Source organism: Carettochelys insculpta, chromosome 12, assembly GCF_033958435.1.
Source record: "Carettochelys insculpta isolate YL-2023 chromosome 12, ASM3395843v1, whole genome shotgun sequence".
Taxonomy (NCBI): Eukaryota; Metazoa; Chordata; order Testudines; family Carettochelyidae; genus Carettochelys; species Carettochelys insculpta.
This window is the reverse complement of record NC_134148.1, coordinates 4596000-4738983: the sequence shown is the minus strand read 5'-3', so window position 1 is coordinate 4738983 and position 142984 is coordinate 4596000. Positions and strand designations below refer to the sequence as shown.

The 142984-nt window shown below is 47.1% G+C and overlaps 3 protein-coding genes and 1 long non-coding RNA gene across 12 annotated transcripts; 2 read left to right on the top strand and 2 right to left on the bottom strand.

Moving 5' to 3' along the window:
- Positions 1-15845: 15845 nt before the first annotated feature.
- On the bottom strand, positions 15846-16505 carry RPP25 (ribonuclease P/MRP subunit p25). Its single transcript, XM_075007187.1, has one exon. It carries the CDS (start codon positions 16503-16505, stop codon positions 15846-15848), a length of 660 nt encoding a protein of 219 aa, XP_074863288.1.
- A 23938-nt stretch (positions 16506-40443) lies between these two features.
- LOC142019445 (uncharacterized) lies at positions 40444-51824 on the bottom strand. Its single transcript, XR_012647081.1, has 3 exons — positions 51685-51824; positions 51048-51193; positions 40444-40524 (listed from the first exon to the last, which is right to left on the bottom strand). It is a non-coding gene; the product is annotated as an uncharacterized LOC142019445 (long non-coding RNA).
- An 807-nt stretch (positions 51825-52631) lies between these two features.
- Positions 52632-75831, top strand: SCAMP5 (secretory carrier membrane protein 5). Its single transcript, XM_075007351.1, has 7 exons — positions 52632-52729; positions 59203-59260; positions 59649-59777; positions 63664-63820; positions 67334-67435; positions 68161-68278; positions 69838-75831. Exons 2-7 carry the CDS (start codon positions 59254-59256, stop codon positions 70030-70032), a joined length of 708 nt encoding a protein of 235 aa, XP_074863452.1. The 5' UTR covers positions 52632-52729; positions 59203-59253; the 3' UTR covers positions 70033-75831.
- On the top strand, positions 52667-120167 carry PPCDC (phosphopantothenoylcysteine decarboxylase). Of its 9 annotated transcripts, XM_075007352.1 has the most exons (7): positions 52667-52729; positions 78205-78300; positions 84078-84254; positions 99834-99929; positions 112499-112627; positions 115180-115348; positions 118806-120167. In XM_075007352.1, the coding sequence occupies exons 3-7, from the start codon at positions 84102-84104 to the stop codon at positions 118895-118897; spliced, it is 639 nt and encodes a 212-aa protein (XP_074863453.1). In that variant the 5' UTR covers positions 52667-52729; positions 78205-78300; positions 84078-84101; the 3' UTR covers positions 118898-120167. The 9 variants fall into 9 exon arrangements, with proteins under 9 accessions (XP_074863453.1, XP_074863458.1, XP_074863461.1 ...); XM_075007357.1 differs by lacking the exons at positions 52667-52729; positions 78205-78300 and adding an exon at positions 79866-79888; XM_075007356.1 differs by lacking the exons at positions 52667-52729; positions 78205-78300 and adding an exon at positions 80090-80390.
- Positions 120168-142984: the final 22817 nt, after the last annotated feature.

Here is a 142984-nt window from a genome sequence, read left to right as displayed (position 1 = left end):
CTATTAATTTATTTTTTACACGCCTAAAGCAAAATAGTCAAGTTGCCCCTAATGGCAGCTCTGAAAACCCTAAGTAACAGATTTTGGCAAACCAGGAGCTGATGCAGAGGATGGAAACAATTAATGCAACCAGTTTATTTGTTGCAATAGGTGAAGGGGGCAGTGGAACAGGATTGCAATCTGTAACTCCATGCCACAGGTTGGTAAATCAGTTCACGATTACATTCCATTGTTGATCTACTGGCTTATGCTAAAAAGCCTGGTTAAGTTAAAAAAAACAAAAAACCAAAAACATCACAGGGACGAGGAATGCTTTAAAACTGAAAGCAGTCCTCTGAAGTGACCTTAAAAGACAGCTTCCTGAAATCCTTTCTCTCCGGTAGGTGAACAATTGGCCGCTGCAAGCCTGCTGTTAACTACTCAATCCCATTCCAAATGTTAGATAAATAGTTCTACAGGTATCGGCTTATGTTTGGTCTGAAGAAGTGGGTCTGGCCCACGAAAGCACATCACCTAAAATTATTTTGTTAGTCTTTAAAGTGCTACTGGACTGCTTTTTTGTTTTGATTGTACATAGACTAACAGGGCTATCTCTCTGCTGCTTACGTATGTGTGTGCTGAAACCTAATAAACTGCAGTTGTAAGAAAAGCATACCTACTTGTGTTATTCACTTATCAAACAACCTTTGCTCTGTTCCTATTAATTTATTCCTGACACTGCCCAAAGTAAAATAGTTAAGTTGTCCCTGTTCGGAGTTCAAAAAACCCCAGGTAACTTCCCTAGCTGGATCATGGAATAACACAGGTGCCATGCTTAGAAATGTTAACCTCCGTTCTGGAGAGGGCATCCCAAACCTGTGATGGACGAAAAGAGTTACAACAGGGGGAGAAGTGGGAGTGGGTCACCAGACTGGAACCAGGGGAGAGCCTCTGAAGCCTTGGCACCAGGTGCAAATACAGAGAGGAATCTCCTTCCTCGAGGCGAAGTAAGTACCAAAACTGACCCAAGAACAATGCCAAATGTCTGTCTCCCAAGGACAACTGGCTCTCCTACAAGGAAAGCTGAACAAGGACCTGAGCAGGTTAGAATCCTTCTGCAGAGCTATGAGAACTGGGACAAAAATTATTGAGAAAGGAAGAGAAATGTCACAGTGTAGTGCCGGATGGGTGCTGCTGGGTTCCAGGTCCATTCTGCCTCCTGCAATGAAGGCACAGTGATATTTGTCAGAGGTTCAAGTCCTGCTTTTATGATTGCTGCATAATATGCCCCAGGCAAGATGCTACATGGGCAAAGGAAAGCTGTGACAGATCCTGGCTTGCAAGGCTGCAAATGTACTGAAGAGCTGTTGAATTCAAGGTTACGCAACTCAGCGTGGAAACAAACAAAATCTTTCCAAGCCAGTCACTGTCTGTGTGGAGGGTGATGGTGGTGTCATTCCTGTTCCTACTGGATGAATGTCTGTCATATGCCAAAAGCAAGCAGACCCATTGCAGAGTACATAGCAGATGTAAGAGATCAACTGCTGCACTGGCTCAGACCAATGGACCAGTTAGTGCTCTGAGTTCCATCCTTGAGGAGGCCATTTAGGGATCTGGGGCAAATAGATTAAAAAAAAAGCGGGGGGACAGTGCTTGGTCTTGCCAAGAGGGCAGGGAACTGGACTCGCTGACCTCCTGAGGTCCCTTCCAGTTCTGTGAGATGTGGGCCTAGATACAGATAACACCAGATGCTTCAGAGAAAGAGGTAAACCCCTGCAATACACACCACTATAAACTTCTATTATCATTCCACCCTGGGGGAAATTCCTTCCCCAGTCCATCTGCTGATGCCCTGAAGCAGGGGGCTTTGCTTTTGTCCCAACTCACATAGCTGTAGCTCCTTGCTTCCAGCAGAGAAGCTACAGAGTGAATGGGTTGCAGACACGGGGATGAGCTCTCAGTCTCTGTGGTTGTTCCTGCCAGGTCAGGCTGCGCAGCGGGGAGGTTGCCTGGCTGCCGCCCCTCCTGGAACTGGGCTGGGCACTGAGAATTTCAATCACCAGGCCTGAAAATCCAGCACCTTTGATCATCTCTAAAGACACTGACGTATAAAGAGACAGGAGAGCAGCAACAAAAGTGATAGTAGATTCGATCTGGAAATAAGGCACGACTTTTAACAGGGAGGGCAACTGACCATGGTAACAAGTATCAGAGAGGCAGACGTGTTAGTCTGTAGCTTCGAGAACAAGACGAAGTCTTGTGAGACCTTATAGACTAACAGATATTTTGGAGCATAAGCTTTCGTGGGCAAAGATTCCGTTCATCAGACGCATCTGATGAAGCGGGTCTTTGCCCACAAAAGCTTATGCTCCAAAATATGTGTTAGTCCATAAGGTGCCACAAGACTTCTTGTTGCTCTCTAACCATGGAACAGACTGCTAAGGGGAAGAGTGGGTTCTCTCTCTCTTGATGTCTCCAGCCAGACTGCAGGTCTTGTTGGAAAGATCTTTGCTGGCCAGGGACAAATTCCTGGGCTCAGGACGGGGGTAGCTAGATGAAGTGTAGTGATCTGTGATACATAGGTCAGACTAGTTTGGTCCCTTCAGGCTTTGAAGCTATGAAACTGCAGGAGGGTTTAGTTCCGCTCCCCCTGCAAAGAATCACCTCCAGTCTGCATCGTTGGCCTAAGCCCAACAAACCCTTTACATCCACAGCTACTTTTTGCTTGCAGAGCATTCTATCCTACCCAGGTTGGGCATGGGCCTGTTCATCCCCCGTCCTGGTCTATTCTGCCACCCTCTGTGCCAGCTCCTCTTCCTCCCTGCCGCCTGGAATCTGACGAAACAGCCAAGAGGAGAGCAAAAAATAACGATCAGAAATGAATAGTCAGTTACACAGGTGCCAGATAAGTGAAACGAATCAATCTGTGCCACGGGCAGATAAACGATTGCCTGGGGCCCTGAGAAGCAGCTGTCTGTTGAGAGATAAGGAGGTCAGCCTAAAACAAAACAATTTCCTGCTTCCTCCCTCTGGTACACCCTGTTGTCCCCCATTTCTTTTCCTTTTTTCCCAGTCATGTCGTCTCCCGCATTACAGCGGCTGAGATTCAAAGAGAGCCAGGGAGAACCGGAGCACGACAAAAGGAGAGCTGAAAAGAGAAGGGTTCCTTCCTCCTGGGCGACGTGACTGTTGCTTCTGTACCTTCTTCCCCATCTCTGCCATCTTTTCCTAGCAGCAGCTGAACTGCAGAACATAGCTGGACTGGAAGTCAGCAGAAAGGCAGAGAGATAATGGAGAGATGAAGGGATTTCTCTCTTGCTGCAGGCTCAGGGCTTACATAGAGAGTTAATACGTTTGGCTGCCTGCAGACACTGATAGGAAAAAGCCATTCAGGGCTGGCAGCAGAGGGATGAGGATGGGGACAAAAAACCCAGAGAAACTGCAGCATCTTTGACTCCCTTTTGTATTCAGCCCTTGCGAGCCACCCTGTAATCCTGCCAGGCAGAGATTCGTGACTCCTGTAACTGCAACAAGCATGAGAGTGCTGATGGAGGCATGAGCAGAGAGGTTCATCTCCCCAATCTCTGTACATCAAGGTGAAAAACAGCAACCGAGAGCTGTCTGAATAGCTCCATCTCAGGCCATGCATCACAATGACCGAGGCCGAAACAAACCCAATATCCCATCAGCGCCTCGGAGGAAACTCTCCTTGTTCTAATACGCTTGGCAGAGATGGTGCGGCTGAATCCATGAGCAGCAAATGCATTTTCTCTCCATCGTACTGTGCTCCTTCATTATCTATCCATCCATCACTTGTTATTAGGGCTGGCCTGTTGTGTCAGCTCCAATAGGCCCTGTTCTGGATGACAGACCAAGTGAATGCTTATTTAAATCTTGCCTGACAGCTGCCTCTCAGGTGAGACTCCACAGCTGAAGTCCTTCTCTTCTGCAGCTCTGAGCGATCCCAAGGCACATATTGGAAGGACAGGGCTGGCAACCCCAGCATGCTAGCTGAATTCCAATTTGGTTCATTGCTTGGTGCTTGTCTCCTGTTCCCGCTGCTGGCTCAGTCAGCTGCAGGGCCCCTGATTTTCAGAAGTGGCTAGTGATGCAGGGTGCCTAGAGTAGGGGGGATCTTACCACTGGAGACACTTTAAAGGGTCCTGGTTTTCAGAAGGTGTCGAGCATCCACCCTCTGAATATCAGGCCCTCAGCTCAGGATGGAGCCCTGTAATATATGGTGGGTTCTCATACTGCTGACAGCCAAACCTGGGCTGTGGCGGGTCTTTCTGGGAAATGGAAATACCTGTGTGGATTTGATGAGATTGGTTTTCATGACCTCTCATCTGTGTAAGGAGGGATACTGGTTGTGGCACCAGGGAAGCTGGAGTGCCTGAGGGATTTGCTTGTGAGACTTCTAGCAGGTCAGGGAGGCAGCCGAGGTGCTCTTTGTGACTGGTTTGATTTGCCTTTTTGTGAAGGGATTTGCCTTATAGTGAAGAACCCCAGTCTGGGGCAGTAAGTGGCCTGACTTTAAGCAATTTGCCCAGGTTTGGCTCCCTCAGCAGTGCCTGGAAGCCCTCTGTATACGTTACAATCCCCCAGTATGGAGATATCTGCAGTCACTAAAGTCTTGTCTACTATTCTCAGGGCTGGTTCCAGCTAGTCTGGGGCCCTCTGCAAAGCCGTTCAGTTGGGCCCTACCGCTGCCAAGCCCTAGATTCAATGGCTGACCTTCCCTGCTCCACACACCTCCCCATCTTTTCTTCTTTGGCTTGTTAGCTGGGCGGGGGAGGGGGCAGGGAATTCAGTGCCAAGTGGGGTCTGGGATGGCCAGGAGGAAATGTGCCCACAGCCAGTGTAAATAAGGGTAGCTAGGGTCACAGCCCATTGGGGCTTCCTGACCAGCCACTCCAGTTTCCCCCAGCAGAGCTCTTGGGCAACTTGTGCACCACACCCTGTGCTGCTAGAACACATCTATTATCATATTAGTATTCAACATAGCCTTGGCAGGACACAGGAGATCCCATGATCCCCCACAGAGGGTGTGTGACGCAGGCAAGCTACTCAGTCCCAGAACCACAAAGCTATTTGGGCTGCAAACCTCCACCGACTCCTTAGCCTCTCAGGTGCAGATCCTCCAAGGTCCTCCCCTGTCAGTGATTTTAGCGTACGCAGGGTAATTTCAGTGAGCCCTCCGGACCTGGAGACGAGCTCCATGGGGCTCAGAAACTTGTCTCTCTCACCAGCAGAAGTTGGTCCAATAAAATTCATTATCTCCCCACCGGGGTCCCTGCTGGTTTCAATGGAAGTTATGAACCGAAATACCTTTGTGGATCTGGGCCACAATTCTTCAGTGGTATAAGGAAGAATAGCTCCTCCCTACTTCTCAGGGCACTGCGAGGAGGAATATGTCACAGAGGGTGAGGTGCTCAGGTAATGGCACTGTGAGTGCCTTCCTATCTCACGGCAGAGAGGAGTCCCTGTGATCGGAGTTCCTGCTGTGGCTGCTAGTTTGATCGGTCTTTTTGCTTTTGTGTAGTGCAGCAGTGTCAGGTTACTGAGTGTTATTGCTGCTTTAGAGGTGCAGACATCCCTTCGTCATGTTCTTCAGGATGCATAGGTGCAGGGCCACAGAGCAGTCTGACTGGTTGGAGATTACTTATGGGGGGACCTGGAGCTGCTGGCTCAAAGCCAGACCATGGGGGAAGTCATCACCACCTGATGCCTTTTGGGTATGAAACGAGATTGATGGTCTCTGTCCAATTGTTCGTGGACAGGCATGGTGGTGTTAGTCTCTCCAGTGAATGGGCTAGGAAGGATGAACTCCTTCTCAGGGAAGGATTTAAGTACAGGGATCGGACAATATGGAGGAAGCTAGCACTGCCAGGCACCATGTTACAGACCTGAACAGAGGACCCCAGTCTCTAAGGCTGCTGATTCAGAATCCTTTGCTAGCACTAAACTGATTTCAGGAAACAAACAAACAAGGATCCCTAAATAATTTGCATGTTTTTACAACGTAATGCCTCTTTTAAAGGATCTTCCCTACATACATGGCATTGAGCACACAAACAGGAGGCAAGGAGAGAGCATGTCTCTTACTCTTCAGAGAGAACAGATCTCTGAATCTTCACAAGAGAACCTGATCTGAAAGGCCCAGGCTCAAAATCACAACTAGCTTGCTTTAGGCTGTTTTTTCGGTTTTGTTTATCCTCCCCGAGACCGCCTCAAGGTCAGTGGGAGGTTTGTTGCTGTCGGTGAGAGCAAGGCTAAGCCCATACTCCTTGTGGCTGTTTTAATCATTCCAGATGATGTTCCCACTTCCTCGGAGAGACTGCAGTGTTTGGGTCTCTTTGAGTTCACCAAGTGTCAGGAGCTGGACAATTGCAAGATGTGCCAACACTGAACATGTGTCAGCCCGGGATTCAGAAAGGTTGGATGTTTCACCAAGCGATCGCTATCCCTTAGAGGCAAGCTGGAAAAGTGACATGTCTTCCCACTGCTTTGAAGGGGAAAATGACACTGAGAGGGTACAGGCTTACTGCTAAGAGTTATTTATCACACACACTTCTCCTGCCCCTCATGTGACTGTAGATGATCTAGGATGTGGACATCCAAGAGAGACAGATGGCTATGCAGAAATATTTAATCTGCCATCAGCATCCCTGTAGCGTTTAGAATGTGGGGTGGGTGGAGGTTGAATGCCTGGGTGGCTACGATCTCCTCCTTGTCTATTAGCATCTCGATGTTACGCCATAAATCATCTGAATGGGGATTTACTCTAGCTCCACAATAATTTCTCATACTTGACCTTGATGCACAGAGAACACCAGACAGGCAATTCTTTCCGACAGAAATGAATAACGAGAATTACATGGCACACAGAATTAATGATCGCTGTACAGTCAGAGATGAGACTGTAACCCTAGAGGCACTAAGACCACTGTCAAGGGATAGCAAAGTCTCTGCTTGACAGCCTTAGCTGAGAGCCAGCTGGCTTTTAGTTCATTAGGTAGAGACATATGGCTTTAGCCTCTCAGGTCGGAAGTTTATTCCCACCTGCTGACAACTTGGGTCTGTTGACCTCTTTTCCTTTCTTTTGCCTGCTAAAATTTTATTAATTTGAGTGTATCCAGATAATTGGGAACATTTTGAAAAGCACACAAGTGACTTGGAAGCCTAACGCACATCGATTTTTAAGGGTACATGGGGCTCCTAAATCATTAAATGTGCATTTGAAAATTTTGTCCAATGATAATAATGTTATTTATCAAGCCCCTGTCCAAAGGGGTTGGCTAGTGTATATTAATTATTATTTAATTTGTATGACAATAGCACCTAGAGGCCTCCGGTGAGCTAATGGTCCCATTGTGCTTGGTTCTGCACAAATGCACAAAGGAGTCAGTGGCCCTTATAATTTAATTAAACGCAATTGAAATAAATAGGAATCATCTTACTGACTTGTGTTTTCGTTTAATATAGCCCTAAACAGAGGAGACAATAAGAGATTTTCAAATGCAGTTAAACCCAGCAAGCAAAGAGAGATGGGACTGGCACGGTACACAAAGGGGAAGGGCCAAGTGCAGGTGACTGTCACTGTAAGGAGGGACCAGATGGGGCTGAGCCCAGGGTTTGCACTCTGCACATGCTCCTGAGTTGCTCTGCAAGGGGGCCTGATCAGACCAGAACTCCTCAGCATCACCACTAAGGCCAGGTCTACGCTAGACCTTAAAGGCGATTGTAGCCATGCAATTCCAGCTACCATAGTTGTGTAGCTGGAATCAAAGTATCTACAGTCGACGTATCTGGCTGTCCTCACCGAGGGAGGTCAATGGGAGAAACTCTCCCAACACCCTCCCTTACTCCTCATGAGACTGAGGGGTACAGGGGTTGACTGTGGAGTTCTGATAGTTCGATTTTGTGCATCCCCTCTAGGCATGCAAAATCGAACCCCGGAAGATCAACCCTGCTCAGGTTGATCTCTTGAGTAGTGTAGACGTTCCCTCAACTGAGTTTGGACGAGTGAATCTTCCCCCTCCCTACTTGAGTTTCTGGCTGGGTGGAAGCCACTTGAGATCCCCGGGAAGAAGAGGCTTGGGGTGAGCATTCAACCAGTTGAGCACATACCAAAGCACTGAGAGACGCCAGGACTTTGTCCCTCTTTCCTCTCTGGGCCCTGACAGATGATGTCCCAGTTGTCGCAGCTTTCCCTGTCCTGAGGGGCAGAGTCGAGGCCCACCAATGAAATGGAAAGCAAAAGCTGCTGAAGCAGCAGTTCCAGCTGACAAGCTGCACAGGGAAGGGCGGGCGGGCGGCGAGGCGGAAGGGAAGGCGGCTGGCATCAAAGAGATTGTTTTGGTTTTTTTTAAACTCTGAAGAGAAACTGGCCAAGCAGCCCATGTGCCCTGAGGGGGTTTTGCTGCTTGCAGCTCATTTGCAGATGAAGGCTCCATTCCTTCAATCATCCATCTTCTGTTCCATACGCGTCCCAGTTTCTCTGGAAGTTTTCGTTCTGCTGAGTGCTTCAAGGCCGCTCATTTCTCCTTTTCTGTTTGGCACCTGTTAAAAACCGTGGGGTGTGAGTCCCTTCCTCAGGAGCAAGAACAGCCAGGAACTGGAGTGGAATTTGATCCATTTCTGTATCGCTTGCACCTCTCCCTCTGAACGATCCTGCCAACTCAGAGAGGAAATATGTTTCACCAAACTCACACACCTGCCTGCTCTACACCATCTCTGTGACCCTGAACTGCCTAGAAATGAATTGAATCCTACTGCATCCTCTCTCTAACCTTGCCTGCCAAATGAACGTTCGTGCCCTGTTGCACTGTGGCACCGGCTTGACACTGCCGTGCTTGAGTATTTCTGGTCTTAGTCTCCATCAGGGCTCTTGACAAGATGTCAGAGCAGCTCGCTGGGAATATCTGAATTTGATACCATGTCCTTTGCGCTGAACCCCAGTGAAGAACAAGAGGCTGAGCAGCTCAGTACAGTAAACCCTCGAAATGCGCGACGTCAAGTTGCGCTTAACTCGCATTAATGCGACTTAAGCACAACTCAAAGGGGCTCTGTGGCTGTCTGCCCGCCAGGCTCCCACAGCTGAGGGAAGCCAGGCAGGCAGACAGCTGCTGCCACGGGGGAGAGCCAGGGAGGAGCAGCGCCTGGCTCCCAGAGTGGCGGGGAGACAGGGGACTGACCAGCCCACTAGGGCTGGTGAGTTTCCTGGCTCCTGCCGATGGAGGGGAGACAGGAACCAGGCTGCCACTTGGTTTCCAGTCCTCGCCTGCTTGTGGGACCCAGGAAACTGGCCAGCCACCTGCTGGGTTCCACAAGTGGTGGGGAGACGGGAACCAAGTGGCAGCCTGGTTCCCAGCTCCCCTGCAGTGGTGGAACTTAGGAAACTGGCCAGCCATAGGCTGGTCGGTTTCCTGTGTGCTGCAAGCAGCGGAAAGATGGGAACCAGGCTGCCCCCTGGTTCCCACTCCCCACCACTCTGGGAGTCAGTTTTCTGGCTCCTATAAGTCCTTCTGGGCTAGTCAGTTTTCCGGCTCCTGCTGCCGCCTGGTTCCTGTCTCCCCTGACTTGCACAAAATTTGAGTTACATGGGGTTGCCAGGAACACAACCCCCATGTAACTTGGGGGTCTACTGTAATACAGAATTGGCGACAGTTTGATTTGTTCTGATGTTCGTGAGGAACTTCTTGGGTTCTGTAACAACACATCCAGCAGCTAACCAAACGGCGGTGTGAGTACACACCTGGGCATCAGAAGCGCCTGAGTGCTCATCCTGCCTCTGCCACTAAACTTTATGTATAGCCTTGTCCGCATCACTTAATATATCTATGCCTCAGTTTCCCATTCATTAAATGGAATACTTATCCATGTGCTCCTCACTGATAGAGTAAGGATCCACTTCGAAGTGTAATGTGATTGGGAGCCAGGCTTCAAGGAGGGAAAGTTGGAAAGAGTTACATTGTTCTTTGATTAAAATCTAATGTAAAGTAGGAGTAGCTCTAGCTTTTTAGATAGCCAATGACCTATGAAGCAAGGAAGATCAGTGACTTGCCTGAAGTCACCCAGGAAGTTTGTGGTTGAGAGAGAAATGAGTCCGAGGCCTTAATCAACAGACCAGCCTGTCTTATTCAATGAGATGCTAATACGGTATTTACCTCCCACTGATCAGCACACTGAGGGCCTGCTTCTCAGCTGATGTAAATGGGTTCTGCTCTGCCCAAGTCAATGGAGCAATGCAGATTTACACCAGCTGAAAATCTGGCCCTGAAAGTTCCAAAAGAGAAAGCTGCCTCTGAACAGGTCTGAGCATGCATCCTGACACCCTTGTGCTATGCATTTTGCAGAGAGCTGTAGTGTGTTTTGGCTAAGAACAAGTGGTTTACCTGGCAGAGATGATAGTTTACTGGAGCAGAGGGCGCCAACCGTTTGCTTAGAAATGCCCTAGGTTTTGGCTGCCGGTTGGTAAGCGGTACCACATGATACACACAGACGCCTTTGAAAAACATTAAGCAAACACACAACACAGACTACATAAAACACTCCAGAGGCATACCCCATGAGACAAATTCACAAAACGAATGCACAGCCACAGGCATGAAAAATTGTGAACCTCAAACGAAGGGAAATACTCAACATGTAAAACATGCAAGGTTAGATTTTCCCTTTGCAATAAAAACAATGACCAGGGCAAAAGAGGACCAAAGCTCAAAGAGTGTAAACTGCACCCTGTCATCGCACTGAGAATTTCCGGTAAGGCAAGACAGATGTTTCACCGAAGGAAAAGGCAATGTTTCTTCAAATGCAGTAAAAGCAGCCTCGGAGACAGCCCACAGCTGTTTGCCTATAATATAGCAATCATCTCAAACAGGAAACTGTTTTTGCTATGTCAAGGGAGTGGGCCGGGGAGCCAGCAGGTGTTTTAGCAAGAGAGTTCAGACAGGCAATCTGAGGGGGAGGCTGCGGTGCTGAATCGTGGCGGAAAAGATAACTTATGAGAAAGAATTTCAAGGGGGCATGAAGAGCGACTGCTGTACACTCTGTAGCCACATAGAATCATAGAATCCTAGCGCTGGAAGGGACCTTAGGAGGTCACCGAGTCCAGCCCCCTGCTTCCAGCAGGATCAATCCCAACTAAATCATCCCAGCCGGGACTCTGTCAAGCCGGGACTTAAAAACTTCCAGGGATGGAGGTTCCACCACTTCCAACTGAAGCCCCTGGGTACTGATTCCCCTTGAAAATCAGGCCCTACATGTAAAAGGACTGCTGCATGCTTGGGGTGGTAGCACTCACCCTCTTGATCTGGTCATAACCACGCATGCTCATTAGCTCCATAACATCCATCTCACGGATTCTGAAGTTGGAAGACAGCGGGTGGTTTTGCGCCGTCAGTAACATCTGGTGCAGAGTTAAGCTAACACGTCTTATCCCCGTCACAAGCACCTGGTGATTCAAAATCAATCAGCTGGAAAACCAGATTTCCTCCATTCCATAGAGCTTATGGCCTATAGCGGGGCCATATTGTTTCCCACAGTCATATAAAGTTGGTTTCCAGCCACCAGTCCTGGCTCTCAGTGTTCTGTGCTGTTATTTAGCTGCAGTTTATCCCTAAATGTCTTCTAAGGGCCCAGTCAGCAGTGGAAGTGTTGGTAATGTGCTAGCAAATATTGATGTCTCATGGTTCAGCAAATTCTCTTATTCAGCACTGGTCAGGTGCCAAGGTTGCCAGACCAGAGAGGTTATGGAGATACACATCTCATAGAGCTGGAAGGGACCTTAGGAGGTCACGGGGTCCAGTCCCCTGCCCTCTTGGCAGGACCAAGCACCATCCCTGACATTTTTTTTTTTAGGTCTATTTGCCCCAGACCTGTAAATGGCCTCCTCAGGGACTGAATTCACAATCCTGGGTTTAAAAGGCCAATGCTCAAACAACTAGGCTATCCCTCCCCCGTGAAAACTAAAATTTCATACAGACCATGACTAGTTTATTACTGATCTATATATAGTACACAGAAATGTTAGTATGTTTATATTCCAATTGATTTATTTCATAATTATATGGTAAAATGAGAAAGTAAGCAATTTTGCAGTAATACAATGTTGTCGTACTTTTGCATTTTTATGTCAGATTTTGTAAGCAAGTAGTTTTTACGTGAGGTGAAACTTCAGGATGTGTGAGACAAATCAGACTCCTGAAAGGGGAACAACCGGCTGGGAAGGTTGAGAGCTACTGGCTTAGTTGAAGAGTGTTATCAAAGATGTACTTTCTCCAAATGGTTCATTGGACATTGTAATTAGTTTAATAGAACAGACCCATCTGACTAAAAATCCGTCACCATCCCAATCACTCAGTCTCCTGTGGTGACCTAATTTCACTAATTCTTCAGTTGTTACAGAAGCTTTCAGGGTAGATAAGACCTGATTTTCTAAACAAAAACCAAGCAGGATTTTTTCAAAAGCCTTCAGAACTTTACCAGCAAGACTGAAGCCCAATCTTTTATGTCTTTTGCAGGTTAAATTTAAGGCACGAAAGGAACAGGACTGGATCCCCCATTGGCTTTACTACCCCTCTAACAAGCTCAGATGTCACAGTGATGATCACTGGACAGATTATAGATAGGCTACATGTGCTTGCTCTGCTATCTAAGAATCAGACTGTGCTTCTCAGTTTTCCTGGCTGTAGGATCATTTCCTCACACTGCTGTCAGTAAGCATTTGCGTTTATTACAACAATGGGCTCAGTGCTGCTCTCGCTTCTCATTGTGTAAGTCAGGAGTGAGCCAACTGAAGCCTATAGAATTATATGGGTGTAAAGTCAGCGTGAAAGCAGAATCAGCCACAGCCCTCAGGGTAGTTAGTATGAATACCAAGAGACAAAGTTCTCTGCTGGTATCAATGGGCAAAACGCCATTGCAGCCAGAGCAGCTGTACGCATTAACAACAGCCAGGAACTTGGACCAAAATTTTGATGAGAGACCCTCATTGGCTTGTTTTTTTCTCTCACACTGGTATAAATAGCTCCTCCGGAAACATATAAGAAGCACTCAGCAGAATCAGGCCCTTTATATAATTATTGGTGTTACTAGCGGCCCTGACAAAGACTGCATTGTCTTAGGGACCATGCAGACACATAGCAAGAGACAGGTAGTGGCAGGTGAAGTGACATACCCAAGGTCAGGCAGGTCAGTGGCAGAGCGAGGAACAGCACCCAGGGTCTCCTGAGCTTCAGCCTGCAGCTCCAGCCATTATATTACACTATTTGCCTGAACCACAATTCAATCACTTTTAAGCATTGCATTTGTCCACGTTGAATCAGTGGGAAGGTTTGACCCACAGACCGTCAGTGCCATCTTCTTGCTCTGAATCAGTATCTTTCTTTACAATGGAAAAGCCACTATGACGCATCGGCATTGGATACGAGCTTCCGTGTGAGGTTCTCAAGAAAGGACTGCAGAGGATAGCCCAACGTCAGCTACTTCAGAGCCGAGCCCAAAGCCAGAGAGCACAAAATAAAACGATTACTGAAAAATACACACTAGAGAGGAAGAAGAGGCAGCGGTTTCAGCTGCATCAGTGCCCTGTGGCGCAGAGCTTATGGCAAATGGACAGCCTGGTACTCAATAAATGGTGAGAGGAGAAAACAACCCATCTGCCTGTTTGTGTGTTTTATTCAGAATGAATCACAGGGCCATGAGTGCTGAGCTCTCCATTAATAACCCTGACAGCGCCTCTCTGTCTGTAATTGAAGCAGCTCTGATAATGAAGGTGTTACTCCAACAAGCTTCAAGCAAACCATTTTTCCTGATGGCTCAGGCGTCTCAGTGCAGATCTGACAACTCCCCGGAAATGGGCACGGTGGAGCTGTGACTAGCGGCTTTTGTATTCCCTCCCGCACCCACTGCAGGTCGCCTCCGTCTTTCCTGTAGCGTTAGGTGCAGAATCTGAATACAGACCCATGCTGGACTCTGAAGAACATTCCCTCCTAGGGCAGGCAGGAATTGTCTCCATAGTTTCACACTGCTCGTGCCATTCCTCAGTCCAGGAGCCTTGCAGCTTCTAGAGATGCCTCATATTAGGTGTTCTCAATGCTCTACCAACAGACACTCCCCCTGATATGGAAGGACCACATCTCCTGATGTTCAGGACCAGTCCTGCAAGGTACCGAATGCCCTAAGCTTCTGTCCACTAGTTTGCAGGTCAGGGAAGACCTGAGTTCTGTGTTAATTCATTGCAGGGCGTGAGCTGTACTGCTGCAGAAATGCACCCCAAGTCTGTTAGGAATCAACTCCCTGCTCTCTCTCAACTGAGAGGAGTTTGGTTAAGTTTTCTGTCTGGACCACCGCCTAGGACAACCTGAGCATCTCAGACGTGAGCTTTTGTCTTCAATTAGTCAAGGCACCGAAACTCCAACAATCCATTCCACTCGTGGTTAGAAACGGACTAATTATACCAATTTCCTTTCCTGAAGGTTTTCTTTGTCCCACTGACAAGAGCCAGGGGTCTGTCAGACACAAATTCTCAGTCATCTGAGGCACGTGAGCTCTCCCAGCCTGGGGTTCCTCTCTATGCACTGAGACATGCCCTGTAGCTAAAGAAGAAACTGCTGCGTTCCACAGCAGCCAGGCACCTACAGATATAAGCAATCACATTCAGAATCAACTAATGCTTCCCCACTCCATCCTCTGTGCTCACGACAGGAATACAAACACCCACTGAAGGAACAAAGTGGGCTTTATGTCATGAGCAGTGTCTGATAAACACCATCTCTCTGCCAGTGGCGGGGGGGAGAGAGAGTTGCTCACTTTACACCCAACTGGGGAGGAGAAAAAAGCAGAACTCTTCAGCAGAGGCAGGAACCCACAGGGTCGGAGAGCCTGCAGCCTTTCCAGCAATAAGGTATTATCTGCTGCGGAGGGGCTAGGGCAGGAGACAGGGAGGAGGTAAAGGAAGAGTTTAGACACCTTTCAGACTGTTCCTGCCCACACAAAACCACAGATGCAACACCAGGAGATCCCAGACTAGGTGAGGGAGAAAAACTTTTGGCACTGTGGATTTTCTTGGCTCTTGAGCATTACACGCCCACTTCAAACGAGCAGTTACTGAAACGGAGAAGCCCTGGGAGGTTGCACACCGTGCTACCCACCGCGTCTCACAACTCCCCCAGGTCCAACGGCAGCTTTGCGGCCTATAGGAATATTAGATGAAAATGATGATTATGTTTTTCTGGAGGGAATCATAAGACACACGTACAGATGGATACACACATGCAGTCTGAGCTCAGCGGCTCCAACAGGACCCTTCTTTCACCTCACCCACCACTAATATAACCATTGTGCGTTAGCCACCCAGCGCCGCACCTTGGAGTGCGCTCTGTCGTGCCCCGCCCTCTTGTGCCATTCAGTCCTCAAGTGCCTGGGACAAGAAGCCTGCTTTTACCTGGCGCCCGGGGCCATATACAAACCCTCGCGCCCACCCAATTATGTGACCCCAGACCGGTGCTTCCACTTGCAAACGAGCTGCTCCTTGTGCCTTACCGCCTGCTCCAAAGGATCCATCTCTCACCAGGGTCCTTCTAACTAGCTAGCTCCCTGCAGCTTGAAAACAGAGCCGCTGGCTGTCCCCAGCCCGAAGAGCAGCAGAGGTGGGGGCGGGGGAGCGGAGGGGAACCAGTCTTTGTGAATAAAGCTATGCAACATGCGAGAGCATCAGGACTCATGACCAAGCAAGGCACTGGCTTCCTCATCCCTTTATTGATTAGAAAGTGTCTGAAAATCTAGAGTGTCTTCAGTATACCATCTCCTGTCTATGTATACTATGTATGGCTTAGGTTACTTCTCCGGGGGGCAGGGGTGAGTCACTGATGGTAGTCCAGCACGTAGTCCCTAGCCCCCAAGCTCTTTTGACTCTCTGGTACCTGTACCTGCATTTTCTTGTTAGTCAGCTCCCCGTGTGGGGGTGCCAAAGGTCTCTTCACCCCTTGAGGGGGTGAACTGAGCCTATCTTCTTCTATTTCCCCTTTTTCAGCCCACAGCCCATCCCTGGGCTCCGGGGGTTGGTAGCCCATCTCGTTGGGGTCCAGGGGATCCTTGGACAATAGGATACAGATGGAGGGCACATTCTTGTGGACAGTCAGGGTCTCCACTTGGCCATCAGGCTGGGAGTCCTTGTTCTCCCACACCTCCAGAAGGGTCTTGTAACGCACCTTGGTGACTTGGTGGAGACCCCCCAGCTTCCTCTTCATGATCTCCACACATGTGATGGTCTTTGTGACTGCCCGACCACAGCCACTGAAGACTATTTGCCGGGTGCCCTTCAACTCCATTCTGGCCATGGCAAAGCCCATCAGATTTCTGATCTTGCTGCCTTCCTTCACCTTCATCTCCACCACACCAGGGGGCAGGTCCGGGAAGGGCAGGGGGCTTTCCTCCTCCGAAGTCTTGACCTTCCTGAAGTGCTCCATCCTGAATTGGACTACGGAGGGCATGGCTGTGGATCCCCCCTCTTTTGCAGCCATTGCTTGCCCTTCCTGGAGGGAAAGCGAGTCAGACCAGATGTCTAAATGCCAGCATCCATCCCAGTGACTATCCTGAGCTGGCTCCAAACTCCCTTTGTTCCAGGTCAGTGGAGAAAGGGGGCAAATTTACTGCCGCTCTTCCATGATCCTGCCTCTTCTGCCTGGCTACTCAGCACTCTCTCTCCCTGGGTGAAGGACCTTCTGTCAAGCCCCGCTAGTCCCCTCCTGGCTGTTCCGAAGAGTCAGTTCCCAGAAGGGACGGAGCTGCAGAATTCTCTCTGGGTAGGAATCCCTGCTGGTGCCTTCTCTGCTCCCACTGCAGCGCTCGCTTCTGCTGCTCTTTGCTTCATTCTGGACTATAGCAGCCCCCAGAGCTGTTTTGTGTAATTAGCAGATCCTCTCCCTCCCCCTCCTCTCCTCCCCTCCTCCTCCCCCTCCCCACACCCTTGCTCAGCCTACCAGCCCAGCCCTGAGCCCTCTGCTTCATCCCCAGCTGCACTTCCCTCAGTCTCTGGTGAAAGGAGAGTCTGACTTTTCCCCAGTCCAGGAGCAGCTGGGGCGGAGGGAGAGGGAAAGCTACTCTTTCTCTTCACGATGCTTCCAGAGTCCTGCCCCTTAAAGAGAAACTGGCCCCTTCTCATGGGTGATTTCTCCAGCTCAAGGACATTAACTGCTAACTGCAAATGTCAGCAAAGTACAGGCAGCAGCTGCTACTGCTGCTGTGCCTCCGCCTGCCTGGCTGCATCTACACTCCCACTCTGCACCCCAACAAGGAGCACACAGCTCCCACCTCTAAACCATCCTGGGGACTGCGGTTCCCATTGTCTTCTCAGATTCTGCTCTGAAATGGGGTCAGCCTCAGCCAGTCTTTTACAATGACCCAGCCAGGCTTGGACGGCCAGGTGGCATTCACACCTGTGCCTCTCACCCGGTCCTGAGAGCAAATGGTTCTTTTCCAGGCCTAGCCATGGGGCTGCAATGCACCGTGTGAGGAAACTGAGGTACAACCAGGATTCAAAAAACACTGCAGGTAAGTTCCACTTTGTCACCGGGAGTCCCCTTTGAGAGGTGCAGGGAGCCCTGCCCCTCCATCCCTGATTCTGGGCCAGTGGGGATCTCATGGGAGGGGCCTCGGACCCTGCCCCCATGGGACATTTCATCCCCACCTGGGTTATAAAGCTCCAAGCCAACCTGCCTAACCTCATCTGCCCCCTTCCTAGAAATCTGGGCTGAATGCTCGGGCTGAGCTGGGCACCGGCTGGAGCAAACACTTCTCCTGCCTTCCAGGGGCACGTGAGAGGGGCCAGGGGGATGGGGTGCTGGGGGTACAGAAGCAGAGCAGTGGGTGAAGGCCCTGAGCGCCTCAGCATCCTTCTGAGGTCCAGGGCTGCAGCCAAATGACTGTGACTGCCTGAACTTCCAGTTCTGGCCATGACCCTGTAGGGAGAGAAGGGTCAGGATGAATGTCCCCTTGTCTGTTCAGGGCATGACTGAATCCTCTGCTTACTGCAGGAGATGCGTGGCCCATCCCCACCTAGGGTCTCTTGGCAAGAAGACGTTCAGATGAGTGGCTGCCTAGGTCGGTGCCTGAGTCCAGCAGCAGGGGAGTATGTACGAGCCCTGCAATAAATGACCCTCAGTCTCTTCCCAGGAGGGAACGGCCCCTCTGTGCCAGGGCCCACCTTCCCTTTGACAGTCATGCCTTCCCAGTGAGGGATGGAGGGCCTGCCGCGTGCCTAAAGGAGGGAGTGAAGGAACACAGCAAGAGAGACATCAAGCATGTGTGACCAGGAAGTCGAGGGTCAAGATCCAGTGGGAGCAGCGTGAGGCTCTCTGCGGTTGGCAAGCACAGTCTGCATTGCTGTGCCCCTTGGCACCCATGCGACCGACTGCCTGAGCCACGGTCTCTCCCCCCATCCCACATTCTGTTGCTTCACATCTTCCTCAAGTGATGCTGTCCTCTCTAAGCGCCCTCTTGTCTTCTGCATTGCCCTTCTCCTCCGGGTCTCTGCCTCTGCCTGTTCCTTGCCCAGCACGGCTGTCAGTCTGTGGCTGGGTCATTAGCCATAAGGGAAAGGGCTGGGTGAACTACACAGGGCCAATGCTCTTGTTCCCAAATACTCAGCATGTGAAATGCATATTAACGATCCAGGGGGCTAATCTTTTCATTCACTCTGCCCATTTGTCTCGTTTTTCCTTCTCTCGCCAAACCTGTCCTTTTCCCTGACACTCTGCCCTGGTCCTTCCCCGGTTCCTCTTTCCCTGGCATTCAGGGCTGTGAATCTCCCCTTGTGAAGTAACCCTCCCTGTGCATTCAGGGTGACCTGTCATCTCATCCGTCACCTTCCAGAGACAAAGACAGACTGGTAGGCGAGAGAGACAGATGGAGAGTGTGACAGTGCAATGCAGGTGGGGAGGGAAGTCAAAGGGGTTAGGAGCATAACCGGCTTAGGCACTTTTGAAAATCCTACTGAACATTTAGGCTCCCAAATACCTGGGTAAATCTGGGCCCAATGCCTCAAGTCTCTGGATTTTATCAGGTCATTGCCAAAGCAAGACTGGACTTTACATGAGGAGAAATGTCCCCTGGGGAATTTGTCCCTTAACAGGTGTTGAGCTGTAGGAAAGGGTTTCCCCAGCCAGTTCGGAGCTACTGCAAAGAACCTTCTGGGCTCCCATTCTTACAGGCCTCAGCCTAAGGGACCTGGCCAACGTGTGCTGCCTTCTGGCTTTGCCTTGCTGCTCCCTCTCTCTAGTCGGCTCTTGAAAAGAGCATAAGTTAGAGCAGTTTTGAGGCTGCTCTAACTTACATCTGGTGGTTGGGGCATGGACACTCCAGCCGGCCCTGGCGCTATGGAGAACACAAAGGTGACTTTTGACTACCTCCCTCTCTCCCTGTTCTAAATGCAAGAGAGAAGAGAGGTCTGTCTTAGCTGACAGTGACAGAGGAGCCCAGATCTGCCTGGAAGCCACCAGACTAGTCCTTTCCTCCCGCCTACGTGGTGCAGACGGAATGGGAAGGCCCCAGAATGAATCTTCTCTACCCTTCAGAGGGGAGAAAAAAGCCTCTGGGGAAGGCTCAGGGACATGGGTCTGCGAGAGAGAGAGAGACGGGGGGAAAGATCCCCCAGGCAGTGCTAGCTCCTCTGCCCAGACATGGGCAGAGAAGAGCAGCCATCTGCTGGGGCCAGTGGTTCCTTTCCCACCATTTCATAATGGAGAGCAGTAAAAATCCGACTGGTGACCCCTGCTGATTCCCGGTAGAGAGGCTCCTGGGAGGTCAGCAGCAGGGAAGAGGCAGGCAGTTCTTTGGAATCACATACATTGAGGTTCTGATTGTCTCCCCAGTCAACCAGGGCCTGCAAATACCAATGTCCCCCTTGCCACGGGTAGGTACCCTACACGCCAAGCGACGGCCTGATCCCATGAGTGGCTGAGCTTTCACTGGACCCAAGCAAGAAACAAGATGTAAGTGAGCTCTCAGATAAATCACAGTTATCTGTACAGCATGGGGAGTAGACCTGGGCACTCAATTAGGCCAGTAATTATTCTGTCTGTGCAGCCAAGTGCTTAGTTAGCCAGCTATGCCTCAGCCCCCTCCCACCGCAAGCTGTCTCCTGGTGATCAGTCAAAGACATGCTCCCCTACCTCTGTGCCATGACTGACCCCCACCCCATGCGATGAAGGCTGCCTAGCATGTGAACATCATGATAAAACCACTGGGTCACGTCTTATTCAAGCATACATGTAGCAACAGCTCTCTCCTGCCCAATGAACCCCCCTGCTGGGTTCCTCACCCGGCAACGGGTGTGGCTCAAACTCCTGCCCCATCCTGCTGAGTAGAACCAGGCCCGTCCCATAGTCTTAAAGATTCGCCCTTAATGTGGCTATTTGCACAAAGGAAGCGCCGGGGCAGCTCTGCTGAGATCACAGCTCCATCATGCTAGGGGCTGCACATACAGCGACTAATAGGCAGTCCCGTCTTCTCCGTCTAAGAAGGCAAGATCGACAGAGGATGAATTATCCCCATTGCACAGGTGGGGAACCGAGGCACAGAGAGAATAATTGACTTGCCCAGGGTTATACCAGCAGCACGTAGCAGAGCTGGGAACAGAACCAGATCCCTTTTGTCCCTGTCCAGTGCCAGGCTGTGGTGCTCATGCACAGTAGCTTCTTTTAGAACATGAATTCCTCATTTGTATGATGAGAAATAATATTGTTTTCTGCCTTATGTCTGATGAACGTTTGTGCAATTCTCAAGTAAGGCGCAGAGCGGCTTTGCTCCTTTTTCAGTCAGGCTGGAACGAATTAAGCTTCTCACACAAATTGCTTCTTTTAAAAGGGAGCATCTTCAGGCGAAAAGACGAGGGAAACAAATGGGAAGGAATTTGGCAACTGTTCATGAAACGTATTGACACAGAATAAAGAGCTGGGGAGGCAGAAGCAGCTCTCATTAACTCAATGCAGAAACTTTATAGTGGCACAGAAGATGACAAATCTCGATAACACATTAAACAGCTCCCGAAATGCATAGTGCTTCAACACAATGCCATGCACCTCTCAAGAGGCTGGCGAATCAAGCTGTGCCCTGGCTGATACAGAAGCTGGAGCAGAGGGAACTCCTTCTGTAGAGATTGTCTCGTGGGTTTAAATGTGCTGAAGTCCAGGGGGATGCACTCATTTGCTTTATCTGAGGATCTGGCCCCATCTATGTATTGGGACCAAGTTATCTCCCTCTATCCAACCCTTGAGCTGGGAATAATGGGAATTCATGGTGCATAGAGGGAGGCTTGGACCAATACAAATAGTAATCCCAACCCTTCTGAATCCAGTGGAACTGACTGAGTGCAGAAAGGAGTGGGCGTCACCCTTCTCCAAAGGTGACGGACATGGCCGGCATGTTCTTTATCTCCCCGCTTTCTGAATGGCATCATGCCCAATGCCTCCCGCCGGCAGAGGGCTGTAACTACAGGTCCCAATCCAGCCCATGTTGTATGGACCAATCCCAAAGGATGCTGTATGCTGACTCTCCTCTTTTGAACTCAGTGGCGGTTGTGGGTGCTCAGCAATTGTCTCCACATGAATATTTATTCCTGCTAATGCCTGACGTGATGCTAAGCAGGGCCTGACGGTCCACTGTGAAATTCTGCACCTCCTCTCCAGTGGCTGGATGCATTCTGAAAGCTCAGCGTGTTTCTATGGCGCCTGCCTCCACCGTGCCGTGCTGATTTGGTATTTAAATCCAAGGCAACATTTATTGTCTAACTGCCGCTTAACAAACTCTGCTTATTACAGCCTCCTAAATGGGGAAGATGAGGCGCAATCATGTTAAACAGTTTACGCATCACTAAAACTGATTGGCTGGGAGCTCCCCCCAAGGCAAGGGATGTCAGGGGGTGTTAATGACAGGGTCCTGCTTTCTCTCTCTCTCTGCAGTGCTTAAAATGTAAATGAATTTCATTATTAGCAACTCCATCACTAATTACCATCCAAACCCATTCATTACCCTGTCAGCTTATTTGTTGGAGGACAACAGAGTGGTTCGTTTAGCCCCTGTGAAGAAATAGCTGAAATTAGCTCATGCATAAAGAACAGAGAGAGGGAGATGGGGGCTGAGGGGGAATGTGGTGCAGACAAGGAAAGACAGACTGACAGCAGAGGGAAGAAAATACATTGGAAAATGAGGAAAGGCAAGAGGAAGGGCGAGAGAGTGGCGTAAGATTAATAAATAATGGAGAAATATGAGCGAGTGAGTGAAGAAGAGAAGGTGGGAGGAAAGAAAGAGGCTGAGTAATTAAACACAGTAAGGCTTTGATCTAGCAGTCTTTTCCGTGGTGCCCATCACTAGCACCTCTTCTCTTCATGAGGCTCTCAGAGCACTTTATGAACTTCCGTTGCTTATCATTACTGTAGAGTGAGGTACAGGTTGAACCTCTCTAATCTGGAACTCTCTCGACCAGCAACATCCATAGTCCGGCATGATTCTAGTTAGTCAAACAACCACTTAACAGGGGTGAGTCAAGTTCCCCATGGTCCCATGAAGTTGGTTTCCAGCTACCAGTCCTGGCTCTCAGTGTTCTGTGCTGTTATTTGGCTGTAATTTACTCCTCAATGGCTATGTCTACACGTGCAGCCAACATCGAAATAGCTTATTTCGATGTTGCGACATCGAAATAGTCTGTTTCGATGAATAACGTCTACACGTCCTCCAGGGCCGGCAACATCGATGTTCAACTTCGACGTTGCTCAGCCCAACATCGAAATAGGCGCAGCGAGGGAACGTCTACACGTCAAAGTAGCACACATCGAAATAGGGATGCCAGGCACAGCTGCAGACAGGGTCACAGGGCGGACTCAACAGCAAGCCGCTCCCTTAAAGGGCCCCTCCCAGACACAGTTGCACTAAACAACACAAGATACACAGAGCTGACAACTGGTTGCAGACCCTGTGCCTGCAGCATAGATCCCCAGCTGCCGCAGAAGCAGCCAGAAGCCCTGGGCTAAGGGCTGCTGCCCACGGTGACCATAGAGCCCCGCAGGGGCTGGAGAGAGAGCATCTCTCAACCCCCCAGCTGATGGCCGCCATGGAGGACCCGGCAATTTCGACGTTGCGGGACGCGGATCGTCTACACGGTCCCTACTTCGACATTGAACGTCGAAGTAGGGCGCTATTCCTATCTCCTCATGAGGTTAGCGACTTCGACGTCTCACCGCCTAACGTCGAAGTTAACTTCGAAATAGCGCCCGATGCGTGTAGACGCGACGGGCGCTATTTCGAAGTTGGTGCCGCTACTTCGATGTAGCGTGCACGTGTAGATGCAGCTAATGTCTTCTAAGAGCCCAGTCAGCAGTGGAAGTGTTGGTAACGCTGTCAGACAATATTGACCTCCTGTGGTCCAGCCAATTCTCTTGGCCAGCACCGGTCAGGTCCCCAGGGTGCTGGCTTAGAGAGGTGCAACCTGTACTCAGCTCCAAGCACGGCATGGAAGAGTTTACTACTGAACAGAAATGCAACAGACAATCATGCAGCTACAGAAAGAGCTGGCTGAGCAGAAAGCGGGTTCACTGCTTACCAAGGCAGGCTGATTTTTAATACATATATGTAACATGACTCCCCGGGTAGTGGATTGATGTGGATAGGCTGCTTGGAAGAAGTATGTTTGGAGGGGAGACCTGAAGGAGAAGAAGGAAGGATGCTAATAGACCAAGCAATCCAATACCACCTTAAAGACTAACAAATTTATTTATTAGGTGGGTAAGGTCCACTTCTTCACATTGTTTGCGAGAGATCAGCGCCCAGGCGTGGGAGGGAATTCCAGCCAGACAAGGCAGTGTGGAAGACAGTACACGGAAGAGAGAGGACCAAGAATGTGAAGCGGATGGTTAGTTGAGAGCTGTGGGCAGTGCAGACAGGGGACCAGGAGGCGCGGGGAAAGTCACTGCACAGTGCTCTAGAAGCTGGAAGGGGGTGAGGGTCAGAAGACTGAACATGGTGCGGGCTCTGAGAGGGAGCGAGCAAAGGGGATCCAAGAAGGAGATGTAATAGGTGAGGGGGATGGTTGGTTTCCACACACCATCAGTGTCAGGGGACTGAAGGAGAGGTGCTGGGAGTCAGGCAGGCTGCGGTTGTGGTGTCAAAGGTGGGAGAAAAGTCAAGGAGGACGAGACCGGAAAAGATACCAAGTCCAGAGGTGATAGTTGGTGAATGATCTCAGGAAGGGTAGTGCCAGTGGGGAAAGGCAGCCGATGGCAGGGGATCAGAGGCAACACAAGAGAGACAATGGAGGCAGCCAGAGCAGGTGGCACATTCCAGAAGTCTGGAGGAAGGATGGATGTGGGCCAGTAGCTGGAGGGGTGGATGGAGCTAAGGGGGTGCTTTGAGGCTAAGAAGAATCACAGTCTGTTAGAGGGCTGAGGGCAAGAAAATCTAGGTGAGGGAGGAAGCAGGGCCACCAGGCCCGAGGAGATGTGGGCAAGGGGCAGGTTGAAGGACTGGTTCCCAAAAGGAGGAGAGGCCCCCTCAGAGTGAAGACTGGAGCTAAGGTAGAATGGGTGCTGGGTGGAGGAGAATCTATGTTCCTGATGTCGATTTCTGGTTCAGAACTGGTGATGCTCTTGCAGGGAGGAGGATCTGCTGAGAGTCAAAGATGGAGGAAGAGAATGAGATGACGCTCGGGGAAGTTGAGGTGGTACCTGGATTTACTCCACAGACTCCCAGCATTTCAGGAACTGGAGCCGAAGAAGCAGAGGGATGAGACAGGGCTAGGGAGTGGTGGAATGGACAGAATGGAGCAGCAGGAGCAAGCAGTCAAGCCCAGAAAAGATGTCAGAGTTGAAGGTGGAAGCAAAGGAGCAGAGGGAAACCATAGAGGAAGTATGAAAGGTGAAATGGGTTATCGGTGGACCAGGGGAGGTGGAAGTGACTCTCGTAAATGAGGTGAGGTGATCATGGGAAGGGAACTCTGTGAGAGAGGGATGAGAAAGCAGGGGAGAGTGAGAAAGACCAGATCAGGAGGAGTGAGTGGGATCATCAATCTAGAGCTATAGGACAAACAAGGAGGTCATGGAAGGGAAGTCAGAAGCACCAGAGCAGCGGGATGAAGACAGCAGGGAAGAAGCTGTGGGGCTTGGGTGAGCTAAAGGGCAAATGAGCTGAGGATGCTGTTGAAGCTGAACAAAAAATAAAAGGGGCCGTCTATAATACCCATTATGTAAGTCTCAGGATAGCTGAGTGAGGGGGCATCTCAGGATGACTCCCCCACCCATAACCAGGAAGGCAAGGCTGTTCAACAGCACTCAACAGCACTAGGCAATTGCTTTGGTAGAGGAAATGCATTCAGATGAAACTGGAATGCAAGCTCCCCAAAGGGCATTTGCTCAAGGCATGGAGGCTCACACCTCTGCAACACACACACACATATAATAGTGTATCTGCTATGTATTTAAGAGCACCTGTCTACGTGCCTGTCTATCTGTTTGTTCAAGAACTCCTCCTACACGGTAATAGCAAGGACTGCCAGATTCCTCTCATCCTAACTTAAGCAAGGTAAGGATTTGGTTATGCCAGGAAAATGGGATGTGCCTGGAATGAAACTGCTTCGCGTAAAAGGGAAAGAGAGGGCTCTGCTATGCAGTGTCCACATGGTGGCTACTTCGAAGTAGCTGGCACAACATCGAAATAGCACGCGTCGCGTCTACATGTGCTGTGCGCTATTTCGACGCTGAAATCGACGTTAGGTGGTGAGACGTTGAAATCACTATTCCCATCCAAAGATGGGAAGAGCGCCCTACTTCAACGTTCAACGCCGAAGTAGGGCACGTGAAGACGATGAGCGTCCTGCTACTTCGAATAGCGGGGTCCTCCATGGTGGCCATCAGCTGAGGGGTTGAGAGACGCTCTGTCCAGCCCCTGCGGGGCTCTATGATCACCGTGTGCAGCAGCCCTTAGCCCAGGGCTTCTGGCTGCTGCTGCTGCAGCTGGGGGTCCATGCTGCGTGCACAAGGTCTGCAACCGGTTGTCGGATCTGTGGATCTTGTGCTCTGCAGGCCGAGTGTGTCTGGGAGGGGCCCTTTAGGGGCTTTGCTGGTCCCTTATTTCGACGGGGAGCACTTGTGTGTGCGGGCGCTCCACATTTCCTTCCAGGGCAGCTCCTTTCCACATTCCCCGTCGCTACTTCGACGTTGAACGTCGATGGCACCAGCCCCGGAGGACGTATAGATGATACGCATCGAAGTAGCCTATTCCGATGTCCTTACTTCGAAATAGGCTACTTCGATGTAGTGTGCTAGTGTAGACGTAGCCATACTGTATAATGACCACGGGGAGGCAGCCAGGGGTCAGAAATGGGGAGCAGGATAGCAATCACCGCACTGGGACAGCAGAGGGGTGGGGCGGAGGAAGAGACAGCTATCTACTATTAATACGAAAGAGTTTGTCCATTTGGCTATGTCTACACAACAGCCCTATTTTGAAATAATCTACTCCAGACTAGCTATTCCGAAATAAAGCTGCCACACACAGAGGCCACGTCTACACACTCGTGATCTTCCCGAAGAGCGCCGGCCTCTTCAGGAGGATCCGTAGAGTATCTACACCTTAAAGGTGCTCTTCCAGAAGGAATCTGGAAGAACACGCCACGTCTTCCAGAAGAAAGCATGTGTAGACACTCCCCGGCCCCTTCTTCTGAAAGAGCGGGCCGCCATGGCGACAGCCAGCTGGAGTGCAGAGACACTCCAGGCAGCCCCAGCGGGGCCCTACAGTCTCTGGCTCCGGCCGCTTTTTGAAGCTGCAAGGACCCACAGGCCTTGTGGCAGGAAGTTGAGAGTGTGGAGACAGGCAGCGCGTGCTGGGCTGCCAGACACACTGCTCAGAGCCCCATGCAGTGCTTGCTGAGCCCCGAGCCCAACTGAAGGCCAGCAGGCAGACCGCCTGCACCCCTCAGGTCACCCCCAGGGAGCCGTCCGAGGGCAGCCAGGACCCCAACATGGCTATAAAATGGAGGAGCCCTTCCTGGGCAGAGCCAGAGCTCCAGGACCTCCTGGGGCTCTGGAAGGACAAAGAGGTGCTGTGGGACACCATGGGGCACAGGAGGAATGCCTCTGCTTTTGGGCACCTCACAAGTGGCCTGGCTGCCCAAGGGCACCCTTCCCCGACCAGGTCCAGTGTAAGGTTAAAGAGTTGAGACAGCGCTACATGAGGGCCCCAGACAGTGCATGCCAGTCAGGCCAGGCCCCAGCCAGCTGTTCCTACTTCAGGGAGCTGCAGGACCTACTGGTGGGGGACAACACCTCCTCACCCTGCATCACCATTGAGATGGCCTTGCCAGAGATCCTGCTGCCACGGGGGGCGGGGACAGGTCCAGCTGAAGACGAGCCCAGACCTGCCAGAGAGCCCAGCACCCAGCACGTTAAGGTCCCATCTGGGGACAAGTCCTTGGAGGGCTCCCTTGTAACTGAGCTGCCCTCTGCCTCCAGCAGCCAGGCCACCTCCAGCTGGGCATCACCTGACCATTTGGAGGCCACCGCAGGTAAGTGCACCACGGCACATCCCTCAAGGGGGCACACCCGGGCCCCCAAGTGATGGCCCAACCCCAAAACGTGGACTGGGGCCGGGGCCACGCCTGCAGGTAACACCAGGCACCCCCCTCTGTGCAGACCCCCGCAAGCTGTACACGTGCTCTGGGGACCCCAGGCTGCATGCTGCGCCCAGCCCACCCACTCCCCGCGCAGGGACTCCCCAATGTCCGAACCCCACCCCCTTCCCACTATCCTGTTCTGGGGGGGCCCACCACAGGCAGTACTATCGCCAAGGTGATGCGCGCTTGGGCCAGCATGCCGGGAACACGGGACACCGCTCTGGGGGCACCCCAGGACACAGCCGTCCCTTGGGTCCAGGTGGTAGCTGCCCATGGGGGATGGGGGGCATGACACCCAGTGCCAGGATGTGGTTCTGAACCCCCTCCCTGTCCCTCCTTCTCCATCTTACAGCAGCTCTATCCGAGGTATGGGAGAGCCAGACGAGGAGCCCGGGGCCCACCGGCCCCGTCCAGGCTAGAGGCCCGCCAGTCCTGCAGCCAGGCCTGGACCAGCCCCAGCACTTGCAGCCTGGCAGCCACGTGTCCGGATGGCCTGGGCCACGGTGAGGAGGCTGCAGCCTATACAGCTGCCCTCTGGCACCAGAATACACTGGCTGAGAGGCAGCTGGCCCTGGACAAGGCCAAACTTAGCTGGCGGCAGAACACATGAGGGGAGGTTGTAGGGATGTTCCGCACAGTATGTGGGGCCCTCACGGAGCTGTCCCCAGCTGCTCCTGCCCCCCCCAGCTGCTCCTGCCTTAGATGATGCCCCTGAGGCCCTAGCCACCCTAATTCCCCAGGGCCTTTCCATGGCTCCTCCGGCCCCCCTCGAGGCTGACGCCATGGCTGACCACCACTACCTCCCTGGGCTCCCGGTCCCATCAGTGCCCCGAGGGGACCATGCACCCAGGGTGGGAGAGGCACCTGCAGGTGCTGGGGCTCATGGCCCTCCACCCCATCGAGTAGGGCCCCTTCCTTCCTTGTCCCTGGCCCCATTCAAGTTGGTAGGCCCCCATTTCCTGACCCCCCCATCTAAATAGCTATACAGGTTTCAGTTCAAACATATATGTTTACCGTTTTCTAGTTATTTGTTAAAAAATGTTGTTTATTGTTCGCAAGTTTTGGCTAAATAGAGTTTAATAGTTTCCAACCCATGCATTTCAGTGCTTCATCAGTAAACTTCGAAATGGCCATTTGCGTGGCCATTTTGAAGTTTGGGGCACGTGTAGATGTAGCCCTTGTGTCCCTGATTACTGAGGGAGGTTGGTAAGGAGTGGAGCAGGGAATCTGTGGGGAGGGCTCGGGCAACGGTCAGTACTCCCCTTGGGCAAATGCCTCCCTGAGCGTCTCCCAGATGCAGACCCAGTCGCGGTTGAGCTGCTGGTCAGGGCCTGTGGCAGGCTGCTTGTATCCTGCAGGCTGCTCTTATCAGGGGACAGCCTCGGCCAGCCAGCCCTGGGGAAGGGTCCCATCACGTGCCTTCATGAAGTTGTGGAGGATGCAGCAGGCACCCACGACCTGGGGGATGTGAGAAGTCATTTAAACCTCGCTTTCAAGCGACCGAAGGCACCCTCCACAGGGTACTGGGCCCATGCGAGCCAGGCATTGAACAGCTCCTGCGAGGGGGTGAGGCAGCCTGTGTATGACCACATAAGCCAGGGCTGCAGGGGGTAGGTCAGGTCGCCCACAAGGCAGAGCGGCATGGCGACCTCCCTGCTGGTGCACTCCCACTGGGGGCTATAGGTGACAGCCTCCATCTGGTTGTACAGGGTGGAGTTGTGAAGGACCCATGTGTCATGTGCCCGGCCTGGCCAGCCAACACAGATGTCAGTGAACCTCCCCCATGAGTCCACCACTGCTTAGAGAAGGAGTGAATGGTATCTCTTGCAGCTGGCACTGTGGTCCGGGGCCCAGAGGGGTATGTGCATCCCGTCAAACGTCACAAAGCACTGGGGGAACCTGAGCTCGGCAAAGCCCTCAATGACTGTGTCCAGATCTCCAGTGCCTCCACATCAGCACATCATTGATGGCTCTCGCAGCCTGCAGGGGACAAAGAGCAGGCACCCTCATGAGTGTGCACAGGGGTGCCTCTGCCCCTTCCCTGGGCTCCCCCTACCTCCTACAGGGCCCTCAGCCCCCCACCCCACCAGGTGCACCTCTGACAGCATGCTTGTGTAGGTCCTCTGGGCCTAGACCTCCCTGTCCCCTCTGCTCCAAACCCTCATCCCCCACAGTCCCCAAGGGTTCCCCTTGCCCAACAGCCCCCTCCCTGCTCCCCTAGCCAGGCCAGGGCCCAGAGCATGGCTGACCTCAAGGACAACGGCCCCCAGCGGTGGACTTGTGTAGCCAGACAACTTGCCAACCCCGAATTGCTGCCCGACAGACCGGTACCTGTCCAGGGTAGATAGTTTCCATATGGCGATGGCCGTGCACTTCTTGATGGACAGGGCTGTTCGCATTCAGGTGTCCTGCCGTCGGAGGATGGAGGTGAGCCAGCTGCAGGTCTCCAGAAAGGTCTCCATCTTCATCCGGAGATTCTGCAGCCAGCACGTTGCCCCACTCATCCATGACCACCCTGTACCACCAGTCAGTGCTGGTAGCATGGGCCCAGTTGCACGGGATGGCTTGGGGGGGGCCAGCAGGGGCGATGTTGGGTCGGGACCCCCGGGCCTGGGTGTCCCTCACGAGGAGGGTGGCCAGGAGAATGGCCAGCATCTGGGTCAGGGCAACCTTGTGGGTCTGCAGCTGCTGGGGGTCCATGACTGGTGGTTTGGGAAGTCAGGACCGGGGACACAGGCTCAGCCTTGCTGCAAGCAGCATGGCAGACCTCATCAGCTTAGGTAGGGGTGGGCTGTTGTGGAGGGGCCCTTTAATGTGCCACGTGGCCGGTGGCCCCAGAAAATCTCTCCAGCCATGCAACCCCGTCTGCGGCGTTTCCTGCTCCGTTCTTCCGGAAGAGCACACGTGCATGTGTAGATGCGATCTTCCGGAAGAAGGGCCTGCTCTTTCGGACTGTGTTTTACACGTGGACGCGATCTTCCAGGAGACTATCCTCTGGAAGCTGTCTTCTGGAGGATCCTCTTCGGAAGAACATGCATGTCTAGACATGACCAAAAATGGACTTCAAAAGAGTACTTAGTTATTTCGAAATACATGGTTTGCACACATAGCACTTATTTCAAAATAAGTGCTATTCCGTGTCTTTCCAGTGCCTATTTCAAAATAGGCGTTTTCCCTCCTTCAATGCCGTTTACTGATTTTGAAAGAGTGTGCCTGCTATTTCAATTTTATTTAGAAATAGCATGTGCATAGTGCAGACATCAGCAAAGTTATTTCAAAATAACAGCTGTTACCTTGAAATGACTTGGCTGTGGGGCTGTAGCCTTTGTGTGTGTGTCTGCAAAAACAATGAGAAGTCCTGCGGCACCTAATAGACTAACCAGTTTATTGGAGCATAAGCTTTTGTGGCCAAAGACCCACTTCATCAGAGGCACATAGCCTACGTGCACCTGACGAAGGGGGTCTTTGTCCACGAAAACTTGTGCTCTAATAAATCTGTTAGCCTATAAGGTGCCACAAGACTTCTCATTGTTTTTGTGGCTGCAGACTAACACGGCGACCCCGCCGATACTTTGTGCATCTGTGTGTGTCTATCCCTCATCCGGGGAGCTTGCATCCCTCCACTGGCTGCGCCCAAGCTGCTGCAGTGAGAGAGGGCTGGAGCAGTCCTCCCTTCCCAGGGCAGTCCACAAACTGAACCCCTTATCTCCACCCCACCCCAGAGCAATGACTTCAATGAAGAAAAATAAGAATTCATTGGGTTAAGGTCATGAGCAAGACTGAGTAAATAATATATTGTGTATAACAACTACGCATAAACTACTACTCTTATAAACAGCGCCCTGCCCTGCCTGATGATGACAAGAGGTCAGAGCTTTGGAGAATTGGCCAGCCCAAGCCCCCCTGACAAAGTATCTCTTGACACCACATAGCTTAATTGGCTTAGAAAAGAGAGCGCCCCCTACTGGCTCATCACCACCATTCCCTTGCAGCCCCCCAAAGCTCCTGATTTTGGTATCCAAATACTAATCTGGCCCAATTCTGCTTAGTATCCGAGCATGGACAGTCCCACGCAAGGTGGCCTGGCTGCAGGCAGACACATGGTTTAAAATAAGGAGGATCAGGAAGAGAGAAGGGACAGGGAAGAGGAACCCTATGAATAACAGAGAGCGGGGTGCGGAGAAAGTAAGAAGAACAGAGTAACCTGAGATTTTGTCTGCCCTGGGCAGTCTATTTCCTTTCATCAGAGATGACCCTGTGCTGGAAGAATTCGGAAAGTCAAAGCATACGATACAACAAGGTCACTCTCCCTCCCCCCTCGACCGCTGCATCACATCGCCCCTTCTCGGGTCTCAGCCAGTCATCACATTGCAGCCTGGGCACAGGTTCTGAAGCTGAACCGTACGAGGCTTGTTTCATGCTGCATGACCACATGTTCCTTGTGTGAGGACATATGCCACATCCGATCTGTTGGACTTTACCCGTCATGTTCTGGGGAAATCTACTTCACTATCCTAACCAGGATTTTTGGCCAACTGTCTACGAAATGAGCTTCTCAGAAATCCAAGCCAGGTCTTAAACTGAGCTAATTTTGGCAGGGAACAGGGCTCGGAAAGTTTAGTCAGTACTGGGTGGGTCCCCAGGTGGGATAAACGTGACCACTAATGCTGGTGGTGATGTAGCTCACAATAAAGCCTTAGCACTTTGGCTCAAGGAGCTCCCGGTAACTCTCACAACATGTACAATTTCAAAGAACACAGAATCACGTACAGGTTGACCTTCTGTTGTCTTGCAGTCTCTCCTCTGACAACATCCCTAATACAGCATGATTTTAGTTAGCCAGATGACCACTTATCATGGGCGTGGCAAAGTTTCCCTTGGTTCCATAAAGTTGGTTTACAGCTACCAGTCCTGGTTCTCAGTGTTCTGTACTGTTATTTAGCTGTAATTTGCCCCTAACTACCTTCTAAGAGCCCAGCAAGCAGTGAAAGTGTTGGTAATGCTGCTGGAAATAGTGACCACAATATAATAACTTTTAATATTCCTGTGTTGGGAAGAACACCGCAGCGGTCAAACACTCTGGCATTTAATTTCAAAAAGGGGAATTACACTAAAATGAGGAAGCTAGTTAAACAGAAACTAAAAGGTAGAGTAATTAAACTAAAATCCCTGGAAGCTGCATGGAAACTGTTTAAAGACACCATACTAGAGGCCCAACTTAAATGTATACCCCAAATAAAAAAACACAGTAAGAGACCTAACAAAGAACCACCATGGCTAAACAGCCATGTTAAAAAGGCAGTGAGAGAGAAAAGGGCAGCTTTTAAAAAGTGGAAGTCAAATCCTAGTGAGGTAAATAGAAAGGAACATAAACACTCCCAAATTAAGTGTCATAATGTAGTGAGAAAAGCCAAAAAAGAGTTTGAGGAACAGCTAGCCAAAAATTCAAAAAACGATAGTAAAATGTTTTTTAAATACATTAGAAGCAGGAAGCCCGCTCAAAAAGCAGTGGGGCCCTTGGATGATAAAGATATAAAAGGAGCGATCAGGGAAGACAGTGCCATTGCGGAGCGATTAAATGATTTCTTTGCTTCAGTCTTCACAGCTGAGGATGTTACAGAGGTTCCTAAATCTGAGCCAGCCTTTTTAGGTGACAAATCTGAGGAACTCACTCAGATTGAAGTGACATTAGAGGAGGTTTTGGAATTAATTGATAAGCTGAATAGTAACAAGTCTCCAGGACCGGACGGCATTCACCCAAGGGTTCTGAAAGAACTCAAATGTGAAATTGCGGAGTTATTAACAGTGGTTTGTAACCTATCCTTTAAATCCACTTTGGTACCAAATGACTGGAAGACGGCCAATATAACACCAATATTTAAAAAAGGCTCTAGAGGAGATCCTGGCAATTATAGACTGATAAGTTTAACATCAGTACCAGGCAAATTAGGAGAAACACTAGTAAAGAGTAAAATTGCAAGGCACATAGAAGAGCACAAATTGTTGGGCAAAAGTCAGCATGGTTTCTGCAGAGGGAAGTCGTGTCTAACTAATCTACTAGAATTCTTTGAAGGGGTTAATAAACATGCGGACAAGGGGCACCCAGTGGACATAATATACCTAGATTTCCAGAAGGCCTTTGACACGGTCCCACACCAAAGGCTTTTATGTAAATTAGGTGGTCATGGGATAGGAGGAAAGGTCCTTTCATGGATCGGGAATTGGTTAAAAGACAGAAAACAAAGGGTGGGAATAAATGGTAAATTTTCACAATGGAGGAGGGTAACTAGTGGTGTTCCCCAGGGGTCAGTCCTGGGACCGATCCTGTTCAACTTGTTCATCAATGATCTAGAAAATGAGGTAAGCAGTGAGGTGGCAAAGTTTGCAGATGACACCAAGTTGTTCAGGACAGTCAAAAGCAAAAGGGATTGTGAAGAACTACAAAAAGATCTCAGCAAACTGAGTGATTGGGCAGCAAAATGGCAAATGAAATTTAATGTGGGTAAGTGTAAGGTAATGCATGTTGGAAAAAATAACCCAAATTACACGTACTACATGATGGGGTCAAATTTAGCTACTACAGATCAGGAAAGGGATCTTGGAGTTATAGTGGATAGTTCTCTGAAGACATCCATGCAGTGTGCAGCAGCAGTTAGTAAGGCAAATAGGATGTTAGGAATTATTAAAAAAGGGATCGATAATAAGACAAAAGAGATCATACTTCCCCTATATAAAACTATGGTACGCCCACACCTCGAGTACTGCGTGCAGATGTGGTCTCCTCACCTCAAAAAAGATATATTGGCATTAGAAAAGGTTCAGAAAAGGGCGACTAAGATGATTAGGGGCTTGGAAAGGGTCCCATATGGGGAGAGGCTGGAGAGACTGGGACTTTTCAGTTTGGAAAAAAGGCGATTGAGGGGCGATATGATAGAGGTATATAAAATCATGAATGGTGTGGAGAAAGTGAATATAGAAAAATTATTTACCTTTTCCCATAACAGAAGAACTAGGGGACACCAAATGAAATTGATGGGTAGTAGGTTCAAAACTAATAAAAGGAAATTTTTCTTCACACAGCGCACAGTCAACCTGTGGAACTCCTTGCCCGAGGAGGCTGTGAAGGCCAGGACTCTATTAGGGTTTAAAAAAGAGCTTGATAAATTTTTGCAGGTTAGGTCCATAAATGGCTATTAGCCAGGGATAAAGTATGGTGCCCTAGCCTTCAGAACAAGGGCAGGAGATGGATGGCAGGAGATAAATCACTTGATCATTGTCTTCTGTTCTCCTTCTCTGGGGCACCTGGCATTGGCCACCGTCGGCAGATGGGATGCTGGGCTCGATGGACCTTTGGTCTGACCCAGTATGGCCATTCTTATGTTCTTAGACAATACTGACCTCCTGTTGTCTGGCAAATTCTCTCATTCGGCACTGGTAAGGTCCCAAGGGTGCCAGATGAGAGAGGTTCAACCTTTAATTTGTGTGCACTTAGATAAGGCTTTCTTTGGTCCTATGATATTTGTTATCAAACCTCAGTCTCCAGAGCATCAGACAACCAGAGGTCAGGAATGAATCCCTTCTGCCCATTTAAAGCACCACTCAACTTGCTAGATGCATGATTCGGATTTTGCCTTCCTCGCAATCATCAGCCTTTGGATGGATGCTGCAGTGGATGGATGTCGGTGTGACCCACTGTGGTAAGTTTTACAGGTCTGATCCTGAAAGCTGCCCAGAACCTCCTGAGGTGAGAAATAAGTGTCCTTGACTCCTACTGACTCCCACAGGCACCTTGACTTTTTCAAATGGCACTCAGCGCTTTTCTCTGAAATGCATCTGCCCTGCTGGCTATGGAGGGGCGAGCCCCAAATCCCATGTGAGTCAGTGATCCAGTGCTTCATGGTATCAGGGCTTGTCCACATGAGTTGGGATCCTCATCTGCTGGGAAGAACTTCCAGGCAAGTAAATAAACATGTTCTTCTCTCAGAGGAAAGAAACTCCATGTGATGATAATACGCTTGTTAATCTTGCATGAAATTAAACTGCTTAATGCATGCAGAGGATACGAGCAGCGAAAGGGCTGTTAGGAAACCATTTGAGACAAGGGAGTTGCCTCTGGGACCGTACAGCTGTGGGGGTTCGGAGCACTTCACATTCAATTGGCTGCTGTAAACCCAGGAAAAGAATCAATTTGTTTCAGGATGAGTTAAGACAGCTGCTTCCGTGATCCTGCTCTTCCAATCCCTTCAGGAAAAGCTAGGGGGAGGCAGAAGGGATGAGAACAGCAGGGCTCCCATGCAATTGTCCTTTCGAATAGAAATGCCTAAGGAATGCCCTTCCCTAGTGCTTTAGGATCAGTCTTCGCCCCGTCTGCTTCACATGGCACAATGGGTACAGTCAATGCAGGAGGGGACACGGTGAGGCTATGGGGTCCTCAGCTAACAAATCCATCCAAAGGGATTCAAGAGAGTTTGGAAGAGGCCTCTTCTCCCTGCTAATAAAAAGAAAATTCAAATAGAGTGATCCCACCAGTTCAAAGGTACGAATAAGAAAGCATACAAGGCTCCATTCTGTCCTCAGCAGCACCAATGGAAATTTTGCTGCAATGACTGCTTCAAGAGCTATAAGCACTGTTGCAAGCAGGCCTGGGTATGGGAAAGAGTTCTTTCTTAACTCATATGCTGCGTCTCAGGATCTCTGCCAACCTGCAGAGCTGGCCTCAGGATGATTCTCAGCCTCTGGGTTCTCCAGCAACTCTCTAGGACCTCCCTCCGTGAGGACGGCCAGGTAAGTTGACCGTAGATAAGTCAGTTCTAGCTAGAACTGCATATGTACAATGGACTTTTATGTACACTGTAGACTTGGCCTGAATCTGTTGGCTCAGAAGCCTCCTGTGAGTTCATCAGAGCATGTGTCTCTCCTCGGCGGTTCCCTCAGGTCACCCGGGAGCCAATGCAATGTTCACAGTTCCTTTACATTTTTCTTTCCTGTGTTGTTGCCCCAGCTGGAGTCACACTGGAGAGTTTTAGTGCAGAGCCAGTAGATCTCTGGTTGAGCAGTTGTAACAACTCATTCCCTTCCATCAGGTCCACACGTGGGCCAGACATCTTGCCTGTGTGACATGGTTCACAGGGAGAATAGCAGGCCCTGGCTTTTGTGTTTGACAGTAGGTGCTCGTCTCCACCCTGCTCCTCTGTACACGTGGCAGGCATGACGCTGGGGTAAGAGTCTGAGGCAGGGCTGGGTACTTGGGAGAAGAGACCAAGAGGGTAAGGGGCCTTCAGGCAGAGTTCAGGAAGAATGGGAGAGAGACATCAGGTGCCAGGGCGCATAAGAGATTAATCACTCCCTGTGGGTACTGAGTACCTGCCTGCTGTTTTTGGTGGGTACAGGCAGTTCCTTTTTTGTAAAAAAGAGGAGCCGGTACTCACCCAGCAAGTCCCAGCACAAAAAAAGCACTGGGTGCAGGAGCCTCTGAGCTCCCATCAAGTCAGTGCCTGTTGTGCAAGTTGCTATGCTCAAGAACTTATAGACGAATCGCTGTTGCCAGGTTTCCTTAGCAATAAGCAATGCAGCAGGCAAGCAGAACTGCCAGAAAGAGACCTTGTGCTCCCTGTCTGTCTGTCTCCACCTATCGTCTCTTAGGCTATGTCTAGACTAGAGCGATTTGTTGATAGACATTTTTGTTGGAAGACATCTTCCGATAAAACTTTTGTTGACAGAAAGAGGCCGGAATGCCCGGACGCTCTATCGGCAAAAGGGCCAACCCGAAGCACAGTTGCCCAGTGTACATTAAATCCTGTCTGAGGACAGATGGTCCCCCGGAATGTCCAGACTGGCTTTTTGTCAACAGATCTCTGTTGATAGAGGTGTTCTTCCTCATGGCGAGCCAGGTACAGCTGTAAACAAAAGTGCTGCGTCCTGTTGACTTACTGTCCACAGAATGCCCCTGGGAATCTGGACGCTCCACGGGTTTTGTCAGGAAAACGACCGTTTTGCGGACAAAACCATCTGGTCTAGACAGAGCCTTAGATTGTAAGCTCTTTGGGACAGGGAACACCTTTTTATTCCCTGTTCACACACAGCCCTAGTGCATGGCAAACAAAATAATTAATTATTTCTTAATTATTATTGCTAACAAGTATGCTGAGACACAGTTGGAGGTTGCAGCCTTGCTCTGGTTTCACGACAGATAGACCCTCCTGAGACCTCACCCTCCTTCTTCAGTTCTTCTCATACTGTAATGACTGTGACGATCCCACCTGATCCTTCCAGCCTCTCCTCCTCACTTTCCTCCTCACTCCCCTCCTGCTGTAGTCAATGGGAGCTGAGGATTTGCTTCTCAAAGTCAAGTACGTAACTAAGTATTTTGCTGAACGAGGGCCATGGAAAGTGCTTTAGCCCATAGTGATTTTGCTACATTGGAAATATAAATAAATGATTAAATTATAAGCCACAGAAAACCATCAAGATGCCCTAATTCTCAGCCCCATTCTTAAACCATTAGACTACCCCTCTTTCGGCCTAATGATGAACTCAGCAGTAATAATTCTGGAAAGATTTTCAAAGTCATCAGAGGGCATTGGGCACCCAATATGCCATTGACTTTCAGTGGCATTTGGACCCCTAAATACCTTTTGGTCTTCCTCCCTTCGCGTTTTTTAAATATTTCATCTGAAGCTCTCAAACCACTTTCCAAGGGTATTAAATTAAACCTTATGATCCTCTTCTGGGGTAACCCCACACTGCACATTGCAGGTTGGGAAACCAAGGCACACAGAAAGAGGAGACTTCCCCAAGTCCATGTCCCAAGTCCATGGCAAAGCAGGAGCAGAATTAGTCCTGTGCAATATTTTTGCCTAATGTGCCCTGGACTCTCCACCAATAGTTCTAACAGGCAACTACCTCTCTGTTTCTACGGCCCTTTAAAACAGGTCCTTGATTCCCAGTAGTCTGGTAATTGCAAATAATACCACTGAGCAAGACTACTCATTGTGCAATGGAAGCAGGTTACTTCAGTTGTACAGGCTTATGTTTCAATTAGTCAACTGATCTATGCCAGGCCATCTCCAGCATGAACGGAAAATAGCAGAGCTCAAGATAATCCTATTTAGAGAGCGTGTATGTGACAGAGAGAATGAAAAGAGAGAGGACAATTCTTCTTTGCACTATCCCCTTTGCACTATGCCAAAAGTGTAAAAGGGCTCGACAGTAAAGCTTGTCTGAACATTTTCATCAAAATGACTTCAGAAAATGCCATGCAGTGAACATTGACATTTTTCACAAAACTGCATCACTTTTGACAAAAATATTCAAAAAAATTGAAACACATTTTGAAAATGCTGAAATGGCTCTTTTGACATATAAGGAATGACATTTCAATTTTTCATTTCTAAACAACTTTTCATGTCAAAAATGCTTTATAATAAAATAGATATAGGGGTCGAAACTGTGATGAAACATTTCAAATATGCTGAAAAGAAACATTGTGATTGGCACAAAACTAACATTTTTCAGATTTTTGTTTCACAAAATAATTCAAAATTTTACCTTTCCCTCCCCAATTAGGAGGAATGATTTTTTGGAATGCCAATTACTTTTCCAGGACTGAAAATCTATTTTTCGATCAGCTCTACATTACTGTCAGTCTAACGTATATCTATTCCCTGTGCACTGCCAGAATGGTATATTTGAAAGCTGGGTCCAGAATCTTTTCTTATTTTTCATTTTTTTTTTGTACCTTGCCTATGTGTCTACATTACATGTATAAGAAACAAGTTAATATGTGTTACACTGATAAAGTGGGATGTGAACTGGGAAACTGGAATATCTCTCTGCTAATTTGCTGTAAAAGGCACCAATTGTTGCATGATGGTGAATTCCTTAAAATGCTTTTTGCAAGCATCAAGGGTACAACAAACAAACATACAAATCAACCACCCAGGTCTGAAGAAGCAAAGTAAATTCAGAATACAGATTGAACCTCTCTAATCTGGCACGCTCTCATATGGTATCATCCGTAGTCTGGCACGATTTTAGTTATCATGGGTGTGGCCAAGTTTCCTGTGGTCTCATTAAGTTTGTTTCCAGCCACCAGTCCTGCCTCTCAGTGTTCTGTGCTGTTATTTACCTATAATTTACCCCCTAAATATCTTCTAAGCGCTCAGTAAGCTGTGGAAGTGTTGGTAATGTTGCTAGACAATATTGACCTTGCATGGCCTGGCAAATTCTATCATCCCAAGGGTGCTGAATGAGAGAGGTTCAACTGGAAACCAGTACATAGCAAAACAATAAATGCAAAACTTTGGCTTGATCTGGATCAATGAGTCACCAAAGGAAATCTCATTCAGTGAAGAACACAATGGCACAGAAAGTACATGCGTAAAAACCAGAAGTCTGATCTTCGTTGCCCTGCACTTTATATAATTATCCCAGTGCAAAGTAGATATGAAAAGTTACAGTTCTGATGAGGCAGCATTTCTACCAAGTTTGTCCAGGTGTTTAAATTCTGTTTATTTTCAGATTAGCAGCTAAGTATACATTTTCCCCTTGAGGAAGCAATTTTGTAAACATAGAGGCAAGTATTCTCCTTTGGCATCCTGCTGTTTCCACTTCTGTTGGGGCCAAACCCCAGACAAGAATCAGGAATAAGATGAAAACATTGCAGCAGAAATTTACCAGGATGTGGCTCCTTCTCTGGTGCTTGTTCTGATGCTGGTTTCTCAGCAGGCTGCACCCTATGGCCACCCCCAAATAGGTCCTCCCAGTACAGACCCAGGATATGTGGTAATTGCTCTGGTGGTCTTACCTCTTTGGTTGCTGACCTCAGCCCCAGGGTCACATCTTGCCCTTCATCCAGCGCCTGTCTTTCCTCCAGAAGTGCCTGCCTGTGGCAGGGAAAAAGGGAGTGTTAATAAGACTTTGTGTGTTCCATTGTGTGTTCAGTGCACACTATGGTTCCAAGTAACCACCTGAATTTCTCATAAGAGAGGCATGAAGATGGAGACTTCTCAGAGGTGCTGATAGCCTCCTTGACTTTATGGTACTCTGTCTTCATCTGCTTAATGCAATATCGAGATTGTTTTGTTACCCAGCCAATCCCCAATGCTTCCAGCTTCTTGCATATACATTTCTCAAACTGTTGCTGAAATCATGTCTTGCTTGCCTTGCCCAAACATTAGCCAGAATTTGGCTTTGTTTCTCTGGTGAGTTAGAACCTCATCTTAATGCTTGTCTATAGCTAATATGTGTCAGCACTGATCGTGTTCCCAGACAAGCAGCCCACATGGGAATGAGGCAACGCTGAGCCAACTACATTTGAACCAGGACATTGCTTCTGGTGCTTGGAAAGTGAGTGTCAAGTTTTAAAATTCAAGGGCTGGAAGCACAGACCCAAGGAACTGTGGTACAGTGGTGGCAGACTCTCCCCACCTGAGTTTGAAGACCTGGTCTTGAGCCATGTCTACACTGCAAAATGCCTGATCTTCAACTCATGTTACAAAGAAACTTAGGCTCTGACCTACCACTAGTAAGGTCTGTGGTCCTCAGTAGAGGAGTTTCTGGCCCAAGTCAAACTAATTTCTGTCTGGACAGATGGAGGTTTGGGCTTAACCCTGAGTAGATCTTGGGGTTCGTGTGCTGTTTGGATCCATCCTTAGAAGCTGGATGTGGGGTAACAGGCTTCTGCAAAGGAAGGTATCCTCCCATCTTGGGCTGTACACTGCTGACGCTGCATTTCCCACATCATAGGAAATAACGATTTGTGGTGCTGTGTACAGGTGAATCCACCACTTCTTTTCTGATCTCCCTTCTGCATCTCTCTACCCTACATCCTATTGCATGACAGCACAGAGAAAACCCAGGGATCTGAGCTCCACAGAGCAGAGGGGACAATGCACACCTGTGCAGGATCTCCAAATCTTCTACTTACCCCAATATTATGTTTCCACTGGGCACAGGGAAGGGAGTGGAACTGACCCTTTTCTTAACCACTGTAAATATATATTGATGGGAAAGTACCTCAGGCTACAAAGAGCATTTCTAGAAGTTGACAGAGTTACAAGGGGTGAGCCCCCACTGGCAAGCTGGGAGCTCAAATAGAGAGGGGACAATGCCATACACAACCCTGTGGTTACATACAGAGCAGCACTGTGGCGAACACAGCCTATAGACCTTGCACTGATGGAAGAGAAAGCTCGAACACTTTCTTTTTACTATCCATCACTGTGCCTGTATGCCAGAAATCATCAGTGTACAATATATTTCTTTTAGACAAAGGATCCCATCCACTTATTGATCTGTTAGTGTGACGTCTATATTTTGAGCCTTTGCTCCACTCAGAGGGGATAGCTTTTAAACAACTTTTCCTTTACGAAGTGTTTATGTGTGCTTGCAAGTGTACATGCATCGTTCTTTATTTTTTCGTGTACCTACAGTTTGACGGGCCTTTAGGGGTTGTCTGCAAAAGCCACTGCATCACAATGTCAGAAATAAAAATCTGAAAGGCTGCAGCTGAAATGATCTCATTCACATTTGCCTGGTTTTGCTTTCCTGACCTGATCCTTCATGCCTATTACTCGTGTGACAGGGGTCACTCCCCCTGAGGTGGTCTCCTCTAGACATTAGCTCTACTCAGGTCTGACTGCAGTACACAATTCTATTTTAGTTATATCTAATTTCGGATAATGTTGTAATTTAGGACAAAGGTGTAATAGTTTACCTGTATCTAATGTTGAACTCAGATTGAGTGTGATGAGTGTTTGTTAAAACTAACCTGATGTTCTGTCTAATGCTGATATTGTCTCTCTGCTAGTGAAAGCCCCCTGTTGTGTGAGTGAGGAATGTATGCAAGACCTTCAGCAGTTCCAGGAAGGTGACCAGGAAAGACCTGGCTGGTTGCATGTCCTCACAAAGTCAAAAAAACACCTCCAGGCTGCGGCTGGCCACTGACATAACCCAGCCACTTCCTGTCCTGCCAGCTGCAGTACGAGCAGGAAAAGGTTAAGCTCTAAAGATTCATTGTGCATCAGGTCCCAGGGAACCTGACTGCAGGGGCTTCCCAGTGAACCCAGCCAGTGCAGTGCCTCAGCAGGTTATTCACAGAATCACAGGCACATTCTCATGTTCCTCTACTAACGTCATATATGCCATCATGTGCCAACAATGCTCACATACTTTGTATATAGGACAAACGGTAAACACGCTTCGACAAAGAATGAATGGACATAAAACAGACATCAAAGAGCTCAACTCACAAGCCTGTCAGCCAGCACTTTAATGGAGTAGGCCATTCTGTTAATGACCTGAAACTGTGTTTTACTAAAAAAAAGCAGTCCAGTAGTACTTTAAAGACTAACAAAATAATTTATTAGGTGATGAGCTTTCTTGGGACAGACCCACTTCTTCAGACCATAGCCAGACCAGTAAAACAGACTCAATATTTAAGGCACGAGAACCAAAAATAGTAATCAAGGTTGACAAATCAGAAAAATTATTATCAAGATGAGCAAATCAGAGAGCAGAGGAGCAGAAGGAGGAGGGGGGAAGTCAAGAATTAGATAAAGCAAAGCATATAAAAGAGCCCCTATAATGAGCTAAAAATTGCCATCCTAGTTCAAACCATGTGTTAGTGTGTCGAATTTGAATATAGAAGAGAGTTCAGCAGCTTCTCTTTCCAAACGGCTGTGGAAGTTCCTTTTCAGTAAAACACAGACGTTCACATAATTAACAGCATGGCCCACTCCAGTACAGTGCTGGCTGACAGGTTTGTGAATCAGGAGTGTTTTTATGTCTGTTTTATGCCCACTAATTCTTTTTATAAGAGAGTTTGAAGTCTGTTCAATATACAAAGCATCTGGGCATTGTTGGCACATGATGGCATATACGATGTTAGTTGAGGAACATGATTAGTTAGTTGTTAGTTAGATGTTAGTTGTGCCCATGATTCTGTGAATAACCTGGTTAGGTCCCGTGATGGTATCCTTTTACTGAAAAGGAACTTTAAGAATTGCCTGCAAAGAGAGAGTGCCAAGCTCTCTTTTACATTCAAATTTGACACATTAACACGTGGTTTGAACCTGGACACCAATTACCTGGGTCATCATATGGACTCTTTTACATACTTTATTTTATCTGACTCTTGACTTCCCCACCCTGCTACTTCCCCTCTGCTCTTCTGATTTGCCCACCTTGATTACAATTTTTTTGATTTGTCAACCTTGATTACTATTTTTGGTTCTCTGTGCCTTAAATATTGAGTCTGTTCTGGTCTGGCTATGGTCTGAAGAAGTGGGTCTGGCCCACGAAAGCTCACCACCTAATAAATTATTTTGTTAGTCTTTAAAGTGCTACTGGACTGCTTTTTTGTTCTGATAGTATATAGACTAACAGGGCTATCTCTCTGTTACTAGTGCCTCAGCAGGGGAGGATGCCTTGGGGACAGAGTAGCCTTGTGCTCCCCAGCTGTAGGACCCAGGTGAAGATGGTTCCAAGCCCATGCCCAGGAGCTGCTGTGGAACCTGCAGACTCAGGAGATGAGTAGGTGGGAAGTACTTCCTCTCTGCAGCACTCCAGAGCTCAGCAGAGAGGCGAAGAAGCTAACCCACACCACTGCTGTGCCCAACTTTGGCATGCACAGGGCTCAGCTCCTTCTGGCCAGTACCCCTGGCTGACATGTCTTGGCAGTGCAGGAAGGAAGGAGCCTGCTGGCCATGCTGTTGGTGATCTTAATGCTTTGACTAAGAGCTGGTTCTCCACATAAGGCTTGGCATGGGACACATCACATGGGGGGAATGGGGTGAAGCGGGGAGATTATGGAGGAGCAGCAGGGTTGGGTGGAAGGAACAGCCAAAGCAGGGAGAGGACAGCAAGAGGGGATCATGTAAAGGGTCAAAGGGTGGGCAACAGAGGTGACACTTCCTGGCCGCTGCCTCCCTTCACCAGCCACCACAGCTCACAGTGTGCAGCCAGTGCCAGCCAGAAATGGAATGGGAGGCAGGATCCTGCTGACCAAGAGACAGCGTGCAGTGGGGTGGCTGGGAGGTGGCATGCTGACAGACCAGCAGAGGGCGTGGGTGGCCCCACATACAGCAGCTACCCCCCCGCCAGCCTTGCACTCCCACCCACGTCATTGGCTACTGGACCCTTCACTCACCAATGATGGGTGGGCAGCTGGTGAGCATGGATCTGGCCTGCGGCAGTACTGATGGGGAAAGTGGGAACAGAAAATATGGGACAGTTTGCCCATTTTTTTATGAAAAAGTGAGGACACCTGCAAAAGGGCATTAAATATGGGACTATCCCTTTAAAATAGGACTTCTGCTCACCTACTGCTGGGAAATTTTAAACAATTGGGAAAGAAAGTCCTGGAGGCACCTGCACAGTATAAAGACAAATGGACAGAAATTAGAGGGAAAGGAACAGGAACACCAACTGAAAAATAAGATGTAATTTTTATATACAGGCAGCATCAGAGAAGTAAGTTTTTGAAAGGGGATTACACAGGAGCAGGATAGTACCTTGGGGATGAACTTGTGAAAGTGAACATGTGGAAGTCAATGCAGAGGTAACTATATGAGAAGCTGATAAATAGGCAGCCAAGGCTGTGGCACTGGCAGAGAAGTGGGGAGAGCCAACTCCAAGGCCATGTCTACATTACTGAGCTTTATTAGTTAGCTACTTCACCCAGGGGTGAGAATAATCCACACCCCTCAGTGACATAGTTACACTAACTAAACCACCCCCACTGTGTAAGCAGTGCAATATCAGGGGGAGAGCTGCTCCCATTGATATAGCTACAGCCTGCTCTCCTGTCGGCATAGCAGCATCTTCACTAAAGCGCTACAGTGGTGCAGCTGTAGCACTGTATGTGTAGACAGGCCTTTAAGCTGTGTCTGCACTGGACAGCTTATAGCATCGCTGCTGTACCAGTGCAGCTGTGCTGCTGTAAGATTGCTGTAGCTGCTCTACGCTGACAGGAGAGAGCTCTCCTAGTGGCATAATAAAACCACCTCCATGAGCATAGTGGTAGCTATGTCTGCAGGAGAAGCTCTTGCTCTGACACAGTGTTGCTTGCGCTGATCCTTCTGTCGATGTAACTTCTGTCACTCATGGGTGTGGGTTTTTTTCAACAGAAGAAGAAAAAGAGAAAAGAGGAGAGTGATTGGGAGAGAAGAAAAAGAGTTCCCTTTTAGCCAGCTTACTTCAATTTAAGATGAAAACAAGGCATGCAGGAGGCACACAGGAACAGATGGAAGGAGACTGTCTAGTGGTGGAATGAAAGATTTGCAAGTCGTCAACACAGAGAACACTTTTAATTTCACTTTGCCATGGAGTGCTGGATTGAGACTCCAAGAGACAAGCTCTGTGCGCCATTAGCAGCATGCAGGCAAGCTTCCCCTGTGGCCAAATCAGTGTGCCTTAACTTCTAAGGATGAGAAGGTAGTCCAATCTCCCTGGGCCCATTCAGTCACTGGCCTGTGTTAGATGCAATGTAAAGGAAGCATGCACTGCTGCTGCCTACAATACACCAGAGCTGAAGTTTCTATGGTTGCCAGTCCTAAATTCACTCAGAATATATAAGGAAAGGAATTTGCCTACAATGGAAGGGACAGTGTTCCTCAGCCCAGCTGTTTTGAGTTAATGTCAATGTTTTCAGAACATCTTTTTCTGTAAAACCTGTCAAGAGATAGAAATTTTGAGAAAATAGCTTTGCAAAAATGGCACTATTAAAATTCTAGACGTAGGACCAGAGAAAAGATCAGTATGTTGGGCAGAAACTGATGGATAGATGGATGGAAATGGGGAGAGAAAGGGACAGAGGCAGAGAGACAGGTAAAAAAAGAATAGGTAGCAGAAGAGGGAAGACAGGGAAACACATCTAAAAAGACAGGAGATGAAGAAGAGGAGGAAAGAGCTATTTCCCAGGTATGTGCATTAACAAATGGATCATTATGATGATACTCAATGATCAAGTAAAATCAACAGAGGAGTTTCATATATACTCATGCTTCCAGAATATGGTAACATCCAGTTGTCTGTGCATGCTATGAGGCCTTACTCTATTGTGTGAGTCCTGTTTCGTTTTGCCAGGATTTAAAAGAATGTGAAGATCTTTCATGTTTGCAAAGGCCTGTCATTTTAAACTGAGTAGAGACAGATAGATAGACAGACAGATAGACAGACATAGTTTAACAGGGAAAAAACACACCGTATGGTGAGTAGAAAGTATCAGAGCACCCTCTTGAGGTCTGAGTAAAATACTACATTAAGCAGAGAGAAAGCAGGTGACGTAATATCTTTTACTGGATTCACTTCTGCTGTTTCCCATACCACCAGAAGTTGTTCCAATAACAGCTCTTACCTCACCCAGCTTGTCTTTCTAATATCCTGAGACCGACATGGCAATTTCATATAGCACAAACTGCTAGAGTCCTCACGTAGGTATCATGGTTTTCAAAAGGTGATTTAAAATATAAGATGTTCTTGGTTTTTTTTAAAATGTTTCTGTCTCTCCTCTCTTTTCCATTTTTATGTTCATGGGGCCTTATTAAAAATTATTGGATTTTCACTGATTTTAATGGGCATTGGACCAGAGCTGTAGGACTTAAGTTGTTAAAGCTAAAAGCAGTGAGTCTAGTGATTAAATGACAGGGTCCTCTGCTTTGCCTTTGCTGCAGGGTTGCTTGTTTTTGTTTTGTTTTGTTTTGCTTTTTTGTGAAACTGCAGACTAACACAGCTACCCCTCTGTAGAAATAGAAAAGGTACCCAAAAAGTTATTAAATAAAAATGCAGCTGCTTTCACTTTTGGGTACTTGAGTACAATTTAGATGTGATGTGTATGCGTGTGTGTGTGTGTTAACTCAAGTAGTCTTCCAGAGGGACACCAGTAACTTGTGCTTCAGTAGCCCTGCCCAAAGCAGCTGTGCTTTTACTCGAGTAACTTTCTAAGTACTTTTCCCACCTCTGCCCTTCTGAAATAATATTAATGGTTATTATTACTTAGTGTTGTTTGCATATTATCAATGACTGACTTTTATGGGGAGCATTAAAACAGACGTTTTGATACAGTACACTCTTCTTTTCTCTGCAATATTTTGAGAGGTGGATCCATCTGTCTCTCTCCTGGCTATATTCTGGTATTGGCAGGCACGTCTTTCTGACCCTCTTGAGCAGTTACTTTCAATCTACTGAAAGCACTGTTTCTTTAGTGAACTGGGCTGAAGGCTGAAGGCCTCTGCTTAGATTGTCAGCTCTTTCAGGCAGCAAACATCTTTTTTGTTCTGTGCCACAGAGCTTCTGGTACAACGAGGTCCTTGCCTATGTGCTACCTCAATGTAAATAATAAATATTACTGACATTGATAGGATCAGTGCAAGGTCTGGCCATCTCTCTGGTGTTCTGTATCACATTCAAGCTCTTTTACTTTCATGACTGCAGAATTTGACTCCTATCTTGACCCATAAGTTTGTGGGCATCCTATCACAGACACTGGCGTATAATACACTAAACAGATTAAATTGCTACATCTGTAATCTTATGCTGCGCTCCATTCCATTTATTTCTAAATTCACTTTTATGCTCTTTGCATCCCCTCCACCCCGTAGTTAATGGCCATATTTTGGATCTACGCATTTAGTGAAAATATAGAGCACAAAGACAAAGGCAACAAGAGTGGGAAGATTACTGCAGCTCATCCTGACCCTAGTTGCAGTACCATGTACGTCTATTAAAACAACTTTTAAACTGATTGGCTGGAATTCAAACTTTTCCCAGGGTGCCCAAGTATCTTGAATCCCAGATTTAAATGGAAAGAAATCAATAACTGAAAAGATTCCTTCCAAATCTAGTTAAACAAGCAGGTGTGAGAGTTGAGCAACTGGAAATTCAACAGAAGGAAAATTCATGGGAAAGACAAAGAGCTAAACTGAAGGGGATTTTTCTTGAGACAAACAAGATGCTTTCTTCTCAGATTGAGCCCTAGTTATTCTGTGGAGGAAGCTGCCCAGAAGTAAAGCTATCCCTGAGATAAGCATTTAAAAATCTTGTTTTTATTTTTATAGCTTGAAAATATGTCCAACATACATTTTATTTTTCTTTTGAGAATTTGGCCTATTAAAAGGCCAAATATAAGCCAAATTATCCTCTTAATCACACCTCCAGATCAACTCAGTAACAGACCAAATAGTTTCAAGAAGATGCAATAAGTGAAATTTTAGCTCCACCAAAGTCCCATTGATTTCAATAGGCAGGATTTCATTCAGTGACAACTTCTACACCCCCTAACCTCCAAAGATCAGAACACAAAAGCAGAGCCTTCAGAACTCTTGAAGGCAGGGCAGTCCAACAAACTATTCCTGTCCTTCCATTCTGTAGGGGTCGCTATCTGCGATGCAAAATCTCATATGTTGCATAAGCGAATCTTGTTTTGGTCTCACTGAAAATTAACCCAAATTAGAAGCCCGCTGAAATAGTCATATACAATCAGGCTGTGAAGCTTGCTGAATTGCTGGATAGATGCCAACGAGGCTTTCTGCCATTTGGCTACAACTACACTAGCACACTACGTCGAAGTAGCCTGTTTCAACGTAAGAACGTCGAAATAGGCTACTTCAATGCGCATCGTCTACACATCCTCCAGGGCTGGTACCGTTCAATGTCGAAGTGGCGACAGGGAATGTCGAAAGGAGCTGCTCCGGAAAGAAATGTGGAGCGTCCACACACACAAGCGCTCCCCGTCGAAATAAGGGGCCAGAAAAGCCCCAAGCCGCTCCCTTAAAGGGCCCCTCCCAGACACACTCAGCCTGCACAGCATGAGATCCACAGAGCTGACAACTGGCTGCAGACCCCATGCACACAGCATGCACCCCCAGCTGCAGCAGCAGCAGCAGCCAGAAGCCCTGGGCTAAGGGCTGCTGCACGCTGCGACCATAGAGCCCCGCAGGGGCTGGACAGAGCATCTCTCAACCCCTCAGCTGATGGCCACCATGGAGGACCCCACTATTTCGAAGTAGCAGGATGCACATTGTCTACACACGCCCTACTTCGACGTTCAACATCGAAGCAGGGCGCTATTCCCATCTTCGGATAGGAATAGAGATTTCAACGTCTCGCCACCTAATGTCAATTTCAACACTGAAATAGCTCACGGCACGTGTAGACGCGACGCGTAATATTTCAACGTTGTTCCAGCTACTTTGAAGTAGCCGGCTAGTGCAGACACACCCCAGAGGTAATTTTGGATTTGCATGCATGCGAGTTCATAGAGGCAAGTATATCCATTCTCTTGGAAATTGCACACCATTGACCCTCCATGTGATCCCTTAATTCCAGCATATATTCAGCTTGTTTTCTAATTTGACAATAGATCCAGGTTGTCTCCTTTCGTTCTCTAGGGAGGCATAATCCTACAAATGCACAACCAGCTCCCTTGATTCCTGTTTGTGGCTTGCACGGTAGCAAATAACTCAGTGACAGCTACGCTACACCTTCTGTAACAAACTCCTATTAACTACTGTGCAAGTAGAAGTGGGCATCTCATGAGCTGCACGTGGCTTATGTTTTTCTACTAGGTCAAGCCAGAGCTTTCTCTTATAGTAATGTAAACACTCATAGTAATTCAACTGAAATGACTTCAAATTACTTTTAGAGTACCTGAGATAAACAGTGAATCATAAAGTGAAGAGGAATCCAGTATTCAGCTGAAGAGATCACTGTTACCTTATGCTCCTACACCATCCCATTCCTCTGTTGTATCCACATGTTGCCTTTATGTAATATAATTAGCCTGTAAATTCTTTAGGGCAGGAACCTTCTTTTCATTTTTTTATTACCTCTCTATATATTACCCTGGATGGAAACTGGCCAGGATAGAGATCAACACTGGATTTGCACACAGGGCAATGGGATCTCTGGGAGATGTCTAGATGGCGGGCGCTATTTCAGGATACAGTGGTATCCTGAAAGAGCTGCCCATGTCTATGCAACGTGCCTGTTGTCTCAACAGTTTTGGAGATGACGGTGCCCTATTCTGGCGTTCCTGCACACTGTACCATGGGAAGAGTACAGGGACGCCTCGAAATAGGGCTTTATTTTGGCATGTGGTGCTGTCTAAACACATGCCAAAACAGTCTATTTTGAAATCTACTTGAAATAAGCTACGCAATTTGCATAATGCGTAGCTTATTTCAAGCTTACTGCACCATGCAGACATAGCCTTAATGACCACAAATGGTCAGGTCTTCCCTTCTACAAAAGGCTTGTAACGTGGCTTGTAACGTGGCTTGTAACACCAAGCTAGGGTATCATTTTGGTACTGATTCAGAAAGAAGACCACCATTTCCCGAATCACCAGCACAGCTTCTTTCAACTTTTTCTTGTTTTTTCTCTCAGTTTCTCACTTAACTGATCTCACCTGATCTATCTTGAGTACGATGGTAGGCAGTATGCACCATTGCCTGTTCTGGTGGAAATATGTCTCCCGCGGTGTGCTATTATACAATGGTAAAGTCCTCGTTGACTACGTCTATTTCTTCAGTATGTTATCTTCAATGTGTCCTGCTAATAAAAAAGCAATAAGAAGGCAGGAATGATCTGTGCAGATTGTCACAATGCCTATTTTGCGTGTCATGCCTACTATTTTTATCTCTGCCTCGGAAATGCACTGCTGTCAGAAGAAGCGAGTCAAACTATTAGGCATCTCCGTACATCCAATGGAAGCATTCTATAAAGGCTGTCAACGTGTGTTTGTGAGCGTGGAGGGTTGTCATAGTTCCTATTGTGTGAGTGGTTCCTCTCTGTTTGATTAAACATCACATAACAACTACCAAAAATGCAACAGCAATCGACACAAATGGTTCAAACGCTAGGTGTTACATTGCTGTTGTCATGGTGTCAGAGAACTCTCTCAATGTATATCGCCATCGTTTGACTGTTCCTGTAATTACTAATAATACTGCATTGATTTTCTATGGTACCTGACATCTGAAAATCTTAAAAATCCTTTATAGATGTGACAGAATGAAGCCTTCAACCCCCATGAATGTACTTACACTGGATAATCAAGGCATCTCTGTCCGATTTTTGATAAACTTAAAAGATACTGGAAGATCCTGTGGAGACATAATTTTCCAGCTTGCCCTGCTTATCCCCAAATCTGCCACCCCTATGGCCCTTCTGTGCTCCCCTTAAGACCCAGCTCCCCCAGCCTTCTCCGAACCTGGTACCCCTTCCCTGCTAGAGCCTGGGGCATCCCGCCCCCTCAGAGCCTGGTCCCCCCTTCACCCCTCGGAGCACCGTCCCCTCGGCCCGCCTCACAGCCTGCCCCCCCTTCCCCAGAGCCTGGCCCCCTACCCCCGCTCAGCGCGCGCCCCCTTCCCCAGAGCCTGGCCCCTCCCCCGCTCAGCGCGCGCCCCCTTCCCCAGAGCCTGGCCCCCTACCCCCGCTCAGCGCGCCCCCCCTTCCCCAGAGCCTGGCCCCTCCCCCGCTCAGCGCCCCCCCCTTCCCCAGAGCCTGGCCCCTCCCCCGCTCAGCGCGCCCCCCCACTCCCCAGAGCCTGGCCCCTCCCCCGCTCAGCGCGCCCCCCCACTCCCCAGAGCCTGGCCCCTCCCCCGCTCAGCGCGCGCCCCCTTCCCCAGAGCCTGGCCCCTCCCCCGCTCAGCGCGCCCCCCCCACTCCCCACAGCCTGGCCCCTCCCCCGCTCAGCGCGCCCCCCCACTCCCCAGAGCCTGGCCCCTCCCCCGCTCAGCGCGCGCCCCCTTCCCCAGAGCCTGGCCCCTCCCCCGCTCAGCGCGCCCCACCCTCCCCAGAGCCTGGCCCCTCCCCCGCTCAGCGCGCCCCCCTTCCCCAGAACCTGGCCCCTCCCCCGCTCAGCGCGCGCCCCCCCCCCTTCGAGCCGGGCGCCCCGCCCGCCCCTGGGGGGCCCAGCACGCTGGACAGCGGCAGCCGGCAGTTCCGGCTCTCGCGAGAGTTGCGGCGCGTGCCGTGGCGAGGGCGGAGCCAGGCGGTGGCGCGGCGCGGGGGCTGCGGCAGGAGGTCGGGGTTGCGGGCGCAGGGCGCGGAGCGGAGGTGTCGGCCCGGGCCGGGCGCGGCAGGGAGGTGAGTCCCGCGGCCACGAACGCCCCCGGGACGGCAGCGCCAGCGCCCTGGGAGGCATGGCGGGGGGGCTCGGCTCGGCCTGGCCTGGCCTGGCCTGGCCGCGCCGGGGCTGCCTTGTCCCTGTGCCAGGGGCCTCGCACCTCCCACCCGTGTGCGCGCGCGTGTGTGACAGGGCTCCCGCATCCCCACCTGTGTGTCTGCACCCGTGTCAAGGGGCCTCGCGCCCCCCCCGTGTATGCGTGCATGTGTGCCACGGGGCCTTGCACCCCCATCACCCACGTGCATGTACGTGTGCCCAGGGGCCTTGAACACCACCCGTGTGCATGCACGCTTTCCAAGGAGCCTCACCATCCCTACATCCCCTGAGTGTGTAACAAGTCCCCTCACTCCTCGTGTGTGCTTTTGTGCAAAGGGCCTCTCACCATTCTTCTGTATGTGCAAGGGGACTTTCTATAAAGCATTTTATTCATGTGCATGTGTGTGGATACCAAGGGGTCTTGTGTTCCCCTTCGTGGCGGGGCGGGGGGTGCGTAAAAGAGGCTTTCCAACCACTCTCTCTCTCTGAGTGTGCAGGGATGTTTTTGGGAAGGCCTGATTGTCTTCTGCACGGTGATATCACCAGTGGAATGCACAAATGGCTTGTTTATTAACACACACAGTGAGTAATTGGCATGTGCATCACAGTGAAAGATGGGCCCAAGCAGAGGAAGCCTACCTCACTGTTACTGGGGGGTGTTTTGGCATTGGAACTTGGATTTGAATGTTGTCCTGGCCCCCATCTTTATAATACACTGAATTAAACCCCTGACATCAGTAGCCCTTTCCAGACTGCTGTGTTTCTTTTCGAAGTCTAGTATGTCTTATGTACCTTCCAAGTTTCATATCGTTTTAAAACAGCTTGCTTACAGAACAAAACAAAAAAAAAAAAACCAAGCGTTTCACAGCTTACTGTTACTGAGAAAATCCTTCCTCATTTTTACCGTATAATTATGAAATGAATCACTTGAAATGTCAATGTTGTGCTTACATTTCGGGGTGTAGAATGTAGAACAGTGTAAACAAGTCATTGTGTGAACTTTTAGTTTGTACTGCCCTTGGTAAATACTTTATACACAGCATGTTGTAAAACTAGGCAGATATCTAGATGAGTTGATGTAATCCCAGGAAAAAATCTGTGTTGCTTCAGGAGCACGCATACCCATGGGTGAGAAGCACTGCCCTAGACCTGAATGTCTTAGCATGCTGGGCATTGGCTCACTGAATGAGAATCTAATGTCTTGACCCCAGCTACGATTACAACACAAGAGAACATTACTTCTTAAACTGGTAGGCTGGAGAGTTAACACTCCCCAATTGAAATACACAGGGACCCTGTGCAGCTGCATGGGGGAGTTGGTTTAATATCCCCATAACTCTTACCAGAGACCTCCCTGTTTCAGGGTGGAGAGAAATTGAGTATTCCAGAGAAATCCTCACTGTGGTCCCAGTTTGAAGACGAGTGGCAGGACTGTGGAAGACGATGCTGTACCTGTGTAAAAGGAACGTGTGAGATAGTGAAACTTGATTGCCACTCATTGGCCGTGTCTACACTACACCCGCCTTCGAAGGACGGATGGTAATTAGGGTGTTGGGAGTTTACTAATAAAGTGCTGAGCTGCATACGCAGCACTTCATTAAACAAATGCTCCCCTTCCCCCCAACCCGCAGCAACTTCAAAGTTTTAAACCTTGAAGTACCAGCTCGCATCTAGCCGCGACTCACCTGCCGGTACTTCAAAGTGTTGGGGCAACTTCAAAGTCCCTTTGCTCCACAAAATTTTGTAGCTATCCAGCTATTTACCTAAAACTTCGAAGTTGCTACAGGGGGAATCTGCTTGATGAAGTGCTGCATGTGCAGTGCAGCACTTCATTAGTAAACTCCCAACACCCTACTTACCATCCGCCCTTTGCAGGAGGGTGGTAGTGTAGACAAGTCCATTGTGTCCCAGTTTAGGGAGCTGGAGGTAATAGTTGTGTCAGATAAATGTTAACCATAGATAGAGTGCTTTTCTGTTTATAGTATTGGCTATACAGAAGAACCAGGCCCTCATTTTGGGGAAGTGGAAATTACATGTAACTGATCAGTAGGCCATAGTGTGAATTTCACTGCATGGAGTATTAGTTACTTTTTTTTTTTAATAAAGGCTAAATCATGGTCCAATTAAAGTCAACGGCAAAACGTCCATTGGCTCCTGTACAGCTAGGATTTGGTCCGAAACGTGTTGTGTTTGTTTTACTCTGCATCACTTGTAGTTAACCTAATGGGTCTTGTCTGTACTAATGGCTTTCTTACCGGAGGGTTGGAGGAGTTGGTAAAAGTGACTCTGTTTAGTATGTATTTGCTCTTCTACCACAAGTAATAGCACAGGGACTGGAATATTCAGTCAGGTGGCTGAGCATGAACTGAATAGCTGTTTTAGATGTGAAGGTGAGGGTTACAGTAGGCTGGGTTTGGATGGTTGCCATTGGGAGAGGTTGTCTGTGAAAGTGACATTGTCAGGTCAAGTTCAGTACTTGGGTTTGATCACTAAAGGGGCTTACAAATTTGAATGCAAGAGGTTTTTTGAATACGTTTGCTAATTTCCAATACATCGTTGTTTGGGTACTTAACTTGTGTTGCCTTCGGGCTGATCCTTTGGAGTTGCCGAGAAGTGCCATTGTCTGAAAGTGGAGCTATGTGTGTTTTAAAAATCAGGCCCAACACGCTTCGTTTCGTGTTTGGGTGCATGCAGTCAGAGGCCTCAGCTGATGGTCTTGGCAGGAACGCCAAGGCGGGGTGCGGTACCTCATTCCCAGCTCCAGGAATTACACAGCTGGAATCAATGTACCTGAATTCAGGCTCCTGCACCATCTCCACTAATGGATGTTGACAGCAGAGTTTGTTTCCGTCGACTTCCCTTACTCCTAACAAAGCGCAGGAGTACCAGCGCCAATGGAGGTGCCCTGTGAGCTCGATATAGTGCACCCCACCAGGTGTGCTAAATCAAATGCCAGATGATAAACCGTGGCAGGGTCCATCTTCCCTGCAGTGAAGATGTATTCTTAATAATATGTTATTTGTACATAGCTAGTCACAGTTTTTTCCTTAGTATCTAAGTACTATCACCTTAAAGTTCACCAAGGTGGTAGAAGTGGTTGCAGACCAACACCTACAACATGAACACATGCCTCTCAAGGTCAGTAATATCAAACAGGTACCTGTGACGGGGCTCAGGGGTCCCCAAGCTCTGCACCCCATCTGCAGGCAGGAGTGGCTCTCACTCAGCAGGTAGAACAGGAAGTTTATTAGTTGACAGAGGCCCAGCTCAGCACAGAGGTGTCAGTACAGCCGGCAGAGACGGTCATTCCAACCCATCCTGGGGAGAGGAGACCGAGGGGTGCCCCTCTGGGGGGTAGCTTCCCTCCTAGCTAGGCTGGCTGCCTGCTAACTCTCTCTCCCCCCAGCTTCTAACTACAGCCTCCGATTCAAACCCCAGCTTGGCTCCTCCCTGCTCTTTGTTCAGGACAGAGGTGTTACCTGCCAGCTTAGGTGACAGCTCCGGGGCGGGGGGGGGGGGGTGTCATCCTTGCCCACTGGGAGCTGCTCTGCCTGTCACACATACATCCAGCCTGAGTCTCACATGCACTCCCCCCACTCCATCACAGTACCATTACTGAGAATAATGCCTTCCGGTGAGAGGATAAGGTGTCGGCTTAATTCATGTCAGTGGTGCTCAGGCCGCTGCTACCATTAATAATTTTGTTAGCATCAGTTAGATATCCTTCATCCTTTGCATTCTGGCTTTTGGTTTGGGTTGTGTGATATGCAGCTGAGACTACTGTACCCTTGTGATGAAGAAACCTTGGGTGGTGGTGGACAAAGGGCAGATGTTCATCATGATTCTTTTATCAGAGAGGTAGCCGTGTTAGTCTGTAACTTCGAGAACAACAAGAAGTCCTGTGGCACCTTATAGACTATCAGATATTTTGGAGCATAAGCTTTCGTGGGCAAAGACCCGCTTCATCAGATGCATGAGAAGCGCCCCCCCCCCACCCCGCTCATGCATGATTCTTCTAGAGATCTCTTTTCTTTGGTGCCATCATCTAGAAAGGTGTTGTTTCCCTGCCTGAAAGCTCTGACTGGGGTAGGGGCATTGGGTTTCCTGCCTTCCATGCTGGAGGGTGGAGAAATGTCTTACCTGCCTTGAGGGCTCCCATGCATTGCAGGGGTTAGTGGGGTTCTGTTCAAGTGTATGTATGCACCCATTTCTTCTCGCAGTGCATATGAGGACATTGTGGGAGCTAGACCATTTGAGCTATGATGTTCAGGGGTCCATGACTTCAGCAGACACATACTACCTGTAGCTACTGACCTATTTGGCAATCTTGGCCACAGTGCAACTTTTACACTGAGTGCTGGCAAATGCTCTTGCTTTTGGATGGGCACAATTTGTGGTGATGGTACCGATCCCTAAAACCCTTTGTGTACCTGTAGCCCCACTGATCTAAAAATCCCTGGTGCTTCATTTCCTGAGAGATTTTCTCTTTCCCTATGCTCAGCGGTAATAGGTGAGGTTACTATGGCCATGGGTCCTTGAGCAATCAGCTCCTACCTTTAAATGCCTAGGAATATGGATGCACTTTGACTCTAGAGTTCTCATTTCTTCTCCTTACTCCCCCAGCTGCTCTAACAAAGCCAAAATCTGCTGATTATCGGGGCCTACAATAGGACATTTGGGGTTACTATTTATTTTGCAGTGCATTGTTTTTAAACTCTGCCTCTGCTCAGAACTGCTGTGCGCTGGGTCCTCTTTACAAATTAAAAATGTTTCCGATAGCTTTAATTTCAGAATGCAAACTAAGCTGTAAGCACTTTCACTGTCCACCTGCTCATTGTCTTGTTTTGGTGCTATGGAGGGCTGGTGTGTGTGTGGGTGAGAGAGTGAGGAAGAGGTGCTGAAGCTGGGGAATTATGCCAGAGCCCATCTTTGGATCAGAATTATAAACCGTCCACAGTCTGGGCCTTTCTTCTTACCTGTCTCTAGGAAAATACAACCCCAACCCTGTGATCGCTGGGTAGCTATGAGAGCTGAGCTGGCTGTTCTCAGCTTGCTATTCTGGTACTTCACAGCAAATGGTGGATTAGCCTGCACTATGGATGGTGTTTTGAATAGGTTTTGTCCAGCTCTCCAGCCTCGCCTTCTCTCCTTGGAAAAGACTATGGGAGGGTTTAGGTCACTTGAGTAGGCCCTTGACTTTAAGCCTCTTCCTGCCCCACAATGCTGAATCTTTTACTCTTCTGGCTGCAGCCAGCACTTTAGCTGGCGTACGTGCCTTTTAGGCCTTTGTAGGCAGTGGGCTCGCTCTGGAATGGCTTTACCAGGTGTGGACGATAGAGCTGTGTGTTTGTATAAATAGCAGGGTGTGTGTCTGTAGTTATGTACAGCAAGGTCACAGAGTACGCGTCCCCGCTCTTCAGCGGCTGACCCCCAATTCGTACTGTGTACAGTAAACCTTCCAGATAGGCCCAGCTGCAGGGTGGGGAGGAGGTCCCGGTGTCAATGGGTAGCAGAGCTGGCAGCAGCCAGCTCTTCTCCTGAGTGCTGCTGGTAGGGGTGAGGTAGGGGGGCTCCAGCCACTGCCACGCAGCCTGGCCCCAACCCCCTCAGACCTGGTTCCAACCCCCCACATCCCTTCCTGCAGCCCTAACCCACCCCAGGTTTAACCCCACTTCCACACCCCAGCCCAGTGCCCTAGTCCCTGACTTACGCAAATTTCGGGGTACGTGAGGGTTGCATGGACCACAACCCTTGCGTATCTGGGGGGAGTCCTGTATAACATAACCAAAGGGCTATGCGACCAGGCCTTATTGATAGCACTGTCCTTGGGACCCAGCTATGTCTGGGCTGCAACAGGGGTGGTTTGGTGTGTGAGGGGTGATTTTTATGCTGATTGAAGATGGCTGGGATCCTTCCATCTGAGGATCATCCTATAGCATGTTGCAAACCAGCTGATTTTGTTGTTGTGTTTGTGGAATGGGGGCCTGAGGAGGGGATTTGATTTACTCCTTCGACCTGGGAAGGATGTACGTTGTAGACGTGCTAGCCTGGTGTCCAAGAGAAATGTAACCAATCGCCACAGCCCCTCCCCACGCAGAATTACTCACTTGGAGCCGTGAGAGCTGCCCTGGGCTGACGCTGCACTGTGCTGGCCGCCCCAGTTGGAGCCAGCTGCCACGTGCTTGTCCCACCACGTGGTGGGGTGTGCGTGGAGTGGCGCCCCACGGGTGTGGCGCTCCCGAGCCACATTTCGTGACGCTACGCTAGGAACGGGGAGCGCGGCGTTAGGATATTTGCACTTCCAGTAACATAGCAAATGCCAGAACTGGTTGAACATAGAGGAAACATTGTTTCCTTAATGTGATTACTGTCTCTGGATTTCTTCCCATTTTGACAGAGGTGCAGGCTGTTCCCGGACTTAGCTGTGGAGTAGAGCTGGACAGACACCATGGCGGGTAAGGAAAAATCTTTTCTGGCTCTTGTAGAACTGTTTTTCTGTTAAAGGGCTTGAGGCTTTCATAAAAGGAACATATTGGCCTTGGCGACTCAGTTAGCCTTCACGGGGTCGTGTGTGTCCCAAAGGGTATAATTGAGCCCACAGGATCTTTATTGCGGGGGCCTGTGTGAAAAACGAAGGAGTGATAGAGGGAAATTTTTTCTTTTTTCACTTCTAACCAGAGCCAATCTGAGCTGGACATGGGTGAGCCACAACCCTGTAACCCCTCTCCTCAAGTCGCGGCTCAGGTTCAGTCAATGCCTTCACCCATTCGCATCAGACCCCTTTGGAGGAAGAGCGGCGTGGGCTTGGCTCATGATACGGGTTTTTTTTTCCTCTCGTGACAGAAAAGGTGAACAATTTCCCACCGCTCCCCAGATTCATCCCCTTGAAGCCGTGTTTCTACCAGGATTTTGAGGGTGACATTCCACCGCAGCATCGCACCATGGCTAAGCGCCTCTACCACCTCTGGATGTGTGAGTTATCCCTGGGCCCAGCACCTTGTGCCTACGGGAGAGAAAGGGGTCAGACAGGCCAAGGGAGCAATGCTCATGCCTGGTTCCGTGAAGGCTCTTCTCTCCAAGCTGTTCGTGCGAAGAACAGAGTGGTGCTTAGGAGAGCAGTGCCCCCGCTCCACTGCCTAGGGTGGGATGGGGGCACCTTTTTTTTGGGTCCGCGGTCACTGATCCACAGAAAAGTCGTTGACCTGGCCCCCAAATGAGAAGAAGGAAAAAGCTCTCACGGATGTGGTCCCCAACTGAGAAACAGGAAATAGGACACGTCCCTCACTCCTCCACATTCCTCAGTGGGGCTGGAGCTGGAGGGGGTGGGGAGGTGGTGTCGAGACTTCTGGGGGCCCAGACTAGTAGATTTGATGGGGTTCCCCAGGCTCTGGGGTGGGGCCAGAAATGAGGGGCTCATTTGGTGGGGTGCGGCTGCTGGGGAGTAGGCTGGGGGTAGGGGTGCAGGGTCTGGATGGCAGAGTCAGTTCCTCCCCTCAGCCTTGTGGAACCCACAGGCTGCAGTGGCGGGTGGGACAAGCCACAGAGGCCGGATCAAGGGAAGTGGTGTGCCAGATCCAGCTCACAGGCCGTAGGTTCCCCATCTCTGGCCTAGGAGCAATGTTTTGTCTCTTGCGTATTTCCAAAGAGGTTTAAACTAGCGAGGCGATAAAGGGCCTGACGTTCAGTGCCACATCTCAGCTTCGACCAGTATGGTAGTTGAGGTTTCTGGACTGGACGATTATGAAGAAGCCCCAGTTGTGGTGTTTAGGTTCGAGGTGGGATCTGCTTTTTCCCTGTGGTTCTGGAGGGATTGAGCTCATCCCTAGCTTTGACTCCGCTGGCGTCAGTCAGAGAACTCCTCTCGGGGTGTCCTCCCCCACCCCATAGGTGGCCACGGGCGCTTCCCAAACCTAAGACCACTGGTGGACTTGGCTCCCGCACAGAGCCTGCCCTGAGGTGGAACAGCTCAGCCAATGAGTTTGTCTTTGCTGGAGGATTTGCTGCCCTGATTTTCTCCGTGTCAGGCTCCCTCAGCCAGAGGGCTCGTCACTTGGGAAATATAGACTCTGCCAGCACGCTCCCCAGTTTTATCCTGCAGCAGTATCTGCGCTTGGGTTTTGCCTTAGCCGCAAAGGGGCAGCCTCTTTCTTCAGCACCCAGTTTCCTGTCAGAGCCCTCCTGAGTCAGGAATCTCAGCCAGATTGAGCTGGATGCTCACAGGGCTGTTCTCCAGCCTGTCTTGTAGGTCACTTTCCAGCCCCATGTCCTGATTTACAAATTCCTCATCTGGCATAAACCCGCATGGCTGCCTCTGACACTCAGCGGTCACTTCAGATGAGTGAGTGTTGGGCCTCTGATGCGTGAGTGGTCTCCTTCACCCAGCCAGAACGCGTCACCTCTGCGGTACCCTGCTCCCCAAAGTACAGCACTTGAGGCTTTCCTCAGAGCCGGGCCTCACCTGGCCTTTCCGCAGCTGCTGTGCGATGTGCCGCCCTCCAGACTGTGGTCCGTTGGGTAGGTCCTATTGCAACTGAAGCAGTTAGCTGGCAGGTGGGATCCATTTCCCGTGCATAGGGACTGTGGAAGCCATCTTGTATAAAAGCCATTTCACATCCCTTACTTCTGCACGGACACAGGAGTCTGTCCTTTCCTTGACCTGTTTGGGAATGGCTGGGAGGATGAGCTCTATGGAATGCGTTAATGAACCGTTTGGAGTTGGGACTCCAGCTCCCTTGTACCTGTTTTTCCTTGCTGATAACAGTTTCTCTTTGGGAAGTGATTTACGATTCTCTAACTAATTGCTTCTGACACTGGGCTTGTTTGTGTAAGGGGATAAAATACCAGCGTTAGCTGCATCAAGTAGCCTTGCTGGACCTGGTTTTATTAGTGTCCACTTTGGCTCATCTGTTGCCTTATTGAATTCAATAAAGCTGAATGTTAGCCGCCAAAACTCAGAGAAGCCTTGTGCTTCAACAGGACCACCTACTAGTTTGATCTGTGGGCACGCAAAGCAGACAGAATATTAGGTTTCCTTCCCGTGCGTTTTTCCCCCTCTTCTGAAGCCTGGCATGGAGTTTGCCATCTCTTTGCTGCAGGGCCCAAGGGCATTCAGTGTAGCAAGAGTGCACAGTTCATAGAATCATAAGGGTGGGAGAGACTTCAGGAGGTCATCGAGTCCAACCCACTGTTGAAAGCAGGAACAATCCCAACTAAATCATCCCACCAAGGCTTGGCCAGGCTGGGACTTAAAGGCCTCTAGGGAAGGAAATTGTTCCACCTGTTTTCCCCCTTCATGCCCTGTTCTTTTTCTGAAGCTTTATGGGTGAGTTTGCTGCTATGTAAACGAGGACAGTGCCATCTTCTTTAGGGAGACGCTCTGAGATGGGCATAGAGGGGATGAAGCCGAGTGATTGGAGACACATGCAGGGTCCGTGGGAGCAGGCACCCTCTGCATTTAATATGACCTCTGTTCTTTATCAGGTGTTCTCTCTGACAATTGAAAGCAAGGTGGAGCGTTGCACTGAAGCAGTCTTCCCTAGGGAGTGGTTTGTGTTCCAACTGGAGGTTAGAAGGAACTCAGTCAGCACCACAGGGATTGGGTGTTTGTGGTTTTAACCCCTGTAGCCATCTCTTGCCCAGTTTTCAGCTTTGGTTCCGGAGCTGGGCTGACTTTCTCCTTCCTCGTTCTGGGAGGCTGTTGTGGTAGAACAGAGACAAATTATTCTGTTAAATGTGTATTGCTGGGTGCAGGGAGGGAGGTGTCCGGTCACTTTGATGCCCCATCCCTGGTATGACTATACTCCTTACGCCTGTATTTTCATGGGCCGCATTTTGCTGTCATGCCTTGAAGAGAAGAAGCACAAACACCACATCTCTGTTGAGCTTGCTGAGATTGTTTCTATTAACTTGCTGTCTTAGGAGACCCTTTGGGTGAGCTTATCCTCGGGGTAGGAGACACAGCAGAATGGAGTTCAAACTGTGGGGAGGATTTAGACCATGAACGTCCTTGAGCGCCTGATGATGTAAGGCACCTGTGGATACCCAGCCAATTAGAACACTGGGTTGGCTGAACATTTTCAGAAAAGCAACCCAGCTGGCTGCTCCATTGGGAAAGCATTAATTTTGGTCCAAACAGAGATTCATCCTGAAGTTCTGAGGCACAGGAATGCAGAGGGCAGTTTCTCCTCTGAGTTGCCTAGTTCCTGATGGGCTTGTCTTCATTGTGGTAGCCCCATATTGCTCAGCCTCTTATTGGAGAAACCTTTTTCCTGGTGAGCTGATCTGGACGTGCCATAGACCAGTCAGGAACTTGTGATTCTTGTTCTCAGAATTGGTCAGTTGCTGTCCAGTTCGTCCCAGGAGAGGCAGCTTGGCTAGGTGGTCCGACTCACCCAGGAGCATGCTCCCTCTGATGAAGTCATTGCTGGTAGAAAGCGAGGCGCTTCCTTTAGTTCTCTCTTCTCCATCCTTTGGTGGGGAGAGAGAAATTAATTGTCTCAGTTACTCTAATTCGGGAACAATTGGATTTTTCTGCCATTCCCAGGCCCTCACCTCCCATAATGTGTGACATATGCAGGGGAGGCCCCATGGGGCCGTGATTCATTGGTCCCAGCCTGCTCCGGCTAGCTTGGAACCATTGCCCAAGGGATCCTGGTGGGCATGGAAAGACTGACTGTGAAAATTACAGAGGGAGAAGGAGGATAAAAACGGAAGACAAAACGCCGCTCTTGGATTAAGCCTACCTGACTGTTTCTGAGCCCCCTGGAGGTAGCCACCTGAAGGGCCCCCCAGTCACAGCTTACTTTCTTGCAGTGTGCTACTTTGCTCCTTCTGTGTGTCTGTGTGTATATGTTTGCAGTGAACAGCATCACCTTGGCAGTGAATCTGATTGGCTGCCTCGCATGGCTGATTGGAGGCGGTGGAGCTGTTAATTTTGGACTGGCAATTCTCTGGCTCATTCTCTTTACACCCTGCTCCTATGTCTGCTGGTTTAGACCTATTTACAAAGCCTTCAAGTAAGTGGTCACAGCTGGGCGCACAGCTTCTCTCTGTCTTTCACCTTTCTTCTCGTGAATAGTTCATGCTTGGACTAGGTTGTCTTTACTTGGGACCTCTCCCTTCCCTTTACCTTTCCTACCTTGGAAACTTGGATGTTTAGGATTAAGATCTGAGCTTCATGTAAAGACTGATGTATCACATGCATATTTTTCCTGCTGAGTGGGGTTCTTCACGATGAGTCATAGGAGATGAAGAAATGTATGTGAACAGAAGCCTTTGGATTCTGTGTTCTGTCATGTGGTGTCTCGAACTATAATCCCTGGGTACAGTGCATTCCAGCCGTGTTCCTGTCCAAGTAGACAGACTTGGTGTTTTTGCTGCAGAATGTGGAGGCTGCTGAAGAGAAATGCCTTGGCGATTAAAGAAACTGTGACAGCCTTTCTCCGTTAGTAGGACTGGAGATAAGTTGCAAATATTTCGTCCTAACTTCACCGCCCCCACATTCCAGCTAAGAAGTACAGTGTCTCAATAATCTTTGGCTGCGTCTACACTATAGGTTTTTTGTTTTTTTTTTAGAAAAGCCGAGCCTTTGTGTCTACACACACACAATGCGCTGTTTCGATCTGAAATCAAAAGAACGTGGCCCTTTTTCTGGAGGCCCTCTTCCTCTCCCAGATGAGGAAAGAGCACCTTTTTCCAAGAGATTCTTTCAAAAAAAGAAAAAAAAGCATGTGTAGACGCTTCATGGGCTCTGCTTTTGAAAGAGCTGTTCTCATGGCACTGGATTTTTCAATCCGTGGCCTGTTCTTTCGAAAGAGCTGGGGCTGCGTTGGACGCTCTCTATCAAAAGAGCGGCTCGATCTTTCTATCTGCTTTTTTGTGTGTGGACGCGCTCTTTCGAAAGAGGTTTTTTTCAGAAGATCTCTTCCGGAAGAACTTTCAAAGCCTCGCTGTAGTGTAGACGTAGCCTTAGCGTTTCCAGTATGATTCTCTGACTCTAGAATGTTAAGTAATCAGTCAACAAAGGATTCTTCAATTCCGAGAGAGAGAGAGAAGGGGCAGTAGTTAATATCTCCTTCTTTGACTGAGTTATTCTACTTGTGCACCCACTTAATGTTAAGCATATGATTTGACCCAGTGAAGTCAACAGAATGTAGGAATATGCTTGTGTATCTTGCTGACTCAAGGCCTTTAATCGCAAAGACTGTGCTTTGACTTGCAGGTCTCATTGAGTCACAATGCACAAGCATGAGGGAGTCATAAAACACTAGACCCGGAAGGGACCTTGAGAGGTCATTAAGTCCAGTCCTTTACCCTCATGGCAGGACCAAGCACTGTCTAGACCATCTCTGATGGGTGTCTATCTAACCTGCTCTTAAGTATCTCCAGTGATAGAGATTCCACAACCTCCCCAGGCAATTTATTCCAGTGTTTAACCACCCTGACCGATAGGGAAGTTGAAGGGCTTATAAATTCCTTTTTTCCCAGCTCTTAGAAGCTTGGATTCATTCTCAGGAAAAACCAAAGACAGGTCCTCAGCTGGTATAAAGCTGCATGGCTCCAGTGAAGTCGAGAGCTATGGCAGTTTACACCAGCTGTAGGTATCCAACTTTTCCTTTACCTTAAGAAACCTCCGTAGACCTCTCTTTGTCCTGGGCGGCATGCTGGCTCTCGAGATAAGGTTCTCAACAGACCACATTTGGGATCTGACTTTTATTTTTGATGGTGAATATTTTCTTTCAAATACAAACCACCTTTGGGGATGGATAGCATGTTTGTTTTAGTTATATGTGCAAAGTAGAGCAATCCTATGATCACCATGCTACCAGTCTCCTGCAGCTTGGTGGATGCTTCGTTAGTCCCCTGCTTGAGAGCAGAGCGGACTGATTTAAATCAAGGCGATTTTCAGTTATCAAGTGGAAAGCCTTGCGTTAAATGAACCATTTCAATCAACTTTTCCATCCCTACTTTGCCCATTTTTAAAGAGAGGTGCATTCTTATTGGTGTAACTATTAAAGCATGTTCATTTACAACTAAATAGAGCCTTTAGATTAGGTTTGGTGCGTCTTTTTGCTACCTAGAGGTACACTACGACTATATTTGGGCACTTACGTGGCTTAATAGTTTCACATTCTTATTCCTCATACGGTTGAGTCTTAGAAAATGGTACATGACATATTGTATCATTGCCAGATAATTCGTGTTTTGCTCATGACTTGTGTCAAGTTGTATTAGGACAGTAACTGGAATTGAATTTAACACTTGAAACAACATATAACATTTCTTTTAGACAAAACAAGCCCATAATACATGTTATATTATTGTGCCATGTTTATAAAGCTTGACCTCAAAGGCTAGATATTTCCCCCTGATTTTTTCTTAATACAAAAAAGCGGCCTTTATCGCAGAGCTTTTGATACAAGCTTATGGATTCAGCTTAGCTATTTACTAATTAAACATTGTAGGAGCTTCTAATAATTTCAGGCTTTAACAGGCTTCCTCTTAACCAGGTTTGTTGTTAAAAAGACGAACTTATCGTACATAACAACAACAATCGTATCAACATTTATTTAATTTTAAAATAATCAGTTTTGTTTTTGTCCACCCTGTTGGCAAGAAGGAAAGGGATAGGGCACCGTGCCCGGACTCAGGAGAGTTGGGTTCGATTCGTCACTCAGCCCCAGGTTGGTGTGACTTTATTTCCTCACCCCCAAGTGTGGATAATACTTCCCTGCCTTGCAAGGGTGTTAAGAGTAAGATCTGCTAACTCTGAGGCACTCTAATAATATGGCAACGAGGACTATGTCATTAGCCAAACACAGGGATGAAAGACCTGCAGGAGACCTGGGTCAACTGATTTGGGCGTGTGGGGTTAAAAATCCCTGTGTAGATGTTAGAGCTCTGGCTGGACCCCCAGCTCTGGGACCTTCTGCTCTTACAGGGTCCCAGACATGTGGTTCCGTCTGGATGCCTAGCAGCAGTTTTTGAACCCAGGGGCCTTACAAGCCTCAGTCAGCTGACCCAGGCTAAGCATGGGGTTTTTATCCCTGTGTAGACATACCCAGAGCCTTAGGGAAGCTCTGCCCTCTTACTTTGCACAGCCTGCTTCCCATGGCTGACACTGAAACGGTGACCACCTTTCAAGGCCCCCTCTAGCTGACCTACCATGTAGCTGCTGCTGTATCTTTATTAACTGCCAGAAAAGCACAATTGCCAGCTTGAACCTGCTCACGCTTTCCTGTTCCCCTCCTCACGCAGCCGTGTCGCTCTCCTGTTTGTCCACAGGCAGCTCTTGTTCACGCTGAGCCGTCTGTTCCCATTCTTATCCACCACACTGCGGATTTAAAAAAGCAAAAAAATCTCTGCTGGAACAAAAGGCATCACTGAGCTGCCCTGGTGGCCGAGATACCAGGCGTTCAGGGTGATAAGATAAACGTGCCCAGTCCACCAGTCTGGAGAGCAGCTGGAGGTTCGACTGAGGCACAGATAGCAGTGCAGGGGAGAATGACGATGAGTTGTTTCTCTTGTAGGACAGACAGTTCTTTCAGCTTCATGGCGTTCTTCTTCACCTTCATGGCCCAGCTGGTGATCAGCATTATCCAGGCGGTGGGGATCCCCGGCTGGGGAGTCTGGTAAGGAAGACGGGAACCCGTCGCGTTCAGCCTTTCTTCTCTTCAGGGGCTGGGCACAGCTGATTTCTGTTAGGAAGGCGAAGTTAAAAAAAATTTTCAGTGGGCCAATGGCTCAGCTAGTTCAGGACACTGAGTGGGGAGCAGTGGGAGTCTGGCAGGAGCATATTAGTAGGGTGGGAGAAGAGCGATGAAGGATGCGGTGGGGCAGAAAAAGGAGGTAGGAGGCATTGGGGTGGCTCTTTGGGTGCTGCTTGGTTTCGGGAATAGCTTAATGTTATCTTTTGTCAGACGAGGACACAGTCACCCCAGATACCGCAGTATCTGGGAGAACATTCTTTTAGAACCATGGCGTCCAACTGAAATTTATCGGCTCGACACAGGTGCCCCCACGCAGCCACGTGCCGCCCCCACCCCCGACAGATTACTCACTTGGCGCAGGCGGCTCGGGGCTGGTGCCGCTGCGCAAGTCACCCCACAGCTGGAGCCCACTGCAGCCGGAGGAGCCGCCTCCTCTGCTGCTGCCATGCGCTTCTCCCACCACGGGCCGGAGGGGCACCCCTGGCACTTTGCCACATGTGGCCAACGGAGAGCGTATTGCACACTGTGGTGTTAGAATAAGGCTTGCAGCATACAGGGCTAATGGGGGAAAAGTGTACCTCCTGGGCGCACGTGGCTGCAGCAGTTTACCTAGTGTTTAACCAACGTCCTTTTACGCCTCCCTGCAGTGGTTGGATCGCAACAATCTCCTTCTTTGGGACCAGCGTGGGTGCAGCTGTGGTGATGCTTATCCCTACGATCATGTTTACCGTCATGGCCGTCTTCTCCTTCATTGCCCTCAGTATGGTATGAGGGGGTGGGGATTAGCAACCAGAAACTGTGACCTTTTCTGGGCGGCCTTCTGGGCAACAGATCCAAGCTGGGATGTTCATGAGTCTGAGTATTTTTTTCCCCTAGAGAGAGCTCACCTGGGTACTTCCCATCCTTTACTCAAATAGGAGCAACCCTTTCTCCTCAATTTCTCCAGCCAATGCTGCATTTAGGGCTGAGGCATCTGGTTTTTGCCAAACTTAGAACCTCTCCAAATCTAGTGCTGTCAGATCTTGGACAGGGCTTGGTCCTTAATGTTTGAGTTCCCTTCGACAAGATGCAGCTGCAGGCTGCTGAATTTTAAAAGCAGAGAGGTACTCTTATTGCTTGGCTTTGTCCTGAAAGCTGACACAGAGTGACACAGATAAGACTGTTGATTGCTGGTATAGCTTGGCCTCTCCAGGACGTTCTTCTGTACCGAAAGAAATACTTAGAATTTAAAAAAAAAAAAAAAAAAAAACGTTTAGCAAGAGTCTAAAACGAACCATTCTCAAGTCTTCACTAAAATCCCAAGCATTCAGATTCTCCTGTTCCTGGACTTAGTTCTCTCTTACAGAAGTCCATTGTCCTGTGATTGGTTCCTGGATTGGGATCTTTATGGTTCAGAATTAGGAATGAGATCTTTAAAGTCTTCGCCTTATTTTTTTAATTTCCTTTTGTGTGGGATGCTCAGGCTTCATGGTGACTTCTTTAATCGCCCATAGCACAGACATGCCTTCTAGGAAGTTAGCAAGCCTCCCAGAGGCTCTTGAGGTTAGAAAACATGGTCAATGTTTGTAAAAGGTGTTCAATGAAGTAAAACTTTCTCTCTCTCCAATTTCTTGCCCTAGGATTAGGGACACAGTCATTCAGTCCCCTCTCTGGGGAGGACTTTTATAGGGTAGGTTGTCTGTTCCCGTCTGGGCTGGATTGTTAGTGACCAGAAGTCATTATCACTAGGTGATTGTTCAGTGGCATATGTACAATGAGTTATCACACTATGGTTTCCAAGGAAGAGACTCCCACATCATGACCTACCATCCCATTAGGTTAATGTGCATGTCTCATCAGCAGTGTAGGTAGAGAGCCATCCCCAAATAGAGCTAAAGGATGAGCTGCTTTCGCACTTCAGAAAGGGTCCCATTCTGTCTCGGTTGAGCCACTGTGATCAGAAGCGTTGCATGGAGCATTCCAGTCTCTAGGGCTGTTGTCCCAACATCTGTCACTTGCCTGAGGGGTTGAGGACCTGCAGCTGCCCAGGAAGTCAACAGGAGCTGCAAGTGCTTAGCATCTTTCAGGATTGGACACTTTGCACTGGGTTCTGTCAGGTTAGCATAATAATAATAATAATAATAATAATAATAATAATAATAAAAAGTCCAGGACTCGCCTCTGAGAATCGATAATGTCCTTTCTCTCCACAACAACAATGAAGTCCTGTGGCACCTTATGGACTAAGACATATTTTGGGTGCCACAGGACTTCTCATTGTTTTTGCAGATACACACTAACACGGCTACCCCTCTGATACTTTCTCTCCACCCCATCCGACACAGGTGCATAAATTTTACCGGGGCAGCGGAGGCAGTTTCAGCAAAGCGCAGGAGGAATGGACTACAGGGGCATGGAAGAATCCACATGTACAACAGGCAGCACACAACGCGGCAGTCGGTGCGGCACAGGGAGCCATGACGCAGCATGAAACACAGTATTCTGCCACCCCTAACTACACCTATTCCAATGAGATGTGAACGGAAGACTCTGTCCTGAGGTGGGAGGGTGGGAGAGGGAGAAAACCGCCAAGCCAGGGCCATGTAACCATCTCAACCAGGGGAGTGTAAGATACTTGGTATTTCCCTCTACACTAGAACTGGAAACATATATATTTTTTTCTTCTGGTTCTTTTTATTCTCATTTTGAAGAAGCTGTGAGTTGACCTGCAGAACACTTGTGCTGTGCAGTAGTAACTGTGTGCTTGTGTTCCCCCTGTGAAGTAGTGTAGGGTGGTGACTTCTAAATTACTGTGGTGATAGGTGTATGTTATCACATCAGCAAAAAATAAAACAAAACCAACAAGCTCACCAAATGTCAAGAGCAAAATGAAGATCCCCGAGAACTCGGGAGCTGCACTGGCCAATACTTCCAGTTGCTAATCTGCAATTGATAGCGGCTGTCTCTAGCAACGACTGGTACCAGTTCGTCCAATCCCGGGAATTCTCCTTTTTGTTGTATCAGGTTACTAGCTGATTTAGCTCTTAAAACCCTTGAAGCCAGGAGGGCTCCCTTTGTCTGTATCCTCCCTCCCAGCTTCAGAGACAGCAGATCCTCGTAACACAGGGTGTTGTAATATTTTATCTTTGATGTATTGGGAGGAAGGCAGTATTGGTGTGTAACTGTACAGCGAAGGCCCCGAGGCAGCGTTCAGAATTTGTTCTGTTGGGATTGTAGCACACCTCCCCTTTAGTGTGAAACTTTGATACATTCCAAAAGCTCTGGTCTGAGTTCTTATGCTATTATGATGTTCAGGTGGGGAAGTGAATGTAAAATTGTTGCCGTGTTTTTCAACACATCTACTCTCCAGCGTAGTAAAGGCCAAATCTTGTCACTAGACACATTGCTTCAATGGTATTGCTTATGTAAGAAGCGGGAGCAGGATTTGATCCTACTGATTATCAAGTCATCTGCTGTTTATAGGCTCCTGTAAAAGCCATAACCGAAGGGAGTGAAGTGCCCACCTTCCCTTGAAATTCAGGTTTGCTTGCAAATCCCAATCTTTATATGCAAGAAGCGTTTACTCCTACTGGCCCTGAAAACCCCTACAACTAGGGGAGAGCGAGCTGGAGCCAAATGTCTTGCATGTTGTTGGTATAGTAGTCAGCTAAACTTGGATGTCCACGTGGGCTGATGCAAAATACAGAAGAAAACAACAACTTCAGTTTCAGATCCTGGGTAGAGTTTACAGCCCTGGTGGCTAAAAGAAAAAATATTTTGACTCACAGAGGCAGTGGGTGTTTGTTGGGAAGGAACAGGAAGTGAAATATGCTTATTTTTAGAGAGTGACATCTCAGAGTTTGAATGCACTTTAATAGGGAAGCTAGATTTTCTCCAAACCATAATCAGTGTCATTAGTTTAATGTAATATGGTCCCTTTGATCAAATATCCTCTTCCTCCCTGATCAGGACTCCCCAGTGTTTCAATCCTGTGGCAGGCAGATGGTGGTCCTGTGACTGAGTAACTCAGTATTCCACAGCTTATCAGTTTTCTGTCCCCCTGCTAATGATAGAGCTTTCCAGGCCATCAGAGCCGCCTTCTCTTTTGCTGCATAATGATATCTGTATTTGAAATACACATGCAAGAATTATGCCAATATGAACAATTTTTTTTCCAGAGAAGCCACCCAAGAATAAAGAAGTTTCCTTTTTAAGGATACAACTTAAATAATACTGCAGCAGCCAGTTTTCCTTTGCAAAGGCTGCAAAATAAAGATATGATAAAAATGTATATATCTTATGGAGGAAAGAAGCCTTCACTGAGCCTATGATATACTTAATGAGATTTAAAATATTGTGCAATTAATTATAGTTAGTTTAAAATATAGTCTACCAAATCTTGTGGTCTGTTTGTTTCTGCTTGAGACTGTACAAATGAATAGTGATTATTTCACCTTCTGTATCTGTACTAAGAAAGACAAGCTATTAAAACAAGCAGTAACTCAAACATACAGCTTAAGCCAACTCTCTATTATATCCAGAAAATCTGTGAATGTGACTGATCCTCAGTAAAAGGACACTGAATGCATCAGCATGGCTGCCACCAAGGAAAGAAGCTTGCAGAGTATGGGACCTGTAGCTTGATTTAATTGTGGGTGCTTAACCAGCTGAGCTGAGTGGGACCGAGAGTTTGGCTGCTCTAACTCTGGAGTAACTTCCAACAATTTACAGCAAATTGTCCCCAGCATGAGGTTACAGTCTGCCCCGATGATGGTATGTCCATCAGCGGAGGCAGCATTTCCAGTAGCAAATCAGATGCCAGTGTAGCTCTTTGGTTGGTGGGTAGGGCGAGAAGGGTGTTGCTCCAGAACATCAGCAGTTCACTGGCCATAAGTTATTCACACAATTAAATTCCACATAAACCTGCAGTCCCCTTTCTCTAATCTTTTTGTCTGGAGATTCCTTACTCTGTCTTGAGTTTTATGTTCTGCATGTGTCCTGCAGCTCTGAAGAGTGGAGCCATGTAGATATATCGTTCTGTCACCGTGATCATCACTGGCAGAGAAATGTGAATTTCATCTGTATGGACCTTGCTGCCCTGAATTAACAGTTGATTAGCTTTGGTCTAGGTCTGTTTGAAAGAAGACCAGATCAGCGCAAACTAACAAACTGTTGATGTGGGGCAGCAGGGTCCCCAAAGTTGCCATGACTCTAGGGTGAAATGATCTGTTTTTTTCCTATGATTGTGCTGTGAATTATGCATAATTTTACTGGGACAAAATCAAAGCCATAGTGAGGCATCCCTAGGCCCCATTCCCTTTCTGATAGGCTCAGGCATTTGTATTATCTTGCAAAGAGTGGCATTTGGTTTCCAGGACTGCATCATTGGATATGTTTCATGCCGATTAAAAATACTAATATTGTTAAGGGAATCGTACGGTGTTCTTTCCAATTGTATCTACTAAAAAACAAACCCTTAGAATGTGTACGCGCTGTCCCTTTGCGCCTCGAGCCTGTCCGTCCGTCCAATTGCATTACGCATTAAAAATTTGACTCTGGTATAAAGTCCCTAGTACTTAACATAGATCTCTGTAGAGACCTGTTGTTGCTCCAAAGACTGCATTACATAGACAGTTATTTCATTCTTTGCTTTCCAGTGCTCATTCTTTGGCTAATGGCCATCATCTGCTCATTGGCTACTTGGAGTGATCCACTCACTTCTTGTGCAGATCTTATAAAAACTAGTTAATCCTGCATGGACCAGACTGCTGTGTGAGATTCATGCTTTGAAAGCTCACTGATGTCTGATGCTCTGCTCTTATTGTCTTACAGCTCTGTGCCCTTCCCCTTTCTCTTATTTTTTCCCCCTGTACCTTCCCAGCAGCACATTTCTTGCTGGCCTCAAAGTCATATTACAACAACTTAAATGGAATCCTTGTTAGAGTAAACGGAATAATTTTCTGAGGACTTAAAAACCTACTTCAGCAAACTGCACAAGCTCTTCAATAAATGAAGCATGCTCTTTTACATTTCTGTTTCTCTTCATCCTTGTGCCCTGGAAACAACTTTCCAAATCCAACTCTCTGATGTGGGCAGATCTGTGCTGTGGAATTAAGATACTAACTTACAGCTTTTTCCTTGCTCTGATAAAATGGAGCTTCATTCTAATTCTGGCTGGAAAGAATTTGCTGAATCAGTTTGGAGTTTCAGCTGGACAGAATTAGGGATGGGGTGCGTATTGAAACAGGGTTAACACCACCACTAAAGCACCGTGGTTATGCCATTCCCATTAACGGCACTGACTCCAGCCCACCTTTGTAATGAAAAGATAAAATAATAAACCTCACAGCCTTGGAGTAAAGTTTCAGGCATAGGATAAGAAAACGGACATGGGGCTCCACAATGGCATGAGAAGAAATGTCTTCAAACGCTAAGGTTCTATCTACACTAGTAAGTTTTTCTGGAAAAGCTGGGCCTTTTTCGAAAAAACCCACATGGCATCTACACACAAAATGTGCTCCTTTGATCTGAAATTGAAAGAACGCAGCCCTTTTTCCTGCAGCCCTCTTCCCCTCCTGGACAAGGAAGAGCACCTTTTTCTGAAAGATTCTTTTGAAAAAAGCACGTCTGGAGGCCCTTCTTTCGAAAGAGCAGTTCTCATGGCACCCAAGTCTTTGATCCCTAGCCCATTTTTATTTGAAAGAGGCTGTGAGTATGCTCGCAAACAAAAGAGCAGATGGATCTCTCAATCTGCTTTTTGGTGTGTGGATGCACTTTTTCAAAAAGCTTTTTCGCAAGATCTCTTCTAGGAGAACTTCTTTTGAAGGATCACTGTAGTGTAGACGCAGACTAAGAAAGCTGTTTGGTTGTGGGTAAGAAGATGGCTCAGAAAGGGACAGGGGAGGCTGGGTGCTTGGATCCGAGTCAGGTGAAAGTTAAAGGCTGAAATCCAGCATTCTCCTTAGGAGAGCTCCATCACCTTGGATTTTACAAAGCTAAACAAGATCCTGGGGAAAAAGGGCCCCTTTGTTCTTTGGATTCAACTTAGATCCAGAATTTGGGGGGGGGGGGGGGGCGTAGAGCTGTTGATTGGGATCTGACCTAGCACCCACCAAAACTCCTGATTCTGTGATTCCAGATCAGCCCTGTCTCTACTTGGAACACTGCATAGTGCACACAACTTTAATTTTTGGTGGTAGCCGATGGTAGTTGTGAGTGTGGCCTAGTCTGTGATACAGATAGTCCTGAGGTAAAGTGGTCTGTGATCTAATAACGTGCTTTCTGAGACGGGAAGATAAGTTTCTGTTGAAAAAATCACAGTGGCTTCTGCTTCTGTAACAAATAGTAGAGAACGCACCAGTGTGACAGGTTCTAGTCAGAGCTTAGCTGGACAGTCCAGAAAAGCCTCTCTGACCAGTGTGGCTGTGTCTACACTAGAGAGTTTTCTCGACAGAAGAGGCCTTTTGTCGACATAACTCAGGGAGCGTCTACACATATAAAGTGTTTTGTCGACAGTCTCGACAGAATTCTGCATTTGTGTCCACAGTGTTATGCCTTAAAAATGTGAGGAATAACGCTTCTGTTGACAGAAGTGCAGTGTAGACACTTCTGTGGAAAGAGAAGCCTTCTGGTTCACCAGGCAGCCCTGTTTACAGAGCTTTCGGTCAGCTATTCTGTCAACAGAGGGCAGGGCAGTCTGGCTGCTCTCTTCACACAGCGCACAGTCAACCTGTGGAACTCCTTGCCGGAGGAGGCTGTGAAGGCCAGGACTCTATTAGGGTTTAAAAAAGAGCTCGATACATTTTTGCAGGTTAGGTCCATAAATGGCTATTAGCCAGGGGTAAAATATGGTGCCCTGGCCTTCAGTACAAGGGCAGGAGATGGATGGCAGGAGATAAATCACTTGATCATTGTCTTCTGTTCTCCTTCTCTGGGGCACCTGGCATTGGCCACTGTCGGCAGACGGGATACTGGGCTGGATGGACCTTTGGTCTGACCCAGTATGGCCATTCTTATCTTCTTATGATTGCTCTGTCGATCTACTTTTGTGTGTATATGCATTCTGTTGAGAGACATTACTGTCAACAGATGCTTCTAGCGTAGACATAGCCTGTGTTTTTCGGCCTCGTTCAGGGTAGTAACGGTGCCATATTCCTTTTGGTGCATCTCCACAGTCCAAGGGTTATTTTTTTTAAATGTGAAATTGGATGGAAGTTTTTCTTAAATATTTGGACCGTTTGTGAATATTCCGAAAACTGTTGTTTCCTCGAGCCATTCCGTGTCTGTCCCTGAGAAATCAGTGTCATTCTGGAGAACAACAATAAACAAAAATTCCGTAAAGCAAGATGTGAAGGTGTCATCCGTTGCTTTTATAAGTTTTGTGCAGATAAAAGGTGCGGCTTGACATTCCTTAAGACTGAAGTCTCCTATTTATCCCTAGGACAGTTGCAGCAGAAGCCACAGTGCCCGCTTTCCTCCACTTGTTCTGGAGAGGCCAGCCCTGAGGATGTTCACTGTCTATTCATGGTAGTCCAACGGCCAGCCAGAGATGGTGTTGACATGTAATGGGGGAACTGACACATTAGGAACTAGGAGATCACAACACCTTTTGCAAAAAACAATGTTCCCCACCTGCAGGTGGTGGTATTGGGTTACTGTCGGTGTCATTCTGTTGGAGATCAGTAGCCCAGCGCTGAAGGCTGCATGTCACATCGCCATTGCCTCATGAACATTTGCTTTTAAATTTGCAATGGAGATGCATAAAGTTGTGGAGAGGGAAGCACTAGAGGGGGATCTTGGCAAGACTCAGAAAAGGGGGTTATGACAATGAAACGTTTGCAAGGGACGCCCATACTTAAAAGTGACCACTATTTGAGATCAGAATGAGGGCTCCAGGGAGCGGGGCTAGATTGCCCCACCGATGCCTAAAAAAGAAATGGCTATAAACTGAGCCTTCAGCAAGTCGTGGCTTGAAATTAGATGATGGTTTCTCATTGTCAGAGGAGTGAAGTTCTAGAACAGCCTTCCAAGGTGAGCAGTTGCGGTGGGTGGGGGGATGTGTGCAGAAAACCTAACGTGATAAATGTATGGTGCAGATGGTCTGCTTGCCTGAACCCCCTTGAAAAAGCAGGATGCGGGGGGGGGTTGGCCTAACCTCCTGAGCATAGAGAGTTAGCTAGTTGCTCCTCCCAGGGTGGTGCAGGGACTGTGACAGGCAACTTGCACCTACAGTCCTTTTGGAGGTGAAGTAAAGGCTCCTAGGTCTCCCAGCCCAATGAAATGGAGAGGGGAAGGGGAACCTGGATCTAGTGGAGAAAAAGGCACAGCTCAAGCCTGAGTCTCCCAGCATCTTTGGATTGAGTTGTGCTGGGAATCTTGTCCACTCCAGGACTGCACACCCAAGACTGGAGGGCCAGGGGCACAATGGTCTGGGATGGGCCCCATCTGGGGAGAACAGCAGACTGTGACATTTTTGTCTGGGTGGATGGTTTGCCACCCATCACAGCCTGGTTCACAGGCCCTTTGGACAGGGATCCTGCCCCTAGCAGAGCCACACATGCCCAGGTGAGGGGGAACCCGTGGTGCACGTGAATCATTTTAGACCTTAGCCATAATCAGTTGATCCCCTTAAGAATACGGGCTCATCACCCCTCAAAGATCCAATGCAGCTACAAAGGAGCCTGTTTCTAGGGCGAGACAGTCTCCTGTCTCTTTAAACCCAGTGCACAAACCTGTAAGTGGAAGGTGAGAGGTCCAGAGTCCTGCAGTCTGGATTTGATTTTCTTTCTTCCCCGGTCCTGCAAGAGATCGCACCAGTGCTAAAACCCCACCGTGGCAGCCCATGTCCAGTGTTTCCAGGAAGCTGAGCACTTGGGCAGCCACCCAGGAGGGATTCAAATGCTGCCCACTTGAGCAGCAGAGCATCCACAGCCACCAGCAAGTGCTTGTACTAGTGGTTTATATCCACACATCCACTGCTGCACATAATACAATTGATTCCGCACATTGCTGGGAAAAATGAGAGGGAGCCCAGGCTCCTGTCCTGCACGGGAACAGAGAGTTTCAACATCTCCAGGTCAGAGACTTACCCATGCAGCTGCTCTGGTGTCTATTAACATTCCACACAAGTCTGTATTTTATTATTAGCATTCACTTTGTTTTCATTATGACTATACTGGAATTTACAATTTACTATTATTCCATATTTATTATGACTAGCATTTACCATGGATTGTAATTAGCCCACTGTAGTGGCCTCTTACATGAGTTGGTGGCTGGCAACACGGAGACCCCAACACCAGCTGGCCACTCCCTTACCTGGTGCAGCTGTCCTCCTGTGGTCACTCTGCACTATAACTGCCTTCAGCGGTCATTGCAAAGCGTAACTATCCCTGCTCTCAAATCCCTCCCTTTATGCGTTATGGCAAACAACTGAATCCCAGGCACACCCCATTTTCCTGGAACAACTAAACCCTGACCTTGGTTTAAGTTGTGATAAGTGGAAGCCGCATACTAAATTTGGTGGTCCTCTCTCTCACCATTTAAGAGTTCCTGAACAAATGGACTAACAGAGGCGCACGCTCTGAAAAAATATAGAGAGTTTATTTATCACACTATTTTTAGGGTGAGTTGGATGCAATTGGGGTGATTGGGAAGCAGAGAACAAGGGGCTACTGTGTTGTAACTAAGGTTCTCAATTTTTCCAACTTCAGAGCCGGTGAATCCTTGTTTCCATGGTCGGTCTGCTCCAGGACAAACAACAGAAAAAAGAGCTTCCTGGAGGAGCAGACACTGCCCATCTATGAGAGGTGAATGATGCTGAACCTTGGCAAAGGATTGCTGCTCAAAGATGTGTGTCATGTGCTAGATCTCTATGGGCTTGGGAGCGTGAACTGAATCTTTCAATATCATGGTAACAGTTCATGTATCTGGACAAAATGGGCACATTTCCCATTATTATTTCCATTATTTGAATTGCATTCATACTTATGGATATGTCAGGATTGACCCTAGGTACTGCTCAAATGCATGACTACACATTTGAGTCTGAGGCGGACCATGAGCTGTCTCCATGTTACACCTGGGGAAGCTAATGAGTTTTGTTTGCTGTGTCTGATCCTGAAAAGATGCCAGTAATACTGGAATAACTGTGGGCTGCTTTGTAAAATACTCTAAATCATGCATATTGACCTCATTCTTGCTTCCTGTACTGAGGTCTGCATAGGGATGATTACTTTGGCTGTGTGCCAGTGAGATTTCCTCCCACCCCACATCCCCTGGCAGGGGGAAAGTGAGGAAATTTGGATCTGCACCCAAAGTTTAGGGATGCTGTGGTCCAGAATTTTGGTTGGGAACAAGTTCTAACCAACATTGCTTATGAGCCTTCATCACCAAATCGCCTCTCTGCAACCACCAGAAGGTTGGTGATGGAGGAAGCCAGTTCCCCTGTAGCCTCTGATGAGTCTCTTGAATTGCGCCCTGCACAGTCCTTCCAGGCACTGCTAGATAGCTCCGTACTTGAGCCACCTCTCAGCTGCCTGCTCCGTTGCCACCCACCCTGCTGGCGCAGAAGTGGCCCTTAGTTGCAAGGCTCCGGAGGGCACGACTCCCCCGCGGATGCTGAGCTCAGCTCTGTGACAGAACCGGAAGGTGCTACGGCATCAGGCCCTCAAACATTCCTGGATCATTTCCCCGTTCGTGGAAGACAGGGTCCAGCCCCCACCATCTGCAGACAGGACGGGACCCTCTGGCGCTGCCAGGCCTGCCAACGGTGCAGGGGACAGTTGCCCCAGGGCTTGGCCTTTCAAAGGGGCCTGGCGCTCCAGCCACCACTACTTCGACGTCCATCATTTCCAAGGGCGGCTTGGTGGGTCCATCATTTCCAAGGGCGGCTTGGTGGGTCCATCATTTCCAAGGGCGGCTTGGTGGGTCCGGCCACGGTCCCAGCCCTCGCGGTGGCTTTTTTCGGGGCCCGGCCCGGGCGGCGCGGGGCCTGGCTACCGTCGGCGTTTGGTTTCGGCGGCGGTCGCGGGGACGGCTGAGAAGGGGCTGGAGACACAGCGATCGGGGCTGGGGCTGGGGCTGGGGCGGGGTCGTGCCGCGAGGGCAGGCGACGGGACGCCGCGACCCTCCCCTCCAGCGCTGGGGCTGCCCCACGGCACCCCGCAGCCCCAGGGCAGGATGCGGCCTGCGCGGGGCAGGATGGGGGCGCCTGACAGCCCGGCGCCGGGGGGGTACAAACGCCACCCACGCGGCCCCGGCCGCCCGGCCCCGCGGCTGCCCCGAGCGGAGGCGACGGGGACAGGAGTGGCCGGCTGAAGGCGAGAACTACATCTCCCACAATGCTCCGCTCGCACAGGCGCTTCCGGCGCAGGCGGCGCTTCCGGGAGCGCGGGGGTGAGCGCCGGGGAGGGCTCGGGGGGTGTGATGGGGGCCGCCCGGGGGCTGGGCGGGCCGGTGGCGCGCGGCCATTCGCCCTCTGCCTCGTCCCGCGTCCGCCTGCCACGCGCGCGCCGTAGGGTGACATTCCCCCCCCCGCCCCACGCGCCCTGCCCCACCCCACGCCCCCCTCTATGGCCAGTGTCACCCAATTGGCCTCCTTAGGGCCTCGGGCGTCCCCGCCCCACTCCCGCTTCATGGGCCCCTCCCCTGCTGGGCCTGGCGGGGTGAGAGCAGCGCCCCTCGCCTGCTGGTCAGAAGTTGTGTGGGGGGGGTGAAGACTTGTCTTCACCGACCCCCCAGAGCCGCCGTCTGGAGACCGGCCTCCTGGGGTTCCCTGTCAGGGGTCTGGGGCACGTCCCTGCTTACGGGAAGATTGACGCGCCCGAGGTTCGCTTCAGCCCCTCCGGTGGAGACGCAGTAACTCCAATGGTCAGGGCGTCCCCTGCAGCGGAGGGAGGTAAGGGGAGTCGATGGGAGAGTTTCTCCCGTTAACCTCTCCGAGGGCGGTGAAGGGCAACCTAAGGTCAATTGACTCGAGCTGGAGTTGCGTATCTTAGGTTGTCTTTCTCCCCCGGTGCAGACCACACCCCAGTAAGGACCCGCTGAGGTGACCCCCAGTGGTATCTCTGTCACCCTAGTACTCCACCAGGGAGCAAGGGAAGTTGACGGGAGACTTTCTGCTGTTGGCCTCCCAAATTGGGGGTGCCAGACATATTTGACCTGACGTAGAGATTCCCAACCTATGTGTCAGGACCTAAACATGGGTTGCCATTAGATTTTCTTAAGGATTGCCAGTTGGGCAGCTTCAGCCACATGTGGCTCTTTAAGGAGCCATTTGCAGTTCCCGCTGCTGCTCACTCTTCTGGCTCCCAGTCCCTGCCTTGCTGTTTTGAAATTAACTCAATGTATTTGGTTTAATGGCCAGCAGGAGGGATCCAGCCATTTAGCTGGTTACATTGAGTCCCGTTTCAGCGCAGCAGAGCAGGAAACTGTGATACTAAATCAGACCACCCACTTTTCGGTAATGCTGATAATTTTGCTTGCCTTAATAACACTGGACGGGATCTCTTCCATTGTGCCTCTCTGTTAATTGACAAGAATATGGGATTTCTCTAAAGATGTTGAAGTTTTACCTCACAGACACCTGTTTTACCTCCTGGTATCCTGTAAGTATTTGCTAGCTCACTCACTTTTTGAGCTATTCCAGATGTGGAAAAAAATCCAATTTATTTCCATTTGAGGTGAATCAGGGTTCCATTTTGTGAACGTACCCCACTGGTGAGTGTGGGTTATATGTGTCCCTGCATGCCCAATCCAGAGATCATGTGGATCCAAGGTATCCCACACTATAGAACTAACTCTTTAGCTCTTGCTGTAGCAGCAAATTTCTGATGTCATTCAGAATGTCAGCCATCGTTCATATAAATCCTTGATCAGAAGCAGTCCCTTTTAGATAATGCTTTGACCCATAGTCAAGTATATATTTTAGAGAGCTTGTCTGTTTGATCAAGAACTTCTCTTAAATGGTAGGAGATAGAGACCACCAAATTTGTTATGCAGCTTCCTCTTATCATAAAGCAACATCAGTATTTGTACCAGGAAAACAGGATGTGCCTGCAATGGGACTGCTTCTCATAAAACCAAACAGAAAAGAGACAGAATCACCAAATCAAGCACAATCATCAAAATTGCAATAACAGAGCAATTCTTGAAAGAGACTGAACCGAAACGAGCCAGAAAAATAGAGTGAAGCTGGAACAGGATTGCTTCTAAATACTACTACTATTTCGTTCCTTTTCATCTTGAGAAACGGTGGGTGGTAGTGGCAGTGCGGATCTATGGGCAGTGTTGGAGTCTGCAGCTTTTCTCGTGAGTTATCTGTCCAATATTGGATTTGCATGGCTGATTGCAATAACCACATGTCAGTCTGTTTGCAAATTCTGGAGTCTTGAGAGTTTTTCTTTCTAAGACGAAGTTCTTTTGCATGGCTTGCACATGTAGTATTGAAGGATGATGTGTCCTGTCAGAGCGATCGTCACCAGGTATTTCGATCTGGTAATGTAGATTCCCAGGATTTTGGATCGATGTCAAACTTTTTCCTGGCGTTTTTTCATGTGTTCTTGAATCTTAGCTTTGGTCTTCCCCTTGTTTTCAACCCACATGACAGTTCACCGAAGAGGATTTCTTTGGGAAGATGTTGGTCACCCATTCTTCTCACGTGACCAAGCCGTCAGAGTCTTCTGCTGTTGAGGATCACTATGAGGCTGGATATGCCAGATCTTGACAGGACATCTGCATTTGAAACTTTATCGTGCCAGCTGATATTTGTAATCCTCCAGAGGCAGCAAAGATGGAAGCTGTTCAGTTTTTAATCCTGGTTCAAGTAGGTGGTCCATGCCTTAGAACCATATAGCAGGATACTCAGTACGCATGCCTGGTAGATTAGTATCTTTGTTTTCACTGTCAGCTTATGATTGTTCCATGCTTGTTTCATAAGTCTGCTAAAAATCGTAGCTGCCTTCCCAGTTCTGATTTTCAGTTCTTCGTCCATGGATAGGTTTGTGGTGACAGTAGATCCAATGTAACAGAAGTGTTGAACCACATCTAATGAGCTGTTATCCAGAATGACATTGGGTCGCTGAGATGTACCTTGAGTGCATACAACAGTTTTCTTCATGCTTATGTCAAGGGAAAACAATTTGCAGGCTTTGGATAGAGAATCCATCAGTGATTGTAGCGCATCTTCACTATGAGTGATGAGAGCTGCATCATCTGCCAAGAGGAGTTCCTTAATGAGGACTTTCTTGACCTTAGCTTTGGCCTTGAGTCTTGCCAGGTTGTTGAGAGAGCCATCAAATGTTGTGTGGAGAAATACATTCCTGCGTGAGTTTTGAAATGCACAATTTAGTAGAACTGAGAAGAATATACCAAAGAGGGTAGGGGCAAGAACACACCCTTGCTTGATTCTGCTGTTCGTTGCAAACGGTTGCGATGTAGCCCCATCATATTTCACTGGTGCTTTCGTGTTTTCGTGAAAGGATGTTACGAGCTTGAGTAGGGTCAGTGAGCAGCCGGTCTTGGTTAATACTCTGTATAGTCCTGATCTACTAACTGTGTCAAACACCTTTGTTAAGGCTACAAATGCTATGGATAACGGCTTGCCTTGTTCTCTGCATTTTTCCTGTAGTTGTCGAAGTGAGAAAATCACGTCCATTGTTGACCTGTCAGCCCTGAAGCCACAGTGTGTTTCTGGATAGACTTTATCTGAGAGTTTTTGCAGGCTTCTAAATAAACCTTATGGAAAAGAGAGAAAACAGAAAAAAATTGGAGCAGTGCTGTGTTTTGGCACAGCTAAATCAGTGCTTAAGGTTTAAAAACTAGGCAAATGTTATTGGAAACCAAATTTACGCTAGGCCTTTTTATGTTAAAACAGAGCAAATAAGAGCTTTTGGGGATGAAGGAAGAATACACTGGATGGAATTCCCATTTTAAAAAATTACTAACAAATTAAACAAATTTCAATAACCCCCTTTTTAAGAAATCCAAAATAAAAATCAACTTCATAAAATAACACTTTTTAAAAATACAGTCATTTAATATGTACAAGCAGGTCCATTTTCCTTTTATTAAAAAAAAAAACAAAAAAACAAAATATAGAAATTCAGTTAAGGACCAGAGCAACAAAGGGTAAATCTGCTAGTACTTAATATGTTTTAAATTTGACATTGTTCTGAAATGAAGAGTGTTTTGAGGCCTCTTATTGACGTTCTATGTAGGGAAGCAAATCATTAACTTCTTTGCACATCAAAACAAAAAAGCAGTAAACTAGCACTTTAAAGACTAACAAAATAATTTATTAGGAGAGCTTTCGTGGGACAGACCCACTTCTTCAGACCATAGCCATATCAGGACAGACTCTGTTCTGGTATGGCTATTGTCTGAAGAAGTGGGTCTGTCCCACGAAAGCTCTCCTAATAAATTATTTTGTTAGTCTTTAAAGTGCTACTTTACTGCTTTTTTGTTTTGATAGTATATGGACTAGCACGGCTTTCTCTGTTACTATTCTTTGCACATGTATCATTGGGGAAATCTAGCTCAGAGTTTGGAAGGAAGGCTAGTGAAGGCTATTTCTTCTTGTTTGTAGTTTTGATTGTCACAGCGGTGCATAATGGAGCCCGCGATCCTTTCAGAGCCACTGCCTGCCCCACAGAACAGCCTGCCTACACTACAAAAGAAGTATCGTGTCCTGGTGGGTGTTACTGGAAGTGTGGCTGCCCTGAAGTTGCCCATTCTTGTCTCAAAATTGCTGGAGATTCCTGGGGTGAGTAACTTAATGCTCCTGTGGCAAGAAGTTACTGTAAAAATGACACCTTCCTGTTTCCTTTTTATTTTCTCTTCGTGGAGATCAGATTGAGTCAGTGAGAAGTTTAAAGCTGATTCTAGATGCAGGTCCTGGGGGTCTGAAAATTGGCGGGGGTGGGGGGGGGCCTTTTTTCTGTCTCTATTCTCTTTATCAGTAATAAAGAACTCATAAATTCTTACAGTCAGAGACTACCTGATACTTTTGCTGATCTCACACTAGACATGATGGGAACCAGCTTTGTCCGTGGTCATTTCAGGACAACGGATTTTAAAATGTTGATGTCAGGAAACCCGAATTTACAAGATTTGCTAAGTGAAAAGTGCCATATGCTCTCTGACACTCCAAATTTATCATTCACATGGTGCAATCTAATTAGTCTCAGTACTTGACACATGGAACGTAAAAGTTGGATGCCAGTGTGAGATGGAAGAGGGCAAGTTATAAAAATACAGAAGTATCTGCACACGCTAAAACATAAAAATAGGTTTAGCATATTTGACCTGTCAAAAAATAAGACATCACTATGGGGGAGTATATCTCTATCAATTTCTACCAACTCATGTTGTATCAATAGTAACAGAGAGGAAGCCGTGCTAGTCTATACGCTATCAAAACAAAAAGCAGTCAGGTAGCACTTTAAAGACTAGCAAAATAGTTTATTAGGTGAGCTTTCGTGGGACAGACGCACTTCTTCAGACCATAGCCAGACCAGAACAGACTCAATATTTAAGGTACAGAGAACCAAAAACAGTAAGCAAGGAGGACAAATCAGAAAAAGATAATCAAGGGGAGCAAATCAGAGAGTGGAGGTTGCTGGCGGGGGGAGGTCAAGAATTAGATTAAGCCAAGTATGCAGACGAGCCCCTATAGTGACTCAGAAAGTTCCCGTCCCGGTTTAAACCATGTGTTAATGTGCCAAATTTGAATATAAAAGCCAGCTCGGCTGCTTCCATTTGAAGAATGGTGCGAAAGTTCTTTTTCAGTAACACACATGCCTTTAAGTCATTAATAGAATGCCCCATTCCATTAAAATGTTGACTAACTGGTTTGTGGATCTGGAGTGTTTTGATGTCTGTTTTGTGCCCATTAACCCTGTGTCCAATGTACAAAGCATCTGGGCGTTGTTGGCACATGATGGCATATATGATGTTAGTAGAGGAGCATGAGAAAGTGCCTGTGATTCTGTGAGTAACCTGGTTAGGTCCAGTGATGGTATTTCCAGAGAAGATAAGCCCGCTGCCAGCTTTGTCCACATATCTTCTCCTTGCTTACTGTTTTTGGTTCTCTGTGCCTTAAATATTGAGTCTGTTCTGGTCTGGCTATGGTCTGAAGAAGTGGGTCTGTCCCATGAAAGCTCACCTAATAAACTGTTTTGCTAGTCTTTAAAGTGCGACTTGACTGCTTTTTGTTTTGACATTGTATCAATGTGCAGGTTGAACCTTTGCAATCCGGAACACTCTCGTCTAGCGAGCTTCATGATTTTAGTTACCTGGATGGCTGCTTATCATGAGGGTGGCCGGGTTTCCTGAGGTCCCATAAAGTTTATTTACATCCACCAGTCCAGGCTCTCAGTGGTCTTTGCTGTTATTCAGCTGTAGTTTACCCCTCAGTGTCTTCTAAGAGTCCAGTAAGCAGTGGAAGTGTTGGTAATGTGCTGGAAAATAGTGACCTCCCATTGTCCGGCAGAGTCTGTCGTCTGGCATCAGTCAGGTCCCGAGGGTGCTGGACGAGAGAGGTTTAACCTGTACTATTGATATGTTAAAACACATTGATACAATGCAAGTTGGTAGATACTGATACAGATACACTCCCTCTTAGGGGTGTCCTCTTTTTTTTATATGACAGCCTTATAAAAAATCAAGGAGTCCTGCAGCAGCTTAAAAACTAACAAACTAACACTGCTACTTCAAAACATGTTGGCCGTGTCTACACTAGCCAAAAACTTCGAAATGGCCATGAATTCATACATATTCAGCGCCTCATTAGCATGCGGGCAGATGTGGCACTTCGAAATTGACGTGGCTAGTCCAAACAGGGCTCCTTTTCGAAAGGACCCCGGCTACTTTGAAGTCCCCTTATTCCCATCTGCTCGTAGGATTTTGAAGTGCCGCGGCTGCCTGCATGCTAATGAGGCGCTGAATATGTATGTGATGGGGTTCAGGGGTCCCCCTGCACCGCACCCCGTCCGCTGGCAGGAGTGACTCTCACTCAGCAGGTACAACAGGAGGTTTATTAGGCAACAGATGCCCAGTTTCTCACAGAAGTGTCAGTACGGCAGTCAGAGGCAGTCCTTCCAACCCGTCCTGGGTAGAAGACACTGAGGGGTGCCCCTCTGGGGTGTAGCTTTCCCCCTCCTCAGGCTGGCTGCCTTCGAGCTCTCTCTTCCCCTAGCCTCTAACTGCCGTCCCCCGATTCAAAAAACCAGCTCGGCTCCTCCCTCCTCTTTGTTCGGGGCAGAGGTGTTACCTGCCATTTGTAGCCCCAGGGTCATCCTTAGCCACTGGGAGCTATTCTGCTTGTGTCTCACATCCAGCCTGAGTCTCGCATTTGCACTCCCCCCACTCCATCACAATGTATTTCGGCACTTCATTAGTAAACTTCGAAATGGCCATTTGCATGGCCATTTCGAAGTTTTTGGCTAGTGTAGACGTAGCCGTTATTGCCTGGAGTAACCAATTAATCCAGCAGATGGCAATATTCACCAGGAGTGATGAGACGTAACCATTGAGTCATAGAATTCTAGGGCTGGAAGGGACCTCAGGAGGTCATCATTGCGGGGGCAGGGAGCGGAAGGAAATACAGTATATTTTGCTGTGAAGTAAAAGGAAAATAACAAGGTTCTCTCATTTTTGGGAACCAACCCAATTACTGTGGTTCATTGAAAAAGAAAGAAAGGGGAGGAAAAGATTTTGCTTAAAGCTATACACTTTCTTTCTTAAACATAGGCTAAATAGTATACTCATAATATTGCCTGTGTTGCTAGATAGCTTAATTTCATACTTTTTGGATGTTTCATATCCTTTGGGAGTCCTTCACTTCAGAGCTCAAGGCAGCCAATGAGATTTGGACACGCAAGATGATTTTTTGGAAATACAATTGTTAAGCTGATTGGTGGCAGTAACAGAAAATCTGGAAAGGTTGTTGAAAGTACCTAGAACTGTCAAGGCGGCAAGCTGTGTGTCCATCATAGAATCACAAAATTCTAGGGCAGGAAGGGATCTCAGGAGGTCACCTAGTCCAGCCCCCTGCCTAAACCAGGATCAATGCCAACTAAATCATCCCAGCTGTGACTATATCAAGCTGGAACTTAAAAACCTCTGGGGATGGAAAGTAAGTTTAGCTAGCATGCCTGGGGCAGGGAAAGGCCTTAGTTAAGCATCTTAGTTCCAGTAACTGAAAGAGGATTAAGGTTCCGTTTGAGAATGAGAGTGGAAGAGCAGCAACAGACAAAGGAAAGTGGTGCTGAGATAGGACGAGGTCATGCAGAAACCTCAGGTCACGCGTTGCTGCATGTTTGGAAGGTATGTTATACAGGAATTGTCCCTTCCCCCAGCCCTCACCCACATCTTAGCAACACGAGGTGCTTGAATCATAGATCCCCAAGGTTCTCTTTCTCTCCCTCCCTCCCTTCCTTCCTCTTCCTCACCTTCTCCGTCTCCCCAGTCCTGTTCTGGGAACCTTCCTCCACTATGTAGGTGACAGGAAGAGAGAAGACTACCCATTCTGTGGGTGTCTGTCTAAGCACCTCCCTTGTCTGTCAATAGAGTATGTTGATCATAAACTTTGCAGCAAGCTAGAGCTAAATTTGGTGGCACAGCTTCTGTATTCTGACAGTCTCTTCTGAAGGGGTCTGCTAATTATGTGGCAGTTTCATTTAAATTTAAAAATAAAGGTTTCCACTGAGTGAAAAATAAAGAAGCCATTCAATGTGGGAGCCTTGGTTATTTATTTTGGCAATAAATTCCAATTATTTTCTACTGTCTGTATAGTTTCAGGGCCTAAGCCAAAGCCTACTAAAATCAATGGGAGTCTTTCTAATGACTTTAGTGGATGCTGAAGCAGGCCCTCAGTTTTTAACGTGCTGCATATTTTTATAATGATAATACAGAGGAACTTGGATAGAAAACAGCTGAGGTTTTCTGACCCTTGGGAGACATATGGGAAAGTTTAAGATTCTAGGATAAGCAGGTTAGATAAATATTTCTGCTAAAATGATCAGCAGTGACAAAGTGGACAGTTTAAATATCAGTGTTATAATCATTAGGTTTCAGATTGAGCCACTCATTGATATGAACGAGACAGTTAGTATTTCTCACAGCCATAACATTAAGCGCTCTGCAGACTCAGGAAGTTAACAGTGCATTAGTTAAAATTTTTAAGGTTTTTGTCAGAACTCTGATGACGGTCAAGGCAGAAAAAAAGTGGTGCCTTTTCCAGACCACTGGAATATTCTGAGACTCGCTAATATATTTGTATGAGGTCACTATTATAAGGTCAGATCTGTTTTCTTGACCCATTAAAATGGTGCAAACAGGTAAACATGGGGCATGGGCAAAAGTCAGGGTAGCATTGCATTAGCTAGTTGTGTCTGTGCAGAGACAGCAAAGCAGGAGATTCAAGCTCAGCCTCAGGGGAAATCTGCTGTCCCATCAGCCCTTGGATATTTGCAGAGTCTCCTAATAAAACACACACCTTGTGACTCCATCACACTTCTTTACCAGGTGATGTATACATAAGCTTGTAGCAGCAGTTAGATAGAGTCATCACATGCTCATTTTCTATTCTGGCTGTTGCAGAGGCAAACCAAGGCTGTTATTGGTATGTAGAAAGGAAAGAATAATGATCTCTTTCCAACCTAGGGGCATGAAAATCCCACTTAGGATGAGTAAGCAATGAGCCCTTCCTAGCAGAAAAGAATTTGACAGGGAATAATTAATCATTGGAAGAGCTTACCCAGGGATGTGTTAACTTCTCTTATCAACTGGAGTTTTAAATAACGATTGAATGTTTTTTGTAGGTTAGTGTGCTTGCTTACATCCTTTCCATGGGTTTGTTTTGTTAAAATTGATAACAGTGTTAAAGTTTTGTATTAGAGTATTTTGGCAGCAATACAAGGAACCTACAGGCCACATCCTGTATTATGAGCTAAAGCAAATTAACATGCATGTATTTGTGACCTTTGGCATAGATCAGTTTACAGAGCACAATCAGGAGGCAACTTAACAGGTACCTCGAAGAACCTGAAAATAATCACCAAACTGGTTTGAGCCAGAAATAACAGATGCAACAATGAACATCTCAATGTTATGTGGTTGAGGAAGATGGACATGGAAGATTTAGCACATAAGAGGGGCAATGTGTCGGTTTAAGTTAATTTTTTCCTGGGTTGTCTTTGTCTTTATTTTCTGGCTTTTTAGTTTTCTAATTCTGTAGCATCTCCTAAATTTTTCAGCTTTCACTCAAACATTAAGAAACCTGGACCATTGGACTCTTTTCACCTGCAAGAGGCAAGGCTTGTCCTTTGTCTCTTACCATCAGATTCGCAAGGAAGGGTGTGAGTGTGGTAATGTAGGAAGTTTTACAGTAAAGGCTACCACACACGCCTCTTGAATGGTACTGTTTCCTATTTAATTCTGTGTGATTACTTTTTGTAGAATCAAAGAATCCTAGGGCTGGAAGGGACCTCAGGAGATCATTGAGTCCAGCCCCCCTGCTTCAAGCAGGATTAACCCCAAGTAAGTCATCCCAGCCCCAAGACGTAAAAACCTCTAGGGTTGGAGATTCCACCGCCTCTTTAGGCAACGCATTCCAGTGCTTCACCACCCGTTGGGTGAAGTAGTTTTTCCTAATATCCAGCCTACTCCTCTTCCTCTGTAATTTCAGACCATTGCTCCTTTTTCTGCCATGTGTCACCCCTGAGAACAGCCTCTCTCCATGCTTTTTAGAGCCCCCTTTCAGAAAGCTGAAGGCTGCTATTAAGTCACCCCTCACTCTCCTTTTCTGCAAATTAAACAAGCCCAAATCTCTCAGCCTCTCAACATAGGTCATGTGATCCAGCCGCTTCATCATTTTCATTGCCTTCTGCTGAACCCTCTCCAATGCCTTTACATCCTTTCCGTACTGGGGGGGCCTAAAACTGGACTCAATACTCCAGATGTGGTCTCACCGGGGCCGAGTAGGGGGAATAATAATTTCTCTAGATCTGCTGGAAATGCTTCTCTTAACGCACTGCAATATACCATTAGCCTTTTTGGTTACAGGGGCACATGGATGACTCATATCCAGCCTCTGATCCACTGTAATCCCCAGGTCCTTTTCTGCTGCACTGATACTTAGCCACTTGGTCCCCAGCCTGTAACAGTGTTGGGATTTTTCCATCTCAAGTGCAGGACTCTGCACTTCTAGCTGAACCTCATCAAATTTCTTTTGGCCCAATCGTCCAATTTGTCTAGGTCACTCTGGACCCTATCCCTATCCTCCAATGTATCTAGCTGACCACCTAGCTTAGTGTTGTCTGCAAATTTGCCGAGGGTGTAATCCATCCCCTCATCCAGGTCATAAATAAAGATGTTGAACGATACTGGTCCCAGAACCGCTTGAAACCGACCTCTAACCAGATATTGAGTCATTCATCACTACCCATTGGGCCCATCCATCAAGCCAGCTTCCTGTCCATCTTACAATCCATGTATCCAATCCATACTTCCTTAACTTATGGGAAGAGTGTTGTGGGAGAATGTATCAGAAGCTTTATAAAGTCAAGGTATATCACATCCATGTCCACAGGACCAGTTACCTCATCATAGAAGCTAATCAGATTGGTCAGGCATGACTTGCCCTTGGTGAATCCATGTTGACTACTCTTGATCACTTTCCCCTCTTCCAAGTGCTCAAAAATGGATTCCCTGAGGATCCCCTCCATCATTTTTCTGGGGACTGAGGTGAGGATGACCAGTTTACAATTCCCTGGATTGTCCTTCTTTCCTTTTTCAAAGATGGGCATTCCAATTAAAACTGGGAATAATTGTGATTTTTCTTAAACAATTGCAATTAATTGTATGACTTAATCGTGTGGGTTAACGGTGATTAAATCGATAGCCTTACTCCCAGGGGATGAGGCAGAATAACTGAACCGACCCCTTCTGTGAAGAACCAGCAATACAGAACCCAGCCTGTGGAGGGAATAGAGGAGTGAGAGCTGAAAGATGTGTATTCAGATTGTGCTGACAGATGCCAGCTGGCTGCTTACTTGTTCAGTTGCAGGTCATAGGTACACATTCTCCATTATGCTTTGACCAGGGTTATCTCAAAGGGGAGGTAGGGCCCTGGGGTAACCCCCTTTTCCTGTACTGCAGGCACTGCTCTGCCCTCACCCCATTACTTTGTCCCTTCCGTGGCCGGGAATTATGAGGACCAAGGCAGTGGCCGCTGCAGGGAATCACCTCCCCTTCGCCACACTCCCCCTCCCCATTCACCACATGGCATGAGCGGGCAGCCTGCTCCACTGTGCTCGCCTCGCAGCATGTGTGTGCTGGTGGGGAAGCTGAGGGGAGGCAACCTCCTCCTGCTTTTACTGCTCACACCCTGCCCCAGGTCATCCTTTCCTCTCTAAATTTAAAGAATTGGAGATACACATCCTCCACAAGGATCAAACTCACAATGCTGGGTTTTGGGGGTGGGGCAGCAATGCTCAAACCGCTGAGCTATCGCTCTCCTTCTTCTGTCCATGGCATGCTGGGGCAGCTTCTTCAGGACCTCGAAAGTATGTGGCCTGGGGCATCTGCCCCTCCTCATTTGATAGATGGGACAGCTCTAGCTTTGACATTGTGACTTTCAAAGCCACGTAAACTTGGCTGGGAAAAAGAGCTTTATTCTGGAATAAGACTATCAATTTAGTGTGTTGTACCACTATAGCTGTATCAGTGTAAATACATCCACAGAGTATATGCCAGTAAATTTCTCTATGTCAACCAGCCCTTCTTAGATTTTGAAGTAAACAGCAAAAACAATCAGACCGTGACATTTTTTCAGCTGGAATTTTCCACTGTCCCCAGTCATCCTAGGTAACGAAGCTGGAGGTAGCTGAGTGTATTGCTAGGAATATAATACAGATTATAAAAGACAAAGCAGGCTGTAAAACAGACGCTGTTGGGGAGATACGGTAAACTGCTGCAGAGCCTCAACTGCTGCTATTGGAGATTGTGGCAACTTTAGCTGACAGCAAAGGTGTACAGTGGCAAGTGTGAGGAGAACATCTAGAAACTCCATAAATGAATATACTTCTATGGAGGTGACTACACAGAGGTTTTCCTCACATTCTCCCACCACTCCAGCTCCTCTGGTGGAAATAATGGCAGGAAGCACTAGCATTCCCTGACCATCAGCCATCAAGAAGAAAGTCTTTTGTGTTCTTTAATGTTCCACTCTAGTCCATTTGCTCTTGATGGACCTTCCTTATCAGCCACTGGGAGATAAGCACTTTATACTTGTCAGTCTCACTCTCTGTTTGGTGATTTACACAATTACAGAGACTCACCACGTAAACACTCAAAATGCCACCTTGTGTTGTGGGATACAAACGCGATTAGTGAAATAAATGTGTGCAGCAATTTACAAGCATTCCATAAAGTCTAAACACTAAATACATTCTTATTCTAATACCTATTTTAACAGTACTGATGCACAGGTAAGCATGACTGATTTCAGTCCTGTATTTGTAAGTGCTCTATTAAGGCATTGGCGACCTTGGCATGAGCTGGTACCTGCTATGCCAGCATCACACTTCATAGAAGATAACAAGCAGGCCTGTGGCACCTTATGGTAGCTCTATGCCGCAAAGTTATTTAGCAATAATAGCTATTATTTCTAAATAGCAATCCTTGTGTCTACACAAGGCAACCGCTGTTTCAAAATAATTTCAAAATGGTGTTTGGCTTATTTCAAAATTGGTGAAACTCATTCCACAAGGAATAGCGCCTATTTCAAAATAGCTATTTCTAAAGAGGGTCTGGGTGGACAGGGAAGAGAGCCTGTTTCCAAATTACCCCTACTGTGTCCAATGGCTCTATTTTGAAATGGGCTCTGTGTGTGTAGATGCTGCATTTCGAGATATCTAAGTGCTCTTTTGAAACACATTTTGTGTATAGTGGTGTAAATTCAAAATAATCTATTCCAGAATAGCTCTTCCGGAATAATTTATTTCGACACCGCCCCCCCCCCCCCACTTCTGGAAGGGGCATGGTAATGAACAGAGTGGAAGATGCAAATGAGGCACAGATTAAAGTATCTCATGCCTCATTAGTATATTCCCACAAGATCTGCTTCTGGAAGATCCCCTTCCAGAAGCAAAGCTGCCATGTAGAAGGAGCTCCTTCAGAAGGAAACGGGTCCTTCTGAAGGACATCCCCTTTCTGGAAGACCACTGTTTCCTTCCAAAGGAGTCGTGTCTACACGGCAGCTTTGCTTCCAGAAGGGGGTCGTCCAGAAGCAAGATGTCATGGGAATATGCTAATGAGGTGTGAGGTATTTTAATCCACACCTAATTTGCATGTTACCCTCCGCTCATTACCATGCCCCTTCCGGAAGTGAGGGGCCAGTGTAGATGTGGCCTTAGAGACTAACATATTTATTAGGTCATGAACTTTCATGTGTAAAACCCACGGAAGAAGAGAATTATTGACTATCCATCACTGCTGTTTGTGGAATCTGCTCTTAAAAATCTCCAATAATGGAGATATTCCATAGCCTCCTTACGCAATTTATTCCAGTGCTTAACTATCCTGACAGGTAGATCCAAGCTAACCCTCCCTTGCTGCAGTTTAAGCACATTGCACCTTGTTCTTTCACGAGTAGTTAAGGAGAATAATTTTTCTCCTTCCTCCTGGTAGCAACATTTTGGGTATTTGAAAGCTGTTGTGTCCACTCTCAGTCATAGGAACATAAGAACAGCCGTACTGGGTCAGACCAAAGGTCCATCCAGCCCAGTATCCTGTCTGCTGACAGTGGCCAGTGCCAGGTGCCCCAGAGGAGGTGAACCGAAGACAATGATCAAGCAATTTGTCTTCTGCCGTCTGTCTCCAGCCTTTGACTAAAGGCTAGGGGCACCATACTTTACCCTTGGCTAATAGCCATTTATGGACCTAACCTCCAAAAATTTATCAAGCTCTTTTTTAAACTCCGTTAGAGTGCTGGCCTTCACAGCCTCCTCTGGCAAGGAGTTCCACAGGTTGACTGTGCGCTGTGTGAAGAAAAATTTTCTTTTATTAGTTTTGAACCTACTACCCATTAATTTCATTTGGTGTCCTCTAGTTCTTATATTATGGGAACAAGTAAATAACTTTCCAATATTCCCTTTCTCCACACCATTCATGATTTTATATACCTCTATCATATTGCCCCTCAATCTCCTCTTTTCTAGACTGACAATTCCCGGTCTCTCCAGCCTCTCCTCATATGGGACCCTTTCCAAACCCTTAATCATTTTAGTTGCCCTTTTCTGAACTTTTTCTAATGCCAGTATATCTTTTTTGAGGTGAGGAGACCACATCTGCACGCAGTACTCAAGATGTGGGGATACCATAGTTTTATATAGGGGAAGTATGATATTCTTCATCTTATTCACTGTCCCTTTTTTAATAATTCCTAACATCCCATTTGCTTTACTGACTGCCGCTGCACACTGCATGGATGTTTTCAGAGAACTATCCACTATAATTCCAAGATCCCTTTCCTGATCTGTTGTATCTAAATTTGCCCCCATCACGTTGGAGGTATAATTAGGGTTATTTTTCCCAATGTGCATTATCTTACACTTACCCACATTAAATTTCATTTGCCATTTTGCTGCCCAATCACTCAGTTTGCTGAGATCTTTTTGCAGTTCTTCACAATCTACTTTGGTTTTGACTATCCTGAACAGCTTGGTATCATCTGCAAACTTTGCCACCGCCCTACTTACCCCTTTCTCTAGATCATTGATGAACAAGTTGAACAGGATTGGTCCCAGGACTGACCCTTGGGGAACACCACTAGTTACCGCCCTCCATTGTGAAAATTTACCATTTATTCCAACCCTTTGTTTCCTGTCTTTTCACCAGTTTCCAATCCATGAAAGGATCTTTCCTTCTATCCCATGACCACCTAATTCACATAAGAGCCTTTGGTGAGGGACCTTGTCAAAGGCTTTCTGGAAATCTAAGTATATTATGTCCACTGGATCCCCCCGTCTGCATGTTTGTTAACCCGTTCAAAGAACTCTAATAGACTAGTAAGACACGACTCCCCTCTACAGAAACCATGCTGACTTTTGCCCAACAAATCATGTTCTTCTACGTGTCTGACAATTTTATTCTTTACTGTTGTTTCTACTAATTTGCCCGGTACTGACGTTAGACTTGCCGGTCTGTAATTGCCAGGGTCTCCTCTACAGCACTTTTTAAATATTGGCGTTATATTAGCTGTCTTCCAGTCATTGGGTACTGCAGCTGATTTAAAGGATAGGTTATGAACCACCATTAATAGCAATGCAGTTTCACATTTGAGTTCTTTCAGAACCCTTGGGTGAATGCCATCTGGTCCTGGAGACTTGTTACTGTGAACTTATCAGTTAGTTCCAAAACCTCTTCTACTGACACGTCGATCTGGGACATTTCCTCAGATTTGTCACCTACAAAGGACGGCTCAGATTTGGGAACTTCTATAATAGCCTCAGCCGTGAAGACTGAAGCAAAGAAAGCATTTAGTTTCTCTGCAATGGCATTATCTTCCTTGATGGCTCCTTTTATATCTCTATCATCCAGGGCTCCCATTGCTTTTTTAGCAGGCTTCCTGCTTCTAATGTACTTCAAAAACATTTTACTATTGTTTTTTTGAATTTATGGCCAACTGTTCCTCAAAATCTTTTTTGGCTTTTCTTATTACCTTTTTACACTTAATTTGGCAGTGTTTATGTTCCTTTCTATTTTCCTCACTAGGATTTGACTTCCGCTTTTTAAAGGATGCCTTTTTATCTCTCACTGCCTCTTTTACATGGTTGTTAAGCCACGGTGGCTCTTTTTTAGGTCTCTTACTGTGGTTTTTAATTTGGGGAATACATTTAAGTTGGGCCTCTAATATGGTGTCCTTGAAAAGTTTCCACGCAGCCTGCAGGGATTTTATTTTAGCTACTCTACCTTTTAATTTCTGTTTAACTAACCTCCTCATTTTTGTATAATTTCCCTTTTTGAAATGAAATGCCAGAGTGTTGGATTGCTGCGGTGTTCTTCCCAACACAGGAATATTAAACATTATTATATTATGGTCACTGTTCCCAAGCGGTCCTGTAATAGTTACTTCTTGGACCAGATCCTGCATTCCAGTCAGTACTAGATCGAGAATTGACTCTCCCCTTGTGGGTTCCTGTACCAGCTGCTCCAAGAAGCAGTCATTTAAGGCATCGAGAAATTTTATCTCTGAATCCCATCCTGAGGTGACATGTACCCATCAATATGGGGATAATTGAAATCCCCTATTATTACTGATTTTTTTATTTTGATAGCCTCTCTAATCTCCCTTAACATGTCAGCATCACTATCACTGTCCTGGTTAGGTGGTCGATAATATATTGCTAGTGCCATAGTCCTATTAGAGGAAGGAATTGTTATCCATAATGATTGTATGGAACAATTTTGATTCATTTAGGATTTTTACTTCATTTGAGTCTATATTATCTTTCACATACAGTACCACTCCACCACCCACACGACCTGTTCTGTCTTTCCGATATATTTTATATCCCGGTATGATTGTGTCCCACTGATTGTCCTCATTCCACCAGGTTTCTGTGATGCCTCTTATGTCAGTCTCCTCCTTTGATATGAGGTACTCTAGTTCATCATCTTATTAGACAGACTTCTAGCATTTGTGTAAAAGCACTTTAAAAAACTACCACTATCTATATGTCTGCCCTTCACTGATGCATTGGATTTTTTTTTATATGTGACTGTTTCTCATCTGATCTGGTCCATACTTTACCATCTCCCATCTTCTCTTTCTGACTGAGTTCTAGGGAATCTCTATCAATGGAGTCTCGTCTAAGAGAAGTCTCCGTCCGATCCACGTGCTTGCCTGCACCAATTGGCTTTCCCCCATCTCTTAGTTTAAAAACTGCTCTACGGCCTTTTTCATGTTTAATGACAGCAGTCTGGATCCACCTTGTTTTAGGTGGAGCCCATCGTTCCTGTATAGGCTCTCCCTACCCCAAAAGTGTCCCCAGTTCCTAATAAATCTAAACCCTTCCTCCCTACACCATCGTCTCATCCACGCATTGAAACTCTGAAGCTCTGCCTGTCTACCTGGCCCTGCACGTGGAACTGGAAGCATTTCTGAGAATGCCTTCTCTTCTCTTTTACAAACTAAACAAGGCCAGTTCTTTTGGTCTCCCTCATAGCTTCTGTTCTCTAGACCTTTAGTCATTCTTGTTGCTCTTCTCTGAACCTTCTCCAATTTCTCCACATCTTTCCTGCAATGTGGTGCCCAGGACTGGACACAACACTCCAACTGAGGCCTAATTAGCACAGAGTAGAGTAGAAGAATGACTTTTTATGTCCAAAACAAAAAGCAGTCAAGTAACACTTTAAAGACTAGCAAAATAGTTTATTAGGTGAGCTTTCGTGGGACAGACCTCTGGCTATGGTCTGAAGAAGTGGGTCTGTCCCACAAAAGCTCACCTCATAAACTATTTTGCTAGTCTTTAAAGTGCTACTTGACTGCTTTTTGTTTGGATAGTGTATAGACTATCACGGCTTCCTCTCTGTTACTTTTTTATGTCCAGTTTACAATACTCCTGTATCCCAGAATCACGTTTGCTTTTTTTGCAACAATGTGACACTGTTGACTCAGACTTAGCTTGTGGTCCAGTATGACCCCTATATCTCTTTCTGCAGAACTCCACCCTAGGGAGTCACTTCCTGTTTTCTAAGTGTGAAACTGATTGGACTCTCCCTAAGCAGAGTACTTTGTATTTGTCCTTATTGAATTTCATCATGTTGTCCTCAGGCCATTTCTCCAGTTTGTCCAGATCATTTTGAATTCCGACCCCATCCTCCAAAGCTTTTGCAGTCCCTCCTAGTTCGATATCATCTACAGGCTTTGTAAGTGTACTTTCTGTGTCATAATCTAAATCACTGATGAAGATGCTAAACAGTCTGAAGACTGGTCCCTGTGGAATCCTGCTCGTTGTGCTCTTCCAGTATAACTATGAACCATTGATAACTACTCTTTTTGGAAATGGTTATCCAACCAGTTGTGCACTCAACTTATAGTAGCTCCATCTAGGTTATAGTTCCCTAGTTTATTAATAAGAAGGTCACGCGAGACAGTATCAGATGCCTTACTGAAGTCCAGATATACCACATTTACCTTTTCCCCCTTATCCACAAGGCTTGTTATCCTGTCCAAAAAAGCTGTCAGGTTGATTTCACATGATTTGTTCTTGTCAAATCCATGCTGACTGTCATCTTATTATCATTATAAATATATTCCTTAATTATTTGCTCCATTATCTTTCCTGGTAGAAGAATTAAGCTGAGAGTCTGTCATTCGCTGGGTTGTCCTTATTTTCCTTTCAATAGATGGGCATTATATTTGCCCTTTTCCAGTCTTTTGGAATCTCTCGTTTCTTCCATGTCTTTTCAGAGGTAATGGGTAATGCCTCAGGTACCCCCTCAGTCAGCTTCTTGAGTATTCTGGGGTGCATTAGGCTCTGGCGACTTGAAGCCATCTGTTTTTTTAAGTTGTTCTTTTTGTATTTTGTATTTTAGCCCTCCCCGTTTTTTACTGGCAATCACTATGTTAGGTGTCCAACCACCACCAAACGTGTTGGTGAAAACTGAAACAAAGAAGTTATTAAGCACCTCTGTCATTTCCACATTTTCTGTGATTGTTTTTCTATCTTCATTGAGTAATTGGCCTACCCTATCCTTGGCCTTCCTCCTCTTCTAATATATTTATAGAATATTCTCTTATGTCTTTAGGTAGCTTGAGCTTGTTTTGTGATTTAACCTTTCTAAGTTTGCCCCTTCACACTTGTGTTATGTGGTTGAATTCATCCTTTGTAATTAGACCTAATTTCCATTTTTTGTAAGACTTTTTTTAATTTTTAGATCATTCAAGATCTGCTGATTAAGCTTTTGTAGGAAGCTTTGTTTTTCCTGGCAGTCCTCTTTTCAAAAGCACATTGCCCTTCTGTTTCAGTCATCTTCACTGGTCCAACTGCTGGTTGGTTATTTGCATATGCAAGGAACCAAATGACTAAGGCCCAGCCTGCTCATGTGAAGAACTGAAATGAGTATCTGGCTTTCATTGCACCTGTTGGTGCTTGATCTTTCAGCAATGACTGGAAGTGGTTATGCAAATATAAGTGGGAGGCTGAAATTTTCTTGGTGTTAGGGCCTGATATAAAACTCTTTGCCACCCAAGTCCTCTCTCCCTTGCATGCCTTAGGGCTTTTATGTTATGAAGTGTAATGTTTTGTGTCTCTTCCTCCTTTTGTCTTGTTAGCTGGAAGTGAATGTCGTGACAACCGAGAGGGCAAAACATTTCTACAGTCCCCAGGAGATTCCCGTAACTCTCTACAGTGACAGTGACGAATGGCAGGTTGGTATCCCTCCCCTACTCCATCCAATTCATCTTCCATGATTTCTGGGCACACCTAATTCCCATGCCGGCTTCACTGTTTATACAGGATTTGTTTGTTCATGCAGTTGACCTCATTTTCCAGAAATGTCCAATAACTGGTACTTCAGCGCAAGGCAAAGCTCTTGGTTAGTTGGATTTGGGTTGGTCAGAGGATTCCTTTCTGGTCCCCAGGTTTTCATCTTGCAGCATGAGGCTGATGGGCCAATTTAACACACTTTTACAGAGTCTTTGAATCCAGGTTTGAAGTATTAGACACATGCAAATAATATGATGTTGCCATGCCTGGGAGGTGGTGGTATTTACTGTGTTACAGTAGTGCTTAACAGTCCTAACCAGTACCACGGCCTCATTGTACCGGACACTCTACTAACGATTAACAGTAGACAGTCTCTGTCCTAGTCTAAATAAACAGTATGGAAGGAAGTAAAGATTGTTAATGGGTAGTGCCAAGGCAGCCTGGTTCCCCCTCTCTGGACAGATTCCAGTATCTTATAAGAGGGCCCAGGGATGCTAAATCCTCACTGCTGGTACTAGGCATCTACAGACTCTGCAGTTCTGTGCTTCTCTCCGTTAAGCCGTGGCTTTAGTACTGGAAATGCCCATCGCCTGCAGCAGAGGCTCCCATTTCCCTCAGTCAGCACACAGTTGTGCAGAAAGTGCAGCCTGAATGGTTCTGGAGGCTGAGGCGCCAAGCAGTTCCCATCTCTAAGTAGCAGCTCTGCAACAAACTCACACCGCCTCCTTCCTCTGTCGGGCCAGAACCCTGTGAAGACCATAGAGCTACCCTGCGTATAATCGGTTTTACCCAAAGTCTGTTAAAGTGAGAGTCTTTTCATTGTCTTTAGTGGGCTGTGTGTATAGAAGTAAAGGACTCTAGGAGCACAGGGCATTCTATGCAGCACTGGCTTATTATGGTAACAGGAGGGTCTCACATTGCCCAGTGAATCATCAACATCGGCAGCACTTAACTTTTTCTGAGAGGCCTCCCACCCAATTACTAAATGTCAGCCTGCTTAGCTTACAAGGGCTGAAGATACCAGGTACTCCGGTTACAAATGGAAGGCACTTCTGAGTGCAGTAGGAATTTTGTATGTATACGGGACTGGATCCTGCATGTTTCCTGCAGTAGAGAAGTATGATTTTCGGTTCATGTGATTGGAGAAGATCTGGAACCATCTCATAAGACTGTCCCATATAATAAGGAAAAGTTGAGGTGCCTTTTGTTAGTCTCTTGTTCCACTCTTGGCGTCTGTGGGGAAATCACCAGTGCAATATTGCTGTCTGCTCTTTAAAAGAAGAAAACTTCAAAAAAAGTGGTAGTGGTGGTTGAAAATAGCAACTCCTGTCCTGGTTAGGACTGGGAAGATGTCAGCGTTTGTTGCTCAGTTCTATGCTAAAATTTTTCGACAGCAAATTGTAATAGCTCAGTATTTGATTTGGGAGTGATGATGTAACAGACACCCACATTAAACTAGAACACACCTGAATTGTGGGGGTGTTCAGATGTGGAAGGCAGGTACTAGACTCCCTTCCTGAATAGTAGATAGAAACTGGAGAGGAAAAGCCAGTTTCTAATCAATGGCTCAGAAGTGGAAATTGAGTCAGATCCTCCTGCGTCTCTGATTTGTGCTTAAAAGCTGCCCAGGCCCTCTAGCAGAGCGTTCTCTGCCTCGCTGTCTTGGTGGGGGACCACCTATCTCTCTTGCCAGGATTCAGATAGCATTGCATAGTCCACTCAGTCCACCCAATTCCTCCTTAGGGGCCTGCCAGGGAAGGCCACCAGCATCATTAATCCAGCCTGCGGAAGTCTTCTGAGGGTGATAGCCAGACCTGAGGCAAAGCCAAACATGTTGATGTTCTCCATTCACAGTGCCACCCCTTGTAGCAACCAGACCCCTCTATTCACAGCATACTGCTGTGCATTGGTAGAGCCCTGCGTAGATACCACAGTTGTATCCGCATCTGCAAAAATGAGTCCTGGATCTCTGCTTTGGCAGATGCAGATACCATGGATATAAAACAGATATCCCCGTGTTTGCAGGATTCTAAACAAAATATTTGTATCCATATCCCAAAAATGAGCAGTGGCTGTCTACACTGACATCTGTGTATATGGATACCTGGTGCTATAAAGCGCATAGCTGCGGCTTTGCAGGGCGTTATGCAATGAGTGTCTCAGTTCCTCCACTCCCTGCCCCTCCCTTTCTTGTTGCTTCCTGCCAAGGGATGCTGGGAATTGTCCCTTTCTTGCTTTAGGGCAGGGAGCTGGCTAAGGAACTACAGCTCCCAGAGTCCATTGGGCTCTCACCTCCCATGCTGGACACTTGCTGAGCGTGGTCTCGCACGAGGGAACTATTAACATTATGATACACCTGCTAATGAGGAAGTCATAATCCAAAGGGAATGTTACAGTGAAGGTTACTGGTAAAACTGGCATTCACAAAACAAGATGGAATTCACAGTTAGACATGGACATACCCCCAGGGTGTCCTGGGTAGAACAAGGGCTCTACTTTAATTATCGCTCTGATGGGCACTCCACAGTAGGTGTAGTGGCATCCCCGTACGTGAGATTGGAGAGTTTTGGTAGCGAAGCCTGTTGGGCTACACATGCTCCTCCCCAGCTTGCACTATAAATAGAAATGTATAAGTTGTCACTTTGTTAGAATAAGCTCCAAATTTTAACCAAATCCGAAACAAAGTACGTTCACTGAAGGTGACTAAACTTGGAGATTGTCAAGTGGAGTCCTTTCTGACTACATCTGCTGGCAATTCAGCTTCAGGGGCAAACATCAAAAGCACCCCGGTGATCTCTGGACCTGTCTCCACTGTAGGTCTGTTTATGCCAGTGCAGTGGTTCTGGCATGGTTAGAGGACTTCTGTATGTTGTCACGTTTTTTTGTTTGAGTTAACCTAGGACTGCAGTCCTGTTACATATCACAGAATCCTAGGGCTGGAAGGGACCTCAGGAGGTCATCTAGTCCAGCCCCCTGCTTCAAGCAGGATCAACCCCCACTAAGTCATCCCAGCCAGGACCTTGTCCAGCCGGGACTTAAAAACCTCGAGGGATGGAGAATCCACCACCTCTCTAGGCAACGCCTTCCAACATATTACATACATATCTCATAGAGCTGGAGGTGACCTTGAGAGGTCATTGAGTCCAGTTGGCAAGGCCATGCACCCTCCCTGACAGATTTAAAAAAAAAAAATAAAAATCTATTTGCCCCAGACAGGCCCCCTCAGGGATTGAGCTCACAACCCTGGGTTTACAAGGCCATGGCTCAAACCACTGAGGTCTCAGTTACATTAGAAGCCAATTACTGAAACCAAGGTTGCCTTCACTATGCCAGAAAGCCAGATGCTACACAAGTGCACTTGCTCAGGGGTGGAGGCGAGAAGTGGGCTCTGACTACTCAGGGTGTAAGAGTGATCACCATCTCCCTGAATAGTAGCCGAAAATGAGAAGGAAGCCATTGAAGGGCTGTGGGTGTGGAAGGTGTGTAGTCATTTTGCTTCACCCAACTTAGAGGGCAGCTGCTTGATTACCCCTATTATTATCTTAGTCTGTGAATCTACAGACATTATTAATAGCCATAAAATTATCCACCTCTGTTTGAAATCTGCTTTCAGCATATGACTCAGTAACCTCCAGCACCACTGAATTTCCCAGGCTTATTACACATCGCGTAGAGTGTAGTAGAATTCTAGATTCCCAGCCTTGGATTAGATGCCTGGGCACCAGGAATGAAAGTTCATCTGTGCCCTGCTTCATTGCCTTGTCCTAAGTCATTCACCGTTTTAGTGTTTTGCTGTTTCGGATGGGTCCCTCCCATTCATGTTCCTCTTCTAATTTACAGCGGGGCTGACAAGCATTGTGGTCCCTGTGCAAAGCAGGAAGATGGCTCTGTGTCCCAGAAGGGGTGGGGACTCGGACAGTCAGCCCTTAGCATTGCCCTGACTGCCACGTGCTGTACCCACTCCCTCCCAATCCCCAGAGATACAGGGAACCATGCCCCAGAGACTATTCAAAGGATCCGGGACCTGGTCATTTTAATACTTGTTAAGACACCTGATTGGAAACCTATGGCACTGAATAGCCTTTCTTCTTAATCCTGAATCATGACATGAAATCCAGCCAATCAAGGCAGAGGGCTTGTGTGGTGAAAAACAGTTCCAAATTGTATTTCTGGCAGCTGGAGGCAGCAGTTTGTATTGTGTGAACGAGTTGATCTGCACCATTCTTTATCATCTTGTGATTAGGACTGCAAGACAAAGACCTGGGTTCTATTCTGGTTCTGCCACTGACTCATTCTGTGACCTGGGGTGAGTCAGTTCACCTGTCAGTTTCCCCATCTATAAAATGCTTCCCTGTATCACAAGTTCGTTGTGAGACTTAGAGGTTGTCTACACTGAGCTTGTTTGTACTGTGTAACCACACCAACGTAGTTGCATTGATGCATACGCTAATGTTGTATGTATCTTGAACCAATCTAAAATGCAGCTTGCACTGGTACAGTCTGAACTGGTGCAAGTTATTTTTGTACCAGTGCACTGTGTCTACATTAGGTTTTTGCACCTTTTTGTGACAATAGTGCAAAGCTTCCTACCATAGACAGGTCCTGAGTTCATTAACATTTGAAAGCTGTTCCGAGATGTCATTTGACAGAAGCTCTGAGAAGAAGGGACTGAGTCATAGAATGAAGAATTTAGGGAGGTAGGAAGTCAGATAATGTAGAAGGAAGTCCCCGGACCCTTCTGAGGTATCTGCACTGCAGGTGAGAGTGAGCTTTCTAGCTTGGATAAACAAACTTGTGCAAACAGGATTCCAGGTGGCACGCTAAGGGTGAGTATAAACTTATCGAACGATCAACTATGCTGTGGTCGGCCTTCTGGAGTTCGATTTTGCTGCATGTGTTTAGACTTGGCAAAATCTCTCTCTCTGGATTCGGCCACCGACCCCCGTACTCCATGCTATCCTGTGGAGCTTGGGGCGTCGGCATGAACCTGAAAAAAGTCAGGAAGGTAAGAAAGTCAATTCTTATACGTCGATTATAGCTACGCTAATGGTGTACCTAGAATTGCGTATCGGAAATCGACTTTCTACTCTAGTGTAGATCTAGAACAGCTGCATGGATGTTGCAGCTCCTGCAGAGCTTGGGCAGGCCAGCCAAGCTTCAGTTTAGGACTAGGAAGGGCTTGAAGTGGAGTGTCTAGCTCTGCCCTGAGTTTCTATCAGAGCCACAGCAGCCACAGAGCTATTTTTAGCATACCTGCTCAAGTTCTGTTACTGGGAGCCTGTCTACCCTTCTGGGAGGCTTGCCCCCAGCTGCTGTGTGGAAATAACCTTAGGGAGTTAAAACAAAAAAAGCAGTCCTGCAGCACCTTAAATACTAACATAATTATTTATTAGGTGATAAGCTTTCGTGGGATAGACCCACGTCAGATCTGGAGAAGTGAGTCTGTCCCGTGAGAGCTCATTCCGTAATAAGTAATATTGTTAATCTTTTAAGGTGCTACGGGGCTGCTTTTTTTTTTGTGTGTGTGAAGATACAGACTAACACAGCGACCTCTCTGAGACTTTGTGAGTTAGTGCACTGCTGTGGGAGAGAGACGAGTTGTCAGAGGTACAATCCTTTAGAAGAGGTAACAGAGAGAGAGCCATGTTAGTCTGTATTCTGTCCAAACAAAAAAGCAGTCATGTCGCACTTTAAAGACTAATGAAATAATTTATTAGGTGGTGAGCTTTCACAGGACTTCTTCAGATCATAGCCTTACCAGAACAGACTCAATGTATAAAGCACAGAGGTCCAAAAATCTTCAGAGTTGACAAATCAGAAAAATTGTCATGAAGGTTTGCAAATCACAGAACAATAGAGCTGGAAGAGACCTAAAAAAGCCATCGAGTCCAGCCCCCTGCTCTAAGCAGGACCAAACTCATCAGATCAGCCCAGCCAGGGCTTTGTCGAGGCGAGACTTAAACACCTTAAACAGACTCCACTACTTCCCTGGGTAGACCATTCCAATGCTTCACCACCCTCCTAGTGAAAAAGTAGAAGAGCAGAAAGACGGGGATGAAGGGTGGGGAAGTTAAGTGTTGAGTCAAACATCAAAGTATGTGAAAGAGTCCTTATAATGGGTCAGAACAAAAAAGCAGTGAAGTAGCACTTTAAAGACTAACAAAATAATTTATTTGGTGAGCTTTCGTGGGACAGACCCACTTCTTCAGACCATAGCCAGACCAGAACAGGCTCAATATTTAAGGCACAGAGAATATTGAGTCTGTTCTGGTCCGGCTACGGTCTGAAGAAGTGGGTCTGTCCCACGAAAGCTCACCATATAAATTATTTTGTTAGTCTTTAAAGTGCTACTTCACTGCTTTTTTGTTTTGATAATATATAGACTAGCACAGCTTCCTCTCTGTTACTATAATGGGTCAGGTAATTTCTGTAAACCACCAGTTAATGTGTCAAATTTGAATATGAATGTTGGTTCCCAACATTCTCTCTGTAGACAGTTGTTAAAGTCTCTTTTCTCCAGAATACAAACTCTCAGGTCTTTAGAAGAGGAGTTAAACCAGATCTCTTTGGCTCCCCTCTGCTGGTTTTCGGTGGGCTAAAGTTCCAAAATAACTTTTGAATCTGAGTGAGTGATACCCTCTTTGTTCTTATTTGGTAACATGCCCTTAGTGTATTAACCACCTTCTCCCATTTAAGATATCGTGTGAGTTGTTGCTGAGTGCAGAATGGCTACCGTTCGTCCAGCGCTTTGTAAAGCTCTTTGTGGTACCGTCACTGCCAAGGGGTGGTTGATTAAATACCTACGTTCTGTTCTCTGCATCTCTCTTCTCTCAGCTTTCCTGCTCTTGCTCCTTGAGTGAGTGCAAGAAGACCTGCTCATCGCCATGTGAGCAGTCCTGTGTTTTTGCACTCACAAGTATACATTGCTTTCCTCATAGAAAGGCACGTCAGTGGAAGTGAACGCAAAACTTTCCAATCCTTTCAGAGGGGATTGTGGGACGTTGGCAGAGCTCTGTTGGGGCCCAGGTCTGGGGTGAATTGTGGGGAGGGGGTCGACTACAAGTCAGAATTGAGGTGCATCGTTTGTGCTGTAAGGGTCTGCAGTATACAAATGCCGGGAAGTACTGCAGATCGGGATTAAGAGGCCTTGGCAGAGCTAGAGAGGTAGCCGTGTTAGACTTATCATCTGTTAGTCTATAAGGTGCCACAGGACCTCTTGTTGTTATTGGCAGAGCCGTGTGAGAGGAGCCTGTACCTGGTTCCAGAAGAGTTGAATACAGAGTTATTTTTTAAAAGAAAGTGAGAATCTTTAATGCACCTAAAAACTTACAGAAAAAAGAAGAGTGAAGAGACTTACTTTGGGAAGGGTGGGGAGCAATAGCTATTCCGGATGCTGCTTCTTTGTTGTGGTTGTGTGTGACTCAGAGAGTGAGCAGTTTGTGGCCCTGATGCACACCCCTCACTGATCTGTGGTTGCGTGTGGCCTCTGGAGGTAAGACACCTCATCTCATTTTCTGTTTCTCTTGACATTTTATCATCTCAGGTGCCCCAGGGAGGTCAGCGTGTGATAGATACAGGTATTTCCTGCAATATCTGGGACAAACCTGATGGGATTAAGTTAAACCTTTTTGAATTAAGATCGCATATGTTTGCAGTTTAAAGTATTACAAACGTGAAGTTTATATATTACATTGGGATTATATGTAAGTTATTCTGGAGTGGAGTGGACGAGGCAAGTGTTGTGAGCGTCGTGAATATTTTAAGCAATGTGCCAGACAAACAAATATAAGCATGGTTCCAGGAGATATCCACAGGTTGGTGAATGCAAATAGTTACATTGGTAATGTAGAGACCCTGCCTTTTGAACCTCCGTTCTCAAGAGGGGATTCTTGTCTGGCTGCGTAACTGATCATGGCTCTGCAAATCAAAGACCCAAACTTTATAAAGGGGTGACTCCCAGGTTCAGGTTGTGCTTCTTCTGAGCTACAGGTTGAACCTCTCTAGTGTGGCACTCTCTAGTCTGGCAACATCTGTGCTCCAGCATGATTTTACTTAGCCAGATGTCCACTTACCATGGGTGTGGCCAAGTTTCCTGTGGTCTCACAAACCAGTCCTGGCTCTGTGTTCTGTGCTGTTATTTAGCTCTAGTTTACCACCTAAATATCTTGTAAGAGCCCAGTAAGCAGTGGAAGTGTTGGTCAGCACATAAGAACTGCCATACTGGGTCAAGCTGAAGGTCCATCTCGCCCAGTACCTTGCCTTCCAACAGTGTTGAATGCTGGGTGCACCAGAGGGAGTGAACAGAACAGACCATCAAATGATCCCTCTCTGTCTTCCATCCATTCCTACCCATCCTGGCTAATAGCCATTGATGGACCTAACTGCTATGAATGTGTCAAATTCTTTTTTGAACCCTGTTAAAGTCCTGGTTTTCACAACATCCTTTCCATAGGCCTACCATGTAGGGGTGGGAGGGTGGAGAACACGACACAGCCTTCCTTTTGTTAGTTTTGAACCTGCTATCCATTAATTTCATTTGATGACCCCTCGTTCTTATATTATAGGAACAAGTAAATAACTTTTCCATATTAATTTTTTCCATATCAGTCTTGATTTTATAGACTACCATAATTCCCTCCCCCTTAGTCTCCTCTTTTTGAAGCTGAAAAGTCCGAGTCTTTTTAATTTCTCTTCATTGGCCAACCATTCCAAACCCCTAATAATTTTTGTTGCCTTTTTCTCAGTCTTTTCCAATGCCAATATATCTTTTTAGAAATGAGGTAACTGCGTCTGTACACAGTATTCAAGATATGGGTGTACTATGGATTTATGTAGAGGCAATAGTACTCTGCCTTATTTTTTAATGATTCTTAACATACTGTTTGCTTTTTGACTGCTGCAGCACAGTGAGTGGATATGGAGAACTATCCATAATGACTCCAAGATCTCTCTCTATAGCTACATCTACACGTGTATGCTACATCGAAATAGCTTATTTCGATGTAGCGAAATCGAAATAAGCTATTTTGATGAATAGCGTCTACACGTCCTCCAGGGCTGGTGCCGTCGACGTTCAACGTGGACGTTGGGCAGCACCATATCGAAGTAGGCGCTGCAGGGGAGTGTCTACACGCCAAAGCGGCCCACATCGAAATAAGGGTGCCAGGAACAGCTGCAGACAGGGTCACAGGGCGGACTGGCACTTCCCGGGCAACAGCTAGCCGCTCCCTTAAAGGGCCCCTCCCAGACACACTTGCACTAAACAGCACAAGATCCACAGAGCTGACAACCGGTTGCAGACCCTGTGCATGCAGCATGGATTCCCAGCTGCAGCAGCAGCAGCCAGAAGCCCTGGGCTAAGGGCTGCTGCACACGGTGACCATAGAGCCCCGCAGGGACTGGAGAGAGCGTCTCTCAACCCCTCAGCTGATGGCCGCCATGGCGGACCCCGCTATTTCGATGTTGCGGGATGCGGATCGTCTACATGTGCCCTACTTTGATGTTCAACGTCGAAGTAGGGCGCTATTCCCATCTCCTGTTGGGGATAGCGACTTCGACGTCTCACCGCCTTACGTCGATTTCAACTTCGAAATAGCGCTCGCCATGTGTAGACATGGCGGGTGCTGTTTCGAAGTTGGCGCGGCTACTTCGAAGTAGCCGGCACGTGTAGACGCGGCTTATAGCTAAATGTCCCCATCATTTTGTGCACATAGTTGGGATTATTTTTTCCAATGTGCATTACTCTACATTTATCAACATTAAATTTCATTTCCCATTTTGTTGCCCAGTCACTTAGTTTTAGAAACTCTTCATAGTCTGCTTTGTTCTTAACTATCTTGAGTAGTTTAGTATCATCTGCAGATCTTGCCACCTAACTGTTGACCTCTTTCTTCAAATCATTTATAAAAAGATTGAATAGAATTGGTCCCAGTATGGACCCTTGGGGGCACCACTAGTTTCCACTCTCCATTCTGAAAACTTACCTGCCCTTTTTTTCCTGTCTTTTAACCAGCTATCAGTCCAGAAGAGAACCTTCCCTTTTATCCCATAACAGCTTACTTTACTTAAGAACCTTTGGTGAGGGACCATGTCAAAGGCTTTCTGCAAATTTAAGTACACTGTATTTGCTGGATCCCCCCCTTGTCCACATGCTTGTTGACTCCTTTCCTGAGTCTTTCACCCTCCTCAATAGCACAGGGACTGTCTGAATGAAGGTAGGACCATTCTACAGTGTCCCAGAAAGCCTCATCTATGTACCTCTCTGCCTCCCTTAGCTTCTCCAGTTCTGCCACCCTGGTCTCCAAAGCCCATATGCAGTCTCTGAGGGCCAGGAGCTCCTTGCATCAAATGCACACATATGTCACCTGTCCATAGGGCAGTTAGCATACGTGCTACATTGGGTGCAATAAACAAGGTAACCCCCACTCTGATGCTGGGCTTCTGCCTGCACTCCCTCCTACAGATAATTATAGATTCTTGATAGGGTTTTAATTTAAGTCAGCATGGTGACAAGTATCAGAGAGGTAGCCATGTTAGTCTGTAGCTTCGAGAACAACAAGAAATCCCATGGCACCTTATAGACTAACAGATATTTTGGAGCATAAGCTTTCGTGGGCAGAGACCCGCTTTATCAGATGCATGAGTGGGGGCGGGGGTTCAGAGGGGTATTTAAAGAGTGGGGTCCCAGTAAGAGGGAGAGCCAGAGCTGACAAGGTGTATTCAGCAAGGTGGAAATGGCCCAGTGTCAACAGCACTTATCAAAAGAGGAAAAAATAAGTCAGATCAGACAGGGGGATGTGAGCCTTTGTCAGAGTCTAATGGGGAGATATTGGCACCCAGAGCAGAGAAACTGCCTTTGTAAGCTGCGAGCCACTCCCAGTCTCTGTTTAATCCATGGTTAGTGGAGTCAAATTTGCAAATAAATTGCAGCTCAGAGATTTCTCTCTCCATTTGATTTTTGAAATTTTTTTTTTGTTTCAGCCTTAAATCTGCCACTGAGTGTCCAGGGAGATTGAATTGTTCCCCCACAGGGAACAAATCAGATAAGAAGAGGGGGGCGGGGGAATGGATGGATATGGCCCACTCTCAGTCTAATGTGGAGGTGTTGACACCTAGGGCAGAGAAGCTGCTTTTGTAAGGTGCGAGCCACTCCCAGTCTCTGTTTAATTCTTGGTTAATGGAGTCAAATTTGCAAATAAATTGCAGCTCAGAGATTCAAATCAAATGGAGAGAGAAATCTCTGAGCTGCAATTTATTTGCAAATTTGACTCCATTAACCAAGTGGGCCATATTTCCTCGCCACCCCCACCACTCTTATCTGACTTGTTTTTTCCTCTTTTCATACATACTACTGATAATGGGCCTTTTCCACCTTGACTGAATAGACCTTGTCAGCTCTGGCCCTCCCTTTTACTGGGACCCCACTCTTTAAAATACCCCTCTGAACCCGCCCCTCCACTCATGCATCTGATGAAGCGGGTCTTTGCTCACAAAAGCTTATGTTCCAAAATATCTGTTAGTCTATAAGGTGCCACAGGACTTCTTGTTGTTCTCGAGTATAGGCATAGTTTCTTTTACTTTCTTAGTGTGGTTTTTTTTGATAATGCTTTCACCATAAGAACGAATGGGCTTTCAGGACAGGAGATGTTGTAATTGATGCCTGTCTACAATGACATTGTTTATTGCCCCTAAGGCAAAGGCAAAGCAAGCTGGCTTAGGCAGTCTGACCTGCTGGGGAACTCTCATTGTAGGTGAAGAGCTGTGAAATGTGGAAAAAACCCTGTCAGGAGAAAGACAGATGTGTGTCTCCACCCAGCAGAGGAGGTGGCTGGGAATTTGAAAGCCTGAGAGTGGGTTTCCTTTGCTGGATCGTAGAGAGGAACACAGAGACAATTGCCCTATTTATCTTCCCCCAGATACTTCCTAGAACACCACCTAATTTTGTTTCTGTGCTTCAGGACAGAATAAACCTTCTTTGTAAATTGACTGCTCAGAGTTACAAAGGTGGGTGCAGGAAGGGCCTAATCTGTGGTATTTTGGCCAGTGTTAATCAAAACAGTGTAGTCACCAGGGTAAAATTTTCAGGAAGCTTTTCTAACCGTTCCTCAGATTCACAGTTACCATGCGGTGAATGGACCAGGGAAACCTGTGCTGGCACACAGGGGGATGCAGATGTCTGGCATGTAGATTGTGACCTCTCTAGGGGCAGAGTTGGTTTCCTCAAGATTTGTCGGTACAGTGCCTAGCACAATGGGGCTCTGATCTAAGTGCTACCACAGTATCAATAGTATCTGTAGGAAAAGCAAAGCAAGAAAAAGGTGAAATGTGAAGCAGCATCCTCACAGTTGTCTCAGAGCCCTATTCTCATTGGGCCCTGTTCTGAGTGGACGTTACTCTTTCCCCTGGGTCAAGGTGGTATTTATGCCTGCAGAGTTGCTTTGGTGCCAAACGCTCTGTGTATGAGTGAGTGTCTCAGGAGGGTTCAGTGATCCAGCCTCCTCTTTGTTTGCAGCTGTGGAAAGGGCGTACAGACCCAGTTCTGCACATCGACCTGAGGCGCTGGGCCGACCTGATGCTGGTGGCACCTCTTGATGCAAATACACTGGCCAAAATAGCAAATGGCATCTGTGACAACTTACTGGTGAGTTACTGTCTGCATGTGAGCAAGTAGTCACCCTGGGTGCTGTCTGAGGGCATCTCTCAGGCTCTCTTTCTTCATCCCGCTATTTCTTCAGCTGCACCTGTGTTCTGTTTTCCTTTTTATGCAGGCTCTTTGGGGCAGGGACCACATACGGCATGCGTATAGTTCCTAGTGAAACAGGGCCCAGAGCCATGACTTGGGTTTCTAGGCATTAAAATAATACAAATAACCAATAATAATAATGTCTACTCTTTCCCCAGCTGCCTTCCTTAAACCTCTTTCTTTACTTGTCCACATCCTTCTTCATCCCCTGGCCTCTCTCTCAGGGTGTTCCCCACTGTCCAGCATGCTATATTACCTCCTCTTCCTTTCCCTGATGCATGATTATTTTTCTTCTCCTGCATGTTAAAGCTGCTCTCTGTCTCTCTGTATGACACATGCCCACACTTTCTTAGTCTCCAGTTCCCCTTCCTTTCCGGGTTTTAGGTGCAGGCTGGAAAGACGCCTGTGAGATCAGATAAGTCTGTTTACTTCCTGCCAGTCCTCACTTCCTCACCTAAAAGCGTAACATGGACATCCACCCACAGACTCTTGCACATTTATTTATCTTCCAGTTTCAGCCACAGGCCTTTTTTTTTTTTTTTTGGGGGGGGGGGGGGTGCAACGTGCTGTTTTTCTGGTACTGAAGTAGCTTGGGGTGGATGGAAGAAGGGAGTCACCTTCTGCCTTTGGAGAAGATAAACTATCCAGCCTTTACACTGGTGCTACCTGAGTACCTGACACATACGATTCCAGCTTTACACCGGCTAACTTTGTTTTAATTCCTTCCCCCAAAAAATCGATGTATGAAACAGGCCAGTTACTGTGCTTTATTTGGAAGCTTGGAGAGGATCAGAACTAAAGTAGTTAGGCTTTGCCTCTACCAAGTTCACAATTATATGATACAAAACAACAGATAAAAAGTTTACTGAACTCAAGGTAGCTACAGTGGAGATACTATTCAGTGGACAAATGCAAGTTGTTCTTTCAGTAGGGTCTCTGTGAGAGCGCCACCAGAGGTATATCTGCACCCTGGGCATCTAATTGGAGATTTTAGGTAGTAGCGTCCATTCAGCCCACACCTGCAATCTCTGCCCCCTGGTGGTGTACTTCCAGGGTTCCTTCTAAGCCACCTTTGGCCGTGAATGGTGCGAGCAGCTGTCCCTTCTTTATCTGCATCAGTAATAATAACTCAAAGACTATCCAAATGGGTCTTGGGTTTTATTAATCACTGTTATCAGTGGTGCAACCTGTGGCCTCCATCCAGAATGTGTACACGCTTCTTGAGGTCAATTTCTACCTAGATCGTGAGCCTTAAAGATGTCCCTCTGTTGGAGATCTGCAGAGCGGTGGCTTGTTCTCACTTTTGCAGAAAGTTATGCTGTCATTGGAGAATTGCCCACCGCTGCCATCTTCGGCTCTCTGTAGTAACAGACTCCACACTGAATCCCTGGCCCTCCCTGGGGGATACTGTTGTAAAGTCACCTATACCACTTACAGAAGAAGAGGCAGTTACGCACTTCGTGCAGTAACAATTGTTCTTTGAGTTGGGTGGCCCTGTGGTGCTTCACAACCTGCCCTCCTCCTTTGGCATTCTCCATAAAGGGCTCTGTGGTCTAGAAGGAACTGAGAACAGTTGCCCACACAAGGCTAGATAGCTTCAAGGCAGACCACGTGGGAAGGAGAGCACATGTGCAGACCGAATGGACACTGCTCCCTAACATCAATGGTTAGAGTTGCAGGGGCACAGACACTTAAAATGCAACACCTGTGGGGACACGCCTCTCTAAGAACCCTCATGACTGTACAAGGTAAGTTACTTCCTCTTATGCTTTTGTCTTTCTGATGCTGTGGTGAGCCCTCTCTGCCTTTAATCTGACATGATAATATCTTGTCAGTTCAAGCAGCCTGACAGAGAACCAGCACCACCCTCTATTAACGGTCTGCAAACTCTGCCACCGTAGCTCCTGATGCACTCCCTGGTGAGGTGCAGGAGCTATTGGAGGGATGGGAAGCTGAGGGTATGTTCTGAAATAGACCAGATGTGTTTATTCTTCTCTGTGCTAGTTACACCTGTGAAAATGGGGATGCGGCTTTTGAGTGCATGCCTGATCTATCCAGTTGACATGGCATGTTAGGCAGAATGATTATAGAGATGACTTACCTCAGGTGCCATCCAGAAAGTTCTGTAGTATGGTCCATGACCACCCTTAGCTTTACTGTGGAGGCTGAAGCCTTGTGCATGTAATATTCCAGCAAGACGTGAGTATGCTGCTCACTTTTCCACATTAGACATGAGACTGCTGCAATGTTATGCCATTTAGTAGCAATTTGTTGAAGCCTGGAAGCTGCTGATAGGTTTCCAGTGTGGCTGGGCAAATTTTGGGTACCCCAGTCTTAATGGTCTTCAGCTTGGGAAAGAGCTGCTGTGCTACTGCAGCAGCATGGTAGGAAAGACAAATAGGACAGGCAACAAACACTCCAGGGTTGGACCTCTTGTCATCCTTTTACAGACCTGTGTCATCCGTGCCTGGGATCTGAGCAAACCCCTGCTGTTCTGTCCTGCTATGAACACAGCCATGTGGGAGCATCCTATCACAGCTCGGCAGGTGAAGCAACTCAAAGACTTCGGATACACAGAGGTCCCTTGTGTGGTGAAGAAGCTGGTGTGCGGGGATGAAGGTTAGTCCTTAGCATGTTCCATGGCTGCTTTCCTGTGCACTTTCTTCCATGATCAGCATGGAACTGTTGCAATGAGACCGAGACAATCTTCTTACCCTGTGAACTTCAATGTGCTGGGTGGAGGTGACCAAATACAGTTGGTGCTGTAACTCTCCATTGCCAAAGATCATGGAAACGTGTTGAAATTGGGTCTCAGACTAGCTGTGGAGAAAAAAAATGTTTTTTCTTGCCAATTTTCAAAGTTAATTTAGAAACTGTGAGAGTCTAGGAATCCAAAGCAAAATCAGAAGTTGGAATCTGGGTATAGAGGGTGGGCTTAGCCTCAGTAACTCAACTCAACGTAAGATTTGAAAATAAATGATCTTTGCTGTGCCAGGGGTTTTCTGAGAGACTTTGATCTAGTCTCTTTCTGCCTCAGTTCTCCATTTGTAAAATGGGAATAACGAAATACAATGGCGTATCTCTGTTTCCAAAGGAGTTCTGAAGGAGACGTGCATTAAAAATTGAGGCCCTCAGATTCTAGGGGCCATATCTGGACAGAGAAGGAATGCTTTTTCTGTGGCAGGCTTTATGAATGTGCAATCAAGCTATTCCTAAGAACAAATCAGCTAACACCTATGTAGAATGGTGTTTGAACAAGCACATCTGTGTTAATATTTTCATAACTCTGCTGTACAGTTTGATACTAAACTCTGTGGTGTGTTTTGATACATTGACTGGCAATCTGTCAGGAAAATAAGATAAGGTTTAAAATAGTCTTTGCGGCTAGTGAGTAGGGTTTGGCTTTCACACCTCCTGATCTCTCAGGTAAATATTGTGCATCTCTAAAACAGAGGCTTTTGGAGTTGAATGCCAAGGTGCATTTAGGTTCAGAAAAACTTTTGTAAGTTATTTAAATCAGTAAAAACACACCAAGCATGAACTGTAGCGTAGTGTAGCAAAGCAAAAGAAAGCTGCAGTTTGCACCAGTCACAGTTTATAGAATCACAGAACGCCAGGACTGGAAGGGACCTTGAGAGGTCATTGTGTCCAGCCCCCTGCCCTCATGGCAGGACCAAGTACTGTCTAGACCATCCCTGATAGACACTTATTTAACCTGCTCTTAAATATCTCCAGAGATGGCGATTCCACAACCTCCCTTGAAAATTTATTCCAGTGTTTGACCACCCTGACAGTTAGGAACTTTTTCCTAATGTCCAGCCTAAACCTCCCTTGCTGCTGTTGAAGCCCACTGCTTCTCGTTCTATCCTCAAAGGCCAAGAAGAACAAGTTTTCTCCCTCCTCCTTATGACACCCTTTTAGATACCTGAAAACCACTATCATGTCCCACCTTAATCTTCTTTTTTCCAAACTAAACAAGCCCAATTCTTTCAGCCTTTCTTCATAAGTCATGTTCTCTAGACCTTTGATCATTCTTGTTGCTCTTTTCTGGAGCCTTTCCAATTTCTCCACATCTTTCTTGAAATGCGGTGCCCAGAACTGGACACAGTACTGCAACTGGGGCCTAACCAGCGCAGAGCAGAGTGGAAGAATGACTTCTTGTGTCTTGTTCACAACACACCTGTTAATGCCTCCCAGAATCAGGTTTGCTTTTTTTGCAACAGCATCACACTGTTGACTCATATTTAACTTGTGGTCCACTCTAACCCCTAGATCCCTTTCTGCTGTACTCATTCCTAGACAGTTGCTTCCCATTCTGTATGTGTGAAACTGATGGTTCCTTCCTAAGTGGAGAACTTTGCATTTGTCTTTATTAAACTTCATCCTGTTTACTTCAGACCCTTTCTCCAATTTGTCCAGATCATTTTGAATTTTGACCCTATCCTCCAAAGCAGTTGAAACCCTTCCTAGCTTGGTATCATCTGCAAACTTAATAAGCATACTGTCTATGCCAATATCTAAATTGTCGATGACGATATTGAGCAGAACCGGTCCCAAAACAGACCCCTGTGGAACCCCACTTGTTATACTTTTCCAGCAGGATTGAGGACCATTAATAACTACTCTCTGAGTACAGTTCTCCAGCCAGTTTTGCACCCACCTTATAGTAGCCCCATCTGAGTTGTATTTGCCTAGTTTTGTTGATAAGAATATCATGCAAGACCATATCAAATGCCTTACTAAAATCTAGATATACCACATCCACTGCTTCTCCGTTATCCACAAGGCTCGTTATCCTATCAAAGAAAGCTATCAGATTGGTTTGACGTGATTTGTTCTTTGCAAATCCATGCTGGCTGTTCCCAATCAACTTACCACCTTCCAAGTGTTTGCTGATGATTTCCTTAATTCCTTGTTCCATTATCTTTTCTGGCACAGAAAAGCTGACCGGTGTGTGGTTTCCTGCATTGTTCTTATTCCCCTTTTTATAGATGGGCATTATATTTGCTTTTTGCCAATCTTCTGGAATTTCTCCTGTCTCCCATGATTTTCCAAAGATGATAGCTAATGGTTCAGTTATCTCCTCCATCAGATCCTTGAGTATTCACCTTTGGAGCAAATGGCTCAGGAAAACTAATGGATTCTCTACCTTTCTGGATGCCTTCACATGAAGACCAGATGCCTTTCTGGAACGTGTGCTTTAGTCAAACACAAGTCCTTGCTCTTAATTCAGGTGCAGCTGGATGAATTTCTATGGCCAGTGTTTGACAGGAGATTCAGATTAGATTGTCTAATGATGCCTTCAATCCTGAATATTTTATCAATCTGTGAAAACAGTCTTCAGGAATGAATGCAACATCTTCATTAAAAGATCTCGTGCATATCTGGGCCTGGCAGGTAACTGATCCCAAAGGAAGAGTTTTTACATTTTGTTCTTGTTGTGTTTCCCAGGCATTAGTTGAGGATTCAAGCCAAAGTAAAGTCAGGACAATTTTCACTTAATCTAAATTTCATTGTTCATTGAAACATTCAAAGTGATCATGGTTTTGGCCTAGAGAAAATGACCGTTTTGCAGCAAATTCACAAAAATATAATTCTGGATTGCAAAATGAGTGAAATGAAAATATTTGTCTCACATTAATTTGTTTGGGTCATTTCGACTCAGCTTTTGTAATCAGCCAATAGCATTTAACCAGAACACGCAATCCACGTAGATCCTGGAGAACTGGTGAGGCCCTGGGGATTGTTCATGGGTATTTTTCACCTACCTGTATGGAACACAGTTGTTTTCTGGTGATCAGATCACTATAGAAATCATGTGGGCCGGTCTTGAGGACACACAGTTTGTGGCAGCATGTGACCCTTTGGAGTTAGCAGTGGGAGCTGGTCTTCACTCTAACCTAGTTATGTTCTGCCAGCATATCTAGTATAACTCACTGCAATGCACAGCTTAGAAATGTACTGGCACGTTACACTGCTATGTGTATGGGAAGGAACAATGTCTATGTCAGTGCTTAGCAGTTGTACAGCATCCTGGGACCTGAGTTTTACTATGTTATGTGACCTTGTTCTGCAGGTCCAGGTGCCATGGCAGAAGTATGCACCATTGTGGAGAAGGTGAAGGCGATCCTTTCCGAGCAAGACTTGCCAACACAGCTGATTCCTTGATGCAAATCACATTTGTCCGCTCCCTCTTTGTGACAGTTTTTCAATGCGAAGATGAAAGCAGTGGGGAGCTGAGAAGGCAGGTGCCTCCAGGAACACTGCCATCAGCTATTTGGGTTTCAGTGCCATCAGCTTTAGTGCCATCATATTAAAACCTCTTGCATCATTAGAGATCCTCCGAACCTGAAGTTAAGTTTCTATGTATTAGTTTGCTAAGGCCCGTGGGTAATACCTTAACTACAGTTCACAAAGAGAGAGTGTTGTATCAAGAGAGGCCTGCACCCTACAAAGCCACTTGATGTTGAGTATTTTATATGGAATAGTTTTAAAACACTGAAAAAAAGAATTTCTGAATTGCTCTAGGTCCAGCATCCAGAGGAGTGAGAAAAGATGATGATATAAAAAATATTAGTTATTGGAATGCTCCAGGCCCCTCTGACTCAAAGTCACTGTAGTGCATGTGATAAGATCACTGGTTTTGGAAACCTCTCCCAGACCTTGCTCTAGGCCTCATCTTCCAGTAGGAGGCCTTATGTTATCAGTAGTTCTGTAAGGAACTGCAATGACAAAAGGCAGCAATATTAGCTGTTTGACTCACTCTTTGCATAGTAACAGAGAGGTTGCCGTGTTACTCTATATTCCAACAAAACAAAACTGCATGTTTTTGGTGCCCGATAGGTAGTTTCTAAATTACTTGAATGTTCTTGCTTTTGAAGATCCCTTGAGAAAAAAAATCCATTGAAAGAGCACACGAGACCTTTTATCAGCCTTTACCTATTTGTATCTATTGACGTGTAGCGATATAGACCTCAAATGTAAACCAAAAGGAACTTCTGGCCCTGCCTGGCAGGTTGCTGCAGATCTTGGAATCAGCACATTGGAAGCTGTCCTCAAGAGACTTCGACGCTCCTTTTGAAACTGAAAATTCACGTCTGATGGGAGGAAGTTGGGAAACCCTGACCATGGACATCAGGGGCCAGGCCTGTGAGGGCACCCACAATTCATCCTCCTCTTTTGAAATGTGATTCTTCCTTCCACCTGAAGGGGATGGAAGTGGACTAGAGAGGGTGCTGCAGGCAGCAGACCACAGGGTTTGTTTATAGATCCTAGAGTTTATTTTTAACTAGTTCCATTCAAATATAAGACCTTCTGTACAGAACCTACACCCTGCACATTAGGCAACCTTTGATTTCCATAGCACAAGGGAAAGGTTGTTGTGGAGTGTTTGGCATCCTTATTGATGCTTAACAAATAAAAATGCTTCTAAATTTCCCCTCTTTGGCGTCTTTACTGATGTGAAACTGGCCCTCTGAGTGCCCAGAACTGCTGGGCACAAGGACAGAAAGGGGGTCTAATGTCACAGACATAGGAGTATCAGAGAGGTAGCCATATTAGTCTGTATCTTCGAGAACAATAAGAAGTCCTGTGGTGCCTTATAGACTAACAGATATTTTGGAGCATAAGCTTTGGTGGGCAGAGACCCCTTTCGTCAGACGCATCTGATGAAGCGGGTCTTTGCCCAGGAAAGCTTATGCTCCAAAATATCTGTTAGTCTGTAAGGTGCCACAGGACTTCTGATAGCCTTAGGGGTAGCAGGGATGTTTGGGTGGGTGTAGCCAGACAGAGTCTCCCCCTTACAAGCCAGCTTGCTCGTTGCCCCCCCCCACTGAGGAGCACACAGGGCACGGAAATGGCTGCTGACAGCACAGTCTTTGATGCCCTCATTGAGGCCCAGATATGCTGGCTTATCGTGACCCTGAGAAGCAGAAAGTACAGCTAGAAGGCTAACAGGCCAGACTGTCAACATGAGAGGGGGGGGTGAACCCTCAAGAAATCACCCCAGCTGGCATTGATCAATATGATGCACACACACAATCACTCAGAAGGGGACGTGCCCCGCCCGCACAAAAGAATGTCCTGTACTCCTAAATTGTTTATCTCTTGTCTTACAAGTGCAAACTAAGTAGAAATGCCCTTGTAACAAACTGGAGTCACAAAGACAAACCAGTATGATCTGGCACCATAGATAAGAAAGAGAATACGTAACCCAAAAGGGGGTATAAAAGATGGGTCCAGCAGAACTCTAACTTTGAGTGCATTCGACCAACTTCCTGCTGGTCGGGTCAGGTGATTGCCTCCCGAGGTCCACAGCTGGGGACGCCCAACCTCGTATTCGTCTTTCCGTCGGAATTGAGTGACCGATCCGGCTTGGCTACGCTGGTATCGAGGAGACGCAGAGAGGGTAAGATACACCCATGCTAGGTCTCTGACTTTTTTTTGTGCACAGCTAAAGAATTAGAGCTCTGTAACTAGTATCAAGATATCATTGTGTTAGATGGTAACAGATATCTTTGTATTGGATTGTAACGTAACTTGTTAACACCTGTACTTTGCTAGCATATAAGAAGTAAACAATAACCTTTTGTAACCACACGCTTATAACTGTAGCTTAATAAACTTGTAACTAGTTAAGATCCAAGCCTAACTATTTTTGTTAACCCTTTTGTCACTGCAACACAGCCGGCACAACAAAAGAACTTTAACCATTTGGTTATAACAGCCTGGCCGTAGGTAAGAGTGCTAGGAGCTGCCTGCTCTAACAGTAAAAAACTGGGTTGCTTAGGACCCAGGGGAGTCCGTCAGCCTGTCTTGGCTGCTTGCAGCGACGAGCTCTCTGCTCTTGTAGTTTTAAACTTGGATGATAACAAGGGCATAGTTGGTACCTCACCGCACATTACCTGGCCACCGGCTAACAGAATTGGCGCAGCGAGCAGGGTTGTGACATAGGCTGTACCACAGTGACAAAATGAAACCAGTCATGATAAACTACTCAGATTTCCTTGACATAGAAAAGAATCTAGCTCAGGAAGGATGGGGTAACCCACAGTGGAGTAAAGATGTGATAGAAAAGGATTGGGGAAACCCGAAGGACATTTGGCAACACTATTGTAACTGGAGAACTGCCTGTAAAATGAAAAGAGGGAAAGGCAAAGGTGCTTACATCTGGCTTTTAACTAACATATGGCAGGCAGCCAGTAAGAGCTACCAGAACTTAGAAGCTGAGCTCCTTAAAGTACAAGCAGAAAGGGACACGTTGCACAAAGAATGCCAGAATTTAGACACTCGAGTGCGTACACTAAATACAGATATAGAGCACCTTCAACGAAGGCTGCTGCCCCTGATTGAAAAGGAAGGTGTGGAGCGAAGGAAGAAGCTAGAAGCCAAGCCACGGAGCATTAATCAAGCTAAGGTAGAGACCGCTCTGTGGTTAGACCCTGAGGAATGGGACGGGGATATTTGGGACTCCTCTCCTGATGAGTCCTCCCTCTCCTCCGACGAGGAGGTACCCCCAGTCCGGATGCGGCCACTTATCACCTACCAAAAGTCAGAAGAGGAGGAGGAAGAAGAATCTAGTGATGCAGGTGATGTAAATGGTAGGTCCTCGGGCAAGAAAAGGGACAAGAAATCAGGGAAAGGTAGAAAGAAAACCCCAGTGTCACGAAAAATCACCTCCCGAATGTACAAGCCCTCTGAATTAAAAGAAATCCAGCAAGATTTTTCTAAAAAGCCAGGAGAGGGGATAATAGAATGGCTAGTACGCCTATGGAATTCCGGAGCGGGGCATATACGCCTTGTCGCCCGTGAATGTGACCAGCTTAATTTGGGGGCAGAAATATCCCTCAGCTGCCCTGAACAGGAAAGCCCCAGAACACTATGGACCCTAGTCACTAGGTGGGCTGCAGAAATACATCCAGCAGACCGAGATGAACCCACAGTTATACCATGGGCTAATGCAGAGGAAGCTAAGGAAGCCCTGCAAACTATAGCCACCATTAGTTTGCTCAGCCACTTGCACCAGAGTGAAAATAGGGACGAAAGAAGCCCGTGGGAACAGTTGGCCCGAGTAAATGATCTGAGACCTTTGTTAAAGGGAGCTGCCAGTGCCCATAAGGCAATGGCATTGTCCCTCCGAATGGAGGTACAAAGTAATACTGACCTCACCTTTCAAGATTTGCTTCGTCACCTAATACAATATTTCAGAGAGTTTGGGGAAAGTAAAACCCCACTAAACAAAGCTAAAGTGCGACAGTTAAAAGAGGAGCAAAAGGGTAGACAAGAAAGCTCCCAATCCAAGAAACGGGGGGGCTTCAAGCCCAAACGTGAAACAACTCCAGAGGAGAAAGAGCTCCGAGCAAAGCTATGGAAACAGTGCCTGGCTTTAGGCTATCCCAAAGATGTAATTCATGGGCTGCTGACTGAAAAGCTAAAACTCCTAGCTGCCTTTGGAAAGGCCAGAGAGGAGGAAACAGCAGTAACTCCTGATGCTCCTCCTCTCCCAGACACCCTTTACACACCACTACGGCAGCAACTACGTGAGCTGCCGTCCCCAGTCGATCTCGATCAGGGAAACTAGGTGGCGGGGGTCAGTCTCCCCTCCAAGTAAATCAGTTAAAAGGGGAGAATGAGTCAGCAAATGACCCCCGGATTCAAGTAATAGTAAATGACAGGCATGTAACATCCTTTCTAGTGGACACTGGAGCCCAAGTATCCATGATTAAGCGAGAAAGCTTTCCCGGTCCACCACCTACTGGCCGAAAACAAGTACTGGTCACAGGAGTTAATGGCACAATTATTACATACCCTCTGGTCAAAGTTAAATTAGACATCCCTTTTCAACCTTACAGACAGCCCCGAAAGCACGAGATAATCCTCGGTAATGCTAACATACTGGGCATGGACATTCTGAAAGGAAAAGAGGGAATAATAAATGGGGAGAAATGGGCTTTTGGAGCAGGCTTTAAGCCCCATACCACTGTTCTGGAAGAAGAAGATGCCTCCAGATATACAATCAACCTGCTCAGTAGTGCTCCTGCTCTCCCACCCTCGACCTTAACCAACGTGAAACAGTATAATGTCCCAGCAGAAGCTATAGGCCCGATTTCTGAACTTGTAAAGGACCTGGAGAAACGGGGTATTCTAATCCGTACCAATTCTCCATATAACTCACCTGTCTGGCCTGTGAAAAAGCCCAATGGAAAATGGAGGCTCACCATAGATTACCGAAAGCTTAATAGCAACACAGGGCCCCTTACAGCAGCAGTCCCCAACATTATTGACATTGTAAACACCATACAGACTTGGAATAAGGAGTGGTTAGCTGTATTGGATATAAAGGATATGTTTTTCATGGTTCCCTTGCAACCTCAGGATCAGGAAAAGTTCGCTTTTACCTGGAAAGGGGTCCAATATACATTCACTCGCATGCCCCAAGGCTATACGCACTCACCCACCATCTGCCATGCCGCACTAGCAAAGGTTTTAGACGGCCTAAACCTGCCTTCTAACACCCAGATCCTACAGTACATTGATGACATCTTAATAGGAGGGGATACCTCTGAGGAGGTACAGGAAGCCGTAACTGAGGTAAAGGCAGCCCTGGAAGGTCTTGGCTTAGATCTACCACCTGATAAATGCCAAGGTCCCTCTCATGAGGTAAAATTCCTGGGTACCATCTGGATGGGAGGACGAAGGTCGATACCTGATGAAACTGTAAATGAATTAAGTCAGGCATCGTCCCCAGAAGATAAAGCCCAACTGAGACAAATGTTAGGGGTTTTGGGATTCTGGAGAAAGCATGTACCGGGTTTTGCTATCATAGCCCGACCCCGACCCCTATAGGCCCGATTTCTGAACTTGTAAAGGACCTGGAGAAACGGGGTATTCTAATCCGTACCAATTCTCCATATAACTCACCTGTCTGGCCTGTGAAAAAGCCCAATGGAAAATGGAGCCTGTTCTATGGTAGGAGTAAGAATCCTGGTTTATTAGGAGTAGCTCGGAGGCTTCTGCTCCCCTATCCAGCCTCCAGCAGTGCCGTCTTGTGATGGTGACCCACTTGTGGGTTTTCCCCATGTTTGTGGACAAAGTCCCATACTGTTAATCTATTAGAATAGCTTTGTGTTGCTGACACAGGGCCCAGTCGAATGCCCATTGAAATCCTGAAAGATTTCCAGTGACTTTGCTGTCGGGCCTTCATTGAGTGACTACAGAACCTTTGAAGAGACATTGTGTTCTGCTTATGCTGGGAATTGGGGCTCTTGGTGTCTCTTCCTGGCTGTGCCACTGGTTTACTCTGTGGGATTGGAAGAATCATTTACCCTCTTCATGCTGCAGTTTCCTCATCTGTTTAAAAAAAGACATCTAAACTGGTAATAGCACAAAACTACCTTGTGAGGAGAATGTGTTTGTAAAGCATGTACAGATCACTGAATAAAAACAATTTTACAATTTCAGGGCCAGAGCAACAATTCAAGTCAGTGAGTATTATGTCAATGGAGCTGTATAGATACACATTAACCCATCGCAGGAGGAAGTATGAGCAGACAGTCAGAGGACCACTCCATGGAAGGAGAGATGCCCAAAAAATAAAGCAGGGAGGTTTTGTGTAACTGTTGAAGAGAGTCTGATAGACCAGAGAAGCAGAGAGCTGAGGCAGCAAGGTGGCATCAGATGTGACAACAGAAGCATTGGAAAAAACTTCAGAGTGCCTTTGGCCTGAGTTGTGCTAGAACAGGGGAATGAAGCTGTGCTCAAAGAAAGCATGTCCTGCTGTTTGATTCTTGCTGTGCTCAGAGAAACAGGACTTTGTCCTTTCTTTTAAAATAGAGGATTGCCTCAAAGAGGCCAGCTCCATCATCAGTTTTCCTTACTAAATGGGAACAGAGAGATAGCCGTGTTAGTCTATGTTCTATCAAAACAAAAAAGCAGTCCAGTAACACTTTAAAGACTTACAAAATGATTTATTAGGTGATGAGCTTTTGTGGGACAGAGCCGCTTCTTCAGACCATGGCCAGACCAGAACAGACTCAATATATCAAGCACACAGGTCTAAAAATAATTAGAGAGAGGTGATGTCTTGATCTGGGAGAGTTTTTTCATGTAGTTGATGGGTCTCCATTCCAAACGGCTGAATGTAGTGCCTTTCTAAATGAAACAGCAGGTGGGCCCTGAATTTTGGCTGTCTAAAACAGGTGACAGTAGAGGAGGTATCAAATGAGGGTTGTTTCATAATGGTGATTTTTTGAAACAGCAAAAAAGAAAACTGGAACTTTTGCCTGTTTCAGGTGCACAGAGGGCCTGACGTGTTTGGGGGTGGTGTTTTGGGTTGGTATTTGTCACAATAAATTCAGCTCTGGCCTGCCCTGTTTTTCCTGAAAATCTCTAGAGATCACTGGAGAGTTAGTATGATTGTGACAGCCTTCAAGTGGAACCTGATGAACTCAGAATGTTTTGTTAAAAGTTTTAAAATTCTGTGTTTAGAATTGTGCGTGAGAGAGACAGAAAGAACAAGCAAAACGTGTTTGTCAAATGTTTGACTAAGTCATTGGAACTGAAGCTCCCTTTGTTTAAGACTTAGTGCCTGTCCCCATCTTTTTTTTTTTTAAAAAGCACTGAGAAAACTCAAGCTCCGTATCTTGGGCCTTTATGTGCGCTGGGACTTGGCAGGTTAGCTAATGTGTCTGAACAGACTAGCGTAAATAAAGCAGTGTAAATAAAGCCTAGAAATTCACCCAGTTTAATTCATGTTACAGGCTGTGTCTTCACTGCAGGGTTCACTGGAGTTATCTGCGCGTGAGTTACTACTCTCAAATTAGCATCACTCAAGCTAGGCTGGAGACTTGGCTAAACTGGAAGCATAGCAGCAGCTCAGGCTAAGTCTACACTAGGCATTTAAGTCAATTGTAGGTATGCAGTTCTAAGCTATGGCAGTTGCATAGCTAGAATCGACTTATTTACAAACAACTTACCTGGCCATCTTCACAGAGGGAGGTCAGTGGGAGAAATTCTTCCATCGACCTCCCTTACTCCTCCAATGAGGGGAGGGGGGTCTCCCTCTGGCCTAAGTAATCCAACCCCCCATCCCACCCCAAAAAATAGCTAGCAAGTCACAAATAAATCTCCCATATTCACATGTCCCATTATTACACCACTAGTAGTTGTGCCTGGCGTTCCTCAGATCCTTAATGGGAGTAACGTTTGGGTTATTTTAAACTAACAGGAAAAAGTACAGGAGGTGGGGAGTGCAGAAGTCAGGACAAGGGCTGGTGGCTCACAATGGCCTAGTGATGCAGGAGAGAGGGCAGAGACTGAGGACTGATGGGAGGTGGCAGCAGTGCAGGAGTTAGGGACGGGGGTTGGGAGCTGACAGCGGGCGGGGTTAAGGGTACAGGGTCGAGGGTTTTGTATGTGGTGAGGCTTAGGGTAGGGCCTGGGGAACTCAGAGTCAGAAGCACTTTAAAAGGTAGATGAACAATTTAAAAATCCATAAACCCAGTTATTTGTCCTTTGCAGGTAATCTTTATATATAAGGATTGATCTCCCTACCCATGCATCATCATTACATCTGGTAGTTAGCAGAGATGAATATGATGCTAAATATTTTCCCTCTGCTATATTTTATAGGTGTTTCTAGGTACCTGTTGCCACAATAAGTGGTGTGAAATATCTTTTTAGAGCCCTGACTCCAGAAGGTTGTGTGCATAGGCTGTGGGGTTAACACCTGGCTGAGGAAGGTGGCAGAATTCACACTTTTGCAGCTGTAGACCTGGAGGTGCCTTTTTGCAAGCTGGGGAAGTGAGGTGGCTTCCTTCTTTGAAAGCTCTTTGCAACAGGAAGAAAAGTGCTTTGCTTTTTCAAGAGAGCCAGTATTGCAGAACTCAGCAACAGGATGCAGAGAGATCTCAACAGCCTAGAGGACCCAGAAAGGCTTTCCCTACAGCTCTGACAGGGCTGCAACTTCGATAACATGCACGGATGACAAGTACCAGAGAGGTAGCCACGTTAGTCTGTATCTACAAGAACAACAAGAATTCCCGTGGCACCTTACAGACTAGCAGATATTTTGGAGCATAAGCTTTTGTGGGCAAAGACCCACTTCATCAGATGCATGGATGGTGGTATGTTACTGGTGGTGACTGAGAATAACACCTGAACATAGTCATTAGCAGGATCCTGTCTGATACAGGCAAAGATGAATGCAATTAGCCAGCAATCCATTTGTCTTTGTTATCTGTACCACATTGAATATTGGATCATCCTGCCCTTGTGGCCAGAAGTAAATTCCCAAAAGTCTGTATTATATTTTAAACAATATTTTAGAAATAGGATTGGAACAGGACAGTAATCTGGCCTCAGAACACTTTTTGCTGTTGCTTTCCAAGGGAATGGATGGAGAGAACGGCCCTATGGGAGGCTGATGAGACACATCCAGCACCATCCATGGCATTTTTTTGTCCTGTCTGACAGCAGGAGCTTAACCCACAATGCAACGAGGCAGCAGGAATTCTGGGGTAGGGTACCCACAGTGCATTGCTGACAGAGTCAAAGCTGTCTACCCTAATGGGCATGCACTCCATCAACCTCTCCTGCCAGTGTAGACATGCACCCTCAACTTTGCAAAATCAGGTACTACAAAATCGACCTCAACCAATTTGGCTTAATGTCCTGGTGTAGATGTACCCTCAGAGGCTCAGCAGAAGGTGCGATCAATCGCCTTTGTGTAGTAAACTGCAATGTCAGTATTGCTGGGCCCAAGCTATCCCAGGTCGATTAACAGGGCTAAAGCAGATGCTAAGAGCTTTTCTTCACATACAGCACTACAGGGGTGCTGCTGTAGCACTTTAATTAAGATACTACAGCATGAAGAGGAGAGCTTCTCCAGTCAGCATAGTTAATCCACCTCCCGAAGAGCCAGTAGCTATAGTGCAGTCTACGCTGGTGGTAGGTGGTGTTAGGTTGGTATGAGAACGTCACTCGGGTGGATTTTTCCCATCCCTTCGTGATGTAGGTATGCTGTCACAAGCCCACAGCATGGACCTGACCTAAGGCATGAGTTGTAAAGTGTGTGTTGGAGTGAGAGCGTAGGCATGAGAGCAGGGTGATACAACTCCTTGGGCACAGACCTTGCTGGAGAAATTGGCTTGGGAATTTCCGATCAGAGAAACTGCCTGCGATTCATTCTGCTGTGTTCAGGGAGGCAGGCCTGTGGATACCTTTTTTGTAAGTAAACAAGATCACACCAAGAATATACTGACTCGTAACCCCAGTTTCTCAGCCTAACAGAAGCAACTCTGCTTAACTGGCCGCCTAGAGCTCTTAACGGTGCCAGTTTCATTCCATCTTCTGCCAGGTGGGGTCTGTGTAGCTACAAGCCAGCTCCACATTCCTCGGGGCTCACCAGAGACCTTACCAGCGCCCAGACTGTGTGGGTAGAAGAGATGCATACAAAAGTAGACTTGAGCCCCTGCCCCCATCGCTATTATTTTTATTCCTGTAGTGCCCAGAATCTGCAACCAAGGTCAGAGCCCCCACTGTGCTAGGAGCTGTGCAAACGTGAGAGCCAGCCCTTGCCTTAGAGAGCTTAGAAGGTACAGAAGACAAAGCATGGGGGAAATTGAGGCACAAGGAGGGGGCACGACTTACCCAAGCTCACCCAACGATAGGTCAGTGGTGGAGCTGAGACTATAACTCAGGTCTCCTGAGTCCCACCCTTGTGTGCCCTCTAGTAGCATTTGCCTTGTTTTAGTAGCTGCTGGAAGCTGCTCAGCATGGTGTGCTTTGTCTGTTGAATTGTTTGCTTTCCCAGGCTCTCATGCTGTGATGATTTTGCTTGACTGCTCTTGCTGATGCCATTTATGATTGCCGCTAACAGCACCACGCAGCGATTTGGCTCCCAGTGAGCAAACATGGTAACAACTATCCCCCTGCCGAAAAAGTCAACGGGTATTATTCACTGCCAGGTTCACCCTCTCCAATTCCTTCTCTCTGCCGTGCTTTTCCATTGGCTCTAGTGAACATCTCAAATCAGGCGGGTTGCTGTCAGGTCTCCCACGCAGATGAGAAGCCTTTCAGCCTATACGTGCCCTTCTGTCAAATCCCAGTTTCATTCTGGGACACAGAATCAAGCTGCCTTTCACTTAGCACTTCAGCAGTTCAGGTTCACTACAGGTTGAACCTCTCTCATCTAGCACCCTCGGGACCTGACCAGTTCCAAAGGAGAGGATTTGCCAGAACATAGGAAGTCAATATTGTCTCGCGCATTATCAACACTTCTGCTGCTTGCTGGGCTCCTAGAAGATATTGAGGGGTAAATAACAGTACAGAACACTGAGAGCCAGGACTGGTGGTTGGAAACAAACTTTATGGAACCATGGGAAACTTGGCCATGTCCATAAGTGGTCTTCTGGCTAACTAAAATCATTCTGGATTATGGAGTTTGTGGGCTGAGAGAGTTCTGGATTAGAGAGGTTCAACCTGTATTAGCCAAACAGCTGCTACAGTCAGACTCATGCATAAAGAGGTAGTTAAGCTTCTGCCCATTGCATGTTGCTTACACAGACCAATATGTCTAAGGTCTTGCCACAGAGGGGTGCAAGGCTCTGGGAGCAGGCTGAGGAAGCTCTTTCCTTTCCTCTTTCCTGAGGCTGAATCCTCTTTTCTTTTCATGCATCAGTGTTGTGTTTTCTTCAGGTTAAAACCTTTCGGTGCCCTGCAGCTGTTGAAAGTACTTGTGCTTTTCAGGTTTGTTCATGTTTGTGATGGATTTGGTGTATGATTGGCCTTCTCAGCTCACCAGAAGTTAGGGAAGTTTCCACTAGCTTCTAATCCACTTCCTCCTGGTACTGAACAGTCACTAAAAACGTTGTCTCAGAACGGGGCTGCACTTAGAAGTGGGAGGAAAGATTCATATTGGGAGAACGTGGTGACTAGCCCAAGCTTCCTATGCAGTCAGTGACTTCCTTAACATAAGGTGCTTAACAAAGCAGCAGAGATGTAGCACTTTAAAGACTAAAAAAATGATTTATTCGGTGATGAGCTTTCATGGGACAGACCCACTTCATCAGATTAATTTCATTTCCAATACAGACTGACGTTTATAAGTACAGAGAACCAAAAAAAAAATTCCAATAAAAACTGACAAATCAAATAGGATTGAAGGAAGGGGGGCAAGGGGTGGGAGGATGTTAATTGTCCTGTATGAGATAATGAGCATCAAAGGAAGGGAAGCAGTCTTTGTAATGTGTGAGGTAATTGATGTCTCTGTTCATACCAGCAACGAAGGGTCCTGTGGTGCCTTACAGACTAACAGAAAAGTTTTGAGCATGAGCTTTCGTGAGCACAGACTCACTTCATCATCTGCTGGTCTTGGAAATCTGTTCATACCATGTGTTAATGTGTCTAATTTGAATTTGAACTCTAACTCTCAAATCTCTTGCTCTAATCTGTTTTTAAATTCTTTTTGCTCCAGGACACAAATTCTCAGGTCTTTAACAGAATGGCCCAGTCCACTGAAGGGTTCACTGACCAGCTTATGAGTGTTGTTTGTTGATGGCTGTTCTGTGTCCTAGCCAAGTCAATAGCTGTGTTCTGTTGTGGTTTTGAAGCTCATTTTATAGGCATTTATTATATGGCCATCCTCTCAACTTGTTCATAATCTGTTCAATCCTATACTCTATTTTGCACTTTATCTGCAACTATTGTTCTTCTTGGTTGTCTTTGTGATACATGTTGAACCTCTCTCATTCAGCACTCTCAGGACCTGACTGGTGCTGAACAAGAGAACTTACTAGATGATGGGAGGTCAAGAATGCCTAGCACATTAACAACACTTCCAACGTTTACTTGGCTCTTAGAAGACATCAAGGGGTAAATGAGAGCTAAATAACAGCACAGAACACTGAGAGCCAGGACTGGTGTCTGGAAACAAACTTTATGGGACCATGGGAAACTTGGGCACACCCATGATAAGTGGTCACCCAGCTGACTAGAATCATGGCAGATTGCAGATGTTACCGGATGAGAGAGTGCCAGATTAGAGAGGCTCAACCTGTATCACTTTCCAGCTATAGCATCCTTTCATACTCAGGTCCATCACAGGTCTTCCTCCAGATGTGTTATAGATTAAAAAAGCAGCTCAGCTACCAAATTATTTGGAAAGGAAAGTCCTTGAATCTTGATACTTAACAAGCTTTGTGCAGACAAGTCAGCATGAAATACAGGGATAGTTCTGCTATGAACCAACAAAGTCCCAATTCAAATGGGCAGATGCAATGATTGCCCCCCACCCCCCCCAAAAAAAAATGCTTCCTGAAGTAATCAAGCTTAATTAGGAACATGCATTCTCTGGAGACATGAACTCTCCTCCATGTTACTCTTCTGTCCTGAGGCCTAGGTTTCATTTCTCAGTGTGGAGCTGTCATCGGTGGTGGCGGTGAAGAGAGCTGCTTGCCCTTGCAAGGTTGGTGCTCATTGGTGGAATAAATCCAGGTCTGAATAAATATGCAGATTGAGGCCCTGATCCAGCAAAGACATATTAAGGGCCTTATTCAAGCCAAATGTTGTGGTGATGTTCTTTGTAGGCCCAAATGAGCAGAGCACAATGCTCCCAGCTGAAGCTTTGGCAGGGGGAGGATAGACCACTGGTGGAAGTGCTAGCCTGGCTCTCTGGAGACCTATTTTCAATTACCTGCTCCCCAGTAGGCCTCCATGACGACCTTGTGCAAATCATGTAGTTCCAGGTCTACACTCATATGTCAAGTCAACCCGGCTTCGTCACTCGGGTGGTCATAATCCACACCCTTGGCCTACGTATTTAAGCCAACCTTACTCCCTCCTAGACGGTGCTAAATCAACGGACAAATTATTCTGTCAACCTCACCACCGCCTCTTAGGGAAGTGGGTGAAATTACGCCACCAATGAGAGAGCCCCTTTCATCGCCGTAGCGGGGATCTACACCAAAGTGGTTGCAGAGGCAGCTGTGGTGTTTCAAATGTAGGCAAGAGGTGAATCTCTGTGGCTCAGTTGCTCATCAATAGCAAGAGAATAGAATTCCCTCCTTCAGGCAGGGGCCGTGAGGAGAAATGTATTCAAGAGTGTGGGGTCCTCAGATACTGTGACAATACAAGGACCTAACAGATTAACATTATTTAAAAGAAATGTCTTGGCCAGTCCTTAAGGCGCTCAGAACTACAGTTTATTTGCAGAGGACGAGATTTTAAAGCCTGAGCCGGACCCATATCTGGATGTGAACCCGACCCAGAGGCGTCAAATGCAGAACAATTGTAGTCAGGTCAGTCCCAGGGCATGACAGAATGAAAGCGGGGGAAGTAATACATATTTTCTACTTGGCCACCTTTTGTTGGTGAGAGGGAGAAAGTTTTGAGCCACACACAGCTCTTCTTTAGGTCTGGGAAAGGTTCTCCAAGCCTCACAGCTCAGTGCAAGGTGGATCCGATTGTTTAGCACAAGTAGTGAGCCCGGATTGTCTCTCTTGCCAACAGAAGTCAGTCCAATAAAAGATTTTCCCTCACCCACTTTGTCTCCCCCAAGAGTGGCAAGTCATTTTGAGACCCAGCTTGACCCAAACCTAGTGTTCATCCCCATCCAGTGCAGGTTTTGCTGCTTTATCCTTGGGGAGTGGCCTGGGGGGAGCTTCCTTATTCCTGTGCCAAGTCTTGCTTGGGGAGTTGGCATGGAGGTTGCATGCCCAGCTCCCACCAACCCCCCACCCACCCCCACCCCCCGTGGCACTGTGCATGCTGTGGAGTGAGAGGCCTGGTAAATTATTAGCATGCTTGGTCTGCAGTGTACAACGAGAGCAGCAAGGTGTCAAGAGTGGAACATGGAGCCACTGCAACAACAGCAGGAGGTGATCAGAGACAGCGTAGCCTGAACCTGGAAGAGCTGGGTTGTTTTCAGGTTGTTGCGTGTTTGAGGCTTTGGATTCAAAAGCAACCAGTAGACGGCAGGGATAAACTCATCTAACTTTATTACTGCACAAAATAGCACAGACAAATAATGCAAAAGTACGTAGGTCTATTTCAATGCATATGCTAGTTGACACTGACAGTACGGTAATGTCTACACCCAGGACAATACACAAGCTACGGTGATACAAATTTACATGAACTGCCTTTTACAAATCATACACAGTTCTACTGTTAGCAAACTTGCAATTGTCAGACAGAAGGTTGGGATCTCTTTCTTTTCCCACACCTGGGGCGTACGCAATTCACTTACTCCTAAGGACAGGTTTTAGCTTCTCGTTGCAATGAGAACACTTTATCCAGTCCCTTCCACTGATTATCTTCTTTTCACCTATATTTATACTCCACTTGGTCGTTCTAATAACTGACTCTGTGATTAGTTAGCAATTCTAGGGTGGTATCTGAAAGTTTCTGTTTATCTAAAATGGAATGTGCTAGGACCAGTTTACTCCTGGCCCGAGCAAGGTCCCATTCTACTCTAGGGAAGATAAATGGTAGTACAAAACATTCCTGCCTCTCAGAGCTTCCTCCCCTCATCCCTGCCTGCATGCTAAACACATCAGGCTTTAGAAAAGCCTGGGCTTGACTCTGTTGGAGATCTGTGCGCTGGACAGTATGGACACAGCAGACATTGTTATTTTGGTCAAGATGGGGTTGTCCAGACTTCTCTACATAGAGCCAACCTGAATCTGACACGTGTATCTGGGTCCGGTCAGGGTGCAAAGTTACAACACAGACCTCTTTGGGGTGAGAAGTCCAATCAAAGCTGCGTTGCAGCCCGGGTGTATAAATTACAGAGAAGCCTTTTTGTGGTTCACAAAATAGAGACTCTAGGGAGAGGTCACCTGGTTTTCTTCTTACAGTTCAGATAGAACTGACTGAATGTGAGACTACAGGAAGGAAGCGTGGGGTCAGTGGCCACAAACTACTCACGACAGTAACGAAGGAGTTAACAGACCAAAGCACTGCAAACTAGGCACATTCTGGAGGATGAATCTGTCTAGGGAGGGAGATATGTGGCGGTGGGATAGCTTTCTGGTTAGAGCCAGGGCCTTGTAAACCCAGGGTTGTGAGCCTAATTGTTGGGGGCAGCAAGGGGTTTCAAGAGCCTGAGGTGAGTTTAAAGAAAAAACTGTCAGGGATGGTGCTAAGTGTAATAAGTACAGGCCCAGTATGAGGCCTTAGGCCTGAACCAAAGTAATGGTCAAGACTTTGCTAACAGAAAGCAAAGTGCAGCCGTGAGGTAAAGGAATGCATTGCTCACAGAAGTTGGCAAGAAGAGGGTTGCTGGTGCATAAACATATATACCTAGCATATTGAAGTAGGTACATGCTACCAGAACTCCCTACCCCGGAACATTGCACAGATAAGAAAGATGGCCAATCCATCCCAACGACAGAGGCAAAAGGGTAGTATGGCAGGTACATGGTACAAGAACTCCCTACCCTGGAACATCCCACAAATAAGAAAGAACAGGCCAATCCATCCCAATGACAGGGGCAAAAGGATAATATGATGGATAGAGTTGTTTTGTTCAAACCAACATGTACGAAGGGGGAGGCGGCACCTAACTACGTAGAAGGGGTGTACCTCAATACGTCAGGAGTGATGTGTAAGTTGTTTGTACCTGTGTATAAGAATGTAATCTTGGGATGTGGTCTGGGTCCGGCCGAGGGAGCAGTGGAAAGTCCCACCAGTGACTGAGCCGAGTCCATTGATCGTGGGTGCATATTTGTAGTATGCCCTGACTTAGACTAAGAAATCTACAGGGAACTACTACTGTATCCAATACGGCCATAAACCTGGCCGACGCGCCTTACTAGACTCTGTGGTCATTGGGGGTTCTCTTCGGGTCTGCTGTGTCAGCTATCTGCAGAGCTGGGGCAGCGCACAGAGGGAACACACGCACGCAGCCGAGTGATACATTGGAGAGAGCAGAGCACCACGCTGGTGGCAACTCTGATGACACTGGTGACCCTGACGTGATTCAAACACGCAGCCTTCTGATGTGCAGGTCTGTGAGGATGCCTGTCCTACAACAGCCCCAACACCATCCCCTTCCCTCCCTCCACACATTGATACTACCCCAAAGGAAGGATGCCCATTTATACAACCATGGCCCACATCAGGAATCTTCCTACACCCCACGACGGAATATATGGTGGAGAATGTAGGATGGCTGTGTATGCCACTTAGACTGGGTTTTACAGGTATGGACATGCCAAGGCAATGTCCCAGCCATTATAAGGATTGGTTTAACTCTGAGATGCAAATGCAGTTACAACTTTGGAAGGACTCTCAAAATATCCCACAACAACATAGAGACAGACGGGATATATTGGGAACAGCCCTGGGAGGGTCTAGCCTTGGCACGTCCCTATGGAACTCGGCAGATATTGAAAATCTCAATTTAAAAATCAACACTGTGGTGAATGGAATAGGCAAAGCAGTTAAAACTGGGTGAGGAATTAGTAGTCTATTACTGGATCAGCATGCAATCACTATTGACAATATGCATTCAATTGCACAAGGGTTTAAACACCTAAATGCTACTATTCTGTCTCTTATCAATAGCATACAAAACAATGACGTTTCACTGGCAGTTGCCTGTACAGCCTATGGCACTAGGGTAATAGAGATTGTACAGCAAAGTTTGCTACAGTTACAGCTTCAGAATTGGCCACGTGTCTTAGACCAGGCATCCATCATGAACCAAATACAACAACAGGGCATAAATCACATGAGGCCTATCTTTCTGCAATTTGCTAAATTTGATAAAATCCCAAGACAGAATCATGAGGAGGACAAGAGTATAAACCTCATGATGGCAGTGCCTAGATGGGTACAAGAGCCAGTTAAGGTTTACTATGCGAATAGTGTAGGGACATTGGTAAATAAGACATATGTGCAACATTACCCCACTGTGCGCTTGGTAACTGAAACTGGCTCAGAAGTTAATCAAGCGTGTTGCATGAAACATAATGGATGGTGGTTGTGTGAGTGCTATGCCAAAATTGACATTAATGCCACTAAAAATGGCTGGGCACGATTAGTACAAAAGGAATTAGTTGCAGAGGTGGTGCGAATTCAAGACATGGCTTGTGCCATAGGGTTTCATAATTTCTCCATAAATGGCAATATCTGCCCCACAAGTGAGGCAGGATTCTGTGTGCCTGTGACCAGCACCATTCAAATAGGAGCCCCTGCCTTTTGGCCAACAAGAAAGGGTAATGCTGTCAGTGAAATGATCATCTCACGTGAACGCTTGCAAAGCTTGTTAGTTGACCTGTTTCCCCCCGTGAAGTTCTTACAGCTAGATATACATGACTTGGTTGCAAGAACTACGGAATCCCGAATACCAATAGCCCAATTGATTCAACAGCAGATAAATGAAATTGATACGGTGCACCAAGAGGTGGAAACACCCTGGTGGGCGATTCCAGAGGATGTGACTTTACATCCAGGGGTCTGCACTCTAAGTGTATTCCTAATGGGGATCCAGGCACTAACTGTTGTTGTGTTGATAGGAATGTGCTGCTACATGATCGGTCAGACAAAGAAAGCTAAGTTACAAGGTCGGTTAAACAAAGGAATGGAAATGGCAATCAACACTGCTGTGGTACACCCAAACAGTCATCACGTGTAGTGAGCATATATTCATATGTATTCATATAGATATTCCATATATATGCTCTATACTCCATATATATATATCCATAACCTACATTAGTATATCACAAAGTTATAAAACCTATATCCTGTATATTCCATATGCACATTTATTCCATAACACACATTTGTATCTTTAGAATAGTCTCTATATCCCCACGAAGCCCTCAGTAGGACAACAAATAGGTACCTGACCCCCCCCATGAACTCAAGGTCCCGGGCCTAACATTCCCAGGCCCACCATAAGGGACTAAAAAATAACTGGATAATAAAATCTGCCTAATAGTCGTACGAGGGAATGTGCAGACTAAAAGACAGATGGGGCATGAATGTATGGATGATGACATTAAGATAACCACACAACAGTGTTTAGCCCACTGGGTTATCTTTAGTCTATACATTATGCTTTTCCGGGACGATGGGTAAACATCCTCCCCATAAAAAGACAAAAAGTGGGGGAATGTAGTAAGTACAGGCCCAGTATGAGGCCTTAGGCCGGAACCAAAGTAATGGTCAAGACTTTGCTAACAGAAAGCAAAGTGCAGCCGTGAGCTAAAGGGATGCATTGCTCACAGGCGTTGGCAAGAAGAGGGTTGCTGGTGCATAAACATATATACCTAGCATATTGAAGTAGGTACATGCTACCAGAACTCCCTACCCCGGAACATTGCACAGATAAGAAAGAATAGGCCAATCCATCCCAATGACAGAGGCAAAAGGGTAGTATGGCAGGTACATGGTACAAGAACTCCCTACCCTGGAACATCCCACAAATAAGAAAGAATAGGCCAATCCATCCCAATGACAGGGGCAAAAGGATAATATGATGGATAGAGTTGTTTTGTTCAAACCAACATGTACGAAGGGGGAGGCGGCACCTAACTACGTAGAAGGGGTGTACCTCAATACGTCAGGAGTGATGTGTAGGTTGTTTGTACCTGTGTATAAGAATGTAATCTTGGGATGTGGTCTGGGTCCGGCCGAGGGGGCAGTGGAAAGTCCCGCCACTGACTGAGCCGAGTCCATTGACCGTGGGTGCATATTTGTAGTATGCCCTGACTTAGACTGAGAAATCTACAGGGAACTACTATTGTATCCAATACGGCCATAAACCTGGCCGACGTGCCTTCGCACCTTACTAGACTCTGTGGTCATTGGGGGTTCTCTTCAGGTCTGCTGTGTCAGCTATCTGCAGAGCTGGGGCAGCGCACAGAGGGAACACACGCACGCAGCCGAGTGATACATTGGAGAGAGCAGAGCACCGCGCTGGTGGCAACTCTGACGACACTAAGTCCTGCTGTCAGTGCAGGGGACTGGACTTGGTGACCTCCAGAGGTCCCTTCCAGTTCTATGATATTATGTATATTCATGTTCATGAAGCTGGGAGGTCCTAAAGGACTCCATAAGCAAATCACGTAAAACGTTGGCTGCCAAAACGAGTAGCTGCACTGTGGTGAAGAGGAGTTGCTCAGAGATGTGAGTTTAGAAACAACTGGAAGGGACCTGCAAAGAATGCCCCCTCAGCTAGCACTGCCTCAGAGTGAAAATGACAACTGAACGCACCCAGGGCCCACTGCATTCAGATGCCATGAATGTGGCAACAATAGCAGTGCCTGGGAAGAGAAACCTAGATAGTACTGAATAGGCGCACAAGGACCGCCAGACCTAATCCAGTGTCCAGGCAGCAACAGATGCTTCTGAGGAAGCTTTGAGAACCCCACAGCAGGCAGATGTGAGAGGATCTGCTTCCCCAGGAAGCGAGACGCGATAGCTCAGTGTTTTGAGCACCAGCCTGTTAAACCCAGGGTTATGAGTTCAGCCCTGGAGGGGGCCATTTGGGGATCTGGGGCAAATACCTTAAAAGAAAAATCTGTCGGGTGGCGATAGGTCCTGCTGAGAGGGCAGGGGCCTGGACTTGATAACCTCTGAAGGTCCCTTCCAGTTGTATGAGATAGGTATATCACCACATGTTATTATTATCTTTGATACAAGTTGCCCCCCACAACCTGTAATTCTCTGGTCTGGCAACACCATTCTCCGGCAGGACCATACATATTACTGGATCAGAGAGCTCTGGCTGGGAGACTTCTAGGAGAAGGGCCAGTGACTGGGAGCCCTGCCGGGCGGGAGCCCTGTGAGAAGGGGCTGTCAGAAGTGTGCAGAGGTAGCCAGGGGCTTGTGTCGCTGGTGCCAGCTGCTTGGCTGGGGCTGGTGCCAGTGGCTGGGGCTGCAGCTGTGCAGGGCTGGGACCAGTGGCATCAGCCCAGCAGGGGCCAGCCACACGTAAGAGGGCCACTGGGGCTGGAAGTGGCACGGCTGAGGCAGGAGACCTCCCTTCGTCTGGCAAATTCCCTCCTTGGGGATGGATCAGGTCCCAAGGATGCCAGACAAGGGAGGTGCAACCTGTACTTAAAAGTTGCCTGAAGTGCTGAAGCAGGAGGTTTTATGCCCCTTTCCAGCATCTGGTAGCCTCTCTCGCTAATTTTTTTTTAATTCAAGTTCCCTTTCTGAGTCTTGCTATGTCCTCACTGACCTCATGTAGGTTTCTGCAGCTGAATTATGCAGTGTGCGCATGTCCCTCCCATCAGACTGTGGAAAGCATGAAGTATGTAAATCAGGCTTGACCTTAAAAAAAATTCCTTTGCCCCACAAAGCCCTCTTGGGCATTCCCTGGTTCAGTGAAGAGAGCCTACAGCATGCCTCAGTTTTTCCGTCTGTAAAATGGGGGTAATGATCCTGCCCTCCTTTGTTTAAGGGCTTTGAGATGACCTGACAAAAAAGCACTCCGTAAGAAATAAATACTTATTTATTATTACATCGTGACATCCAAGATATCGCCCCCATGCGATTCATGGTATTTATAACAGCACATGGTGATGCAGTCTCGGGTGTCATTCATGAACAAATACCACAGGTGAAATCTACTGAGAAGAGTTTTGCTATTGACTTAAATGGGGCCAGGCTTTTGACTCAAGAGTATAGCGCAAGAAGAGCTGTTATCCTGCCCAGGCTGAATGGGGCCAGAGTTGGTGACAGAATGATTGTTTTCCAACAAATCTTTCTGATTCACTGGAGCAGCAAAGCATGACAGGGCATGTATTGTTCTGGAATTGCACTCCCAGGGTGTGTCTGGCAACCTCTTAGGAATGGTAATTATGGTGAAAACAAAACAAAAATCTCCTGCCCTTGAGCATTGGTTTGTGATAACTTCAGTCTGAGAGGGAAAGGGTCATGTATTTTTTTCATACTCTTCCCTCTGGGCTTCCTACTTGCAGTTCTTCTGCTGCAGCAGCTTTTTACAAAGCAAAGGAACTTCTGTCATAGAAATACTTCCACTGTGAGAAATAGTTTGAAGGAGAACGGTGAGAGGGAAGTCTTTTACAGAAAGAGATCCACGAACGGGCACCGAGATATCTTGCCTACGCACACATCCATGGATGTCAGGAGTTCTTGGCCCCAAGCGCAGGCAGGGAATAAGGGCCACATTCCCCTTTTTATTAAGGCTCCTGTTTTTCACTCTGTCACTTCAAAGGGGCTTGACTTGACTTCAACCCTTGTACTCTGAACGGAGCAGAGCCCATCTACAAGTCTTCTCCACTTCACTCTGTCTTGGGACAAAACTTCTAGCTGCCTCCAGGAGTGCCCCCACCATTGTCCTTCAGTCTCAGTAGATCTTCTCCACGTTGTCCAAGGTCCTCCTGTTTTGTGTTTTCCTTGTGGGTTCCATGTGAGAGCTTGAGGACTCTGCCTAACGATGGTTTTCTGAGAGCGTGGCCTGGCCATCCCCACTTTCTTCTTGTAACATGGGCATAAATTACATTTAAGTCCAGTTGACTGCCAGGAGCTTAGTAGAAGTGAGCATCAGGTCCTTGGTGCTCCAATTTCTCATATGCAGACTCAGGACAGTGTATTAGAATTCACTTGCCACACCATCCAGCACAGGGAGGGGTTAAGAGGGCCTTGGAGGCCTATTAACTCCACAGGCTGCACCTGGAGGAGGACCCAGGGAGCAGGGAATTGACTACAAACAGGTTCAGCTGTGGGGGAACAGATGGGGCCTAACCAAGAAGCTGGCAAGTGATAAGGCCTGCTGCAAGGAAAGGGGTGCTTACAGATGAGTAAATGGCAGCTACTCATCAGCAGAGGGAAGTGGGTTTGGATCTGGTATTCCCAGAAAGGGGAAAAAACAGGAGCTGTAGAAGGAACAGCAAGGGCTGGGAGATCAGAGAATCCAGAACAGCTGAGATGAAGGTCCTGGAGTAGTGTTTTGATCTGGGTTCCCCTACAGTTGCCGAAGGAGAGGTACTTAATGGGACCAGGACTTCTAAAAGCAAGACTTTCACATACCCCAAAGTGGGGGCTGCTGGAGGCTGTGGTTCTGGAATGAGAGAAGGGCGGGAGCCCAGAGAGAGAGTGCGTAAAGCATGCATCTGTGGGAAAAGGGGTCCACCTGGTGAGCTGATCCCCAGAGAAATGAGGAAGAAGCATCAGGAGAGTGGTGAGTGTGGCCCCCCAGTCCCTGAATTCCTTTGAATCCTTCCCCTGGGGTGTCTAGTCCCTGAAACTGTTCCCAGAAATTCCAGAGCCTCTGCACCCAAACGGTGCAGTGTCACCCCATTGACCTGTTTTGCCTGACCCTCCTGCTCCTGCAAACCACACAGCACTTCTGAGCACTTGGCTGAATCCAATCTGTGGCTTATTGAAGAGAGAATCAAGTGTTAACTAGAAGTGAGAGAGGTTGCAAAGCAAAGCAAAAAGCCAGCCTGGGTCAACAGTAGCCTTTCCTACCCAATGAAGCAGATTTTTCTCTCCTCTCCCCGCCCCAGTTCAGTCACTTGTAGAGCTGGCTGACTTCAGATCAAACCGGATCCAAGCCTCCTTGTTGAATGGGTTCAGGGTGTTCTTCCCCTCCCTCTGCTATACTGGGAACAATTCCCTGTGTCCAGTCGTAGGCAGGGTGCACCCCTGTTCTGCTGTAAAGATTCTTTTTCACCTTTAAGAGAGAGTGACTGTCTTCATTCTGATGGTTTCCCATTGAAAATGCTGGTATTGCACAATGCTAAACAGTTGCACCTGATATTGTGTCACTGGTCAGACAGCGGGGTGAAAACCCACTGATGGGATAGGCATTTAGAGGTAGCCTGGTGGCTACTCTTAATTTTTACCCCAAGTTCATAATACATTTTCAGTATAAACGCATTGGCCCTTAATTGTTACCCAGGCCTAAGTCTCAGAACCGTTATGGATCTTGATAATTTATCAGCTTTCTAGAACAACAAGAAACACCGTGGCACCTTGTAGACCAACAGATATTTTGGAGCAGAACCTTTTGTGGGCAAACACCACAAAATATCTGTTGGTCTACAAGGTGCCACAGAGCTTCTTGTTGTTCTCAAAGATACAGACTGACACGGCTACCTCTCTGACACTTGTCAGCTCTCTGGGAGCTCATTATAGGATATCCTTTCCGGATAGCTATCCTGCAAGATGAGCTTAGTGTGATGAGTTTATCAGGCCTGAGGCAAGAGCTGCTTACAAAGAACGGGGGTCCCTTTGCCAATGAGCCTTTGTCACGAATGGCAGTAGCTGTGAAAC

What these genes read in the sequence shown, in the direction of transcription:
- RPP25 (XM_075007187.1), bottom strand. Translation starts at nt 16,505, where the DNA reads ATGGCTGCAAAAGAGGGGGGATCCACAGCCATGCCCTCCGTAGTCCAA.
- SCAMP5 (XM_075007351.1), top strand. An exon ending in CCTCTACCACCTCTGGATGT is followed by an intron (nt 59,778 to 63,663) that starts GTGAGTTATCCC and finishes ATATGTTTGCAG; the next exon opens with TGAACAGCATCACCTTGGCA. An exon ending in ATCCCCGGCTGGGGAGTCTG is followed by an intron (nt 67,436 to 68,160) that starts GTAAGGAAGACG and finishes GCCTCCCTGCAG; the next exon opens with TGGTTGGATCGCAACAATCT.
- PPCDC (XM_075007352.1), top strand. Translation starts at nt 84,102, where the DNA reads ATGGAGCCCGCGATCCTTTCAGAGCCACTGCCTGCCCCACAGAACAGC. An exon ending in AATTGCTGGAGATTCCTGGG is followed by an intron (nt 84,255 to 99,833) that starts GTGAGTAACTTA and finishes TTGTCTTGTTAG; the next exon opens with CTGGAAGTGAATGTCGTGAC. An exon ending in GTGACAGTGACGAATGGCAG is followed by an intron (nt 99,930 to 112,498) that starts GTTGGTATCCCT and finishes CTTTGTTTGCAG; the next exon opens with CTGTGGAAAGGGCGTACAGA.